General features: G+C 43.6%; 4 protein-coding genes across 8 annotated transcripts; 1 reads left to right on the plus strand and 3 right to left on the minus strand.

Annotated features, from left to right (window-relative positions):
• Positions 1-218: 218 nt before the first annotated feature.
• Positions 219-17639, minus strand: GSTA4 (glutathione S-transferase alpha 4). 4 transcript variants are annotated; one of them, XM_067006387.1, is made up of 8 exons: positions 17534-17639; positions 16474-16578; positions 9710-9761; positions 8090-8222; positions 7077-7218; positions 5376-5507; positions 2137-2274; positions 219-369 (listed from the first exon to the last, which is right to left on the minus strand). In XM_067006387.1, the coding sequence occupies exons 2-7, from the start codon at positions 16561-16563 to the stop codon at positions 2152-2154; spliced, it is 672 nt and encodes a 223-aa protein (XP_066862488.1). In that variant the 5' UTR covers positions 16564-16578; positions 17534-17639; the 3' UTR covers positions 219-369; positions 2137-2151. The 4 variants fall into 4 exon arrangements, with proteins under 4 accessions (XP_066862488.1, XP_066862487.1, XP_058931329.1 ...); XM_067006386.1 differs by having other exon boundaries at positions 16942-17582; XM_059075346.2 differs by lacking the exon at positions 219-369 and having other exon boundaries at positions 1668-2274.
• Positions 17640-21481: 3842 nt separating this feature from the next.
• Positions 21482-56685, minus strand: CILK1 (ciliogenesis associated kinase 1). Its single transcript, XM_059075329.2, has 13 exons — positions 56585-56685; positions 53165-53219; positions 48717-48838; positions 47416-47495; positions 40894-41026; positions 39474-39645; positions 37223-37390; positions 34461-34772; positions 32901-33091; positions 32635-32783; positions 30433-30561; positions 26018-26140; positions 21482-25050 (listed from the first exon to the last, which is right to left on the minus strand). The coding sequence occupies exons 1-13, from the start codon at positions 56683-56685 to the stop codon at positions 24896-24898; spliced, it is 1890 nt and encodes a 629-aa protein (XP_058931312.1). The 3' UTR covers positions 21482-24895.
• Positions 56585-74366, minus strand: LOC131763292 (uncharacterized). 2 transcript variants are annotated; one of them, XM_059075354.2, is made up of 2 exons: positions 74163-74366; positions 56585-56857 (listed from the first exon to the last, which is right to left on the minus strand). In XM_059075354.2, exon 2 carries the CDS (start codon positions 56832-56834, stop codon positions 56715-56717), a length of 120 nt encoding a protein of 39 aa, XP_058931337.1. In that variant the 5' UTR covers positions 56835-56857; positions 74163-74366; the 3' UTR covers positions 56585-56714. The 2 variants fall into 2 exon arrangements, with proteins under 2 accessions (XP_058931337.1, XP_066862489.1); XM_067006388.1 differs by lacking the exon at positions 74163-74366 and adding an exon at positions 73954-73971.
• A 3152-nt stretch (positions 74367-77518) lies between these two features.
• FBXO9 (F-box protein 9) lies at positions 77519-98749 on the plus strand. Its single transcript, XM_059077176.2, has 13 exons — positions 77519-77962; positions 81143-81229; positions 83444-83597; positions 85822-85881; positions 87541-87640; positions 89636-89766; positions 90561-90675; positions 93653-93771; positions 93970-94060; positions 94644-94739; positions 95191-95284; positions 96185-96336; positions 98164-98749. Exons 1-13 carry the CDS (start codon positions 77960-77962, stop codon positions 98270-98272), a joined length of 1311 nt encoding a protein of 436 aa, XP_058933159.2. The 5' UTR covers positions 77519-77959; the 3' UTR covers positions 98273-98749.
• Positions 98750-101900: the final 3151 nt, after the last annotated feature.

Raw genomic sequence — 101900 nt, forward strand, 5'->3', positions numbered from 1 at the left:
ATGCCGCGGAGCGGCTGGGCCCGTGAGCCATGGCCGCTGAGCCTGCGCGTCCGGAGCCTGTGCTCCGCAACGGGAGAGGCCACAACAGTGAGAGGCCCACGTACCGCAAAAAAAAAAAAAAAAAAAAAAGAGAGATCGCCCTCGCTCAGAAACCAACTGCAGGTTCAGGGAGTGTCTGGTAATCTGCTGGAAGTACTCACAGAACTCACAGAAAACGGTCATACTCACAGCTTCGGTTTATTACATGGAAAGGATACAGATAAAAATCGGCCCAGGGAAGGGATGCACAGGGCAGAGTCCAGGAGTGTTCCAGGCTCGGAGCGCCCAGAGGTCTTCATTCTGCAGAGCCATGGACAGCGCTAACTCCTCCTGACAAGCATGTGTGACAACAGAATTCTGTCACTGGGGAAGCCCACCCGCGTCTGAGTCCAGAATTTTACAGGAGCGTCATCGCGTGGGCATGACTGACCGCCCACGTGGCTGATCTGTCTCCAGCCCCTCCAGAGTGGAGCTGACACCACATAACCCGGAGCCCCTGCCCAACATTATATTGTTGGTGAGGCTCAAAGCCTACACCCGAGATCATATAGTTGTTATCTGGCTGGCCCAGGGCCCCCGGCAAACAAAGATACTCCTGTCAGGCATGTCTCTGGATGGTAAAATCCCACCAAAATGGTAGGAGAGGTTCCAAGTCTTAGAGACCACCTCCCAGAAGCCAAGGCCAGACCTGTCTCTGGGGAAGGTGAGACCCCTTACTGCATCCGCAATCCCCATTTTCTTCTATTTGTTCTCTTGCTCCCAGGAGGCTGGCGGAAACATCAGCCGGGACCACCAGGGCTCCTCGGGCCTGCCCTGTGGTGCACCTGCTGCCCTGCCTTTGCTCCTTCAGTAGTTCTAAATATTAGAGCGACGACAGAGTGCTTGCATTGTGAAAACGTGAAGACAGAGAACAATCTTCACGTCTGCGTTGCGTTTTCCTCTAATAGAACCCTGAGGGGCCTGCATTTACTGTGACAGGCATTAAGGATCACCTCACAACTGTCTGTTTTTCACATCTGGGCAAAAATCCCTCCTGTAGTAAGGAGTGAGTGTGTCCACTTTATGAGACACGGATCAAACACTTGCCTTCTTCCAGTTTTTAAATTCCTAATTATTAGATACTCTCAAAGAGGCAATTCTTTCTTTTCTAAAATTACTTCTGCTGTTGACACATCTATCTTGCCTACTGCGTGGTGAATTTTTTCTAAAGCAAAAAATTCTGATCTAGGCCTCTGATCTAGGGTTTTGTCTCCTGGCACCATGCTTGGCACATAACAGGTGCTCAATTAACATTTGAGATGTAAGTCAACACATGTTTAAAGCAGTATTAAGAAGCCATACTTTTAGTTCTGAAATGCAAAAAATTAGAAGCCTCCAAATAACCATTTGGGTAGTATGAGGACAAAAGTTAAATATATTTATATTTTCTTATACTTGTGTCAAATATAACTGGAAGGATTATACAAATGATAATGATGTTTGCCTGTAGGGAGCAGAACCAGAGAAAACTGGGGGGACAGGGCTGAAAAGAACACTTCCAACTGTATAGCCTTTTATACTTTTTTGATATTTGAACCATGTGAATGTATTCCAAACGATTTAATTTAAAAATTCTAGCAGCAGGGCAATGAATTGTAAATCCTTTATTTTGGCAAATATCAATGGCATTCGTTACTACCATGGATCTATTATTATTATAGCTCAGAGGAGAGTTACTCACTATCTAGTGAATTCCACTGTTATTAGACACTAAAAACAGGAAGAGACTGGAGGGGGGTTGAGAATGGGATAAGGAGAGGAGAAAAGAAGCTCAGGGGACAACAAGAAGTCCTACCCATCCTCGTTACCAGGAAATGAGTAGACAGAGCAGATCTAACTTAAATGCCGGCCCCTCCAAAAAGGTGTTCAGAAGAGGTCCCGTAACAATCACTCACTGGACAATAAAGGTTGATGCTTCTAGAAGAGATCTCCTTGACATGAAAGACCAACTTAGGAACAATATACACAGCACCACGACAGAGCTGGATCACGGCAGCCTGGCTTCAATTAAGACACAACTGTGGACACAGCGATTTCTGGGGGACAGCGCTCACTCACAGCCGTGCTGCTGTCCTACGGCATGAAGATGTTGTACACGGTTCTCACGTAGATGTCATCCGGAGGAGGCTTCCTCTTGCTGCCAGGTTCAAGGAATTTCTTAATTGTAGGGATATTACTTATTTTCACTGTGAACTCCTGAAAAGGGAAAACGCAAAAGTTCAAGGCTAAAAGCAAAGGTATTCATTTCTACGAGAATAGGGCGGTGCAAAATGGCCCATCAGTTTGGGGTTAGTAGATGCAAACTATTACGTATAGAATGGATAAACAACAAGTTCCTACTGTACAGCACAGGGAACTATATTCAATATCCTGGGATAAACCACAGTAGAAAAGAATATAAAAAAGAATGTATATAAATATGTGTATAACTGAGTCACTTTGCTGTACAGCAGAAATTAACACAACACTGTAAATCAACTATGCTTCAATAAAAAAATAAACCAAAACAACCCCAAAATGGTCCATCAGAATACGTTCAATAAATATTTGCTATAGAGATCCAAATAGAACTGTCATCCAGCACCTGTTTAGGGTCTGATCTCTTGGTATGATCATTTATAATCTCTGCCAACAGTGGCTGGAATCTAGGCCAGGCTCTATACAAATCTCACGGTTCATACTGAGATGTGAACTCTTTTCAGCGACAGAAAAATAAAAAGATGCTTAGGATAGGAGTATACTTGCTTAAAGGAAAAAAGGAAGGACGAAAAAGACATAGGAAGTACCTCAAATGTATTGTTCTCAGAAAAAATGCATTTAAATAAAAGTCATTTAAATAAAATTGTTTTAAAAATTCATCAGATAGTACAAGTTACATTTTAAGATTCAGCTGCCTTGACATTTTTACTCCTATTAACAAATGAATCCTCTTTCTGACTATGTGTGAAAGACGGCCAGTTGCATTTTTTGTAGCCTAGGCCTCAGTTATCAGATACCAGATACTCCCGTAAACTGTAATGGAAGAAAAAAAATTTTATTTTTCATTCATAGAGTCAAATCTTACCAATTTTCAGTAATTAAGAAGAAAAATCCATTTGATCTGGTGAAAATTCTGAACTATACGAAGAACTGTATATCCATCATATATAATTATTCTAACAAAATCTTTCAAAATAAAGAGGTCATTTATTTATTAAATGTCTGCTATGTACAAGCACAGCCTTAATTAAGCAGGCATACAAACATACAGAAACATTCATACATATATCACTAATATTAACAAAAACTAATAATTATGTCAATTAATTCTATGTAAATATGACAATCTTCTCTTATTACTTACTTGAATGTTTGTATTGTGGTATTCATATTATTTGTGTTATTACCAATAATTAGAAGCTTTTTCCAAAGGATTTATCGTTTCGAGATTTACCTGGGGCATACACATGTCATGTATAATAAAACTTTTATGACTTTTGACTATTTATTTTCCCCTTTAATCAATGCAGGAGTGACCCTTTAATTTAATCAGATCTGGTGTTAGATTCTGAAGTCCTTTAATATTGATACTTGACCTGTTCAGTTATTAAATTTGTTTACACAGAAGTACCTGGGATTTAAAAACAAATTGTTAGCATCATGGATGGAAAATATCCACAGGTCCTTGGGCCATTTCAGGGATCTATTGGTATTAAAGGCAAACTTTAAAATGTCCATCTCTGTGCCTGCAGGAAGAAAGGAACAGAGAGCTGAACTATATAATGGCTATTTGCCTTGTTGAAGATTTCTATTCCCATTTTCTGGGTGTATGTATTTAACCAGTGGTTGCTGTCCTCATTAGTATGTCAAAATGATGTTCACTAGACTTGGAAAAAAAAATTTTTTTTAAGTATATGTGTTACTCTTTGGAGATTTAGTGTGTGTGTCTCTCTTGGCTTTTGATAACTTGGTCAAAGATGTGTCCATCTGGTCTTTATAGGGGATTGGCAACCTTTTTCTATAAAGGACCAGTTAGTAAATATTCCAGGCTTTGCAGGCCATACGGTCTGTATCAGAACGACTCACCTCTGCTGTGGTAGCACAAAAGCAGCCTTAGACAATGCATAAATGAACAGGCCTGGCTTTGTGCCAATGAAATGTATTTACAGACACTGAAATTCAAACTTCATATAATTTCATGTGTCATGAAGTATCACTATTCTTTCGATATTTTTTCAACCATTTAAAAATGTAAAAACCACTCTTAGCTCAAGAGTGATACAAAACCACGTGGCAGGCCTGATTTGGCCCAAGGGGCCAACCCACCAGCATAGAAGAAAGCCCACTGCATTTGGAGATAAAAGGCTAAGATTCTAGACAAAGTTGAGATACCCACTAACGAGGCCATCAGGCTGCTGACGTCTTTACCCTGGGTCTCTATTTCTTCATATGTATTCAATATATTGAAGGCATTGGAAGAAACTCGCTTTTTAAAGCCCTTTTCTGCTTCTAAATTCTATGATCGATCCTGCAAGAATAACACCGAAACATAAACTGAGTCACGCACAAAAGTCTGTCCTTGGAATGTGAGGAAGAAGAATGGTGAGAATTCTCTGGGGTGATGTTTTAGGGTGCCTCTTATTAGCTCTCAGAATTCAGGCTCCAAAATTTCCAATTTGAGAGCATGTTATTTCTTTTTTTTTTTTTTTTTTGCGGTATGCGGGCCTCTCACTGTTGTGGCCTCTCCCGCTCCGAATGCGCAGGCCTAGCGGCCATGGCTCACGGGCTTAGTTGCTCCGCGGCATGTGGGATCTTCCCGGACCAGGGCACGAACCCGTGTCTCCTGCATCGGCAGGCGGATTCTCAACCACTGCGCCACCAGGGAAGCCCGAGACCATGTTATTTCTGAGAAAGGGAGCCACACTCTGATGACGAGGCGGTTTTTGATGGTGACTCTCGGGTCCTCCCGTCAGCACATACAGCACAAGCAGATGAGCAGCCCCTGGTCCCTACGACTACGTTTACAGCAGGTCCCTACTGGCAAACTGTGTATGGGGTTTGTCGCAAGAGTGCAGTCATGCAACAATACCGAGGGACAACTTCTTTCACATGTAAACTATCTTTCAGCTCTAAGGGTCTGGGAACCAGAAAACCAATTTCAAGTCTGCACCTTCATTTCATTTTACTAACTAGAACCGAAAAGAATTACACACACACACACGTGCACACACACACACATACACAGCCTACCAAACAACAGATATCGAAGGAAGGCCTAAGAGTTCTGGGCCAATTTTCTCAAACGTTGTTTTATGTACCTGGAGGTGAGGAAAGGCAGACAGGATATTAGGAATTTTCTCTTCTAGAGCCAGAATGGTCTGGAGTAGAATTATGTCTGCAAGGCTCAGCTGATTACCGACAAGAAACCTTTGTCCATGACCCCGTAAAACCTGCAGGGTATAAACATTTTACGTTGGTTATATATAATACTTGAGATGGAGAAAATGATGAAGGTGTGGAATCAGTGCAGTGTCTGAGAAGGGCTGAAACTACAACCTTGTCCTTTTATCCTTTTACGAATAACATCAACTAAGAAGTTGTTCCCTATATGAGAGGGAGAGAGCGAAAAAGGTGTAGATATGAAAGCATCCTTAAGTATCTGCTTTACATCAGAACGAGGCCCTAAAAAGGGAAAGGAAATATTAATTCTAGATTTCGAATTAATCCAGGGCTTTAAAAGGATACCTCTATCCCATAAATGTATCTACAGAAAAGAATTAGCCCTGATGCATTCAGGGGAAGTGATGTAAGACGTAAGCCACTGGTCCTGTCCGAGGAGTCTAATCTCACTTGCCAGTTCTGTGTTTCTGTGTGTCGGGACTCACAGTCATAAACGAGACATGACAGTAAAAAAGCAGGCTTCCTTTCACATCTTCTAAGACAGGGAAAATTAAAAGAATGAGAGTTCATCCTGACTCCCATTTTGAGAGTAACACAGGTGCAGAGATTCATAGGAATAGCCGGTGATCGGGAAGGGGCAAGGAACAGTGATAGAACAGGGAAGATGCCCTTTGCGGACGCCCATGAGTGTGTGTGTTTACGTGTGTGTGACAAGGACTCTAATATGACTCCAAATCAAACAGAGCTACTGGAGCCGGACAGGGAGAGGACGAAGAGTCCAGAGTTGCAGTCCTGGCTCCTGTCTTAGGCATGTCACCCAGTCTCTCTGTGATTCTATTTCATTACGGGTAAAAAGAAGGTGACAATTATTTAGCTCATATGTTCAGTGGAGCCCTGACACAGTCTGGGCCACAGGGACAGAGGAACCAGCAATGACCCTCCTCCAGGGCACCTGTTCCTCCCTCGTCCCAGCACTTTTCTGCATCATCGTATTTTACGTTCACAAACTGCCTGTGGGCAAGAGGCCACGAAACCAAGGACAGAAACCCTCAGAAAATATCTCTCCTCCTTCTTACATCTAATTCCACATCAATGGCCAGAGGAAGTCTGCCAATTCCAGATTTTCACATTCTCTTGTTTTTTAATTGAAGCATTTAAAATGTCCCTCTCAGGTGAGGAAAACAGAGGAGGAGTTTGAAGCTCAGAAAAACAGACACGGTAATGAGACAAGATATAACAAAAGAGAAAACAAACAGAACACAGGGAAGAGAAGTAAAACAGCAATGGTTCTTCTCTTTATACCAACTATCAGGTAGGATGATGAAAGAATCAATGAAGTGGGTGGTTTCTTCTCTTCTGTATCCTGCACAAGGTGGCACCTGGCAAATGTAAGCAACGCCAATGCACACATGGGTGAGCCCATATTTTTCCCAGAAAACATGGAAGACTCTGGAAGAGTCTGGGAGGCTCCAAGACATCCTGGCTTTGTGCTGATGGCACCTGTGAGCCCTCCGGAGTCCAGGAGGTTGGTCTAGCAGGGCTCAGCTTTACTCTGCCTGAGCAGAAAGGGGCGTTCGTGGTCTGGTGATGCTGTGTTCACAGGCTTCACTGCCACCTACCTTTTCGAACACAGGAAAGTATCTAATTATAGCCTTCTGGGCCATGTTCACCACTTCCTTTTGCTGATCGTCTGGTTTGAGGAAAGGATGCATGATAATCAGTTCCAGAAGATCCAGGGTCCCCTCCACGTACATGTCGATCCTTCAAAACACAAACAAGCCTTTTCTCAGTCACCCCTCTCTTTGAACTCATTGGCTTCCACAACTAAGTATCCAGAGTGTTTTTCTCTTAAGGCTCTGGCAACTTAAGCACCAAGAAGCATTCATCTCCACCTGTCCCTTTAGAGCAAAGGTGCAAAGTCAATTCTAGCTGTGATTCAGAAAAATCTCTCAGAAACACCTGTCACACATCTCAAAGCACAAGAGCCACGAATGTCCTTTCTCCTGGCCCCTACTCTGCCACCCTCACTCCAGCACCCAAGCTTGGTGCGGGTGGAGCTTCACATTTGTAAAAATAGTGGGTATCGTTTATAGGATGCTTGGTGTGTACCAGGCACAGTGCTAAACACTCTATATCCGATATTTCATTGAATCCTATGGCAGTATGAGGAATGTGCTGTTATTATCCCCATTGTACTGGAAACTCATCAGGACACTGGAGCGTAACACTTTGCCCTGGGTCATGATCCAGGAGGTACAAGGACCAGGCTCTGAGTTCAAATTATAATCCAGTGCACAGTATCCTGGGCCTTGAATGTCACAGCAGCTTCCTATTCCTAATACTCAGCAATAATACATTTGCAACAAAGGTAAAAAAAAGACTATCAAAGCATTTAAACATGTTGAAACCTGCACCAGACACAGGCTCTAATATCTGAATTCAATTCCTTTCTCTCATTTTACTCAGACTCTCTGTACTGATTTTCCACCTGGTCTTGACCTTTCTGGGGGTTTGTTTTCTGTTCCCACTAACGATACAGGACATGAAGTGGACGGGTGTGCCGTAGAGGACGACCAATCAGTTAAGCACTGGTAAGTGGACAAGTGAGAACACGCCAGAGGGGTCACAGTACAGGGTTCTCTCCTTGAGATCTTTGCCGAAGAGATGGTGCTTGTCCGCTATATAGTGGAGGATGCTCCGGGTCTGCACTAGCTTCATCCCATCAATTTCAACCATTGGCACTTGTTGGAACAGCAGGTGGTTACCTGGGAATGGAAGCCCAGAGTTAGAAGTGATCTCTTCCCTGCAGCCCCATCAAAACATGCTCTGCTGAATGAAAAGGGACAATGGGACCGCAGCCTTAGGAAACAGGCTTAGGAAGCTCCCCCAACTTCATTCAGGGGTGCAGATTTAGCCATAAAACAAGCCTGAAAACTAGCATTGATCCAAATCTTCCCTTTTGATTTTCACCCCAGGAGAAACACCTAGCCTCAGTGACAAAGGGTAGGGGAGATGTAGTGAAGACGTTTTTTAAGAGGTGTGCTGGCCAATACAGTAGCCAGTAAGCGGCGTGTGTATAGTTAAACCAAAATGTAAGTTAATCAATTTTTTGTGTGTGTGGCTGCAATGCACAGCTTACAGGATCTTAGTTCCCTGACCAGGGATTGAACCTGGGCCCACAACGGTGAAAGCCCAGAATCCTAACCACTAGGCCACCAGGGAACTCTAAATTAATCAAACTTTTGAAAAATTTAAAACTCACCTCGTTGGTCACCCCGGACACATACAAGTGCTCAAAAGCCACATGTGGCTGGTGGCTCCTGCGCTGGCCATTGTAGAACAGAACATTCCCATCACTCTAGAATGTTCTATGACTGCACTGCTTGACAATCTGATCATGAAACCTAAGTCACCAGCTGATACTCACGTATAGGCGTCCACTACCACAGTCCACCTACCACCAAGTATGCTGTCACTGGTCAAAAAGTAACCCACTACTTTCTTCAAGAACCCTGTCTCAAACACTTTCCCCACAGCAAACGTTGGGGAGAGTTGAAAGTACAGCATACAGCCCAGTCCTCAAGGCTGGGGTCTCAACGGGGTCTCAAGGCTTGCGGGGAGGTCTCAAGGCTTGGGGGTACATGCGGGTCTAGGGGAGATGTGTACTCAGCACAGGCCCAGTGATGCCAGGCATCACATCCCTGCAGAGCTGGTCCCTCTCCGAGGAGCCTTGAGTTGGGCCTCAGGACCCTGCTGATGGCCGGGAGGGAGGATGCTTACAGGGGCCTGGGTGTGGAGGGAGGGTGTGACCAGGAGTTAAAAGGGGGCCTTTCACTGATGTCACACCTGTTTGGTACTTATTTCAGAAAGCACCCCAGTGTAAATGGTGACTTTTATCTGCGTACTTCAAGCAGGTGCAGATGCCTCAGGTAGTTCGGAGGAGGTGGAAAATGAGGAAGGAAGGGATGAGGGAGAGGAAGAAAGGGGAGAAAGGTAGAGGTGAGAGAGATGGAGAAGGGCTGCCCATTGGGACGGAGGGAGGAACTGCTCCTTCCCTTTCGCCAGCTTTTATAGAACTACTGAATACGAAGAGACTTCCTGGCAATTTCGGCTACTGTTTCCTCTTGCTTGTCTGGTTTTAGGATACTGGTCTGGATGCTTAGTGTCAGCAGTATCTTTGCCCTTCCACGTAAAGATGGGTTCTTAGAAAAGAAAATCAGCATTACCGACAGTAATACATTTTGATACTCACCATCCTGCAACTTCTGCAACTGTTCTTTTGTTTCTAAAAATTCTTCATCAAACTAAATTCAAAAAGACACCCCCCCCAAAAAAAAGAAGCGAAATGTCATTACAGGTTCAGGACTGAAAATACCAAGTTAAACTGCCTCCAAAGCAGAGAGGAAGAACATACTCAGTACCCACATCTTGTTTCTAAATATCACTGGACTCCCAGAAGAAAAGGTTGATTCTGTTATGTCAGAAAGTGAGGATGTACTCAAAGACTAACGGATATGTCAAAAGCAAAGGCATGCAGGCTCCTACCCGAGGGATTCTCTAGCCACATCTGGGACAATTTAAATATCGAAAAGAGTGCGATCAGTTATGGATTAGAACACAACAAAAAAATCCCTGTGTCCATAAATGATGATTCTAAAAAAAAAAAAAAGGGAGAAGAAAAGCTCTCTTTTACAGAATTAGCACTAAGTAATGTAGAATTATTCCCAATTAATGATAAAATTAGAAAATCACCACTTTTCACCCTATAATGTAATAACTGATTCTGGTAAGGATCATAACGGATGCTGAAGTCATTGGGTCATGGGGCATAGAATAGTCACACAATCTCAAAGTGTCACCCCACGAGTTCCTTATTATGACAAAGAAAAAACATCTCTGCAGATCTGGAGATCCCAGCATCCACCTAACCAAGTGGTCAAACTCAGCTCCCCACTGGGGGACACCCTGAGACATCAGGTGCTCCCTGCTGTGACACAGTGAGGACACTGCAGAAAGAGCTCGCCAACCGATTTAACTTGGATCAAACTGCAAGGTGAAAATGGGGCATATCCAGGATGTGGGACGCTCTGTAACATAAATGGCCTGTTTTGTTCTTCAGCTCCTCCAGGATGTGCAAGGTTTGGAAACTGGTCTGGGGGACTTTTTGCCTCTGCCGTTCCCACTCTGTGGTCCTCGCCACTTGTCTGGCTCCCGTTTCCTAGCCATCTATCCTCTTCCCGACCAAAAGCGAGAATTCTGCTCTCAAGGGCAAATCTTTATTTAAAAGGGAATCGACTTTAGCCAGGTAGCCCTCTTCTGATAATTCTTTATGTCATTTGGCCTCCAAGCCACATAACTGATTCCTTACTTCTGTTGGCAGAAATTCATGCAAGAGACTCAATTCCTCCTTCACACATTCCTTTTCTGTTAAGTGAAGGGTAGGGAAGAAACGAACAGCGTGCAGGTTCTGTTCTATTGATAGACGAAAAGCGACTAGAGAAATAACCACCAAATATCTGAATCTTGAGTAGATCCTGGATGGGGGGAGGGGTAGTTATAACTGCTAAATAGTTAAATAACAGTTACATAGACTTTTGGGGGACGAGAGGGAACTTCTGAATATGAATCGTATATTAGATGTTGTAAAGTTAGTGTTAACTTTCTTAGTTGTGACAATGATATCGCGGTTATTAGAACAATTATTTCTCTCTTTCTTAACAGGGAGATACATGCTGATGTCTGTAACTTACTTTCAAGTGATTAAGAATAAATAAAGCAGAGAGAGAAGAGGGAAGGAAGCAAATGTGGCAAAATGTTAACAACTGGCCAAGTTAGTTAGAAGGTGTCCATTGTACTATTACAACTTTTCTGTAGGTTTTCAAGGTTTCAAACTAAAAGGCTGGGTGGGGAAAAACACTGAAGAGTTTCTTTTCTTGTGATAAATAAAACTCGTGCTAATGGACTGATGCCCTTCACATGCCCACTGAGTCCCCAGACGGTTCCCCACCAGCATCTCTCCCTGCGCTGCCCCATCATCCCAGGAGGGGCGGAGCTGACAGTACAGACATGGCCATTCTCTCTTCCGCCTCATTGGGCATCAGGATGTGTAGGCGTGGCTTCTCCTACTCCCAGGGTCCTCCCGTGTGAGGAGGGGGCCTCAATGCCCCTAGAGGCACTCCACCTGTGGCCCAGGAAACACTAACTTCAGGGAGAGAATGTTCTAGGCATTTGTCCAAATGCCCAGCTGGTCAGGTGTGATGCTGGTGGTGTTCCCTCTGCACCACGGCTCTCACACTTTTATGACCATGATCATTTATAAAGTACATGGGGAAGTGTGTGTGTGTGTGTGTGTGTGTGTGTGTGTGTGTGTGTGTGTGTGTGTGTGTGTGTGTGTGTCTAGGCTCATCCCTCAGAGATTCACATCCAGTAGTTGGGAGAGACCAGAAATGTACATTTTAAAAAAACGAGTCCTTCTGAGCAACATGGGTGGACCTAGAGATTAACATACTAAGCAAAGTAAGTCAGACAGAGAAAGACAAATATCATATGATATCACTTATATGTGGAATCTTAAAAAAAATGACACAAATGTACTTATTTACAAAACAGAAACGGATTCATACACATAGAAAACAAACTTATGGTTACCAGGGGGAAAAGGGGTGGGGGAGGGATAAACTAGGAGTTTGGGATTAGCAGATACACACTACTATATATAAAAGAGATAAACAAAAGGACCTACTGTACAGCACAGGGAACTATATTCAATATCTTGTTATAAGCTATAAGGGAAAATAATGTGCAAGATATATATAACGATCACTTCGCTGTACACCCAAAATCAACTACACTTTAAGTAAAAAAAATTTTTTTTTTAAATTCCTTCCAAATTGTTCCGATTCTGGTTTTTGACTTCTGGGAACACGTAGCAAAATGCATGCTCTCTCTCACTAGAGAAACTCTCTTCCATCAAACTTTATAAAACTTGGTCTGTAAGAACAATCTAGCACCGGAACAGGAGATTGGAGGGTAGGAGAGGGAGGAAGGGAAAAAATCACCAGGCAGAGAGCTTGGAGGAGCTGGCGACTGTCTGGCTGCTGCTCCGGGCTGTAAGGACAGACAGTGTGCGGCTTCCATCCACACAATCAGACGTCTCTGTGCCCTGATGGGGTGCTGTTCCCGCTGGGAACCTTGGAGAAGTGCCCATGTCCACACCACCCGCTCCCTCCTCACACGCCCCCTTCTTCTAAGTGAACTGCCCAGAAGTCCTGAATGAGGAGTTTGTGGCCTTCACATCTTCTCTTTTACACTGTTCACCCCCCTCTCCACAAGGAGGTTCTGACTGGGCTTGGGGTTGGGGGTGGTCTTTAGGCACATGAAGCTCCAAGCAGCCAAGAAGCAGCATCCAGCACAGAGCAAGGTCTGAGGACCCAAATCAAGCGTGAGATGGAGGACGCTGACTCCCTGAATCAGGCCAGGCTGCCTCTCAGCACGTGCGAGGTACCTAGTTACTGGGATGCGTATGCTTTACACATCAGGCTCTAATGACACCGTGACCCTGGGAATCATGAACTCATCCAGCGGCTGCCGGCCTGGCCCTTCTGTTTCAGATCTGTATGAGCACAAATGTAGCTGAAAATGTCACTGGGCACAGAAAGGAGAGGGACCCCTGGTACCACCTTTTGGGAATTGTTCCTGCAAACCACGTGGTCAGCCCTCGTGAGGGAGGCCAGTCTAGCTCCCTCCACCCTGGTCAGAGGGGTGGGCTTGAGACCCACGCTGGGCTAATTACTGTACCCCTCCTGCCTGCCGGGTTGAGGGTAGGTAGATCACATGACCCACGTTCCTTTTTGGGTTTCTTTTTTCTTTTTTTTTTTTTGGCGGTATGCGGGCCCCTCACTGTTGAGTCCTCTCCCGTCGCGGGGCACAGGCTCCGGACTCGCAGGCTCAGCGGCCATGGCTCACGGGCCCAGCTGCTCTGCGGCATGTGGGATCTTCCCGGACCGGGGTACGAACCCGTGTCCCCCGCATCGGCAGGCGGACTCTCAACCACTGCGCCACCGGGGAAGCCCTAGCCCTAGGGTTGGGTTTCTATGATTGTAACCAAGAATGCTGACTCACAGCAGAGTAGAATGAAGCTAGGGAAGAGGAGCTTTGACAAGGGATTCTAGTACATACACATATAAGACACCCTCTTCAAAACCTATTAAATAATTGCAAACTCAGAAGCATACAGGGGTTAGACAGGTGACGTAAATAAGCTGACTAGGTTCAAGTCAAAGGATCAAGAATTGTTTCACTTTCCTCTTAACACAATTAGAAAATGTGTCCTGAGACTACAGGGAATGACGGGGGCTGTGCGGACTAGAAAGATCCATCTCTAGGGACCGTCCCTACTCAGAAGCAGCAATTGCTGCCCTATGGAAATGAGGCCCCAGGATCATCAGATCTGCCAACTTCTCAAGAGAAGTCAGAAATCAGAATTTGTATATAAAAATGATTTCAACTAATTTAGAAAACTGTAAAAACACAGTGTGGTGAGTTATAATGATAGGTAAGGAAACCAAAACCAAACCAAACCAACGGTAAGAAACAAAACCCCAAACCCATCAACCCTCATTTGTCACCTCTGGAGGTTGCTAGGGTAATGACTCATTATTCTGAAAATTGATAAAGTGGCAGAATGAAGCATTTATCCTGCTTTTCTTATTTGAACTGTACTTCAAGGTAATTAAGTAGTTAATCAGTGAACAATTACTCCTTATAAGAGTATCACAGTTAATAAGTTTAGGTGAAATGATAGGAATAGAAAAATCACCATTTTGTAACCTCTAACAGTGGTGATGATCGAGGTTGCAAACGACACTTGAAAGGGTGATGGAGGAAACTTCATACTGTGTGGAACAGGCTAAGGTCATAGAAACACACTGATCAAACTCAGCAACGCTGGAAACAAGACAGGCAGACATCATGCACCTCGGATGTCGCACAAGAGAAATACGATCGCAGTACCACATCTGCCACAGTCTGGCAGAAAAAAAAAAATAGAGATAGAAAGAAAAAAAGGAGCCTGGAGTTGATCGGACTTCTGGATCCAACTAGTAGTTTACAGGAAATATAGAGAATAGAACATGTTAAAATGAGAGTAAAGCCGCCAAATCCAGAATGGGGGGCATTCTAAACGCAGTTTCTTCCACAAATGGCACTAGAAACAAATGCAGACACTTAGCACCCAGATCTTGGCTGCAAATACCATTTTCTAATAAAAGGGACCAGGGCTCTTTGGAGAAGTACTAGGGCTAGGGAAAGGAAAATACAAGATGAGCCTGGAGCATCTTGGAGTGTCAGAAAGTGAGAAAATGCTGAAGGAAATAAAAACAGTAAAAAGGGTTACATGGAAAGGACACAAGAGCCAACCTGAAAGAGCCCCAGTGGCCAAAGCTGGAACTATTTGAGCAACAAAAGAAAAGTATTATTGAATTTTAATCGAAAGGATAAAATAAATATACTTAAATTCATGCTGATATAAATAAATTATGGAATAAATAAATAAATGGGGGGGGAGACAAATCCTCCTTACATAAGAATTCTAAATGCAGATACCAGGAGGTAGAGCTTACTTCCCATCCTTGGGAGTGTGGGCTGAATTTAATGGTTCTCTTCCAAAGAACAGAGGGAAAATTGGTTGATGAATAAGGAGCCAAGTGACCAGGCTTAACTCTACCAGTGACGACTCATGATGTCCTGTAACCCCTCATATGATGTAATAAGAAGGACACTTCATTCCATGGTCTTCTTCTCTCAAACCCGCTCTAATCATGAGAAAAACATCCAACAAACCCCAAATGTGGAGGATTCTACAAAAAACCTGACCAATACTTTTCAAGACTGTCAAGGTGGTGAAATAAAGGAAAGACTAAGAAACTGTCACAGATGGAGGAAAGCTAAGGAAACATAATGACTAAATACAATGTTGGATCCTGGAACAGTAAAAGGACATTAGTGGAAAAACCAATCAGATTTGAATAAAGTCTGTAGTTTAGTTATGCACCAATGTTAATTTCTTGGTTTTGATGTGGTTAGGTAAGATGTTTTCATTAAGGGAGACAGAGACAGTTACATGGGAACACTCTGCACTATCTTTAGAACTTTTTTTATTAATCTGAAATTACTTCCAAATTCAAAGTTTATTTTTTTTTAAATGCAGAGGAAATGTTACAGATTTTTTTAAATACTGAAAGAAACGTAATCAAATGCAATGTGTGGACCTGATTTAGATCCAGACTGAAACAAGGTCTGTTTGAGACAATCAGATTGTTAGGTGATAATAAGGAACTGTTGTTAATTTTGTTGGGTGTGATAATGGTATTGTGGTTATGTTTTAAAATGCTCATCTTTTAGAGAGCAAAACTGAAGTACTCACAGACGAAATGTAAAATATTCCCAACAAAGCAAGCAGAGGGGAGGAGATAGATGAAACAAGATTAGCATAAAGCTGATGGTTGTTGAAGCTGAGTGACAGGTACATGGAACTCATGGCAATGTCCTATCTTTGCTCATATTTGAAAATTTCCATAAATAAGAAGCTACAAGAACAGAACAAAAACAAGACCAAAACCATTGTGGGCCAAAGCATACAGGAAGGAATGCAGACAAGATAGGAAGGCTGCCAGTCTGAAGCCACTGAAATAAATACGAAATTCACCTAGAGATTCTATATTCACAAAAGTTCTGGCTGTTAACTGGCAAATTGCAGGTTCGTTCCTTTTCTCCTCATTAATAAATATTTACTGGTGGTAGATCAGAAGCCAATGATTAAAGCTGTAAGTTAAATACAATTTCATCAACTACACTCCATTTATAAAAAGAAAAAGTCTTGAGGGGAAGGACTCGTCTGACTCACTGAAGCAGGTGTGTAATATTAATGGGAGAGGACAGGGCTCCGCCATTTATGTTTCCCTCAAGTCTCAACGTTGTAGGACAAATCTGTGCAGAAACAGCATATAGGTAGGGTACCTCGACTCCAGCGGCAGCTAAAACCCATCGCACGGATTCCATCCGGCCTCGTCCATTTGGATAGTGGAGTTTGGGCTTCGTAGCCATCATGGCCTTACAGGTTTTCTGAAAAACAAACGCAGCAGCTCCTCGCAAAAGAACAGCCTCAATTTCGAGTCCTCAGCCCAGAGTTCAGGCGCTAAATGAATATTCAGGATTTTGGCACAGAAAACTGTTTGGGGGGTTTTGTGGTGGTTGGAAGGGAAGGGATTATGTTTTCGTTTTTCTAACTGCGTTTTCCCCCCACTCAATAAAAACAGACCACCATTTTAAAACTTAAAAAAAACAAAACACTTGGCTTTCATACCGTTTCACATCGTTACGATTTATTACTCTGGATATTGGGAAGCTGCGGCCATTTGCTGTAAAGACATCTATCTGTACTAGCAGCACGGGACTTCACAGAATCAGAACATCATATACTCTGACCTTGAAAATCTGAGATTTCCCAAATTCGGCCTTTACCGTCCAGACGCTAAGGGCCGCGGAGGAGACGTACACACCCGTGGAACCTCTGTAAAAATTCACTTTCACACGCATCAGATTTGAGCCTCACAGCAACAGGGAGGTGGGGAGGCCGAGGATTACTACTGTCCGCAAGACGTGCGTCGGTGGGCAGGCCCGCGGTGGCGGCCCCGGATCCTGCACGCCCCCGCCCCGCCCGGACACGGGCCCCCAGCGGGGGCGCCGATCACGGCGGCCGAGATAGGCTCCAGGCGCTCCGCGTGGCCGCTCAGCCCGCGCGGCCCGCCCCGGGGACCATCCGACCCTGCCTTCCACCCAGGGTTGCCGACTCCACAGAGCGGGTTAATCATGATACGCACACTGAGCCAAGCAAGACCCCCACCACAGCCCAGGGGCCCCCATCTGCCCCGATGGGGGCGGGGCGCAAAAGACCGGGGCAGGAAGACAGGAATAGGATGAATGCGGGGGTGGTTCCGGGATGGAGGGAGAGTGAGAAGCTCGGAGCCAGGAGAAACGAGGGGAGAGGGCAGGTGGGGGCGGCAGAAGGGAGACAGACCTGGGTCCGCTCGGAGTGACCAGACCGCACAAAGCGCCCAGCAAGCGGTCTGCAGCCAGGGGACCCGTGGGCGGCCCGAGGCGCTCTCGGTGGGCGAGGCCCCGCAGGATTTCACCAATAGACACGGCAGTATTTAGCATTCCCCTCCTACCTGCAAGGCATGCTGGGTAATATGAAAACAACCCCAAATTAAGCCCGTTTTGCACCAATTTTAGCAATTTTAGCGATTAAGTGATAATTTAAGTGTTAGTTAGGGTAAGACTTTAAAGTGCCTTTTAGAGATCCGACTAGAAAAAAAAAGAAAAAACCAAGTCGACCTATGCAAAAAGTGAAAAATCTCTTCAGGTTTATATACTGAGTGCTCTGCAGTGTTCTCTCGGATGTGAGGGCGATCTGGCTGCGACATCTGTCACCCCATTGATCGCCAGGGTTGATTCGGCTGATCTGGCTGGCTAGGCGGGTGTCCCCTTCCTCCCTCACCGCTCCATGTGCGTCCCTCCCGAAGCTGCGCGCTCGGTCGAAGAGGACGACCTTCCCCGATAGAGGAGGACCGTTCTTCGGTCAAGGGTATACGAGTAGCTGCGCTCCCCTGCTAGAACCTCCAAACAAGCTCTCAAGGTCCATTTGTAGGAGAACGTAGGGTAGTCAAGCTTCCAAGACTCCAGACACATCCAAATGAGGCGCTGCACGTGGCAGTCTGCCTTTCTTTTGACAATGTTTTTAAAAAAGCATCAAGTAGTTTTTAAAAAAGCATCAAGTAATTCATAGATGTTTAAAATATATTCATTTAAATATTATATATATTTATATATGCACATATTTTTTTCTCCTCTCCCTCCTTCTTTCTTCCTTGACCCAGTGAATCGAATCGTCTTGAGCTTCTCCTTCATTTTGTACACTTTTGAAAAAACTGCTTTAAGCCACAGGTTAAACATAGCACCTTCTTGGATGGAAGGAGGAAGTGGGGGCCTTGGGGTAGAGGTATCAAAGGGGCTAAAAAAGTAATTTGGCTGGTAGATAAGTTAGAACTTTAAAATATTTTAAAACCGTCAAGGCTTAGTATAGAAAAATTCACATGAATTTTAAAGTTAAAAATATATGCCTCCAAAAGGCCTTCAGAACTATCTCTTGCTTCTAGAGGCAGCTTCTGCTATTTCTCAGGCTATAGATGTTGCTGATTGTTGTTTTCACCCAGGAGGGGTTTTTGAGATTACCTGGCTTGAGAAGCCTGTGCTGTTGATCAATTATAGCAACTAACAAGATCAGATTTTATTTTCCATAGATTTCTCTGGCAGAAACGTGGAGGATGAATTGGGACCGTGTGGGGCGGGGAAAGAGAGACCTGTTAAATGTCCGTGTGAATTATAGTGGCATCATAAATTTGAAGAAGATGGGTAAGAAAAGGTGAAATATTAATGAGGTGGAAAGGAGAAAGAGAAAAGGTCTAGAATGATGCCTCCCTTCCAAACACACACACAAACACACACACACACACACACACACACTTCCTTTTCCACCTTCCTTGTTTATTTTTCATAACATTTACTGTCATCTAACATACTATATATTTTATTTATTTTGTTATTTGTCTGAAATTTTGATAGAATGTATATTCCAAGAGGTTAGGGATTTTCATATTTTTTACAATATACTTTTGTATATCCTGCTCTTAGAATAATGCTTAGCACAGAGAAGGCGTTCAGAGAACACTTGTTGAAAGAATTAATTAATTAATTAATTAATGGATGATACCTTGGTTCTAGCTCCATAAAGGTTTGGGGGAAATAATCATGAGTAGGTTTGTCTTTCATTCCTGTGAGCCGTACAACTGGAAATGTCCACTAGGCAGTTGAAGAGGCCGGTGGGAGGTTGGGGTGAGCAGATATAAGCTGTTATATTCAGAATGGATAAACAAAAAGGTCCTGCACAGAGAACTATATTCAATGTCCTGTGATAAACCATAATGGAAAAGAATACTAAAAAAAGAATTATATATATGTATAACTGAAGAACTTTGCTGTATAGCAGAAATTAACACATTGTGAATCAACTATATTTCAATAAAAAAATAAAAATAAAATAAAAAAAGAGGCCAGTGACACTCAGAAGAGAGAACTGAGATGGATTAACTTCGCAGCAAAAGGGTGAGTTTATCCAGAGAAAATACGTAAAGTAAGAAGAAAAAACAAGAACAGCTGGGCACACCAAGCGTCAGGAAAGTCACTTTCAAATGCGAAAAGCAATATGTGTTCAATTTCATTTTTCTAACTGACCTAACACAGAGATTACTCAATTTGACATAGGTAGGAAGCCATATATATTTCTTTTTTTTTTTTTTTTTTTTTAAGTGGAAGAAGGTTTATTCAGAGAAATACACACTCCACAGACAGTGTGGGCCATCTTGGAAGGTGAGAGAGGCAGAAGCCGTATTTTCCAAACCTGCTGAAGGTGGTCATACTTTATCAATTTTTTCCAACCCACCTTTCTACAAAGATTCGCTTTCAAGTGAAAGCGAAGATAGGAGAAGCATTATTATAAACTTTGTTGATCAGCCAAACCTTTATCTCCATTTTCTTATTTCTAATTGGTTGAACCATATCAAATTGTTGGTATTTTACTAATTTCTTCTAACTTACAAAAATGGACACTTCCATACGTCCAACCTAATAAATTAGGGGTCATATCATCCTAGTGATCTTGTTTACCTGAAAGAGAAACTAAGGCAGTGTCATAAGTAAGACTCTCATTAAACAAGCTTGTGGAGAAATTAAAAACTCCTGTTATAGGGTTTCCCTTCCCTGGTGGCGCAGTGGTTGAGAGTCTGCCTGCCGATGCAGGGGACATGGGTTCGTGCCCTGGTCCGGGAAGATCCCAACATGCCGCGGAGCGGCTGGGCCCGTGAGCCATGGCCGCGGAGCCTGCGCGTCCGGAGCCTGTGCTCCGCAACAGAGAGGCCACAACAGTGAGAGGTCTGCATACCGCAAACAAAAACAAAAACAACAAAAACTCCTGTTATAATAATTCTGCTATTCCACAACAACAGGTATGCTTATGTCATTCTGCTCCTTGGAAGCCCCTGAAATCATTCTATTCTTGGAGACCCTTGGAGTTGCTCTCAGCCTGGGACAGTCTTACTCATGGTGTCTTTCTACCTACCTGATATATATCAATATATTCAGAGGCCCTGGGAACTCATCTCAGTCTTTGACCCTTCCCCCATCCAGGTCCGGGGATGTTCTGACGGGGAAGAGCACATCACCTACGGATTCACCAATACAAGGTTAACTGGTAAATCATGTTCCCTCAAAATTCTTTTAAGGTTTCAAAGAATGTTTGGGAGAAGAATTTCCTGTGGAATTCTGTATGGAATTCATGAAGTTATGAGCTTCTTTTGAAGGTTTATATTGTACATGTGAGTGTACTATGAAAGCTAGAAAAACGCAAGGTAGGTATTAATCATGATGAACTCAGTAACAAGAAATTTTTTTTTTTGTTTTGTTTTGTTTTTTTTTGCGGTACGCGGGCCTCTCACCGTTGTGGCCTCTCCCGCTGCGGACGCGCAGGCCCAGCGGCCATGGCTCACGGGCCCAGCCGCTCCGCGGCACGTGGGATCCTCCCGGACTGGGGCACGAGCCCGTGTCCCCCGCATCGGCAGGCGGACTCTCAACCACTGCGCCACCAGGGAAGCCCACAAGAAATGTTTTGACTGGCTTTTTTTTTTTCAAATATCCCTAGTCACCTAACTTGCTAAAAGCGAGATTTAAAAAGCCTCCACATTGCAAGATAACGCTTCCTACTCTGCTAGTCTAAGTGTATGCTTTCAATTTCACAGACGTAACACTATATTAAGCGTTAAGGAGAAGTTATAAAATATCAAAATTCCAAATTAGGAACTAGTAATGTTATTGTTTGATGGAAGAACATAAAAACAAAAACAGAACACTCATATCAATTTTTCTTAAACTGTAACTTTATTTGGAGCAGAATTTTCCTTAAGTAAAGTTAACGTTTTTAAACACCTTAGGACAAACTATTCAAAAAAGGAACATTTTATTTCAGAAGGGGCTTGAGCAAGTGGTTTTCTGTCCTCCTACCTTCCCATCATATGAATATTTGCTTTATAATTAAATATATTCTTAGTTACTCCCTTGTAATCAAACCAGGAGACTAAATTGCTGTCAGCACTGAAATATCCACATCAGAAGACTGTTCAGGTCATTTAAAATTCACATTAGCACAGTGACTATAAGAAACTGATAATACAGATTAACGTGATATTTGCCCCCAGTTTGTCTTCTGTGGGTTTCCATGAGAAGGTCCTCACAATAAATTATATAAAATACAGTACTTTGGTTGGAAATTGTAAAAATAATTCTAAAAATTAACCACATATATTAAACAAACAAGTTGCTACAGTATGCTTTAAATGATATAAAATAATCAGTATGTCAAACATTTTCTTATCACCATATTGCTTTGGATCATACATTGAGCTGAAACATACAGCCTGCATTCTTTTTCTCTCCTAAATGGCACAAAACAATGGCTTGATGCAACCTCATGAAAAAACATGGTGCCCGTGAACTCCAACAGGACTGGTAATTTGTACTTTAAAACAAAACGATTCTTGCGTTACATGGGTTGCCTTGACTGTATGCAATTTTTGATAACTCCAGATGATGACATAGCATCAGTTTATTAGACGTATATAGGCCTTTAGGCAAGAGATATGTCCAAAAAATTGCTTAAAAATCAGTTTTCTTCCTATTTAAATCATACATGAGCTGGGTGAGGGCTTAGTAATTAATGGCAGCTTACTGTCAAATTAACAATCACACCAAGAGTAGCTTTTATGCCCATGCAACTTTCCCTGCAGTTCACACACATACCCTTTGGCATACCACTGTCACTGAACCTTTGGGCACTGTACCATTTCCTGACGTCCCAGAAAGCTTTCTGCCTGGAAATGAGGTACAGACGTGGATAGGTACAGTTAAACTTATCACTCTTCTTGGTGTCTTGCAGTTGATTTTGTAAGTCTATGGTAACTGAAAATATAGGCAACAGGTAGCATTTCATTTTCACTTAACAAAATAATGGTGACTATTTGCTCCTATAGTAAACAGCTTGTATGCTCAATTTATCCTTTACCCGTTTCAGGGCAGGGGGAAAAGAGAACTTCATAGGATTTTGCTAGTTCTATAGAATTGACATTGTTTCTTCAGCCTTCTAGTTTGCTCAATGCAGCGTCAGTTTCTTGACTTGCAAATGAATAAACATGTTTTGCTTCCCAAGGGAAGCTGTTTGCTGATAAACAAATGAAAGAGGAAGAAGAAGAAAAGTGAAATATTTTCTAAATTTGGGCCTTACAAAAGTAATAGAAAAACAATTTTATAATGTGTAATAAGCGGGTAACTGGGTTTTTCAATTAAAAAAAAAAAGTAATGACCTTAACATAAGCTAGAGGGCCAAGAATATGGCATTCACAATCCATCTGGTTCTCTAGGGGTTATTTACAATTTAAAACCAGCTTTCCAGCAAGCTGGGTAAGCTTTCAGATTAACTTACTTTTTATACATAATACAGAAAGGGGAAATAAATATTAACCTCATAGTAAAGGACTCATCTCTGAAAACACATTTTCTGTTGCTTGAGATAATGAGAATATAATACAGAAATGAATTCGGCTTCAAGTTGTGCTTACATATACATCTTTATTTCCTGAAGCTTTGCTGCCAGTTTGTTAACAGGAAAATATTACCTCTCAAATCCACATCCATCATGTGCTTTTCTCATGCCCCCAGTGATCATGGTGCTTGGTCAAGTATATTTTTGAGCCAGACTCTCCAAAGCACAAATTACTCCCTGATTTTAGGTGAGGGCCCCTTGGGAACCATCCTGATTTGTTCAAGCTGCAACGTATTATGAATACGTCAAAGCAACAATTTACCAACTTATTAGGTTGAATCATATCAAAGTGCCGATATTCATTTTAACCTACAAAAATGACAATTTCATTGGCTCAACTTGCTATATCCTGGAACCAAATGAGAGTGACTTGAGCCCTGCGAGAAGGTGAGTCAATACACTCAGGAGATTATGTCGCGTTTACAGACGGTGACCTTCTCTCTTGCCTTTCAGGCAGCCATGAGTGGAGGCAAGTGTGCCCGACAGAGGTGGATCAGAGCGGACTTTTTGTCTTTTTCTGTCTCCAAACTAGCTTTGTCATTTTCAAAATTGCTGTAAACATTCCTCTCAATGGAACAGCCTCTGCCCACAATATAGAGTTCTCACTGTTGAAAGAAACTACACAAGGGTTAAGAGTTCTTTGAATGTGGCACGTGACAGACACTGACATCATGGCAGCTGTGACTTCCCAGACCAGTGGGACCTCTGCCGTCTATCTTTCCTGCTCCCCAAATTGCCATGAAAACTGAGCTAAATGCAACATTCTGAGGGTTAGGATAATAAAAAAATCTTCTGCTGCTTTGAAACTTAGCTTTTGGATCACGCATCTTGGCAGGGCTATGGTTTAAGTGACCGTGTTAACCTTTACGTGGAGAACATTTTGGCTTGAAAAGCTTCCTTTTAGTGGGTACTTATACAAGTTGATTTCAAAAATGGAAGAAAATAGAATATCATGGCATAGCTTGGTTTCAGCTGGATATCTCCAACCACCAAAAAGGGTGTTATAAACATTTCTAAAAATATTTACTTAGAGTTCTTTCATCTGGGGAGTAAAAAGAAAACAAAGTGAATTATGTAATAGTACTTTCAGAACAGCACAGCAGTATCAAAAAGTCAAACCAATAACACAGTATTGAGAACGGCAGATGGTCAGTTTTCTGGTGCTGAGGTCAGTCCAAAAAAGCCTAAAGTACCGAATATGCCACATTTAAAATTTAACCACTTCACAAATATCTGCACACATTGAGGAAAAAACCCTTTATCGTGTAGCCTTAAATTGCACCCCTGTTGCAATACTGCATCATTATTATTCTATTTTTAAAAATCTGTATAAAATATTATCTGGAACCCCAAAGGAAAATCAATTAATCTTTAAAAAGTTCCTTACAAAGTTGACTGTATAAAATGCTAAAACATAATCCATATATACAAAATGCTGCTGTTTAAGAAAATAATGGGACCCAGTTTTAGAATAAAATAACTTTGTACAAAAAAGGTACTGCATTCAAATCAATATTTAAAAAAAAACTTTAAAAATGAATATTGAAATGTCTCAGTTCAGAAGAATAACTATAAAGTGTTTGCTTTTCCACTATCCGAAAGTCTCTTGCAGGTAGAACACCGGCTGGCCGAGGGAGAGTGTCCTGCTGTCCCCTACAAAGGGCTTCGTGACAGTCACCGCCGAGATGCATACTTAGCAGCCCAGTCCGTCCGGCCGTGCACGGGCTGGGCGGCCGGAGGCCGGGGCAGCGACCCCGGAGTGCTTCTAGGCTGGGTGTGGAAAAAAGGTCGCCCGGGATGAGGTCTCACAGCCTTCAGGGAAGAATAACCTGCAATGAAAGAAAAAGGTGGGTCTGACTGATACAGGACCCATGCAAACAAAGTGCAGCGAAGAGCATCTTGGTGACAAAAATATTAGCAAAGGAGAGTTCAAGAGCAGCCGCCTCCTCAGTGTCCTCCCTCCCAGTTAAGGACAACCCCATCCTATAGTGGTCAGGCCAGAATTACTGGTGTCATCCCTGACCCTTCTCTTTTTCTCAGATCCCACTTGTAATTTTCAGCAAATCCTATTGGCTCTACCTTCCAAACCTACCCAAAACCTGGCCCAGGCCAACCATCACCACCGGCCCAGGCCAGCCTCATTCCTCGCCTGGATAATCGTGACAGCCTCCTGGTTGGTTTCCCTACTTCCACCCGGCTCGCCCTTTCAGTCTAGTGACAACAGGGCTTGAGTGAGCCTGGAGGTAGAAGTCAGATCCCCTCACTGCCCAGCTCAGAACCCTCTGGGGGCTTCCATGTGGCTCAGAGTCATGATGACGTGCTTACAGTGACCTGTGGGGGGCGCCCCCCCATCACCTCTCTGACCTCCTCTTCCTGCTCCCCTCCCCTTGTTCACACCATTCCTGCACTCCGCCTCCCTGCTGTTCCTTGCATCTACCAGGCCCATCCTACCTGGAGGCCCAGGCACTAAGAGCCTGCATTATAGCGCTTGCTCGCTCACCTCCTGTAGATCTTTACCCGATGGCTCCTTTGCAGTGAGGTCTTCTTTGGCCGCCCTACGTAAAATGCATCTGCACCTCACACTCCCTACTCCCTGCTTTAGTTTCCCCTTAGCACTTTTGGAGCGTCTTATTTGGTCTACTTATTGTCTGTAGAGTACAAGTTCCAGGAGGACAGGGAGTTTTGTGTCTCCTTCACTCGTGGACCCTACGCCTACAAGGTCCAGCACAAAGCAGTTGTTTGATAACTGTTTGTTGAATCAGTTCATGAATAATAATAATCTGAAATAGAACTTACCAGGGGAAGGGTCAGGTATAGGTGCCACGTGGACCCTCTGCACAGTAGAACCGATTTCTTTTTTCAGAAAGGAAGGGATATAGTTTCCAGCCAGTCCACTAGAACTTGTTGAGGTGGAACCAACTGTTTTGCAAAAGGAAAATCTTGTTACTGCAAAGACATGCATGGGACACCAATGGGGGTAAAGGAGAGTGGGGCAGGACAATAGAGAACCAGGTTTTGACTTTCAGGGGGAAAGAATTAGGATAAAAACAGTGAAGTCCAAACAGAGCATTCCAGCACACCACGCTGCTGGAAACACTGGGGGATGGGGCGAGGGTGTGCAAAGACAGTGCTGACCCTGTAGCCTGTACCCACAAGGAGGCTGGTGGGTTAGTTTGCTTAAAAAATGGGGAAATTTGGCATTTTCTTTCTGTTTGTAATAATGAGTTTAAGCTGTTCTGGAATTTCTTTTTTTCTGCTCCATAATATACAAGAGTTAGCCTTCCATGTCAGTATATACAAATTCCAGAGTATGGTTAAACCATAACTCATTTAACCATTCTCTTATTGATCAGCAAACAGGTTATGTTAATTATTTAGCTACTATAGGTCATTCTATGCTAAGTATTCTTGTCCAGAACCAGAAAATTAATCCTTATTAAAATATATTAAATACGTTCACTTTTTATGTCATTTCTGTCTCGAGACAGTTTTTTTTGTTCGTTTTTTTTTAGTGGTACGCGGGCCTCTCACTGCTGTGGCCTCTCCCGTTGCGGAGCACAGGCTCCGGACGCGCAGGCTCAGCGGCCATGGCTCACGGGCCCAGCCGCTCGGTGGCATGTGGGATCCTCCCGGACCGGGGCACGAACCCGTGTCCCCCGCATCGGCAGGCGGACTCTCAACCACTGCGCCACCAGGGAAACCCTCGAGACAGTTTTAAGGGCAGGAACTGGGTGCTACTCATCTTAGTGTCCCAGGAGGTTCATGGAAAGCCTTATATATAGCAAGTAATCAACACGTATAGGATGGGTGAATGCGTATCTATAATGAGCCTTATTATTAAGGCTTCAATGTGCACACGGAATAATGAAGAATATTATACAAACATAAGTTACATCCATTCGGAAGAGTTCACGAGGGGGAGAGTTGCTCTCTGTCTTCACAACACAGCATTCTTGCCAACTGCTCCAGGCAGAGGGGGAAAAAGGGGTCTGGAGCTCATGTGTGAGGAGCTGTGTTGGTCAGATGGAGCACAATTTGCAATTTTGGTGACTAGATAGATAAGAAGAAAAATGGGAAGAGAATTTGAACAAGGAAATCACAGAAGGGAGAAAACGTAGAGTCAGTAAACACAAGAGAAGATGATCAACCCTCATCAGTCAACGGGGCGTGCGGGTTGAAGCCACACTAAAGATGCCATTGCACACCTCAGATGAGCACCCGTTGACAATCTCAACAGTACCAAGAGGCATCAAGGGCAGAGCACAACTCCCGCACCCTGCTGGACAGCAGCTGGGCAAAATCTGTGAAGTCCAAGATGAGCACAGCCTTTAAGCTAACGTGTTTACTACGTCATACCCAGAAACCTCACACATGCACACCACCTGTAGGGGGCATCGATGTTCACTCCGGTGCTCTAACTGTGAAAACTGTCAACAACTTACATGTTGGTCAAGAAGAGAAGGAATGAATAAATTATGTTCTAAGTGTCCATCAGCAGATGAACGGATAAAGAAGACGTGGTATAGATATACAATGGAATACTACTCAGCCATAAGAAAGAACAAAATTTTGCCATTTGCAGCGATATGGATGGACTTGGAGGTCATTATACTAAGTGAAATAAGTCAGATAAAGACAAATACTGTATGATATAACTTATATGTGGAATCTAAAAAATATTAACAAAGAAACAAAATTGAGTTATTTGTAGTGACGTGGATGGACTTAGAGTCTGTCATATAGAGTGAAGTCAGAAAGAGAAAAACAAATACCGTATGCTAACACATATATATGGAATTAAAAAAAAAAACGGTTATGAAGAACCTAGGGGCAAGACAGGAATAAAGACGCAGACGTAGAGCATGGACTTGAGGACATGCGGAGGGGGAAGGGTAAGCTGTGACAAAGTGAGAGAGTGGCATGGACATATATACACTACCAAACGTAAAATAGACAGCTAGTGGGAAGCAGCCGCATAGCACAGGGAGAGCAGCTCAGGGCTTTGTGACCACCTAGAGGGGTGGAATAGGGAGGGTGGGAGGGAGATGCAAGAGGGAGGAGATATGGGGATATATGTATACACATAACTGATTCACTTTGTTATACAGCAGCAACTAACACACCATTGTAAAGCAATTATACTCCAATAAAGATGTTTATTAACAAACTAATGAATGTAAGAAAAAAAAAAGCAGACAGATATAGAGAACTAGTGGTTGCTGGTGAGGAGAGGGAAGGGAGGAGGGGCAGTATAGGGGTAGGAGATTAAGAGGTACAAGCTATTAGGTATCAAATAAGCTACAAAGGATATACTGCACAGCATGGGTAATATAGCCAATATTTTATAATAACTATAAGTGGAGCATAACCTTTAAATATTGTGAATCACTACAGAGCACACCTGTAGCTTATATAATATTGAACAGCAGCTATACTTGAATTTAAAAAATTATATTTTAGTATAAATAATAAATTGTGGTATCATACACTTATATATATTGTATATGTAATACTATACATAATGTGATATATATTCTATGGGTGTATAATTGCTGCATACATAAAATAATTATTCAAATGAGTGGAGATCCAGGATTATAGGCATATACATTTTAAAACATGCAAAACCATACTAGGTATTTCTTGTATACTAAAAACAAAGCATAGAAATAATAAACACCCAACTCAGGCAGAGTGGGGCTCGGGGGGGAAGGAGAGGAAAAGAGGAAGGGAGGAAAGGCAAGGCCCCGGACTTCGTGTGTGTTTGCAGAGTCTGACTTTATAAGCTGGGTGGTGGGTACGTGGGTGTGGATATATTCTCTCTTTCCTTTTCGTATTCCTTAAAATACATGAACACGCAATGGACAAAGGCAGGGAGAAGAGAAGCCCAGACGTTTACTTGGCATGTGGAAGGGGAAGCAGCCCACAGCAGGGGAGGTTGTCTACTGGGCAAGGGGTGTGTCTGCCTGGAGGACTTCTGAAATTCATCCATCTATTATAAAAAGAGTAGGCAGGGGCTTCCAAACCATCCACCTTCCAACCAGAAGGGGTTCTGATGTCCTCGGCTAAGTCTGGGCCATCAGACAGAAGGGAGAAGCCAGAGCAAGGCAGACCCAGTGAAGTGTGACACTGGAGGTTGTCCACCACAGAGCAGGGCCTCAGAATCCAGACTCATAAGACTGTTTTTCCCTCGCACCAGGGAAGACTGCTCTCGTGCCCTGCTTTTTTTTTTTTTAAACATCTTTATTGGAGTATAATTGCTTTACAATAGTGTTAGTTTCTGCTTTATAACAAAGTGAATCAGTTATACATATACACATGTTCCCATATCTCTTCCTTCTTGCATCTCCCTCCCTCCCACCCTCCCATCCCACCCCTCTAGGTGGTCACAAAGCACCCAGCTGATCTCCCTGTGCTATGCGGCTGCCTCCCACTAGCTATCCACCCTACGTTTGGTAATGTATATATGTCTGTGCCACTCTCTCCCTTTGTCACAGCTTACCCTTCCCCCTCCCCATATCCTCAAGTCCATGCTCTAGTAGGTCTGTGTTTTATTCCCGTCCTACCCCTAGTCTCTTCATAACATTTTTTTTTCTTAGATTCCATATATATGTGTTAGCATACGGTATTTGTTTTTCTCCTTCTGACGTACTTCACTCTGTATGACAGACTCTAGGTCCATCCACCTCACTACAAATAACTCAGTTTCATTTCTTTTTATGGCTGAGTAATATTCCATTGTATATATGTGTCACATCTTCTTTATCCATTCATCTGTTGATTGACACTTAGGTTGCTTCCATGTCCTGGCTATTGTAAACAGAGCTGCAATGAACATTGTGGTACATGACTCTTTTTGAATTATGGTTTTCTCAGGGTATATGCCCAGTAGTGGGATTGCTGGGTCATATGGCAGTTCTACTTGTAGTTTTTTAAGGAACCTCCATACTGTTCTCCATAGTGGCTGTATCAATTTACATTCCCACCAGCAGTGCAAGAGTGTTCCCTTTTCTCCACCTCCAGCGATGGCAGGGCCCGAGGGAGCTGGCAGAGTCCCCAGGGCCTGCTGCCTGGTGAGAGAGCAGCACGGGCCTGGAAAAGAGGCCCAGGGCTTTCACGCCAGAGAGGCCCTCGTGGTTCCACGGCGTGTCACCCTGCCACATCCAGAGAACCTGCTTCTTATCATTTAGGGGTTAATCATCATTACTCACCTGAATTTATTTTGCTGATCACCGATACCATCCCTGAAGATTTCCCAGACAAACCAGAACTAGACCATGGATTAGATGGAATAAAATCCTTTCCTGGATTCGGGAGTATGCCGTTTCTTATATTTATTCCTGATAGAGAAGAAATGTTTTTCAAATGCAAAATTTATATTTAATCTTGTATCACATGTCAGAGGTGAAATGAACGCAGAATCCAATCTGTCAAAGACTTCCTGTGTTTCAACAATCAAAGCAAAAACTGACCATGATAATGGCATCAGATAGGTGGCAGAGGAAAGATGGCATCTTCGGGGTGAGTGTGCTGTCTCACTGGTGGGTGGCCTGGCAGACTTCAGCTTCTACCGACAGATCTGTCCACGTCTGAGGTCTTGAGCACCTGGTGCTGTCCTGGGCTTCAATGTCCCTTGGCCTTCCTACTCGTCCGCCTTCACAGACCACTGCCTTTCTGTCAGCTGCCCGAGTTCTTCTCTTGTCCCTCTACACCCCCAAGCCCAGCTCTGCAGCCCTCTGCTGTCCTCTTTCTGAATTCTGAGATTCCATCCTCTCAACCTGACATGGACTATCGGAGGTGACTCTGGTCTGTACCAATGACCCTCACTGACTCCCTCACGCCCAAGGCTGCCCTGACCCCGACTGCAAGACAAACCACTGCCCCCCGGACCACCCACTTCCCACTCCTATCGGCCTTGCAGCTAGCTTTCAGAACAGAAACTCAATTCATCCTTTACCCTTCTTGGTCCCCTAGAGCCAAAAAGAAATAACTCTCTGCCTGTGCTCACTGCAGCTGGAGTCTTTGCCCCCCCCCCCCATACCCGGCCATCTAGGAAGCGTCAGGCCAATCTCCTAAGGCCACGGTGCCAATCCTGATGAGGTCTGGCAGTATTTAGGAGGCCTGTTCCCAGTCAACAGTGGGGAACCAGTGCATCAGCAGGGCCTCCATTCCCCGCCCTAGGTACCACCCTGGGTCTGAGCATCACTGTCCCCGCCTGGACAACAGCGACAGCTTGGGGGCCCCTCACCCACGCAGCACACAGATGTCAATAAAAGCATGTCACTCCTCCAGCTACGACCCTTCAAGAGCTTCCAGTTGCTCGTGAAATAAAATCCAAATTTCTTATAACACCGCCAGAGGTGCCTCACGCGTCTAACGCCTCAACCTCTCTGACGGGGCTCGGGCCATATGCCGGCCTCTCACAAGCCAAGCCCTTTCCTGCCTGCAGGCCTCTGTACTGGCTGTTCCCTCTACTCAGCATGTCTCTGTGCACGGGGAGTTCCTTCCCAATCGCTGGGGCCCAGCTCGGAGTCACTTGCTCAGAGAGGCCTGCCCCGACCACACTGTCTAAAGTACTGCCTCCGCCCCCATTTCATCACCCTTAACGCCAGTGGTCACCATCTGTGGCTATGGTGTGTCCATTTATTTAGGGTCTGTCTCCCACCACTAGAAAATACGAGGGTGAGGATACTGTCTACAGGCTCCTGGCTAAAGTCACTGCATAGCCTGTGATGTGAATGGAGGCCCCAGAGGTGGGCAGCCTAGTGGCCCCTCTTGGCTATCGTGTCCACCAGATTCTCAGTGCCCAGCACGGGACGTCGCACAATACAGATTTACTGATGGAGTGAATTTGTGAATGAACGGTTGGCTAACACTGTACGCTTAGAGTACAGAGAATGCGCAGAGAGGTCTGGGCACCCTCCAACTATAATGTTTTCACTTAACCCCTGTGGTACAGCCACATGGCGTGACTAAGCTCCCATCTGCTTTCCTGAGAAAACACACAGGGCTGGCAGTTTCTGGAGACCTCGGGCAAGCTGCCTGGTTCTTCTTGGTTACTCCTTCCCTGGGGATTGGACCCGGTTACCTCTACCAAATTTCTTATCTTAGGCAACTACAGAAGATAAGAATGTGAAGCCTGGGAATTTCCTGACTGTCCAGCGGTTAGGACTCCGCACTTCCACTGGTCAGGGAACTAAGATCCCGCATGCCATGTGGCCAAAAAACAAAAAAGAAAGAAAGAAAGAAAGAATGTGAAGCCTGGGCTTCAGCTAATATTTCTATGGTGGTCCCACCAGCTCGGAAGAGAAGCCCCAAGCACTTGCCATCCAAAACAGCATCTTTGTGAACACGTGATTCCAGGGACATGATTTCTTATCAGTGATCAGAGCAAAGGCAGGAATGTTTATTACCAGGCAGGTACCGGGAGTGCTTCAGGTAGTGCTGCTTGGCCGCTGACCTCAAGGTGGGCGTGTCGCACCGGGGATAGGATGTCTGCGTTGGGGCACTATTTCCGGTGCCCACGGGCTCTGAGGGCTTCAGGTCCAGAACACTCTCAAATCTGAGTGGGGAGAAGATGGTTTCGGTCAGCACGAGCTGGGCAGCTCATCGGACGTAAAGATGACCTCACAGACCCCAGGTGCATGCACTCTGTGCACAGACAGGAGCCCGCACTTGCCTGCACAGAGTCTCATCACTCTGTCTCTTCTTGTTTTTCAGGTCAATCCTGGTGAACGATGGGCTGAAATCCGAGTCATCTAAGTCAGCCCAGTCATCAGAATCCTTTGCTGACCTGGAAACGAGACCCCACCTTCTCCTACTCTTTGGCTTGATCTCACCATTTTTGTGCTCCAGGCCAGTGAGAATTTTCTGTGTATACAAGGAGAGGGGGAGGAAAAAGCAAAAACTGGCATTAACGGAGCTCACCCACGAGTAATCGCCATTCTGAACTTTCTCGGTTATGTGAAGAAGGGTTCTGGGGCGTTTCCTTCCCCAATATGCACTGTTTATTGGAAAGGACAACGGTGGAAAACACAGTCCCAGACCTGTGTCACTCATCCTGCACAGATTACATCCGTTTTCATTCAATGGGGACGCTAAGCTGTGTAAGGTAAGGATTTAAAAAAAGAAATTTAAGGTACTTCTCACGTATGAGGAAAGTGGCTGGATGCTCAAACAGGGCTCATCTCTGAAAGAGTGAGTGTGATTGACACTGTCCGAAATAGAATGTAAGAGAATATAGCTAAAGTGTCAGTCACCTGCTCTTTTATAGAAAACAATGCAATTAATGCCTTCTTTGCCTTCTCAGTAGACCTGGATCCTATTTAACTACAGAATTAGCTACAAGAAGAAATTTCCAAATACCCACTGCTGCTGCAGGGGGGGCGGGGGTAAAGTGACAGTCTGGAGACACCACCCGTGCAACCTCACGCTGTCCTAGGCGGGAGCCAGCACTCACTGAGTGAATGCTAGTCGACAGATACAGTATTACTTTTGCATAAAGGTGTTAGAAGGTCAGACTCTCAGACAGCACTATAAGGCTAATGGAAACCAGACTCTCGTGTCAGATTATTATCATATTGACTAACACTCACTGTTTCCTTTTGAAAAGCAAGAGGAGAAGAAAGAGCTGGGCTCCATCAACAGCCTGGCATTACCAGCATCGAGTGATAGCCCTGATACGAATAATGATCTACAAATATTAGCGGGGCACTTGATGATTTTCACAACATCTTCACAAGCAGCAGGACCTTTGATTCCCATGAACAGTCCTTTCTGCTGGACAAGACAGGCATTAGGAGGCTCCTTTTCCAGATGAGGACACTGAGTCCACAGGGATTGATAATAACAATAACTAGCGCTCTCATTATCCACCGCTATTTCACAGATGAGGAAGTGAACAGCAGAGAGGCCAGGTACCCTGCACAGGGTCATGAAGCTGTGAAACAGCAGAGCCGAGATGCGAGACCCTAGTGATCTGGGGCCACGTCCAGCCTTTGGCCACCACCCCGCGGCCAGGCCCCCGGGCGTGGCATTGTAATTCACAGGCAGAGCCAGAACTTGAATTTAGACCTTTGACTCCAAAGCCAAGGCTCTTTTCACAGTTCCACGATATTGCAAAGACAGATCTATTATAGTTAGACCTTATCTGCTGAAAAAGAAAAGATTTCACTCAGTAAGTAGGGTCAGAAGAGGAACGGGCCAGACACGGGGCTCTCAAGCGAATCTTCCTGCTTACTGCCTGGGGATGCTTGGTGTGGAGGGATGGTAAGAGCCAAGGGCTTGGCTTGTCCTCTGGAAGGTGATCCGTCCTGGAAGCCTCGGCTTTGTAGGGGTACATGAGATGCTGAGGGGGCTGGCTGGCTTGATGCTGTCTCAAAGACATGCGCGTGTGTGGCTTGGTTGGGGGCTGGGCAGGAGGGACCGGCTTTATGTGAGGCGGTGGGGCTGCCTTTTCCAGACCGTCCTTCTGTGGTTTTCCTGAATCTTGAAGGCTCTGTGTGGTGCTGCCCAGGGGGTGCCCAACCTGGAAGTAAGGATATCGAAGCGCCTGGAACGACACATAAGGCTGTTTTAGGAGAAGCATCTGGTCAGGAAGGTTGACACCATTCAGGGTTGCTGGCTAGATTTCACGAAACCAGTTTACTACAGTTGCTTAGCCCAAACCAATTATAAAACAGCATCCTGAATCCGTAACACCCTTTGTGAATTTCCTTATCTAAAATAGTGTAAAATGTACGGACTGGTTGCTACACTCAAATTATTTGGGTAAAGCACCCAGGTTCACTGCTATGCCCTTTGCTACTTCTGCCAGTATCCTGGCTTTGCAACTTATTTGCTGTGTGTCTTAAATATAATATTTCGCCATTCTAAGCCCATTTCTTCAGTCCATAGAAAGAAAAAAAATAAAATGGAGAGAGCCAAGTATAATGATCCAGGAGGACTCTGAAAAATCAAATATAAAATAAGCAGGGGGCTTCACTGGTGGCGCAGGGGTTGAGAGTCCTCCTGCCGATGCAGGGGACGCGGGTTCGTGCCCCGGTCCGGGAGGATCCCACGTGCCGCGGAGCGGCTGGGCCTGTGGGCTGTGGCCGCTGAGCCTGCACGTCCGGAGCCTGTGCTCCACAGCGGGAGAGACCACAACAGTGAGAGGCCCTCATATCATAAAATAAGCAGGTACAGATAAACAAGGATTTACTGTATAGCACAGGGAACTATCTCCAATATCTTGTAATAATCTGTAATGGAAAAGAAATGTATATAAAACTATCACTTTGCTGTACACCTGAAATTAACACAATATTGTAAATCAACTATACTTCAATTAAAAAAAATAAAATAAGCAGGTGCATCTGCTTTAACACCAGAAACGCCAACAGTGTAATGATCACTACAGTTAAACCTTGCCCATCAAGATAATCAGGCTTTCTGGATCGTCGAGGGATAAATCTTAAAGTGCTGGGTTTGCAATTCTTTCTGAAATATCCCCTAGTCTTTTTGAGTGGAAGTCATTGAATACAACATAACCTTTCTCGATGAATCTGGGACACAGCTATAAACACCTGTAATGATAATAAGTGTAGATACAGAGGCAAATAACGTGGAAACTCCCATAGTGGTCCTGGACCCTAATAATCTAACTCAGAAAATCTTCTCTGTAGTCCCAGGTATTTTTGCAAGTCTCAACTGACTTGGGGGTATTTTTAGCTTTTCTGATACTATCCTTAAAAGTACACATTCCTCTCTTGGTTCCTTACAGAATCTTTTTCTTTTCATCTCTAAAAAACTTTTCATCTCTAAAAAACTGGGTTCATCAGAAAGCTTCCTTCCTGCCCTGAAACCATTTGTGAATTTCATCACCAGAAGCGCATTTCTGAACGCTCTCCAATCTTCTTGAGCCATCCAGGGTCTGGGCTGTTTCTTCTTTGAGCCACTGGACAGCTGCTTTTCTCCCATTCCTTAATGCCCCCAGCCATCAGCTCTCAGCTCTCACAAATTCTAGCCTCACGTTGGCCCTGTCTTCAAGTGCCTCTGTCACTTTCGCTCAGCCAAATCACTGACTCTAATTAGAACTGGTCACCTTTTTGATTCTCTGGGTAGTGAGATTATCAATGAGACAAGCTGAGAAGGGGCCAGGTACAACTACCACAAAGAGAGGCTGGCAGGAGGCCTGGCGGTGTTTGAAGCCCATGGCACTACATGTCTCTTTTGGGTGCACTTTATAATCTAAGTCAAAGTGGCCTTGGGGGAGGGCGGATTGGGAAAACAGGAGGTATGGAATCAGAAGGTGTGTCATCCATGTGACAGAACTGCCATTGATGGTACGTTATCTGTACTTGTTACTGGTGGAGTTATTAAGGCAAATCACTTAAGCTTTCTTTTCTTTTTTGCTTTTTGCAAATCACTTAAACTTCCTAAGATTCAGTTTTCTCATTTATAGAATGAAAACAGTAACACCTATCTCATGGAGCCTTCACGGCGTTAAAATTACATAAGAACATACTAAAGCATGTGCAAACTATAAAGTGCTATAAAATGCTAATGACATTTATTATCCTAGCTCTCTCTCTCTGTCATCTGTAAAATGAGTGATTTGGATCTTACAAGATATTTTCACTTTGAAACTGCCTTTCAACAACCAGTACTGCCTTATAAACAAACTGCTACATCATCTTAACTCATAGAGAATATATTTGAAAACATCTGCCAAAGACAGGTGGATATATGTTTATTTTCATTTCCACATATACGGTGATAGATGAAGTGAAGTGTATGGCAATTTTCAAAGCAACTATATTGTTTAAACCTTAACTACTTTAGACACAGACAGTTTCAAACTATTTTAAGTTCTTATACCTTATATAGTTCACCATTAGTAGTATTCAATACTAGTTTTCACACATAATGACTAATAAAATACTTCCCATGAGATATATAGGAATTATTCACAGTTAGACATGAACTTCGAGAGACATGCATCAGAAGAAAATGGAAGGAAACCTGACTAGCTGTTGGCCGTTTCTTGGGATCCCACTGCAGCATGTCTCTCAGGAGGTGAACTGCTTCGCTGCTGGCATTTGGAATCAGGGTCTTCAAGTTATTGGGCACACAGTGGGGCCAGCGGAAGTTCATAGCACTTGACAGTTGGTAGCCTTCAGGCCAGTCAGTCTGAAAGAAGGAAAAGGTAGAAAATCTTGCTCAGCCAATCGCTGTGATCGGACTTTATATTCTGGCATGTATGACGTGTCACTGCCACGTCCATACTAACTATGGTGGCAGTGGCACTGTGGGTGCTGAAATGCAGGAGGATGCTAACAGAGAGACACAAAGAACAGGAAGGCTGGGGAACAGTGGGAAAGACACTGGATTTGCCACCAACTTTTTTGGCTGAATCACGTGGCTTGCAGGATCTTAGTTCCCTGACCAGGGATTGAACTTGGGCCACGGCAGTGAAAGCGCCAAGCCCTAACCACTGGACAGCCAGGGAACTCCCCACACCAACTTATTTTATAACTTTAACACAAGACAGTTCACCCCTTGAGATCTGGGGGTTGAACCAAATTAGTATTTTCTCAATTGCGTTCCATGAGACGTAGGTTTTAGAAACTGCTAATGAGATTTTTTGGGGGGAAAAAACAAAACAAAACACCTTGTTCTTGGTCAAATAAACTTGTGAAAGCCTACCTATTACTATATCCCCATCCTGATGAGTCAAAGTACAAACGCTTAGAAACCCAGCAGTCAGGAGAGCTATTAGTCTCAAGTCCTCCACTTTTTCATGCATCAGACCTATGGGGCCCTCAGCGCTGGAGTGAATGATGGAAGATGCTGAGCAAGCAGTCTTTAAGATCCCTGTTAGTTCCAACAAACTCCTGTTTTATAAGACACATTCTGATGTAATTGCTTTTTATCTTTTTAAAGTGAAGTGGCAGAATATATAGCTTGTATCATCCATTCACTTAGTTACCGAGGGCCTCCTATATACTTAATGTTGTTGGGTATCCAAAAAATAATCCAATATAAATCCTGTCCTTAAAGATATTACGGTCCGAAAGAGAAAATAAGACATTTATTTTAAAAACACAGTAACACAAAATAAAAAGTAACAAAGGTCACAAGAGAGGTAGAGATACAGTCATCCAGAGGAGGGAGAGATTCCAGCAGGAGAGTCTGGAAATCTTGAAGAGGTGGCATTAATGATTCCTTCAGATAATTTAAAAAAATTTTTTGAGGGTCTGGTTTGTACCAGCAATGGTGCTAGGATGTGTAAAATAAGTGCAAAGAAACACAAGACAAATCCGTTCCCTGAGTGAGCTTATGGTCCAGGAAACAGATTATGTGCACGGATGATATATTAATAACACAGAACACAGTTGAACATGAAGAGATTAGAGGAATAGGGAGGAGAAAGATTACGAGGGTCTTGGAAGAAGAGTGGGATTGGGGCACATGAGACATGCACTTGGCAGAAGCAGGAGATTCTAGAGCACAGAGCCAGGAGGGGTGCAAGTGGTGGATAAGGAATGAGAGTTAGGGGGCTGGGCAGTAGATATTTTTAGGAGGGGAGGACAGTACCAGAGCTGTTCTTTAGGGGCGTAAGTCTGGCCACAGACGGGAAGAAACGCTGGAGGGAAAAGACTTGAAGGCAGAAAGACTGGGGTGGTCCCCCCCCCACCAGACACAGGCAGGGCTTCAGTCTGAGATACTGGCTGGAGATAGCAGGATCTATGGGCCAACTGTTGGGATAAGGGGAAAGGGGAGCAAGGTAGAGAGGAAGAAGGTAAAACTGAAACTCAGCCTCAAGGCTGGGCTCTAGGATGTGATGGGACCACAGGCAGAAGTGGGGAATGAGCAAAGGAGGCTGGTTGGGGGAGAAACAAAAAGCAGTCTGGGTCAGACGTGCTGAGTTGGAGGTGAGGGTGAGGGTGTCCGGGAAAAAATCCCAGAGAAAGATGTAAATTTGTGACCAGAGTTATAAAGGAAAGGGGGAGGGCTACAGATCACATTAGGAGACTTCTGCACAGATAAGAGTTGTAGCCACGAGAACGCAGAAGCTCTGCAAGGGAGCAGAGAGGACGTGGGCAGAAAAGCAGAGGAAGCCACGAAGTCTTCCACTGCAGGGTAGGAGGAGGGCGTGGAGGTCTACCCAGGGCGAGGAAGATCCAGAACGAGCCGGTGCTGCCCAGGGCGGGGGACAGGGAACACAGGAAGCTGCAGCTTTGTCCCACAGGCCTTTGTCCCCCATCATTACCTTTTTGGGTGTCCCCAGCACTTGGCAGATTTTGAAGATTGTGTCGATCTCACTGGCCCCGGGGAAGAGTGGCCGGAGGGTGTACACCTCTGCCATGATGCAGCCCACGGCCCAGATGTCGATGGGGGAGCTGTAGTTTGTGGACCGCAGGAGCACCTCCGGGGCCCGGTACCTGCAAGACCAAGGAGAAGCTAGTTCCACACCCGCCGGTCAGAAGCAAACTAAATACACAATCAGCTCCTCAGAGCGTTTCTGTATTTCTGTTTTCTGTCTAGTTCAGGGCGGTGCATGGACTCATCAAGCAACAGCTGTAGATGCAGTGTAAAGCTGGACTCCTCTGCTTCACAGGGTTTTCTATGGAGCATTTCTTGACAGGCCTCTGCTCTATAGCATTTTTGAGAAATACAGTGAGAGAGAACAGAAAAAGAGCGAGTGAGAGAGGAGGGAAAAGGAGCGAGAGAGAATATAGAACTAGTGGTCTGTAGGCTCTTCTTAGTCATGGCCAACTGCTTAAATCAAATTCTTAGGGCCTGAAAGTTTTAATAACACCAACTGGCTGATTTTCAGACAGGTCTTTGGAGAACCTTTTACACAACTCTTTTAGGAAAAGGTCTTCTGGAAGCTCTCTATATAGAATATTATTTAGATTATGGAAAAGCACAAGGGACTTCCTTTTTAAAAACAGTTTTTATTGAAGTATAGTTGATTTACAGTGTTGTGTTAGTTTCTGTTGTACAGCAAAGTGATTCAGATACATATATTCTTTTTCAGATTTTTTTCCATTATAGTTTATTACAAGATATTGAATATAGTTCCCTGTTCCCTGTTGGACTTCCTTCATTGTTTACAACACAAGCTTTTTTAAAAAAAAATAAATTTATTTATTTTTGGTTGCGTTGGGTCTTTGTTACCATGCATGGGTTTTCTCTAGTTGCGGTGAGCAGGCGCTACTCTTTGTTGTGGTGCGTGGGCTTCTCACTGCGGTGGCTTCTCTTGTTGTGGAGCATGGGCTCTAGGCGTGTGGGCTTCAGCAGCTGTGGCTCAGGGCTCTAGAGCACAGGCTCAGTAGTTGCGGCGCAGGGGCTTAGTTGCTCCACAGCATGTGGGATCTTCCCGGACCAGGGCTCGAACCCGTGTCCCCTGCACTGGCAGGCAGATTCTTAACCACTGTGCCACCAGGGAAGCCCCTATAATACAAGCTTTTAAGCTTGTACAATGCCAACATTCCTATACATATGTGTTTCAAATGGTGTTCTTAGTGGAAAATTAGTATTTGTGACAATAATATTATCCTCAGTATAATCGCATGGTCGTTAAATGGTCTTTAAAAATAAGAAATGCAAACATTAATATTATCCTCAGTATAATGGTATATTTTTAAAGAAGTGCAATTAAATCCTTTGAGGAAGATGGTACTCACCATCTTGTAGATACATAGTCTGTGTATGGAGGTCTTGATCGGATCTCTCGGGCCAATCCAAAGTCTGCAATTTTCACGAGTTCGGGTCCCATACAGAGGAGGTTCTCCGGCTTTAAGTCCCGATGGAAGAAGCCTGCAGAGGTGGTGGAGAAGGAATTTAGAGGCAAGATCGTGTCTGCATTACTCTCTGCAGCTGTGTTGCTCTTTTCATGACAGTGATAGTCTGGTATGACACTGAAGGCTCTGTACATTCATCCCAATGGTAATGCAGAGCCCTTTGTACCATTCATTTCCCTTTGACAAATTCAAAAATGTCAAATCATTCAAAAGTTGATCTTCATAATTTTTTTCCAAGAGAGCAAACTTCTTTTTAAAATATCAAAACTCCATTATGGGCTGAGATAACTTGGCAAAAAGAAATTGTCACTCAAAGAAAAAAATATCATGCCTACCCTGCCCCAGTCAGTCAGAAAGAATTTGAGATTAAAACCATCTCAAAAGACAAGTCTTATGGCTACTGAGAGTTTACATCACAGCAAAAACACAATCACATTTTTTGTTTAAGAAACAAGGGATTTATGAATATGACCTACTCGTATCTGAGATTCTGGTGTGTGTTGCAATCGATGTTTAAATGTCAAATACTGATTACTTTGCCCAGTAAAGAAGCACAGGGGTACATCTGTAATTCACATTGTGAAAGGCAGAGATAACTCATTGAATGGGAAGCCTGTCTCAGCTACCACAGGGCTTTGGGGGTACGTGTAGGAGAGACTCAAACACCCACTGATCAGTATCACATGCCTCTGAGGACCCCAAACCTTCCTCTTGCAGAGAGTATCACTGACAGACATCATTCTACCTGAGTCTAAATCTCCATGGGTCATCAAAACCGGAAATACAACTGTGTCAATGCTGCTGATGGGGTTCTTGGTTACCTGCTACCATTACCAATGTTGTGAAGTTGAATTCTAAGGAGCACAGGAGGAAAGAAGAGCTATCACTGAAGACGTCGACTATTCCTCAGCCACCTCTGTGCCCATGTGCTCAACTCTGCGTCTCTAACGCGCCTGCTAAATCCTCTCCAGACCTGTGTCTCTGATGGGACAGCAGCTGATGTCACTGTCACCCTTGCATTGACCTGTCCCAAACCACTCTTCTCCTCTCCCAAATCATCTCTCCTTCTTGAACATCTGATATGATATCCAGGTGGCCGGTAGTTATGCTGGATCCACCTGTCCCCAGACCGTAGTGGAGCTGCGTCACATTTTCCATCAAAATACCTCCCATCTGTCCTTTCTGCCCTTTCTCTGACTTAAAAATGTGTAAATACGCAAGCAGTTATGAGAATGGGATCTTTTGCCAGTGCATCCAGCAAGGCTCCTGTGGCCCCTAAAACATATGACCTGTGAGACCGATGGTCTCTCTTCCTAAACACTCAGAGCATCAAAAGCATGAAAAAAAGAGACGGCAGACATCATTTTCTTACCAAACAGATGGGAAAAGTGAGTCATGGGGGTGGAGGGGGATGAATCAGTCACAATCCTACCAAGAAATGTGTCAGAGCTCCTGTACTATCCGGCTCGGTTCTGTCCCTGTCGATCCAGACGGCCAAATGTTGATTTTGGTGCTGGTCCTCTCAAGTCCAGATTCACCCTGTTTCTCCTCTTAGACTCCCTTTTTCTCCTCTAGTTGGGCTAAACTGTTGTTTCCAAACTTAAGTGGCATTTCTCTGATAATGAAATGTCCTCCACCCCCAGGCCCCACTGCAACTCCCCCTACCACCATCTATATAACACCCACTCAACAAACCTGCATCTTCTCCCTGATCAGTTCATCCTATCACATCAACTAGACTCAGACACAAGCATCATTCTTGGACTCCAGACCTTGGACCTTGCTTCCACCCAGGTCACGCTCCAGTACACACTGACCACCTCCTCCCGTCAGTCAAGCTTTATCCTTTCCCTGCTAACTCATCTTTAATCCTACTTCCACAGAGAACATGGGCACTAATGAAATGAGGAGAGAGAAGATTCTGGTTCCCCATTTATCCCTCTAAGCAGCTTTCCGTTCTATGGATCATACTTTACTCCCAAAATAAACTATCAGAGGGAAAATGGCTAGGAAAAAAGTTTAACTGCAAACAGACTCTTTAAAAATGACTGATGAAAACTGTATTTGTCAGTTGACATATGTCATCTGTTATACTGTATTCGAAGATAAGCCTTTATAATTAGGAAGCATTTGTGAATATGTCTGTAGAATATCTGGCCCTCTGTTCTTTTCATTACTGAATAATAGCAATAACTATTATCAGCCTTACACCCATGAGTTCTATTCCTTGGTAATTAAAGGTATAAGACCCTCTTGTCATGTACCTTTACTTTTCATCTCTATTTTAACAAAGCATCATGATTTTATCACTGTGAGAGGAAACGCTGCATAGTGGTTAAGTGTGTACACCGATCAGGTTGCCTGATTTCAAATTTGGCTGGAAAATCACTTAACCTCTCTGTGCTTCACTTTCCTCGGCTGTAAAATGGGGAAATAACAGCATCTACCTCATGGGGTTGTTTTGCAGGATTCAACGTGTTAGTATTTGTAGAGCTTTTAGTGCAGTGCTTGGCACATCTGCACCTTGCAAGAGCTTGTCACTGTTAGTAGTACGAATCCTCTCATTTTATCTTCCCCACAACCTGGTAAGGGGGACAGGCAGACACGGCTCCATTTGTTGCAGATAAGAATCAAGGCTCGCGAGGCCAGTGACGTACCCCGCCCCCCCAGGCTATGAGGAGGTGGCACTAAGTTCCGATCTGACTCCTGGCTGGGTACGTGTTCTGCTGATGTGTGCACTCAGGCTTGTAACGATGAGCCCACGTCCCCCTCTGAGCTTCTGATTCACAGTGGAAACCCTTATTGCTGGGTTATCCAGAGATCATGCAACAGCAAAGTGCTGCTAACACAGAATCTTCCTGTTCGAAACTGTTTGGCTTTCAGAACACAGGAACAGACCTCCAATTTACTTTCAGGGGACCCCATGCCAGTCGAATAACAGGGATTTTCTCTTTCATCCTGGCAGAAAACGCCTTGTGCTTCCTTTTTTTTGTTAACAACCCTTGGGCGAGAAAAACATCAAGCCACAAAGAAGGTTTTCTCCCCTCCACATTCTGTTCATGAGGAATCTGATAGGAATACATGGAGATAAACAGAGAATACTTAAACATTATGAATTTCTGTAGCACACCTTCCTGTTAGGGAAGTTGTTAACTTCACAGATATTACTGAATTTAAACCCACAGTGCTTTTATCAAGAAGGCCGGGAGGACAGCAACACACAGAAAGGTCAAGGGCTGACTCAAGGTCATGCACTGCAAGACAGTGGTGAAACATGGTAGCAGAGAACCACCTCTTGGGGCCAAACACTGTCCTTTAAGCCACCCAAGGCTTTCTGGATTTCCTACATGGATATTTGTAAGGGCAGGGCAAGGATGAAACACGGTTTGCATTAATTATTTAATTCCTGCAAAGTATATACGCTTGGGCATTGCTCGATCAGCACCAAGTGGAGCGGAGTTTTCATTCCCTGTGGGGGGAAGTAGTCACTGACATGAACCATGGCCGTGGCAACCTCCTGCGGCTCTGTTCTCCGCTCCCAAAGGAGTCCACTCCCAGGGACAGAACGCACCTTCTCACAGTGAGAACCAGACAACAGGGAAGAGCCTGAAACTCACAAGACAAATCTGCAAAGTGCTTTTGATTATTTTTTTTTTTCCGTGACTGGAGGAAAAGAACAACATAAAGCTCTAAAGTTAAGTCAACACCGTATGAAAACCATTCAAAAGTTTTCAAAAATCATTTATCAATGAAAATGAGATAGAACCTGCAAAATGAATATCCATCCCACCTCCAATTACTAAAACCACTTTCTTCACTTCTTGTTCTCTGCTCTCCGTGAGAAGAGACAGGTTTTTCTAGAGAAGTGTAGCAGATGGGCACAGATATCGGAGCGAATCTCTGCTCTACTGCTTTAATGCAGTGGGGCCTTTGGCAGGTCTTTAAACCTCTCTGAACCTCCGTTTCCTCTTCTTTGAAAGCAACAGATACCATCTGTCCTCTCTACCTGAGAGACTGGCAAGGAAACAAATAAGGTAACGGATGAAATGATATTAAGCTCAAACTAGAACTGGCACTTAGCTAGGGGAGAGTGTCCACAAGAATCTTAGGGAGAAGCATGGTGCTGGGGTTAGAAAAGCAAACGAGGTCTGACTGTCCTAAACTGAGCTTTCCCTTCCACCATTTCTGAACACAGTCGGAGTATGTAAGGTGTGCAAGGAGGACTGACGGTGCAGAGTTTCAAAGAGGTGTTTTGACACAATAATTTAGGGATGCTAAATTACTGGATATGAATATGCACTGTGTGTGTGTGCATACATGTGCATTTGTGGGTATTGGGGGGAGGGTGTATGTGTAGGTGCACATGTGCATGTGTACACGCCGATGTGTGCATGTGTGTGCACAAGTATGGGTGCGTGTGTGTGCGTGCACATCTGCGTTGATTGGATGGGATTTGGTTAGAGACCTGGATAAAAGGATACAAGTTCTTTCTGGCAACAACTATCTGAGTCTCACAAAAAGCAACAGAAAGGAAAGGAAGAGAAAGTCAACACCTATCAACTTTCTTATAGATCCGCCACGCAGTTCCCAGTACTCAGCAAAGAGCCCCAGTAACTGAGACACTATGACGGGTCCCTATGTGAACACTTCTGGTTGACCTTTCTCTTTGGAGAATCCCTTTGATTTCTCACCATTTCTTTTTCCTGGGCTCTCAAATCTAGCAAGTGACCCTTCTGCTCCTATTTGTCCCTAAAGACACCATGCCAGCAGTTTTCAGCGTGTTGCAAACTCATACCATCCCTTGGGAAATTCTTGTGGCAAAAGTGCTCCTTCTACCCGTGTCAGTGGAATCAGAGACACCTTTTCCTGAAAACTTTTTTACTAGAATTGGTTCACAGGCTTGCATATCACTCTCGAATTATTCAGCACATGCCCGCGGCTTCCAAGAACTTGTACAGACAGCCTCTGTTTGTCTGTTTGTGTTGCGTTTGGCCTCTAAATGTGATGGCTGCTTAGGGGTCACAGAGCAGGCTGGGAAGGGTCCCATACGTACCATGCAGCACAATGTCTTTTCCCCTCACTGCCAATTTGCATCAAATCTGAATTGACTGTATCATCAAAGGGCTTCCGCCCAGTTTCCTTATTGGGTAATGAAACTCATTTGTTGGTGCAATATTTGCAATGGCAATGATACCCTTAGACTGGGAGGGAACAGATTTCTGCCTGTGCAAGATCAGCTTGCCATCTGTCTGTATGTCAAAGCAACCTCAAATGGCCTTCTGAGGGACTCCTGGCTCCCCTGGTGGACACGTCCATCCCGAGGCTCTGCGTTCATGAGAACATATCGACCCAACCCAAGGTGGGTCTGTGGCCAGTTAGTAACCCAGACTAGTAATGCCTCAGCACTTGCTGGAAATATAACCTCAAATGCATTGCTACTCAATACTGTTCAAAAGCTCAGCTAAGAACAATAGTGATGGAGGATTTCCTGAAGGGTATATGACCATCCATTCCTCTGGATGCCTTAAATCTCTCCCTGGACTCACCAGACCATCCCCAGAGTGAATCACACTGGGCCCCAGTAGGCCCATTTTCTCTGATCAGGTGATGTAATTGGCCTATATTGAGGAAGATTACCTGAAACTGTCCCATGTAACTTGTCACTGTGTTTACCATAAAGTCATTTTACATAAGGATCCATGACAGAAACCTCTCTGGTATCAGTACCAAGAATAGTTCTGCTTATCTTGGGCAACTGAACTGTTTTTACCTCATAGGAACCATGTAGGTTGTAATTGGTCGTGTTTCACATTCTGCATTGTCTAACAGCAAACTCAGGCTCACATCTGTAGCCTGCTTCTTCTACTTAAGTAAAACTTGCTGACATATATTTGGTCGATTAACCTCACCCCGGCTATGTCCATGCCTTGTTTTGCCTTTTTCTTTGCTTATTTTAAGTGTATTTTATTTTCCTGGGTTGCACAGATCTTGTTAGACCACTCTGCACCCTTCTAAGCAAGCTGAAATTGAAATACATTAAAAAAAATGAAAAGCCACAGCAAAGCAGTGTTAGTAGGTTAAACATCATATGTGAAGTTTCTATGAATTCTAATTGTAGGTTCCTGATTAAAACGCCAGTTAATGGTCAGGAATAACTCTTAGCTCTGTAACTAACAAGCTTAATGTTAAAGCCTAAAGAATAAGAACACACAGACATGATAAATAATGAGAGAAATTCAGAAATCAAGCTACAGAAGATAATATATTCCAAAATCCATTGTCAGCCTCTCAACTCTTCAATTTTTTCTGGGAGTCAATTACAAAAGACACTGATGCTTCCTACATCTTCTACCTGATGACAGCATTTCACTGCTATTCCAAAGCACAAAACTCCAAATCACCTACCGTGTTTGTGAATAAATGCAAGTCCTTGCAATATCTGATACATGATATTTCTTATAGCAGATTCAGGAAACAACTTATTTCTGTATAGGGCAGAGGAAAAAAGTTATAAGTCTAGATTTATGAAATTTGTTAATGAAAACAAAGCCCCTATTTTCATGTTCTTTTGGTTATACAGTAAGAATTTAAGAAAACACTTGCTGACATGCTAATTTGACTAGATCCTCTGATAATAAAGATCAAAGAAAAACAACTGCTTATCCATGTAAGAGAGCATACCTTATAAGCACCAAATATATTCAGTTATGTTACAAAAAAGAAACGATCAAACATTTAATAACAAACCAAAATAAAAATTCCCTCCAACATATCATATAAAAAATCTCGGGGCTTCCCTGGTGGCACAGTGGTTGAGAATCCGCCTGCCGATGCAGGGGACACGGGTTCGTGCCCCGGTCTGGGAAGATCCCACATGCCACGGAGCGGCTGGGCCCGTGAGCCATGGCCGCTGAGCCTGCGCGTCCGGAGCCTGTGCTCCGCAACGGGAGAGGCCACAACAGTGAGAGGCCCGCATACCACAAAAAAAAAAAAAAAAAAAAAAAAAAAAATCTCCTCTCTCCATAATATAATTAAAGCTTAAAAATTTTTGATGGGGAAAATCTGAGGTCTTTCAGATGAAGGGCTTATGAGATGCAGCGGATAGCAACATTTTCCCCTGGTTGGGCAAACCACACAGCTTCTCTGCTGTTATTGACAATGGAGACGATATTTGTTCACTGAAATCACACAGAAGGATGCTCTGAATGGCATTCACCTGCCACCAGGAAAATGTGCCCAAGAGGTTCTACATGGTTTACTTTTCAAGTCCAAAATGACCATCACAGGTAAGTTTTTTTTATTAGTTTCTTTGTCTTCCCAGCAGGCGAGCACCGTAGTAAGGAAGGCACTGAAAGGAACCTGGAAGTTCCGATGGATGGCCCAGAATGAATGAAGCTGCTACACCCCTCACTTGTGGCCACTCTGCCCATACAGTCCCGTGGGAAGGAGAGCTGCAGAGTATCTGTTAAATCTCTGAGCCTGTTAGGGTAAATAACCCATTAAGACATTCAAGACGGCTGCACTGAAAAGCAGCGTCTCTGCCGTTATCACAGGGCCTCCAAAGCAGGAATGCAGGTGGGGCCCCTCATCTCATGGGCAGCTTTAAACAGCCAAGGCCAAGCAGCATGACCACATCAACAAAAGCCGAAAGAAAACACATCCACTTTGCAACATTTATTTCTAAGATCATGAGGACCACACTGTACCTTTCTTTAATGAGTTGGTAAAGATTTTCCTTCATGTACTCAAAGATAAAATAAAGGTGATCATTTTCCCTGATAACTTCTTTTAATTTTACTACATTGGCATGGTTGAGCTTCTTTAAAGACTGAAAGGCGAAGAAGAAAAACAAAAAATTAGAGCAAGTCTGCTGTCGAAAAAAGGAATTCCACATATACTTAGGGAGAAACACCTAATTCTAGAACCACAGAATGCCACAATTCATTTTTTATTGACAACATGTTAATAAATGGTATTTCTCTGAAGTTGGTGTTAACGTTACGTAGAAAAACTATTTCAATTAACTGACTAGGAGGTTAAGAACTTGACCATAACTGGAACTTCTGGCTGCCCCCAGGACCAGGCAGTGGACCAGGGCCAGTCTAGGTGCACCCCCTCCAGGTGATGGAATTCACGCCATGAAGGTGGCCAGAGGGGAATCCATTGAGGCTTTGATTGATCTGATACTGAAGAGGCAGCTGCTGGGAGCTGAGATCACCCGCCAGCAGTCTGCAGACACTCCGAACAGGAAATTGCTCAGACAGAGGCTGGCAGCCTGATTCTCCCAACTTTCTTCTGACACATGTGTGTTCATGGGACGTAATAGTGCTCCTTACAAGGTGAGTGTTCAAGGAGGAGGAGGAGGGGAGAAGCAGGAGAAATCTCATTGGAAAGACCCTGAGGTGAGATGGGAGAGACACCTCTGCTTCCAAGAACAGCAAAGGCAAAAAAGTCAAGCGGGGGGGATGAGGAACAAAGAGGGGTCAGAAAATGGTAAGTGACCTTCTGATTATTCCCCGTGCGCGTGTGTGGTTTTCCCCTTCCTGGAACATACACGTGAGTGCAGCCATGCGCAAGCTATTTTCTGTTTGCATCACTAGCTCTGTCCACAGTGAACAAATACGCTTTCATATTGGTGAGCAGTAATCCAGTTCATGTGGGACAGCCGGACACCCAACTGTGGGTTTGCTCACCAGGTGATCAGAATTTGATAGACCGTCTCCTTCAAGAATGCCTCAAGGGGCCACTGTGGCAGGGGGTTGAGCCCTTTAATTCAAAAAGCCTCTTCCTCACAGAGACGCGAGTCCGATAATAATAAATTGTAAAGCCCTCTTTATCTTTGAATTTCCTTCAAAGGAACATTCCTTCTAGAAAACAAACAGAATGTCTGAAGATGAAAGTGTTAACATGAGTGTCCAAATCTGGAAGGACACTCAGTAACAAAGCACCCAAGGGATCAGAGCTGGGGAATGTGCAATATGACCGAGTTACTTCAAGCAGCTGGGAAGAGGGAGAAAATATGGCCAGTGAATGAGAACAAACTAAGACTCTCTGGAACCTCTTCCCTGAAAGACAAGCTTTTGCCAAGTGCCTCTCTGGCAGGAAATACGCAGCTGTTTTGGCCAAATGGCCAGATCCTTCCAGAATGACCCAACAGGCTGATTACTTTTTCTAGTTGGGTTGGATTTCTGGCTCTCCATGAGTAGCAAGCATTGCCTAACTTGTAAGCATTCACCAGACCCTCATGGACTGCAGGCGTCTTTCCTGCTTGTTTGCTTAAAATGCACCACCAGCAATGGCTGAGGTGTCCAGTGGGTGAACAGCAGAATGAACAGGGCAGATTCATTCAGAGGAAAATGAAGTCGGTTTCAAAGCTTTGCAAGAAGAGAATTCTAGGCAAGGAGTAGGATACCGTCTGACGCAAGTGTGTTTTGAGCATGAATTACTGGCCCAAGTCTAACAGTGGCTCCAGCTTTTGTTTCTCAGTGAGGCTCAGGGGCAAGTCAAAGTCTCTATCAGTTTAATAGAAAAAGAATTAATTTAAAACATGAATTAATTTTGTGGAGGACTTCATGTGATTCATTTTCAAGAGGTATATTTCCAGAAGGAAGGCATCTTGTTTTGGCTTGGGAAAGGCTTCCAAAAAGATGGAGAGGCAGGACAGTCGTATCAGGCAGAGAAGGAGCACATCAGGGATGCTTCAAGGAGGAGTAATCTGCAAGCTCTGAGTGGTCGGTGAGTCTCATACACGAGACTTGAAGGAAGAATCAGGCTTGGACAAACTCGGTGTGAGGACAAGGGCACGTCAGGAGGGAGACCCTCAGAGATTGGGGGTGGGAGTGAGTGGCCACCCAGTGTCGGAGGGATGAGAACTGCCCGGATGCCAGGTGGATGCCCACTGAAGTCTTCCGACAGACCCTGGGCTTCGCTGCCCAGAGCTGTGTTTCCCTCCAGCGAATTATGGAATCTCTGGGCCTCAGCTGTGCTCATCGGGAAATTCAAGATACTAAGACTTTCCATGTCAGGTGGTTGTGGGGATGAGATAAGACAGAGCACATAAGGTGCTGCCTGGCCCATAATAGCTGCTGCCACTGCAATGAGCTATGGTGTCTGAGTGCAGGGGTAAATGATCATTAACACAAGAGGGAGAAAATATGAGCACTGAGGGAGGCAGACGTTCTAGAAAATTCAGACGCTGATGTCCACTAAGCAGTTGGATATATGGGACTGAAGCAGGGGTCAGCGAACTTTTCTGTCAAGGGACAGAGAGTAAATATTTGGGGCTTTCTAGGTCATATGGTCCCTGCTGCAACTACTTAGCTTTGCCAGTGTAGTGTGAAATCAGCCACAGATAATACATAAACAAATGGACATGGCTGCGTTCCAACATTTTCTTTTTTTACAAAAACAGGCCGTGGGCTATTTACCGACCCCTGTTCTAAATGCATAAGAAAGATAAAAGGTGATGGAGCTGCTGAAGCAAGGGGAAATGAATAAAATCACCCAGGAGGAGAAGCCAGAGCAAAGGAGAGAATTGCTGAGAAGAGAATGTGAGGAATTATCCATTCTTAAAAGGGTGAAATCATAGAACCACTGGTGAAAGGCAAGAAGAGGTGGAAGAGGTGGGTCAAAGCAGAGTCACAGAGACCTGGGAGAGGAGAGGAGGAAGTGGTCCACGGACAAGAAAATGTCTGAGAAAATGATCCTGGACTTTTTTTTTTTTTTCATCTTTTGGCCACGCCGCACGGCACGTGGGATCTTATTTCTCCGACTAGGGATCGAACCCGCGCCCCCTGTGTTGGCAGTGCAGAGTCTTAACCACTGGACCGCCAGGGAAGTCCCAACGATCCTGGACTTGACGGCTGGTGGCTTTTAGGAGAGTAACTTCCATAGAGTGGCAGAGGTGAATGCCTGATTCAGTCAGTGGAAAGTCAGTGGTGGGGGGAAGTGACGGCGGAGGGGGTGCTCTGGAAGGTAAGGGGTCAGGAAGGGGAAGGGGTGAGAGCTCCAGGGGAGGGAGGGCTGAGCCCGGTTAGACAGAATGGTGGGCACATTGATAAGACTGAAGACAAGGAGCCTGTGCAAAGGAGTTTAAAGATATGGGAAGGTTTATAATAGCCAAAGGTGTCCCAGTGTCCATAGATGGATGACTGGATAAACAATATACAGTGGATCCATACAATGGAATGTTAATCAGCCTTAAAAAGGAACGGAATCCTGACACATGGATGAATTTAGAAGACATTCTGCTAAGTGAAATAAGCCAGTCACAAAAACGACAAATACTGTATGATTGCACTCGTATGAGGGACCTAGTGTAGGCGACAGACAGAATGTAGAATGGTGCTGGCCAGGGGCTGGGAGGAGTGATTCATGGGAAATTACTGTTCAATGGACATAGAGTTTCAGTTTTGCAAGATGAAAAGAGTCCTGGAGATGGGCCATTCCGATGGGTGTACAACATTATGTATATACTTAATACCACTGAACTGTACCAGTTTTAGGTCAAATATGCAATTCTATATCTATTTTGAGTCCTTTGGGTTCTAGCAAGGGACACCCATATCGCTGTTCTAACAATCTGGACTATTTCTCTGATTATCTACCTGGAAACCTGCCACTTTCCTTTGAGCTGTTGTTAACCTTCATGCATAGGCATTGTTTGCAGAAAATGTGCAAAGGAGCCTTCTCCAGAGATGGCTACAAAATGTGATTATTACATATGTTCAACTTCTGGATGGTATGACAGATTTTCTAATGTTGTCCAGTTTGCCATATAAACAAAATTGTGCAAAGCTTTAAAAAAAATGGTCAAGAGGTAAGCACTATGTATATTGCATCACCATTTGAAAGAAAAGAGACACTAGTGAGAAACTAGTGGAAGTTGAATACATCTGTGGTTTAGTTAACAGCACTATTTCCAACGTTTAAAAAGAAGTACAAGCACACGCACCAAAAAACTAAAAAAAAGTACACACACATAAATAGCACAGCAATCTTCTCCTCTCAGCTGTCAGCTGCATTATGTTATCGTCTGCCTCCTTTTTCAACATCAGTGAAACAATTCAAACTGTATCAACTATAAATCTACGCATGTATAAAGCTATTTTAATCAACCATACCATAAATTATCCCTTTGTGTATTAATAAATACCTTGACCTCCCGAAGGTTCATGCATTCCTCCCAGGAATAAAACTTTCTTTTCATTCTAAAAGAGAGGAAACAAATAGTACGTTTATTCCCAGTAACTGGCTATGCTTGACCTTAAACAAAAAATGTTTTCGTTCTGAACCTAATGAACAAGTGCTTAAAGTGGGTTCCAATTTCTACCAGATACTATACTATCCAAAACAGCATTTTATTTAAAAACCTGGCAGTGCAATCAATCCTCCAGCACAAAATTTCCCAGCAGAGTTAGCAGGAGGGCATTTGCAAAGAGGCCTGGACTGCGGTCTTGCTCTGTCACTAATCAGCTAACCCTGCCCTGGAGGAAAAACCCCCAGGCTTATTTTACCAGGACCAGAGCTGTCCAATCGAACTTTCTGCATTGGTGGAAATGTTCTGTACCGTCCAGTATGGTAGCCACTAGACACAGGTGACTACTGAGCACCTGGCGTGAGGCTAGGGCAACACAGAAACTGAATTGTTAATCTAAATTTTAAATTTAAATTTAAATGATATATGATTACTTGCCACCATGTTGGACGGCACAGGGATGGACACTCCGGTACAGGGGTTGGCAAACTATGGCCCATGGGCTAATTCCACCCGACCATCTGATTTTATACAGCCCATGAGACAAGAATGGCATTTATACTTTTAAATGGTTGGGAAAAACAAAGCAAAAGAAAAATAATAATTTGTGACGTGTGAAAATGATCTGAAATTCCAGTTTCAGTTTCCATAAATGAAGTTTTGTTGGAACACAATCACACTCATTTGCTTCCATATGATATATGGCTGCTTTCCCACTACAACAACAGAGATGGGTTATGACAGAGACCACATGGCCTGCAAAGCCTAAAACATTTACTGGCTGGCCCTTTGCAGGAAAAGTGTGCCAACCCCTGGTACAGAGCCTGAGGGGAGAGACAGACAGCCTGGTGAGCTGGCCAGAAATCTAAGGGTTCTCTCTTTCATGGCCCTTCAAACACATCATCTCATTTGAATCTTACAGCAGCCCCATGAGACAGATGGGATGGGTGGAAACTAAGAAACAGAGAAGTTATGCCATTTCACCAGGGTCTCATTGCTGGCTAATGACAGGTCAACTCTCATCTCTCGCCCTCACTCTGAGAGTCTGTCCCCAATGTCACACTGTCTCCCAGCTGAGTGACCATTTCCTTTATTCATGCCCCAGATATATTTTAGCCCCTGCTACACATGGCAGAGGCCCAGGCACTGGAGATACAATGATGGGCAAGATGTTGCTCATGGAACCGACCTCGGAGCAGGAAGGCAAGTCATCAATCGCCTTCTGTGCTGAGTGCCGTGACGGGAAGGGACAGGGCACCGTGAAAGTGGACCCCAACGTGACCTAATCTTATCTAGGGTATCAGGAAACAGCCTTCCAGTGAAGTGGTATTTCAACCAAGACCTGAAGGACCAGGAGAATTTGGCCTGGTCAGAGGCGTGCGGTAGTGAGTAGCATGGGAAGACAGAGGGCAGAAAGGTATCTGGTGAGTTCAAGCCAAAAGGCCAGTGTGGGCAGGGCAAAGCAGGCAAGGAAGTAGTGGGAGGAAATGTAGCCAAAGGAAACAGGCAGGGGCCGAGTGAAGCAGCAAGTTGTAAAATTGGGGGCTTGACCCTAAAACTGATAGGAAGACATTAAAAGCTCTTCATTTGGGATCCCTGCAAGCAGAGCCTGAGGCAAGGACTTGGGTGCAGGGAGTTGATTTGGGAGGTGATTCCAGGAACTCAGGGCAAGGAGCAGGGAAGCTGAGAACAGACAGGGGGGAAACCCAGGAAAGGACACATTATGGAGCTGACACTGCAGTGGGCAACGGGGGCTCAGTCCTGCTGGGGACCTTCTGTGGACCAAGCAGGAGCACCTTGGTTGAGTCTCCCATGTGCACCTGAGGTGGGATACTGGTGCCAGGCACATCACTGCACACCCCAGCACGCTGAAGTCAGGTGGGACAAGGGGACATGATGGGGCAGCAAAGAAGGTTTGGTACAATTGATTTTAGACAATTAGACTCACGTGTTTAATATAAGCCCTTCAGGCTGGAATGGACAGGGGTAAGAATGGAAGCCAGGAACCCTAGAGAGGAAAGTATTCTAGAGGCAGAGGTGGTAAATGATAATGAGTTGAATGGGGGGTTAGCAGTGGGGAATTGGAGAAGTAGGTGGATCAGATAAATATCTGGTAGTTAGAGTCTATAGTACCAGACAACAAATGCTGGGGCACAGGGAGGGATGTCGGGGGACTCCCAGGCTTTGCGGGGATGGAAATGTGTCATTTATCAAGACAGGCATTATATGCTGGATTTAAGTTCAGTTTTGGGTATGATGAGTGTGAAGTGTCTTCAGGGCATCCAAATGGAGATGTTGAGAAGGCAACTGGATATAGATGAGTATGGCAGGCAGACTCTAAAATGGTCCCCAAAGCCCCCCCACCTCCTGGTATTCACGAACTGGCATAACCCCCCTTCTTTTAACGACTTGCTTCTAACCAATACAATACAGCAGTTTGAGAGGATACCCCTTCTGTGATTAGTTTACAAATGCAATAAGATGTCACTTCCATCTTGGTTGAAGACTCTCAATGCCTTCTTGATTTCCATGTCTTGATGGAGCAAGTTGCCATGTTGTGAGCTGCTCTTTGGAGAGGCCCACATGGCAAGGGACTGAGGGCAGCCTCCAGCCAAGAGCCAGCAGAGGACTAAGCCCCTCAGTCCAACAGCCCCCAAGGTACTGAATGCTGCCCACAGTCATGTGAGTGAGCTTGGAAGTGGATCCTTCCCCAGTCCAGCCTTCAGATGAGATCCCAGCACCAGCTAGCAGCTTGACTGCAGCCTCATGAGAGACCCTAAAGCAGAGAACTCAGCTGAGCCAGGCCCAGACTCCTGATCCACAGAAACTGTGAGATAGTTGTCTTAAACCACAATTTTTGGGGGTAAACTGTTATGCAGCAACAGATAACTAATACAGTTGGTCTGGACTCAGATTGCAAAGTGCGAGTGGGGTGGGGGGAGCAAAACCGTAGTCACCAGACTATCACACGTGTAAAGGATCCAGAATAAGTCATTTCATGTCTCACTTTCAGTTTCCTTTCCTATAAAATATTTCTTAATCTGCTTGTTACTACCTCCCCATATGAGAAGATCCTTGGAACAAGTACTAGAGCTGTATGCAAAGTAGTGCATCTAACATGGGGATGTGTTTAAGACTCTAACGCGAGCATCCCAGAGTTCACAGTCATCTAACCCACAGCAATCAATGTCTGAGATTCTTCTCCATGCCTCCCCTGTAGAAACTTTTCACCGATGAGGAATGGAGAGCATAGAGTTAAAACTATGTTGACAATGTGTCATTGAGGATGGATTCGTGAGTGTGAAGGATAAAACTTACTTTTTAATAGCAATCAGTTCCCCAGACTCGATGCTTCTTCCCAGCAGGACGGAACCATAGGTTCCATCCCCGAGTTGCTTGATGGTTGTATATCTATTCATGGTGTGCCCGCTCAGGCCGGACACTCATCTCAGGGCCGAGGCGGATCAGTCCTGCAGCCGTAGCAGACCTCCCCGGAGTGTAACCAGATTTTTCTATGGCAGCACCAGCACAAGGTATTCAATAGAACGTGACTATCTCCCAAATACATATTTTCAAAGATGAGTCTTCTGCCTGTAGAGAAAAATGAAAGACAAGGATAAATGTTCATGTACATTCTATGTCTGTCTAAATCAGGGGCCAGCTGTAACCCCCAGCCTGCCACCTGTTTTTTTGTAAATAAAGTTTTATTGGAACACAGTCATGCCCACTCACTTGCATATTGTCTGCAGCTGCTTTCACGCTACACAGCAGAGTAGTGACACAGTAGTGACACAGACTGTATGGCCCACAAAGCCTAAGGGATTTATTACTGTACACTTTACAAAAAAAAAAAGTTTGTTAACCTCTGGTCTAAATACTGCTCTTTTCCAGTTTTTTATAAAATGAGACACAGCGTTCTTGGAAAGTGATTTTATCACTGACTCAGAAATGAATCAGCTGCAATTTGATGCCTTTCTGCTGACTAACCACTGTAGGCAAACACGACATGATAACTATGGTCGATGGAAATTGCTGAGCTACAAGAATCCATGCTAAATATACTGTGTTCTCTGTATTCAGCTACAATTAACAATGTAAACATACAAAAGGCCAAGAAATGCTTAAATTAAGGTTCTCTTGATATAGAACTTACATGTGCTCCATGAAGTGTTTGTGGCTAGGCAACAATAGTATTTTATTAATATTATTTTTATTACTAGATATTCAGAAGCTAAACAAATAACTAGTAAATTTTTAAGGCCTGCATGTAGGGTGTGTCTCTTTTAAAGTCCTTCAGTTGTGTTCTTTAAAAAGATAAGTCATGGGACTTCCCTGGTGGAGCAGTGGTTAAGAATCTGCCTGCCGATGCAGGGAACACGGATTCGAGCCCCGTTCCGGGAAGATCCCACATGCTGCGGAGCAACTAAGCCTGTGCGCCACAACTACTGAGCCTGTGCTCTACAGCCTGTATGCCACAACTACTGAAGCTCACGTTCCACCACTACTGAGGCCCACGCGCCTAGAGCCCATGCTCCACAAGAAAAGCCACCACAACGAGAAGCCCACATATGTGAGGAAGAGTAGCCCCTGCTCGCTGCAACTAGAGAAAGCCTGCACGCAGCAACGAAGACCCAATGCAGCCAAAATTAAATAAATTTATAAAGAAAAAGATAAGTCATTGATCATTTATAAAATTGAGTGTCATTCAGTCTGCCTATAATGAAGAAAATGCAGTACATAACTTAAGTGATTGCAATGCCTTTAGGCAAACATTAATAAAATGTAAATGCTTAAATAAGAACACTAAAGACTTTTTAAAAAATATATCCGTCAAACTAATAATCTGAAAAATCAAAAGATCAGAAAAGAATGATAGAATAAGTGACATTCTGCATCAAAATCTAATCATTGCAGCTTCTCCTTTCAGAAGAATTCCAGTCAATAAATGTAGAAGGAAAGAGGGAAATAAGAAATTCGCTATTAGGCAAACGTCACAATTTGTTGCAGACAAGATTCGCCGATGGATGCAAATATTGGTCGATGAGCGTTTGATGAGAAACAGGTTATTCACATAGTTTCAAAGTATCTTTGGGAATTCCCTGGCCGCCCTTTCACTTACCAGGCCCAGTTTCTTTGATGCCTCATTGGGGAACTAAGATACAAACCAAATGGAGCAGCCAAAAAGACAAAGTATCTTTAAGACATTTATTAATGTCAAAGGGAAAGATAGTAACTCTACAGGCAGAAATCTAACCTCCTTACCCAAGTGATCAAGTTCAACATCAACATTACTAAGACATATGACACCATGTACCCTGGATTTGATGCTCTGAGGAGGGCACACCATCACCTCTGTGGTGTTCTGTCAAAAATGCAGAACCTCAATCCACTCATGAGAAAACGTCAAACTCAAATGAGGGACGTGCTACAAAAAACTGACCGATACTCTTCAAAAGTGTCAAGATCATAAAAGGCAAGGACAGACTGAGGAACTGTCACAGATTGGAGGCAAAGAAGGAGACATGACAACTAAACACAATGTGAGAACCTGAATAAGATCCCAGAACAGACAAAAGACATTAGCGGAAAAGTTGGTGAAATTTGAATAAGGTCATAGTTTAGTTAACAGCACTGTGCCAGTGCTAACTTCCTGAGTTTGATCATTGTCCTACGGTTATAGAAGATGTTAATATTAGGGTAAGCTGGGTGAAGAATCTCTAAGAACTGTCTGTACTATTTTTGTAACATTTCTGAAAGTCTAAAATTAGTTCAAAATTTAAAATTAAAAAGTAATTCTAGTCTATGTTTTTGTGAAGGCTTTGCATGACCTTGAGAAACCTTAAGAACTATAAAGGTTATTCCTGATTTCACCATATTCTACCATATAACTGGAAAACCTTTTAGAGATCAAGCCTACCTGCCCCTCCCCCACTCATTCCCATTTCCCCATAGAACCATTTTAAGGCCCCTGGTTTGAAGAGCATTTTCCTTCTTTTGAAGCTCTACAGGATCAGACAACCTACAACTTCCTTCAGCAGCTCTTTACAGTGATAGATTCCATTGCTGATTAATAAATATTTATAAAGCACTTCCTGTGTGACAGACCCTATGTTAATATCCGGGGATACAAAGACCAATAAAATATGGTCCTTTTTTTTTTTTAAAGATCTTAGCGTCTCATGGCAGAGGATGAGAGTGGGTGGATGCATACTCATGAATATGCACTAAGATATTTCATGTACATTGAGGGTACAGGATGTGGGGAGGGGTTAAAGAGAAAGCCCCCTGGCTTCTAACTTGGTTGATTCCACTTGGACTCAGGAGGGCAGGTAAGAAGAGTCTTCATAAAAGACTGAGTCTTGAAGGAAAAAGAAAAGTAGGTGTTTTGTAATGTAGGGGATTCTAGCATTCCAAGGAGCAGAAAAGAAGGCACAGGGGCTTGAATCTGGGGTGGAGGGGAAGGTGGGAGCTTGGAACTGGAAAGAGATAACCCCAGAAGTTTGCTTGTTGAGAGCCTCAAATGACATTTCAAAAAACATAAGGCTCTGACTGGATCCTATACTAAAGGAGAAGAAAACACTATAAAGGACATTAGTGGAAACAATTAGGATATGGATGCTAGATTAAAGTATTGTATCTGTATTAAATTTACTAAAGTTGATGCCTGTCCTGTGGTTGTGAAACAGCACAGTCTTATTCTAAGAAAATACACCCTGAAGGATTTGTAAGCAAAGGGCCATAATATATGCAATTTATTCTCAAGTGGTAAAACAAAAATTCTGTGTGTGTGTGTGTGTGTGTGTGTGTGTGGAGAGAGAGAGAACAAACACACAATGCGGTAAAATGTTAACACAAGGTAAATTGGGGAAAAGGTGTATGGGTCTTCTTCGTACTGTTCTTGCAACTGTACGTTTGAATTATTCTAGACTAAAAGTTAAAAAAATTTCTCAAAATGGTAGAGGAAGGAAATCTTTAAAAAGATAATACATATCTTAAGCATATTTTTTCAGCCTAAAACATTTTAATGTAGATTTACTTAATAAAACCTAATATGAACTTGCTCATAAGACAGAACACATCATACATCATAGCTCCTCCACTTCACGATTTGTGTGTTGTGGACTGTTTTGGATTCAAGGTGTGTCTCAACATAACATAGAAAGAGCATTTGGGCCACAACATAAGCAATTTTGGGCTCTGTGTTTGTTTTCCCCTCTTTTTCTTTTTCATATTTATCTCCATCTATTTTTGGTATGACATGATTTCTGCATCATTCATAATTTCATTTTCCAACAAATTAAAATTCCCAAATCATTGTTGTATGTCATCTTCATAAAAAAAAAAAATCACTGGAACTTTGATCGGTCAAAAATCAGCTAACTCATAAATTACAGGCTTTATTTATTTTTTTTTTTAAAGTAGGCTTTGACATAGAGACAATGGGAAGTCAATTAAGGGTTTTTTTTTAAAACAAGAAATAACATGATCAGATTTGCATTTTGTAATCCAGTTAGTTAGAGTATTTTTCTTAATGTCCAGCCGAAACCTGCCGATTCTAAGTTAATTTCCTCATGCTTTGTTTTTTGTGTGTGTGAATATAAAGAAACTATCTCACGATAATGTGATGTACATCAAATTAGTAATCAAATGTGTATCTCTCAACCTCCTCTTGCTGTAATTACAGACTTTCCTCATAGGACCTGTTTTCCACTCCTTTCATTATCTTTGGCATTCATCTCTGAATCCTCACACATTTCTCCATGTCTTTGATGAACAAACTGTGGCAACCAAAACTTAATAACCATCTACATTCCAGTAGCCTGTGGGCCCTCCCCCACTTTTTTTGCAATGGCATTATATATAATAATAATTCATATCTGTCGATTATTAATCATAGAAGCCTTTCTTTGATAGTTAGTTCCTCATCTACTAAAACTGCATAATTGGGACAATGTCTTCCTAGATCATCACTGAAAAAAAGCTATCTTGAAAAAAGAACGTTACTGAAATCATGATAGAGTGGGTCATTCATTCAGTATACAGTCACCCTATGATTCCTCCTTGTTACTGTCTGTCACATTATCATAGGACAAAGTTCAATTTCTCTGGCAAGATTTGACCCTCACCAACACGTGGCGGTTGCTTTTAAATTTTATTTCAGGTAATTACATACCGACTGTAAAATGGATCAGACTAGAGTGTCTTCAAGCACTGAAGTCAGGTTGACAATTTTATTCAAACTTTACCAAGATGCCAAGCTCTATGCAAGGCTTCTGGGGCACATTATGGATAAGAGAAGGGTCCTTCCTTTAAAGAACTCCTGATCAACACGTACAGGGAAAATGTAGGAAACGCTATAAGCCCATGGTAGAGAGAGCAACAAATTCTTGGGAGGAGGGAGGGATCAGACACCCCTTCAGAGAAGAGGTAATACTGAGGTTTGAAGAATGAGCAAAGTTTTATTACACAGAAAAGGGAGAGAAAGGAATTACAGATGGAGGAAACCCTGCAAAAGGTTGGTGGGTATAAGAGCTTGGCATGTTCACGAGAGCTTAGGGTTCCTACGCTGGGTGAACAACAGAATCACCTGGGGAACTTTTAACAAATACTGATGCCCAGGCCCCACCTCTAAGAGTCAGGTCGAGGTTGGGGAGTGAGCTTTGATAATTTAGAAAGCCCTCCAGGGGACCGTAATGTGCAACCCCACTGTGAAGCACAGGGCTAGGACATAAAAGCCACGGAGGGCAGTAAGGAAATGCAGGGAATGGCTAGAAACTTAGGGTGGGACCCAGCCGTGAGGGCGTACATCTGTCATGCAGGAGTTTGGTCTTTACCCTGCCACACGGGAGCTCTCTGGGGCTTTTAAGCAGGGAAATGACATGAGGGAGATCCCCCTGGACTATTCAAACTGAAATTAGAATAGAGAGACTAGAGGCAGAGAGGCTAGATGGAGGGGACTGCAATAGTCAGGTGAAATATGTGGAAGGCCTGAACAAAGGCACCAGACAGGATGAATGTTATAGAGGGTAGGAGACACAATGGGTTCTGTTTTCTAAGGTGCTGAATTTGAGATACGTACAAAACCTCTCACTGGAGATGCTCTAAGGTTGCTTTATTTTTTTTCCCCCCAAAGATAGCGCATTATTGGAGTTCTTATTAGGAGGTCAACATTCAGGCAATGCTAATACCTTGCACAACTCTGGGGTACTCATAGAACACCACATGAACGGTGTCCACTGGAGTTTTGCAACATGGCAGCTGTGGATCCGGAACAAGGGACATGACAAGCTCAACGTACACCTGAATTACTGTTCAACTTTGGGTGACAAACTTCAAGAAAGATCTAAAAGAACATAATAAGGGCCCTAAATGAAAGCACAAGAAGAGTAGTTGACGAAACAGAGAATACATGAAGAAAAAGGGACTTAGGAAGCTGTGGTGACTGTTTCAAGGGTACAAAGGAGTATCAGAGAGAAGGATTAGTTACACTATATACAGATCTAGAGAACAGAACCATGACAACTATCTGAACTTTCTGTTCTCTAGTGAATTGTTTCCTAAATTAAAAACAATGAAGTGGTATTATTCAAATTAGCATTGGACAAAAAGTAGCATTCAACCCACAGTCAACTCTGAGCATATCCTAGCAGGAAGTGGTTACTGACTTTTGAGATCAGTAATGTTCAGTTGCTCATCATTTTTGTGGTGGCCTGAATATGATGACTCATGTTATACTCTGAAAGGAAAGGACAAAAACTCACTGCTGCTCTGGGAAAACAACAGGGTGATGCACAACACACTAGGAAAAAGAAGGGCCATATGACTGATGCTATTGCTGATCTACCCAACAGCAATGCTCCTCTTGCTGCTTAGTTTATAGAGCTCTGATTTTATTCACGATTCAATACAATCAGGGATGGCAGCCACCTACTACAGCCCCAGGGCATGAACAATGATCCGTTGGAGCCAAGCCAAACAATTCTATTGTACTTCCTACTGTTTAGGAGTGGGACTGTGGCTCTGACATATGAGATGGAAAGGAAAGTGAGCTGGTGAGGGAAGAGAAGGGCTTCTGAGAAGGAATCTACTCTTTTTTTTTTTTTTTGCACAGGCTCCGGACGCGCAGGCCCAGCGGCCATGGCTCACGGGCCCAGCCGCTCTGTGGCATGTGGGATCTTCCCGGACCGGGGCACGAACCCATGTCCCCTGCATCGGCAGGCGGATTCTCAACCACTGCGCCAGCAGGGAAGCCCAGGAATCTACTCTTTGATAGAGACAGCTGACAAAGAGGTTGCCCTGTGTTTCTGCCTTGAACATGGTTGTACAAAGCTGTAATATTCAGAGCTGAGACAGTCTTCTGGTGATTATGAGACGTGAGCTCTAAAGATGAGAATCCCAACTGCTGAGGATGGATTAAAAGAAAGAAGCTGAATCCTGGATGACATCACTGGGCTGCTGCACGATCCCTGAAAATATCTGCTTTAGACTTCTTGTTATATGACCTAATCAGAAGTCTTTGTTGCTGAAGCCACCATCAGATATTCTGTCAAGGATAACTGAAAGCATTTCTCTGGAACACACACAGTGACCAGGGAATGGCCCTTGGGATAAGTTTCTGGCAGAGTAGAGATGACCAAAGTGCTACAGTTGTACAAGCAAGAAGTCACCACGTGGACCACTAGCTAAAAATCTCAAGGAAGGCTTAGGGCCACTGATCCCTAAATAAGGGCTAATTTCTCTCGTCAAGGACATGTCATTACTGATCCACGCATCACTGGCAAAAACCAATATAAAAATGTTTTCCTTACTAACAGTATTAGTTTTCCACAGCTGCTGTTCACGAATTACCATAAACTTGGTAGCTTAAAACAGCAGAAATGTATTCTCTCACGTTTCTGGAGGCCAGAGTGCAGAACCAGTATCACTGGATCGAGATCAAGGGATTGGCACCTCCTCCAGCGGTATTGGCTCACTTCCTCCTTGTCTCTTCCAGCGTCTGGTGGCTGCTGGTGTTCCTTGGCTCGTGGCCACATCTCTCCAGTCTCTGCCTCTGTGGTCACACTGACTCCTCTCTGTGTCATATCTCCCTCCGTTTCCCTCTTATGAGGACCAGTGTTTCCATTTAGGGCTCACTAAACCTATCTCCAATTAGAGATAGGTAGGTTTATCTCCCCATCTCAGATTTCTTAATTTAATCACATCTACAAAGTCTATTTTGCCAAATAAGGAAAAATTCACAGGTTCCAGGGACTAGGACCTGATATCTTCAGGGGATAGATACCACCATTCAATGAAACCTCCCAAAGACTTCCACAGTTATCTGAGCTATGGCAGCCGTGGTTTCTATTCATACAAAGTTGAGTGTCTTAGGAATGAAATCAAGAATCTAATGCTTAGTTACCCAGTGAACAAAGGCAGTCCTTTTTGAACGATGGAGAGTATTTCTCTTTAACTCTACAAAGCAGACAAGACTTCACAATTCTGGCTGAAATCTCAGTAGATGACATTAGCATATGGAGATTCCACCCTGTGTGGACCAGGGGTTGCAAACAGGCAGCCTGAGGAGGGAATTCACAGATACGCTTTGAGTTTATATTTAAAAATGGGAACTCCCATATAAATATCGAGATTTGGGGTAGCTCTAGAAAAACTGAAGAGCTAATCACACAAGGTCCTTTGTCCTCCGTGGGAATAACAGCTAGACAAGGGTGGTCACTGGCCTTTTAGGCCAAGCGTGAGCTCTCTATCACGTCACTGTCCCCAACCTCCCTGTGTCCCTAAAATGAATGTCGTGTCAGTTGCTAATATTTTTTTTTTTACTTGCATTTTACATTTATTTTTGTACCTTCACGGCCACTTGTTTTACTAGAAGAAAAATATTTCTCTATTCCTCTGTCTATATCAAAAGTAACAAAGGAAAAAGCCTGGAAAAAAACCTCATTCGAAGAAAAACTGCAGGGAAAGAAAAATTGTTGTTCTCTTTTCAAAAGAGAAGAGCAACTTCTTACCGTTTAACAAGCACATACCCAGCTTCCTTGATTCTTTTACATTTCCTCCTCTGCCCCTGAAAGCATCTGAATTCACAGTTCCTGGTATAGACGGTCACTACTGCCTGTGAAGTGAATGGGGTGTAACAGCCCATCCATTAACTTGGGGAATCAGCTAACATGTTAATGGGCAGTACTTCTAAATACCACTCAGACTCCAAGAATGAACTTGGATAATCACTCACTATAACCAATCCACACGTAGCTTACTAATACATCAAATAAGCCAAAAAGGTAATAATAATAATAATTTCAGAACTTACTATGTATACCATACTGTTATAAGTGCTTTGCATATATTAATCCATTCAGTCCTCACAACGGCACCAGGTAGGTACTATTATTATTACCCCTATTTTACAGATAAGGAATCTGAGACACCAGCTACTTGTTCAAGGTTATGCAACTATTAAAGTGTTGGCAGTGAGATAGGAACCTGGGCCGACTGCACCAAACTTAAGGGAGAGATTGCAAAAGATCCAAAGGTTATGAAATCTTTTGAGGATCTGAGAATGAGAGGAATCAAAAGAAGTACTTTGTAGCTCAAAGTCCAAATATGGAAACCGGTGATGTGGCCATGCTCTAGTTGGCCTCATTCTACAATCGAACTTCAGTGGACCGAGCGGGGACCTTGCCAGCAGCCACTGCCTACAGGGGAGGCAAGTGATTGCAGACAAAGAGGAACTGAGTCCCAGTTTCCACTCGGCACAGACCACCTGTGACTCGGAGCATCTCTCGGTCCTCGGGTTAATTTCTGTGGGGTGAGGGCACGGGACTTAATGAAGCAAGGTGGTTTCCTGCTCCGTTATTCTGTGGTTCTGTGACTCTCCGGGTCAGGAATCAAGCTGGCACTTGTCTAAGAAAAAAAACAGATCAACGTTTCCACCTTTCCCATCACATGCACAAAAGCTAGCAAAGAGCAGACAGTGCCCCAGAGGGACCCTGTGTGCTATACATCATCTCCCTTCCAGAGCAGGATAAGTGTCTCACTGTCTCAGCCAGACCCCAAAGCTCAGAATCTACTGCTTCTCCTCCCTCCGAGTCCAGCTCAAACATCACCTTTCCAGGGCCTCCTGTCCCAACGTGCACAGACACAGCCAACGGCTCTCTCCCCAAGAGGCCACAGTGCCCTGTCCCCACCTCCCCAGTGGTCAATGACACGCAGGCCTGTCCCCGACAGTCACCATGCTTCTTTCGTCTCTGCTCTCATACCTCATGCTCCGCCTACACTAGCAGGTACTCATGGTTTGAATGGTCAAAACATGAATTTTAGTCTTTGCTATGTACCTTCTGTACCACACTTGGTAAGTATCTCAAAACAGAATGCTTCTATTTCTTTTTTTTTTCCCGGTATGCGGGCCTCTCACTGTTGTGGCCTCTCCCGCTGCGGAGCACAGGCTCCGGACGCGCAGGCCCAGCGGCCATGGCTCACGGGCTTAGCCGCTCCGCGGCATGTGGGATCTTCCCGGACCAGGGCACGAACCCGTGTCTCCCGCATCGGCAGGCGGATTCTCAACCACTGCGCCACCAGGGAAGCCCCAGAATGCTTCTATTTCTTCATGTGCAAAGTCATGGTACTCAGATTGTTTGCCCTGAGCAGAAATGTTCCGAAGTTCTGAAATGGAAGAATAGTAAATACTGCAGAAAGGCTAAAGCAGGCAGGCTGCCTGGGCCCTCCCACCATGGTGCTGGAATTACTGGGTCTCAAAGAATCACAGAAAGGTCCCCACAGTGTCGTCAGATCAGGCCTTTGGCTTCTGGGTTAGGCGGTACCCAACTCACAGAGCAGCACAGCTGCATTTCGCTTTCAGAGGGTTCGGGTGTCCTGCTGATTCCCAGCCTGGGAAACCAATCAGGCACAGGGTGGTCCGCTCTTTAGTTTGAATACTTAAGAGTCATTGAATAAATGCCACAATTACTCATTTTTTAAGATAGGAGACAGAAAATTGTACGCAAAAGTGGGCATCTCTGGGAGTCGTGGTTTACCAGCGCCACTTCCACCATTCAGACCTGTGTGAAGAGCTTTTCTCCCTGAGCCTTGATCGTTTTCCACTGAAAAGATGCCACTGCTTTCACCTGTCCTCATCGGAAAACTAGATCGTGTGCAAAATCACTCAACGGCCCTTCTCCTGGCACTTCTGAGTTCCATTTTACCTTAACTGGCATGAATTCTAGGTTCGAACATTTCATAACTTTACAAGAGTAAAGTTAATATGGTTACATTTCTTTTAAAAAGGTACCAAAAATAGTACATCTGTATTTCTAATTTTTCTCTCTGGGACCTAATTCTTCTGCCCACATTCATTTTAACAAGAATGTCCTTTAAATATTTTGCCTCTTGGACCAGTGCTTTTTCCTGCGCTGGGGACAGCAGCTACAATGCCAAAAGAGCCTCCTTTATTGTGGAACGTGCTTTGCCTCTCCTGTGACAAGGAGCGAGCGCCTTAAAGATGCTTCGGGCCGCTGCCTTAATTGGAAGGATGGGAGAAGAGGATCCGTTACCTGGGTGGCCCTCTTCTATTCCCCAGAGACTGTTTCATGCCCTGACCTCCCTCACATCCTTCAACCCCAGCTTCTGAAAGGAGAATTCATGCACCAGGTCCTAAATCCCAAGAGAAGGGTCGACCACTTCCCATCACGTCTCCCACAAAGGGCTCTGTGCCCCGAACCTAAAGTAAAGTCTTCCATTGCTTGTAGATTATTTCTAAACTAGGACCCATCATTCTATGTGGTCTGTGGGCTGTGAAGAACCGAAGGGAAAGGAAATATTGAAGACCCAGAGGAAGAATGACTTTCCTCTGACTTGTGGGAAACTGCGGATGAGTTTGGGTGACAGTCCCCCAGCTTCACGCAGGTGGTGGCCGTGGTCCCAGCCCCAGACACTCACCTGATTGCCACCCTCTGTTCTAAGGGTGGGCAAGGGAGTGAATCGGAACATGTCACACATTCAAGCGCTACTCAAATATCACAGCACGTTTAACTCAGGGCTGATCTCACGCAGCGTAAGATGCTTCACCACCACGTGTAACAACAAACAAATCAATAAAACATATCGAGGACGTAAAGGCCTAACATAAAAATAAAATAGAGCAGGTGTCAGCAAATGTTTTCTGTGAAGGGCCGCTAAATACGTTAGGCTGTGAGGGTGACAGGGTTCTGGCACAACTATTCAAATCCTCTGCTGTAGCACAAAAGCAGCCACAGATGACACGGAAACAAATGGGCATGGCTGCATCCCGGTACAAGTCCATTTACAAAAACAGGCAGCCAGGTAGGACATGCCTGCAGGGCATGATGTGTGGACCTGTGAAACACAGGAAACCGTGCATGGAGGCAGAGCACTTTAGCCCTTTCCACATGATCCTCATTTACCTGTGGATCACAGGGTTACGTATACAGACTGTGTGTATCCTGAGAATATAAGCTTTCTGTGGGCAGAATTTTTGTTATGTTCACAACTGTATTCCCAGCAACCAGACAAGTACCTGGCACCCGGTTGGCCCAAACAGGTGCTCAAAATAAAGATGTGTTGAATGAATAAATTAATGAATGAGTAACTTATGGGTTTATAAAGGGTCACTTTGTTAATTTTCCTATACCATCAACCCCACTCTACTGCCATCCCTCAGATGCTTTGCAAACCTGAACAGCTCTATAGAGACTAGGGCACAAAAATTATGAATCCTTCTAAAAGCTTTTATAACAATTCGGGAAAACATTTGCTTTTTAACAGCTAAGATGACAGGTAGACATATATAACTTACTTTTTTCTTACTCGGTTTCGTCTGAGTTAAATCAATCATCAGTAAATTCACCTTCAAAGCACAGGCAGTGTCCAAGAGGACAGAACCATTAACTATTGTCTTCTCGGAACTACAAACTCATGCAGATAGTAACTTTCATGATATTGTGAAATATGTAGTTGGACATTACACCACTACTCCTTTATCTCTTGGTCCTGGGCCATTATCTTTTATATTAACCACGAGAGCAGTCACATGTTATCAGCACTTTATCATAGACCACACTACACCTACAGAAAGATAAAAAGTGACTCACATTGATCTTTCCTCACAAATATGTGACTCTCGGGCTTCCCTGGTGGCGCAGTGGTTGAGAGTCCGCCTGCCGATGCAGGAGACACGGGTTCGTGCCCTGGTCCGGGAAGATCCCACATGCCGTGGAGCAACTAGGCCCGTGAGCCATGGCCACTAGGCCTGCGCGTCCGGAGCCTGTGCTCCGCAATGGGAGAGGCCACAACAGTGAGAGGCCCGCATACCGCAAAAAAAAAAAAAAAAAAAAAAAAAAAAAAAAAAAATATGTGACTCTCACAAGCCCTCGGCCATCACTGTACACTTATCAAGTGGCTACTAAGAGCATGGTGGAAATAACACTATTGTGTTATTTTATTTTAAAAACAGTATTTTTTAAATAAAAATAAAACGAGGATGACAAACAAAATCTAGGAAAAATTGAAAGTAAGGTAATATATAACCTAATGCTAATTAGCATAGATTGAATGCTCAGTTTAATAGGACCTAAGTTGAACATGGGGATAGTATAATATTGATGAAACCTGACTATAGAATCAGATTTTTTTTTCCCTATAAGGGACCTGAATGATCACCCCCCCACACTCACTTTACAGCTGAGATGCTGTGGCCCAACGGACAGAATTCTTGTTACCTTCAGGGCAGCACAGTTTTAAATGTGTGACTATAAGAAATGTTTTCATAGTCGATTAAAGATGTAACAAATGCTCCCACGTCCCCTTCTGCAAAAAGTACATGAAGGTATTGCTAATCCTGAAACTACCTAGAAAAAAAAAAGTGGCAGCTCTCCAGAGACGTGCTTTCTTCAAACTCTGAGACGGCTTCAAAAGTCAGCGCTCCCAGGATTTGAAGCCAGCTGCACAGGTGAGTCCAAACCCAGGTACTTCTTTCCACGAAGGTTTCGACTTTCAAAGCACAGTGAGCCAGGCACTTAAAGTGCAAGGACGCTTCCGTTTCCTTGGAAGGAATCAAGACAGGAAGCTCTCCGCTTGGATTGAGTATTTCCCTAGGATCTGTTGAGCAGTAGAATTTTCCGAGCATCAGACAGACAGCACCTCACGAGGAGCAGAGAGAGTGAGCGTGAATTCCACATCAACCTTGGTTACCATCTCGAGGGGACCCTCCACTGCTTCTTCTACTTCTTTGGCTACAAGTAAAGATGCCTCTGATTTCTTCCTTCCATAACTTAGCATTTTAATGCAATCTGCCCCAGGAACTGATTTACTTCAGCAAATTGCTTTTACCAGGTAATTTTCTTGAACACACAGGTGTACTAATAAGGAAGTTAAAACTGTTTCAAAGAAAGCACAGCCACAACCTAGGACATGGTTACACTGTAGATATGGGTGTAAGTCATCTGGCGCACACCCCTGCATGTTCTCCGGGTCACCTACAGCAACCTCAAACACTGAGGTCCACAGATAGGAGGTTTCCGATGCTCTAGTTACACGCCTTTCTCAGAAGGCCATGGTCAAGCAAGAGAGCTGATGAGACAATTTACAGTTAAGACCTATTCACCGGCTGACAGATCAACATACACAGAAAGGTCACTGTGCCCAGAATTCTGCCAAGAAATCGCTAGGCAACATGTCCTACCATAAATACGTACACTCACACATACCCTCACAAGCAGAAAAACAGAAGTGCTACGTACAACTCCAACTCAGCAAGATCCTGCAAAATGAAATGGAGGAGCTTGCCGCAAAGAAGCAGTGAAAAAAAAAAATTTTAAGGCAGTCGTGTTCCCGGCCAGGTTCGGATGGAAAAACAGCAACAGATCGCAGAAGCAGAGCTGTCACCAGGAATAACCTAAGCTCAAGCTGTTTTAAGTAAGGGCAGGATAACACTTACTAAGGATTCTGCATGGTTGCCATCCCCTGGGCCTCCAGACCCAGCCATGACTTGACTCCAAGTCAGCTGACAAACATCTACCAAATATTTGCTACATGTTCAGGGCTCTCCCAGTCATGGGAGGGATGAGCAGATTTTTGTCAGGTGTGTTCCAGGTGCTGTTCAGGCACCAAGACCATCTCCACACTGCAGCCAGGTGGGGAGGCATTTCCCCTATTTTACACGCGAGGACTAATGCTTGGAGAATCCATAAGGCCACATGAGTACTGAGGAGTGAGGCCCCGACCTCAATTCTGCCTGACTTCAAAGCCCACAACCCCACATTACCATGCAGAAAATATGGCTCCTGCCCTAAAGAGGCTTAAAATAACCTAAACCAATGAGAGATCAATATAAGCCCTCGGGCTTCCGTGGTGGCGCAGTGGTTAAGAATCCGCCTGCCAATGCAGGGGTCATGGTTTCGAGCCGTGGTCCAGGAAAATCCCACATGCCGCGGAGCAACTAAGCCCGTGCTCCACAACTACTGAGCCTGTGCTCTAGAGCCCGCGAGCCACAACTACTGAAGCCCGTGCGCCTAGAGCCCGTGCTCCGCAACAAGAGAAGCCACCGCAATGAGAAGCCTGCTCACCTCAATGAAGAGTAGCCCCCGCTCGCCGCAACAAGAGAAAGCCGCACGCAGCAACAAAGACCCAACTCAACCAAAAAAAAAAAAAAAAAAAAAAATACAAGCCCTCAATGCTAGTGTCAAAGTCAAACTTTAAAAGGTGCATTACAAAAGAAACAAGTATCTGGAGACTTGCAAGAGAGAGAAGAGAAATGAATAGTTAGAGAAGATGTTATAGAAGAAGTGAGGACTTAGCTTCCTCCTCAGAGGAAGGGTAACATTTGCACAGGAGATGAGGGGGAGGGGGGAGGGTTTCTAGGACAGCGATCTGAGCAGGAACCATCCTGGCCCCCTTAGTAGACCAAGCTCGAAAGAAGAAGACCACACCCATACAGTGCAACGATGTATGCTGAACTGAAAATAGAATTTAGATAGGAGGCGTGAGGCCTGATTATGAAAGGCCTTAAAAATCAGGCAAATTATTTTAGACTTGAGATAGTTGAGAAGGGAGAGGACCTGAGGGCTGCAAGGCAAGGAGATACGTGAGGAACTGATAGTTTTAAAAGACTAGATGGACAAGAAGCTGAAGAAACCAGAAAGATGTCTGTCTCATTCATTCATTCATCCATTCCATCCATCCATCCACTCATTCAGCAAACATTCAATAAGGACTTACAAGAGCCAGCTTAGGGGGCTAGCTCAGAGGCTGCCCCAGTCTGCAGGAGAGGAAGGGTGAGCCTCTGGATTAGAATATGGAGGGAGGGAGTTATATAAATCACATGTCAAAGGTCTTCATGACTCACTGATAGCAAGGATGAAGGAAATGAAGGAAAAGACTATTAAAGAGAATTCCAAAAGGTTCAAGACTGACAGGATTTCCACCATTACTGGGAACCTCAAAAAACAATGAGAAGAAAACAATGAAAGTAGAAAAAGAGCTTTGATATGTGAAACAGTCAACAAATAAAACCCCCAAAGCCTGGTTTCTTTATCCTGGTAGCCTGTTTACACACAGTCTGTAGGTAAGAAACTTCAGTGAGAAAAAAGCATTTCTTTGTGACTAAGTGCTGAGTTCCCTTGGCTAGGACAGACCTCTGCCCACTCAAACAAGCTCCATCAACCCTCCGACACATCCTTCCATCATCTGAAACTAAACTGGTCTCACTTAGAAACATGGTTGCCCGCTCTTGCCCTGCCACCAGTTTTGACTCTGGAGAAGGGGACAAGGTAAAGTGGACAGGCAGGGTCACTGTAAGGGCTGGACCTTAGGGTGCAAGCAGTGGTACAGGGTATCATTTTAAATAAAGAATCCCACCACTGCTCTTATTTCTACACCCACAATTACTGGTCCTCAAATAGACAGGAAGGCCAAATTCTTTACCAAATTGCAGTGCTTTGTTCAGAAACTATTTCAAATGTGCATATTTATGAATACATTAACTCAGCACAGCTAACATATGGTTGAGGCACAAATTCTTCTTAATAATTCATATGTTAGCCACACAAATTTAAAGCTCATTTTAATTTTATATTCAGCAATAGTACAATTCACTTTGGGGGCACATCCTGAAAGCCCACTCAGTGGAAAATGTGAGAAACAAAAACTGTACCTATCAAACTGCTACAAAGAGTGCTCCAGGCAAAAATAGAAAACAAGTGCCAATACCTTAGAGAAGTCTAGCTCTGTATGCAAAATTCAGGGTGATATTTCTTCAGTATAATTCAGCTTTAGCAAAAGCAGCTCTTTATTTAGTTATAAGTGGAAACGAATACTCTCTTCTGCAGAATAAGGTATTCAACTACTTTTTAATTTAGAAGTAAAAGCCCTCAATGCTAGTGTCAAAGTCAAACTTTAAAAGGTGCATTAGAAAAGAAACGGTGGTTCTGTAAAGTCCTTCAGCATCCCTCTCATAACATCTACTCTGATTAGTAAGAAAGAAATCAGAGCAGAAAGAAACCCAGTGAAAAATGGTTGCACATAAATGTGTGAGGATTTCTTGCTCAGACCTCTTGCGGGACAGCCAAAGGCCTAGTCAGGAAAATTCCGAAAGCAAGTCCTCCATATTCTACCAAAGGGGCTTCAAATCGGGCCGGGATCTTTCCCTTCTTTAACGCCAAAAGGTAAACACCCACCAAAATCTTCCAGACTCCGAGGAAGCGGGAGTTTTTCTGCCAGGAGGGAGAGACCCACAGGACCGCGGAGAGAAACTACAGCCCAAGAGCCTCTCCCTCGCCCTCCGATCCTTCGCGGGGCCACGGCACTGGGGGCCCTCGCAGCTCCGGTCCATCACCCCGAGTGACAGGTCACCCGGCAGAAGCCCCTAATCCCCCACCCCACTTACCGGCGCCGCGAGCACAGGCGGGGGCCCGCCCCTGCGGGGAGCGCGGCTTCTCGGAGGGCGGGCGCCGAACCGGCCCGGGGGCGGGAGCGGGAGCAGGGCGACCCCCGCTAGGACGGGCCGAGGGGTCCGCGTAGGGACGCCCGGGGGCGCCGCCGAGAGGCGCGGGCCGCGCCGCGCATGGTGAGCGGCTGGGCACCCGGCCGCTCTCCAGCCTCCGGCAGGAAAACAAACAAAAGGCAGGGAGGCTTCTGGTGGGGACGACCGGCCTCTTTCCCTGGGAAAAGTTACCCTGCAGCTCCCCTCGCTGGCCCCGCGCGTCCCTGCACCGTGGCCGGGCCTCCGGGGGCGCCGAGCCGCGCGCTCCGCTCTCCACCCGGGGCCCGCTGGAGCCCAGGGTCCCTGAGGCCCGCCGACCGGCAACGCGCCCTCCAGCTCCACACGCTCGCCTTACTGCAGATCGGCTGCCTGGGGCATCAGGATGGAGAAGTGCAGGCTGAGGATGCACGTTCGGAAGACATCTCGTTACAGGTGATCGAGGTGAACACACTTTCCTGGCTTTAAAAAACGTAATTGCAGTGCCACCGAAAGTGGTTGAAGATGGCAAATTGCGTCATATCTATTTTATCATAATAAAAAAGATTTACAATAAAAACCAGACTGCCTGTTAGCATCCATTTGAACTTCAAGAGTTTTTATATTGTGAGCAACTTTAGTTTGGAAAACCATATTGTTAGGTGGGGAACAGACTAGATGATGGTCTACAGAATCGTCCTCTGTGTGTTAACTAGTTATATGAAGTCTAACACTAAACACTTTTTAAACACTGTCACTTGCGTCGTTAGTCATATTGCGGAGGTAAATCATCCTGTAAGGATTGGCCCTGAACCACATTGAAAAAAGAAATTGCTTCGAGGTCCTCGACTTAAATTCACATAACTGCTCCAAGCCGAGGGTGGAGGCATCAGAATCACCCGGGTAGCTTATGAAAACACATTGCTGGGCCCTCTCCCCAGAATTTTGGGGCTGATGCTACTGGTCAGGGAAACCACACTGCCCTAAGCAACAGTTTTAATTAATAAAGCAGTAATCCTTTCACACATTGTGGATCTTTCTCTGAGTTTAAATTCCCCAGCTCATATCAATTTTCTCTCACTATCTTTGTTTTTGAATTCTAAGAACCGAAAAGATTGTTTTTTCTAAGAAGAATCTATGCAAAAGGCCTGCATCCCTCTTTCTTCTTGCTTTTGTTGGAGAAACCTACAAGATACACAAGCTTCCTTAGACTTCCTATTTCAAATGAGAAAGGGTCATCTGGCCACTTGGCAAACGTATAACATTTATCTACCTTCATGTTTACCTATGTAACACCCAAACCATATGGCAAATGAAAACTGAACGTCACTGTCAATGAAAAGATAGGGGGACAGGAGGCAGCCTAACAAATCATATACTACTCCCAGAAAAAGTGATTTTTGAAGTATTTTAAATGATCAGTTTTAGTCAAATTCAGTTGTCCAAGCAACTGGCAAATGGACTGTCTTGATCTACCTTTAACAAGGGTCCACTGGGCTAGTAAGTGCCTTAGGTCAGTAGTCCTAGCCTCGGGAAAATTATAACCACGTAAGTATTATATAATATGATGAGATAATACAACCCTGTAAAGAAGCCTAGTGGATACAGTGGATACTGACCTAAAATTGAAAATTAGTAGCTATGAAACATGACGGCGTTTTAATAAAACAGGTGTTCAATTTATTGTTAAAAATATGAATTATTATTTTATTAAACTTTTTTATTTACTAGAATAATAGAAATCATCTGTGCTGACTAAGCAGTCAACAAGTTTAATGAAATAGACTCGTTCTGAAAATATTTCAATACCCCATTCCTCATTTGCAAAACTGATCTTTTGTATTCATGAGTCACATATAACATTTTCTTCTATTATAAATCCATACATCTAATCTTTCTCCCCTGATTTAAATTTCAAACTACAATTTAAAAGAGGTCATTGGGAGAAAAATCATCCTTAAAAGACCTAAGCCTGGGCTTCCTTGGTGGCGCAGTGGTTGAGAGTCCGCCTGCCGATGCAGGAGACATGGGTTCGTGCCCCGGTCCGGGAAGATCCCACATGCCGCGGAGCGGTTGGGCCCGTGAGCCATGGCCGCTGAGCCTGAGCATCCAGGCTCCGCAACGGAAGAGGCCACAACGCTGAGAGGCCCGAGTACCGCAAAAAAAAAAAAAAAAAAAAAAAAAAAGACCTCATCCCTAGTCTCTTTTAAAAACTGAAAACTAGTAAATTTTTAGTCCCCGTTAAACAAGAATGTACTTTTTATAGGTAGCTGACTTAGGATGCAAATGAAAACACACCCATCGGAAGGGTGGATTCTAATATTAAAAGACAGCAGTTGGGGCTTCCTTATTGTAGCTCACCATTCTGCACCCCTCCCATCTTTTTTTTTTTTTTTTTTTGCCTCTATTTTCTGAAGAAAAATGTACTGCATTACTAAGATCTAAATAAAAAGAATAAAAGAAAGTAATGGATAAGAGATTTAAACTCTTGTGAACTCGTGGAACCACGAGTAGGATCTTGGAAATCTGTTGACTATTAGTACCCTACACCTAGTAGAGACTTTAGAAACTACATAAATGTTTGCTGAATGAAGGTAAGAAGCTCTAAGACTAGGTGTACACAGAGCAGAGAGCATGCAAAATTCAGTATTTAAAACAATAAAGTGTGGGAAAATAATACACCGCCTGACAAACAAGAGTGCCTCCTGCGGAAATGAAATCAGGTGTTTGGGCTGTAAGAAGCGGGGGTCCGGACGACAAGTGAGGGCTAGCGCTCTACGCGGAATGGCGGACTACAAATCCCAGTGCGCCGCGGGAGCCGCCTCCGCAGGACTCGGGGTTCGGAGCCGTAGAGCCGCAACGTCCTCTCGCGTTGCGTGATGGGATCTGTAGTGAGACGGGCGTTCGGTAGGGGCTGGTTTCTCTCCTACCGCTACTCTCCTGAGCGCCTCTTTTTCTCAACCTCCAGGACCGTGTCTTTAAAAAGTTTAGTCGTTATAACAGCCTGTGACGAAAGTGGAATTTAACTGTCTCCCTGCAATCCCGGAGTGGGACTCTAACCACAGTCGCCGAGGATCGTGTAGTGACCGTCCCGGTCACCCAATTCGATGCCTTCGGGCCGCTTGCCTTAGGGTCTCAACCCTAAATTTGAGTTAAGTCCTGTTCAAGTTTGCGTAAGTTCACTGAGCCGAATACTAGGCTGAGTTTGGCCTTCAGCACCCCGGGCTGACCTCACCCGAGCTGTCCCTGGCGAACATAGCAAGCGCACGCCCCTCGCCCTCCACAGGGAAGTGCGCGGGCAGCGAAGCAGGGCGGCCCTCGAGGGCGGCGGCGGGTCAGCACTGCGCATGCTCGCTGCGCCGGCGCAGGTTTCCGCGGCAGGGGTGCATCTGCGCTGCGGCGTCCGGGGTCTCCAGCAGGGTCGACGCTCCGGTGCGCGCCCAGTCCTCGGCTTCGGCGGGCCCCAGGCGTCCCTGCGCTCCGCAAGTCCCCGGCCGCCGCCCCAGCGCGCCGCGATCTGGCCCTCTGCCCTGCGAAAATGGCTGCCGTACGCCGGGCCCGCAGTTACTGCCGCTGCCTGGTGCGCTTCTCCGACCGAGAACTCTGCTAAGTCCCGCTGCACCAGACGGCAGGAGTAGACACCGGACTCCCGGGGCACCTCCTCGCGGGGGCGGTGCCGAGGGGGCGCCGAGAGCCCCTCGGCCGCGGCCGGCTGGCCCGCCAGCATGGTAAAGCGCCGAGGAGCTCTGGCGGGCGGCGGGCGGGACGGCCCGGGCCTGCAGGGAGCCCCGGGGGAAGTGGAGAGGGGAAACCTGCGAGGGTTGGGGGTTGCACGGCTACCACCATCCTGGGGCCCTGGCCTGAGGGTGGCGGACGGTGCTAGCCCTGCCCGCTCCCCGGCGTTCCTTCCTGCCGAGCCCCCCAGCTGGGTCTCCAGGTGAGCACAGAGGGTTCGCTGGACGGTCGAGAAAAATGCCTCTCGGCCTGCTGAGCGCATTGAACCAATCTCGTCCCTTTAATAAAAGCGAGCGTAGATTGAGGTGAGCCGTCGCAACATCCGAAATCGGGAGGGAGCCTTGGCAAGTGGAGACACTTGTTGATCGCCCCCACCCCCAAAAAAGCCTGCCCATGGAGCCGCCGTTCTGACCCCTTAAGGAGTCCTGGGTTTAGGAGGCACCTGCCCCAGGACGCGGCAGTTCCTGGGGCGGGGTTTTGGCTGGCGGTCCTGGCGGCTTGGTGTTGGAGGGATTTTGTCTCATTTCACGGCAGTGAGGGCCCAAGCAGCGTCAGTGCGGTCCAAATGGAGGAACTGAGCAAAGCTTCAGAAATTGACAAAGCAGATTCCATGGGGCTATTGCGTGCTGGCATATGTAGTCTCTGCCCCATGCTGCTTTGCTTTGGCTTCAAATAAATTGTCCATCCTAGAACCTAATCTCTGGCTAAAGTTGAGTGATTCAAGAGTGAAATGATACCAAACTCATTAGCTTATAGTAGACACCCAGGTGTTTATTGAATACACGTATATTTGAATGAACTTATTTTATGAAGTCAATTTGGTGAATAGAAAAACACTAATTGACTATGCTTTTAAACTTTCAGAAATAGTTCTTTGACCAGGATTAAGCACTTAACTTTCTGCATCTCATTAGTCCCATGTGTAAAACAGTAAAAGGATGAACACATGAGCTACTCTAGTGAAAGGTTATGTTAGGTCAAACTTTGTTATGAAAAACAAAGTGAAAATTTCTGGATGACAGCCAAAGACCTACCTATTTCAAGTGGTATTTGAGTTGAAGAGCATAGTAAAACCCCAAATTTGATGGTTCTTGTTATTGTCACCCTACTGTCAAAATCAAAGTCTTAGTGGATGAGAGCTCTATTAACACAGCTCAGGGGAGAAGATGCTGTCTGTATTATAGGCTTCCTGTCTCCTTACCTCATCCTTGAGGTACGCATTCTATATCCTCGTGGCATTTTATTTGTTAATTCATTTTTTTGAGCGCTTATTATCAGCCTGGCATAGTGCCAGACGTCAGATCTTGATGCCAATGCACTAATTCTAGCGAAAAAGACGAAATCTCAATGCAAGTCTTAAGTGCTGTGATACCAGCACAAGTGTAATGGGAAAACAAAAGAGGCAAGTGAAAGGATCAGAATTTGTTTCCTACTGGGATAATCCCTGATCTGAATCTTGAAGGATGAGTAGCAGTAGCCAAGTGAGGAGGAAGAGGATGCAGGCATTCCAGATGCAGAGAGCAAGCAGCATGTGCAAAAGCACGGGGCTGGAGAGAGAGGGGAAGCTCTTGAAGTCAGTTTGGTGGGGCTGCTGGGCTAGAGGTAGAGGCTGAATTACTGAGATACCCCAGGGACCAAGGTCCCCTTCCATTAGCTGTCCTTAGAGTTTACAGTAATAAAGCAGACCCTTATTTGAGAAGAAAGAGAAATACACTTCTTAGATCTATAAAGTCAAACTTTTATTATGTAATTTCCCATTACTGATGATCTGAGTAGGAAAAGCTCTCAGCTTAGAGACTTAAAAAAATGTATTTGGGGCTTCCCTGGTGGCGCAGTGGTTGAGAATCCGCCTGCCGATGGGACACGGGTTCGTGCCCTGGTCCGGGAAGATCCCACATGCCGCGGAGCGGCTGGGCCCGTGAGCCACGGCCGCTGAGCCTGCGCGTCCGGAGCCTGTGCTTCGCAACGGGAGAGGCCACAACAGTGAGAGGCCCACATATCAAAAAAAAAAAAAAAAAAAAAAAAAAAAAAATGTATTTGACAGTGCATTAATGCTCAGATTTTCCAGTTTTCTGGAAATTCATCCGAGGCTCAGCCTTTCTCATTTATTTCTTCACTGATTTAGCCTTTCCAGGGTGCCAAGCACTTTACCACGTACTAACTAGTTCACGTCTTACAGGCACCTCTGTTGTAAGTCTGGTTGCCAGAGATAAGATAGGGCGCCAGGCTTGTTTGTGTTGAGCTATGAAGTGGTGCAAGTATATCTGGTTGCTGTGCTCAAAGATAGGTGTTAATACAGACATTTTAGTCCTGGGAACAAATTACAACCCAAATTGGCAATTGTAAAACTTACCATGTTTGGCATGAGTGAAATTAAATAGGTTTTATTAGTTTTATTTCTAACTAAACTTCAAAGTCACTTCCCTGATTGCCACATTTCTTTATAGGACTGAACACTTGAAGTGTTGAGCAAGTCTTACTTGCTAATAAGTGTGTTAGGTAATAGACCACACCTAGGCAACGTTTCGTTTTCACTGAAACATAGGATCCAGTTTTATTTAGCAAACATTTATGAGAATAAAAGGATAAAATGGAAGGAAACTGACCTGAGGCTTCTATTAAATCCCAAGCCGTGCACAGTGGTTCCAGCCCAGCTTTATTCCACTTTAAGTCAATCCAATATATGAAAATCTGGATTTATTTAAAAAATAAAATGGAAGGAGCTTCTTTACAAAAACCTTCACTCTTACATGTCTTTGATTTGAATGAGCTTTTCTAGTACATTTAAAATATTATTAGACTAAAGTAACATTCCAGTTTGTGTAAAGAAGGGACAACCATATATGGACTATGTATGGTCTTCAGAGATCCATGAAACAAAAACGATTTGAACGCTATACCACCAGCTGTTATTTTCTGAAGCAAAGTTGTTCTTTTTAACCACCTACCAAAACATTTTAAGCTGGAGCCCAGTGAAGTTGTTTATTCTACAGTATTAAAAAATTAAAGTATCAGACTTTTCTGACTGGAATCATTTAACTTACCTGTGAAGAAGATATTTAGAGAGAGGCGGCTATGTGTTTCACTGGGCAGGTAGCTGAATAGGAGATGTAGGTTACCGAGGGAAACCGTGTTTGCTTATTCCTGAGCATTGTTTGCTTTCCCCCACTCAGGCAGAAGCTGAGGAAGATTGTCATTCCGACGCTGGCAGGGCAGGAGATGATGATGAAAACGAACGCCCTGCTGAGACAGATCTGCAGGCATGTTTCTTCATTTGTGCATTTAGTTCTTATTCTGTTGCTTTCCATACATAAGCAGGAGTTGTTCATATTTATGAAGATTCATAGGTTCTTATTTGCATTGAATGTAGCTGTATCTTCATACCGGTTTTTAGGATACTTAAGTTATAACTATGTTATAGATTTCTTTTTCTGTGAAAAGGAATATCAATAATTGCTGCTGTGTAATTCAATATGTGGGTTTAAAGTGTTCAAACCAAGGCATAAGCATGACTAAAACCCATCACCTTAAAGAAAAAGATTGACAGATTTGACCACCTAAAAGTTTAAAACCTATATATAGCAAAAGACCTCCTAAGTCAAGAGAAATAATTAACTGGAAAAACTATTTACCATCTAGGGGAAGAGGATTAATATCTCTGATATAGATGTAACATCCTTATAAAAGTAGTAACAACATAGGATAGAAAGATAGGAATGGAATGGAATGGAAAAAGTTAATGGAAAAAGTTAATATAAACTAATGGAAAAAGTTAATATAAATATTTATGAAACATTAGAAGAGATAATCGGCCTCACTAATAATTTTTTTTAAATACAAATTAAATCAGCAAAGAATTTTTTTTTTTTAAAAAGATCATATTAGTGAATAATGCCTATTGCTGTCCGGGCTCTGAGAACACTCACACAGTATACATGAAAGCATAAGTTGCTACAGCTTTTTTGGAGGGAAGATAAGCAATATGGATCAAAATGAAAAACATACATTCCCTTTGAACCAGCAATCCTACTTCTAGGAAATTAACCCTAAGGAAATAATAGGGGAAGTGAGTAAATATACACATACAAAAATGTTTACTGTAGCATTGTTTATATGGAAAAATGTGGTACAACCTAAATATCCATCACTTGTGTTAAGTAATGATGTATCCATACAGTGAAATATTCTGCAGCCGTTTAAAGAATAGGGTAAAGCTTTGTGCATCGAAACAGAAAAATATTCATTGTAGTTAGTTAAGTGCTTCTTACTGAATTTGTAATCTTTATAATACTTGTGCACTTGGAGTGCACCATCTAGTAGGCATTAAGAGTGCTGCTAGGACTTCCCTGGCGGTCCAGTGGTTAAGACTCTGCGCTTCCAATGCAGGGGGCTCGGGTTCGATCCCTGGTTGGGGAACTAAGATCCCACGTGTTTAAGTCAGAGGTATATGTGTTACATTCGTAATAGGAAGGTGGGAGTCAAAGCAGTGTGCAGAATGTAGAGAAAAATTATTAAAAGCTTTCATGTTTTAAATCTGTACTTAAAAAAAAAAAAGCCAGCACTAATATATACAATCCAATTACCAATGTCCTTCTTTGCGGGGAAGGACATCCCAGGTTGGGTTCCCAGAAAGCAGACTCCGAGGTGGATGTAAGGTTTATTAAGCAGTGCTCTTGGAGTCAGCACCTGTGCCAGGGAGGCAGGGAGGGAAGCCGGAGTGGGTTGGGGGAGCTGGACTGCTCTGCAGTCTCGGTGGACCAACTCAGTTAATCCTGTGGAAGTTCTGAGGACTTCCTCAGAGCCAAGAAGAATGACCTTTCAGAGCGGGGTCTTTGATCATTCTCATTGATCAGTCGTTGGGTGGGGAGCACCTGGGAAGGGGTGTGGTCTCCCTGAGGCCCTACTGCAGGGCGAGGGCTGAGGGCTGTTCTTTTGTGGCACTCCCAACAGTTCCTAATGCAGGGGTCTGGGCAGCACAGCAGAGCCCGCCACAGAGGGGGTTTCACTTTTTCTATGTTTAGATTCTTTTTAATGATATGTATTAGAAAAAATAATTTCTTTTAAAAAAGAGAAAGGTTATTAAAAGAAAGACTTGGGGTTCGCATACAGAATTTTGAGGTGATGTATTCCAAGGGAAGAAATGTTTGAAAGCATCTAAGTTCAGTCCCTAAGTGATGGCTTATATTTTCGATTCCAATTAAAATTTGATTTTCTCATACCATTAGATTTCTCCTCTATAGGGAATCTTATTTTAGGCAAAATTTCACGATTTCTTCAAAGTCTTAAGCAAAATATTATCTTGGAAGATAACAGGTATTTAATGGTAATATTCAGTAATTTAATAATTTAAAGACAGTGTTTTCTTATCTTAGCATATGTATGTGTGTGGACATCGGTGTTGGACCTATTGACATATTGTTCCAGAGTTGAGCTCCTCTTCCTTGGTGGGTCCTGAAACATTCTTCTCCCCTCAGGCACAACTCCAGAGGTTCCGAGCTCAGTGGATGTTTGAACTTGCCCCAGGTGGAGGCTCGAGCAATTTAGAATCTCGACCTTGGAGAGCAACGAGAGGCTCTTCACTGAGAGCAGCGGACACCAGAGGAAAGCAGGAGCTGGCAAAAGAAGAAAAGTTAAGTGTTAGAGGCGTTGTACTTGGAAAGATGGTGACAAGTGTGCCAGGGTGTCCATCCCTCACCACTTTTTGTAGGCCTTTGGATGACACATTACTCCTTTCCTACAGGTATACAGTCTTGCCAGAACTCTTTGGTAATATACACCCCTGAGATTCACCTGGTCTAAATGACAGATGCCTCTGAATCTGTTAACAGAAGCCCGAAAGGGGAAAAAAATTGGTTCAAATGTTAACACCTTCCCAAAGGTCATAATGCAATATTTTGTTATATTTTGAGTTGAACAGATTTATAGTGATGCAGTAATTACTTCCTTATCCTGGAAAATTTTGAATGGTTTCTAATGGTTCACCTCTTTCCTAGCGCTTGTTCACAAAAAGTACACACAGCCCACCATTTCAGTTTTCACTACGTTTGTTGCTTGGTGTCCGTGGATGCTCACCTTCCTTGTATGAAATGGTGTAGCATTTGCATATAACCACGCACATCCTCTAGTATACTTTAAATCATCTCTAGATTACTTGTAACACCTAGTACAATGTAAATGCTCTGTAAATAGTTGTAAGTACAGTGTAAATGCTGAGTAAATAGTTACCAGTGTGCAGCAAATTCCAGTCTTACTTTTCAGAACTTTGTGGAATTCTTTTCAAATATTTTTGATATGCAGTTGGTTGAATCCGAGGATGCAGAGAGCAGGGATGTGGAGGGCTGACTGTATCCTGTTACTCCACAGGGCTTGTCATCTTCATACCATCAGACCCAAGTTTTTCTTTACAAAAATTTGCCGTTTAATAATCGACATTACCATGATAACTAAAAACTTCCATATTTGTTTTGTTTCATTTTAATTTTGAAATAATTACAGATTCATAGCACAGGGGAGTCCTTTGCACCCTTCCCGTCCTCCCTTGACGGTGACACCTTCCGTAGCTAGACTTCTAGGAAGTAGACCTTGGTACGGTGCACAGAGCTTATTCAGGTTTCCAAGCACTTCACTGTGTGTATGTGTATAAATAGTTCTCTGCAATTAGCCGTGTAGCTTCATGTAACAACCACCACAATCAAGATACACAACTGTTTTGTCACCACAAGGCTCCCTCTTGCTACCTTGATAGTTACACGCTCTCTTCCCCACCTCCTCCCCAGCCATTCCTAACCACTGGCAATCCCTACTCTGGCCTCCATTTCTATAATTTTGATGTTCAAAAAGTGTTGTTTAATTCGTTTGAGGTCCATCCCAGTTGTTGTGTGTGTCAGTAGTTTGTTGCTTTTTACCGCTCAGTCGTGTTGCATGGTGTTCACGTACCCCACTTTGTTTGACCACTCACCTGTCGAGGGACATTTGGGTTTTTTCCGGTTTGGGGCTATTATTACTAGAACTGCTATGAATATACACATGCGGGTTTTTGCATGAACATGAGTTTTCATCCCTCTGGCCTAAGAGTGCAATTGCTAAGTTGTACGGTAAGTGCATGTTTGATTAAAAGAAACTGCAAACATGTTTTCCAGAGCATCTGCACCATTTTCCCTCCAGCAGTGTATGAGTGATCCAGTGTCTCCACATCCCTGTCACCATTTAGAGTTGTCATTACTTTTTAATTTTAGCCATTCTGATAGGTATGTAGTGATACCTCCTTGTGATTTTAATTTGTATCTCCCTAATGGCTAGTGATGTTGAATATCTTTCCGTGTGCTGTTTCCCATCTTTATATGGCCCTCTGTGAAATACCTGATTGTCTTTTCTGATTGGATTGCTCATGTTTTTACTGTTGGGTTTTGAGAGTTCTTTATGTATTCCAAATACAAGTCCTTTGTTGAATATGTGGCTTGTAAATTCTTTCACTTTGTAGCTTGTCTTTTCATCCTCTTAACAGGGAATTTCACAGAGCCAAAGTTTTAATTTTGATGAGGTTTATTTGATCAGTTTTTCCTTTTATAGATTGTGCTTTTGGTGTCAAGTATAAGAACTCCTCGCCCAAGTCTCCCAGATTTTCTTTCTTTCTTTTTTTTTTCTAAAAGTTTTTAAAGTTTCACTTTTAAGTCCTTGATCCATTTTCGAGTCACTTTTCATGCAAGCTGTGAAGTTGATGTTGACACTCATTGTTTTGCCTGTGGCTGTCTAACTGTCTGTAGCACCATTTGTTGGAAAGGCTATCCTTCTACCAGCCACACTCATTGTTAGTACAGATTTTCAGAAATTGTTTTTCACTGTTTATTTTTATAGGCTCGAGAACTCTTCCTAAAAGCAGTAGAAGAAGAACAAAATGGAGCTCTCTATGAAGGTAAAAACTCAGGTCCCAGGATCATCTTGTCTTGACAGTTTTGAATAAGAACTCTTTGCTATTCACCAATTTTTAAAAAATAGAATATATTTATACAGAACATCAGTCTCTATATTTGATACTGATTTTTAAAAAATAAAAATTGTATTTTTATATAACCTGTCTCTTTCCAAAAAATATTGCTGAGAAACATCATATATTGGTAGGATTAGTAAAATAACCTTTTTCTACATTTAGGGTTTAGTATTCTTCATTATTAAAGTCTTAAAAATACTGTTGCTTATTGAAAAATAGCAGGATATGCTGTTGAAAAAATAGGATATGCTCCTTTTATAGGTGAACATTATTTCAGAGGAGGAGACTATAAAGGATAGATGGAGGAACATGTACATGCTTTCTAAATTCTAATGTACATTTTAGAGAAGAAATACTCTTCAGCCTTAATTGTCTCTTTTATTAGGCCAGTAGAAATGTGTAAGTAAACCAAGTGGTGGGGCTGTTTACCAGATTAGGTTTGTAATTAGGCTTTCATTTCCTGATAGAAAAGCTGTTAATTGGGACATGGAAAAAAATGCTAGCACTTGAGTGGTTTGAAAATGCCCCCCAAATAACATTTTCAAAATTACTGCATTTATTTGCAAGTTTCTTCTAGGGGTTTTTTCACTCTGAGATATGAAAAGGGCCCAAATGGTGATATCCCGCCACAGTCTTTATTAGCCTGTGAGTTTCCTGTCTCCACGTAGTTTACAGTCACTCACCCAGAGTAGCAGAACATGGCAGAGTGGACTGAACTGAATGGACTTCATCTGTGGGGAAAGAACTAGTCGGCTTCTGCAGCCCCAAGTTCTGTGGCATGTCTCTGTGGGAGAGACTGCTCAGTGTTCTAAGTTCTAAACCACCTGGCCAGCAGATTTATTTAAAAAACAAGTTTTGGGCTTCCCTGGTGGTGCAGTGGTTGAGGGTCCGCCTGCCAATGCAGGGCACACGGGTTCGTGCCCCGGTCCGGGAAGATCCCACATGCCGCGGAGCGGCTGTGCCCGTGAGCCATGGCCGCTGAGCCTGCGCATCTGGAGCCTGTGCTCCGCAACGGGAGAGGCCACAACAGTGAGAGGCCCGCGTACCGCAAAAATAAATAAATAATAATTTTAAAAAACTAAAAACAGGTTTTATAGGTTACTTAGCTAAGTAAGAGGCAGCTGGACTAAAGGAAGTTGGATTTGAAGAATAAATTCCAAAAAACCCTTCTCCTTAATTCTACTCAGGAGGAAACATTTGATTTTCCTCAACTCTGCATTCTACAAAGAAGTTTGCTAACAGGTGTTTTTGTTGGGGCTGCAGCAGTGGCATTTTCAAAGCACAGAGAAAGCCACGTGTCAGATCACTTCTGACAATATGCGAGAGGCAGAGGGAAAAGGTGGGCCAAAAGATCAGAGTAAAATGCAACATCTTAAGTTTCTATAATGTGAGAGCTTTAGAAAAAGATTATTTCTGACTAGTAGGGTTTGGAAATAAGTTTGGTCACTGCTACTGTTGCATGTAGAAAAAGGGAATTTGGCTGTTTATAAAGAAAGTTACCAAATTAAACCACAGTTAGGGTAATCAAAGGAAATGACAAAAAATGTGTGGTCATAGCTAATTTAGCTTTATTTTTTCTTTTAGCCATCAAGTTTTATCGTAGGGCTATGCAGCTTGTACCTGATATAGAGTTCAAGATTACTTATACCCGGTCTCCAGATGGTGATGGCGTTGGAAACAGCTAGTGCGTACATAATTTGATAGACAGTAATATATAGAGTTTGTTAAAGTTAAGCGTCTTTGCCCTGTTGACTCTTGATAATGATAAGAAGACGGTGCCAATTCTGTTGTTATATAGTCTTTAGTATAAAGACTTGTTTATAAACTTGTAGAAATTTTTTAATTAGGGAAATTTTAAGAGTAAAGTATAGAAATGCATATTTTAAACAGGTGTAACAAAAATTAGGTGATGAAAGTGTTTTTTTTAAATAAAAGCAGTGATTACTGAAAGGAGTAAATTAAAGGACACATTTCAACTTTCTGAGACGTATAAAGTCAAAACTATTAAAATGTGATCAGGACAAGCCTGAAAAATGTTAATGGTTGAAATTGGGTACATAGTGTTTTATTATACTAGTCTTTCTCCTTTTGTATCCGTTTGAAATGATACATTTTTTAAAAGGCTTTTTATTAGGAAAATGCTGGACTCTAACCAGACTTCGTTGTAGATAGATTACTGTTAAGACTGTAACATTTGTTTAAAAACACAGGGGCCAGACATAAGCACTCCTAAAAGAAACCAAAGAAACCGTGTTTCATCGTACAGATGCCATTGGCATCACAGTCATGGAGTAGCATTGACTGTTTATATGGACAGAGACCAAGAGAACATATTTTTAAGCCAATACTTTTGAAGCTGTGTGTAAACAATTATAAAATTGTATTGGCTTAACCCCTCTCTCTCCCAAAGCTCATATGAGAAGGGAAGGGAGTCTGTCCCCACAAGAGGATGTCAGGTTTAAAATGAGCAGTACACAGAAAAATAGAATTTTGTTGATGAGATATTATATTACTTCTGCCATGAAGCAATTAAGAGGTTACCTTTATCGATAATGCTGATCGCCAGTGCTGTTTAACTGCTTATAGTATTAACACTTAAGCTTTGGCTAAGCCATATTAAAAAAATACTGATGAAGTCGGCATTTATTGTCTGTTTGGGGCTAATAATATTGTTCACTAAATTAGATTTAATAACGTGAGGTAGTTCATACTCAAAAGGACTCATTGGGCTTTTTCTAAACCTTCTTTAAATTTGGGTAAAGTCCTTTAGACCCAGCTCTTAGCCAGTTTTATAAATAGACGCCAAGTGCTGTTAAGAAAGGTTGTATTAAAACATTAAAGAAACATTTCTTTCTTTCTCGTCCTGTTACACAAACCCAGATGCCATGAAAGTTCTTTAAGGGTACAGTTTATTTTCTTATCAGACTTAACAGGCCCTAAAAGCCTCTGCTATTTTTTTTGCCTTCTGTAAAAAGCTGGTAGCATAGCCCTGCAGTCCATCTAGCCTCGGCCGCATGTGCCCTTTGTTGTCTTACAATGAGCCCATCCTGGTTTTCTAACTTTATCCTCATCCAACCTTTTTGTAAGTCTGATCATTTTTAAGGTTACTATTAGCAAAAATGGAAAGCTATATATTTTTCTAGAACTCTGTGTATTTGTTTATACTGATAAATTATTTGTGGACCCTGCTTTTTAAAATTACGTATTTTCCTCTCTAAAGATAGGGTGATAAGGCACATACATCAGAAAACCCTTAAGTAAGCACCTCAGATAACATTTGTATATTTTATTTTTATCCAGTTACAATGGATTATGTTCACTTAAAAGGATATATTTACGTAAGATTTTTAAAAATCATTTGAAAGTGTCTTTTTACTAATTCATGAAATCTCTATTAACCATAAAACTAATTAATTAAATATCAACACCTGTATCCAAAAATTCAAATTCGTTCTCTGTGGGAATTAAAATTGCTGAAGCTTTTTCCTTCAAAAAGTGGTATGGTACCCCTTTGCAAGGCAGGGTAACCATTTATCATATAAAAAAGAAAAGTAGTAAGAAGTTTGCTTTTAGATGACTTTTTCTAAAGCAGATTTTGAAAGTACTGTGGAAAATCATTTTCTAAGCTGTGTTGTGTAGACTATGGCACTTCGTTCACTCACCTCCCTTCTTTTCTCAGCATTGAAGATACTGATGATGACAGCAAGATGGCAGACCTCCTGTCCTACTTCCAGCAGCAGCTCACGTTTCAGGAGTCTGTGCTCAAACTGTGTCAGCCCGAACTTGAGAGCAGCCAGACTCACATATCAGGTGTGACTTCATGGTCATTATAACTCAGTGAGAAATCATTTTCCTTAGATTTACGTTTTCCAAACTTACAAGATCAGATAGCTTGTCAGACAGTTGCTCTAGTTCAAAGTATGGTGGGAGATCTAATTGTAATTGACTTGTGCTTACTTATAAGCTTTTCAAGATCCGAAGTAGAGTGGAGTTTGTAGCACAGTTGTTAAAGGGTGCCATTCTTTTTTCAGTGATGCTCTGCGAGGGTGAATGTGTGAGTTGGGGCGACCCTCAGAAAACTGGAGGAACACTGGCATCGTCAGGCACTTCAGCCAAGTTGGACGGTAGTCCTGAGATGGGCTGAATGTTTAAAAATTGATGGGTTTTTTTTTCCTTTCATATGTTAAATGTTGTTTAATTAGCTATGGGACTTTCCAGAGGAGGACAATTGAAAGTTTCCAAGGAGATGGAAATACTTTTTTAATGTTAACAAATGCATACGCATGCATACATACTAGACAGTTTTTCTAACATATCTATTTTTATGTATCTTGATAATGAAATGATCTTCCAAGGGAAAGGGGTACTTTATAAAAATACCTTCGGATCTGTTCAATACTGAAAAAACAAAGATATTTTGTGTCTTGATGTTAGGAACCATTATTACTTCTGGGTAGTTAAATATACTTGTGCTGTAGCTCTGAGCAGTACTGAAGGTGCGGTTTATAAAATTTAAGGAATACATAAAGATATCTGCACAGAGAACGTGACAGCAGAGTGATGTATAGGAAGGAGAGTCACTGAGAGGATAGTTTCCTTTGCAGCACTGCCGATGGAGGTCCTGATGTACATCTTCCGATGGGTGGTGTCGAGCGACCTGGACCTCAGATCGTTAGAGCAGTTGTCACAGGTGTGCAGAGGATTCTATATCTGTGCCAGGTACTTACTGTTTTTTTTTTTTTTAAGCAACTCTGGCAGTGGTGAAAAACATATCAACAAAGTGAAAAGACAACCAATGGACTGGGAAAAAATATTTACAAACCATGTATCTGATAGGAGGTTGATATGCAAAATGTATAAAGAACTCATACAACTCAATTGCAAAAAACCCCAAATCTAACTAAAAAATGGGCAAAGGACCTGAATAGATGTTTTCCCAAAGAAGATATACAAATGGCTAACAGGTACATGAAAAGTTGCTCAACATCATTAGTCATTAGGGAAATGCAAATCAAAACCACAGTGAGATATTAGCTCATGCTTGTTGAATGGCCATCATCAAAAAGATGAGATAAATGTGGATGCAGAGAAAAGGGAACCCTTTCGCACTGTTGGTGGGATTATGAATTGGTATAGCTACTATGGAAAACAGTATGGAGGTTCTTCAAAAAATTAAAAATAGATCTACCATATGATCCATCAGTTCCACTTCTGAATATATATCCAAAGGAAACAAAAACACTAACTCTGAAACATATCTGCACCCCATGTTCATAGAAGAATTATTTACAATAGCCAAGACATGGAAGCAACCTGAATGTCCGTGGATGGATGAATGGATAAAGAACATGTGGTATATATAAACAATGGAATATTATTGAGCCATGAAAAATGCAGAAATCCTACCATTTGTGACAACATGGATAGACTCTAAAGGCATTATGTTAGGTGAAATAAGTCAGAGAAAGACGAATGCTGTATGATCTTACTTACATGTGACATCTACATAGAAAAGGAGAATAGACTTGTGGTTACCAGAGGTGGGGGAGGGAGGAAGGTGGTCAAAAGGTACAAATAAGTACTAGGGGTGTAATGTACAACATGATGACGATGGTTACCATTGCCATATGATAGAGAGTTGTTAAGAGAGTAGACCCTAGGAGTTCTCATCACAGGAGACCTTTTCTTTTTATTGTATCTGTATGAGATGATGGATGTTCACTAAACCTATTGTGATTTATTTCACAATAGATGTAAATCAGACCATTGTGCTGTACACCTTAAATTTTTACAGTGATGTGTGTCAAATATTTTTCAGTAAAATTGGGAAAAGAGTTATACTTTTTTTTTTTTTTTTTTTTGCGGTACGCAGGCCTCTCACTGTTGTGGCCTCTCCCGTCGCGGAGCACAGGCTCCGGACGCGCAGGCTCAGCAGCCATGGCTCACGGGCCCAGCCGCTCCGCAGCACGTGGGATCTTCCCGGACCGGGGCACGAACCCGTGTCCCCCGCATCGGCAGGTGGACTCTCAACCACTGCGCCACCAGGGAAGCCCAAGAGTTATACTTTTAAAATCTGGTTATGTGAAGAATAATCATAGTTCAGTGTAACTTTATTTAAGACAGGCAATCCTTTATGAATGTCTTATATAAAAATAAATACTTTATCCTTAGCATCTAGAACTTTTTAAATAACTTTATGTAGTTCTTAAAATTCAGATGCATTGTTTTTTTTTTGTTTGTTTGTTTGTTTGTTTTTGCGGTACGCGGGCCTCTCACTGCCGCGGCCTCTCCCGTTGCGGAGCACAGGCTCCGGACGCGCAGGCCCAGCGGCCATGGCTCACGGGCCCAGCCGCTCCGCGGCACGCGGGATCCTCCCGGACCGGGGCACGAACCCGTATCCCCCGCATCGGTAGGCGGACCCCCAACCACTGCGCCACCAGGGAAGCCCCAGATGCATTGTTTTTAAATAACCTAATTTCATTTGGAGTCTTGTGTTTTGGGCAAAACATTTGAATTACTTTAAAGCCTTTGGGGTTTTTTTGGTGATTCTGTGTGCATTTCTGTTTAACAAGTACCTATCAAGCACCTAGTGGATTGACCCAGCCTTTTGAAATTGGGGTCTCTAGCACTGTTATTCCATTAACTTTCCTTTTAATTACACATGAGAAAACAAAAAGGGAATTAAGAAAATAAATTTTCAGGGGTAGGATAAGATTTGGTTATAAAAGTATTCGTTAAAAGAAAAAAATTTAAATATGTTGCAATGTAAATTTGGGGGGTTTATCTCTTTTTGCAGTCTGGCTTCAATATAAGTAATTCCTACGTCTTTAAAACTGAATATTTTCAGTTAATGATGGTGTTAAAGTTATCTTGAGTTGTATTAGAACCATGTCAGTTGCTTCGCTTTTTGCAGTAATCCCATGACAAAGTCTTGTTAGGGTTAGGGTTGGTGCTGTCTTCAAAACTGATCTCCAGTCTGACCATTTCACTGTTTCTCCAAGTACCATTCTGGCTCAGCCACCATTAGGCCTGGTCTGGATTATGGCATTGGCATCCTGTGTGGTCTCTGGGCTTCCGCTCTTACACACCGGGAGCACATTCTCCGTAGACCACCAGTCATCTTTTAAAAGCATCAGTCCTGGTCAGAACCCTCCAGGGGCGTGCACTTCACTCAAAGGGCCACTCCCCCCTGTAGACCACGACGCCACCTGCCCCTGACCGCCTCTTCACGCATGTGGTCTGCACTTCACCCAGTCACTTTGCTGCAGCCACATGATGCTTCTCGCTCCTTGTTGAACATGCTGGCCACATCCAGCCCTTGCTTGGGCCCTGCATGCTGTGGCTTCTGCCAGGATACCCTTCCTCGTCACCATAGACACCGGCCCAGAAAAAAATAGTCTCTGTTTCCCCACCACCGTCGTCCTTGTCCTTTTACTCTGCTTTGTTCTTTTTCGTACTGAGCATACTACCAGAAACTTTTCTCTTGTTTTCTTCTTTTCTGTTTGCTTTCCCTGTAAAAGAGCAGGGCCTTTGCCCTGTCCATCAGTCTGTCCCCCAGTGCCCAGGACAGTGCTTGGCCGGCACTCAACCAATATCGCTGAATAGAAGACGGCTGGTGGCAGGAATGCTTCTCGTGTCTGAGTGTGGATAGGGACTCACCTGTTATATGTATTGATGTTGTGCTTTTATTACCTAGAGACCCTGAAATATGGCGTTTGGCCTGCTTGAAAGTTTGGGGCAGAAGCTGTATTAAACTTGTTGCATATACATCCTGGAGAGAGATGTTTTTAGAAAGGCCGCGTGTTCGGTTTGATGGTAAGTTGAACTCTATATAGCAATGGTGACCTGTTGTGCTGATTTTGAGAAATACACAGTCTTAATTTTCTGTAACAGAGCTGAGTACTATAAGTATATTTAAAGGAAACCACAATAAAAACAAAACTGGGAACATGTTACATGGTTGTAAAAGTTTTTTATTATGTTCTTTTTAAAAAAACCTGTTTCTTTTTATAGGAGTGTATATCAGTAAAACCACATATATTCGTCAAGGGGAACAGTCTCTTGATGGTTTCTATAGAGCCTGGCACCAAGTGGAATATTACAGGTACAACTGTAGTAAACTGAGTGAGTGAAAAATTCTCTCTCTCCAAGTATTGGTTCATAGTTACTGAACATCTGTTCTTTGTGGCTTTTGCATTTATCCACAAAATGGCCCTCAGTATTTTCATCCAGTGTTATAACAGGAACTGCACTCAAAGAACCAGTAGGTTAAGATAAATGAGTTAATTCCTCCTGGCCTCTAAACCTAAGAATTACTATAAAGTCATTCTAGAGCTCCCCTGTGTCTCCTGCCTTGTCAGGTAGCTCGTGCTGTTACTCAGGTTTACTGTTCACCAGATACTGGTGTCACTGAGAAACGAGTAAGCTATGGTAACTGGTCTGTAATAGCATTGGGCCGCACTTTTGTTTGACATTAGTTAGTGCTTTAGGGAAAAACACACAAATGCTTTGGTTCTCTTCCGCTGGCCTCACAGGTCATGCTTGTGTCAGTGATGTTTTGCCACTTCTTGGGTCCATGGTATTTCCATTTTGGTTTCACAGCTATGAATAAATAGGTTTCGGTACCAGTAAATAAGGGTGTGTTTTATACTTGCATGTGGTGTTTTGGTGTTTTCCTTGTTCCACAGGTACATAAGGTTCTTCCCGGATGGCCACGTGATGATGTTGACCACCCCTGAGGAGCCCCAGTCCATTGTTCCGCGTTTAAGAACCAGGAATACGAGGTAGTGTCTTTCTGTAGTTTTCTATCAAGTCCACATTTTAGGTGGTAATTTGCAGATTATGTAACTTAATAATGGATTCAAGAAGCAGTCCTCTGGGGCACTTGTGAAAAATACCACTCCCGGGAATTCCCTGGCAGGCCATTGGTTGGGACTTGGCAATTTCACTTCTGAGGGCCCAGGTTCAGTCCCTGGTTGGGGAACTAGGATCCCGCAAGCTGTGTGCAGCACGGCCAAGAGAAAAAAAAAAAAAAACTGATCCCTGGGCCTCTCCCCAGAGATGTCCCTCAGTAGGTCTGGGGCCTTGGAAACTAGGTTTACTCACATCCCAGCTGATTGTCCTCAGGCAAATTGAATAAACGCTTCTGACTAACCCATTACTTTCTCGATTACTTAAATAAATACACATTACTGATTAATAGATTTAAAGTGTTGGTTTTTTTTTAATTTTTAGAACTGATGCAATTCTACTGGGTCATTATCGCTTGTCACAAGATATAGACAATCAGACGAAAGTATTCGCTGTGATAACTAAGAAAAAAGAAGAAGTGAGTATGCAAGGTGGAATTGGCAGTTTCCTTTTAATTTCCTTGCCCTGCTCATTCAAGCATTCTTGATTACCAAGGTTAAAAAATACTGTTTCATAATTTATACAGAATGGGTGTTGACTTACAGCATATCTCTGAGGAGAGCTGGAGGGTTTCTAAAATACCGTTATTTTTTATCGGATCAACTTGTTCGTTCTTCTCCAAGTTTCCTTTTCTGGTCCAGGTTTTTTACGCATGAAAACGTAAAGCCAAAGTAACTATTAGTTATTCTGTGAAATAACTAGTACGGTTATATATGACTATGTTTTTGCTTTTCTCATTTTGAATCCTAGGAGATTTTCTTCCTAAACGGACTCATAGAGATAATTCTTTCACAAGGATATTTTTAGAATTTCAGTTTGTACTGGAAATAAGCTGAAGTGAGATAAGTTCCTTCTTCCTTTTCTTGCAAAAGGAAAAAAAAAAAAAAAAGCCAAGCAAATACAATGGCTGAATTATTACATTCCAGAGTATTTTAAATTCTCTTAACAGATTAAGGGGCTAATTTTTTCCACAGCTTCTCTCCATTTGCCTTTTTTCAGTCCTGGATGAAAACGCTAATGTGTCCTCAAGAGGTCAGTTGTGAGGCAACGATGCGGTCGCACGTCACACCTGGGGTTGTTGTGACGACTGACTGAGATGGTGATGATGGAGGGAAGAGCCTTCTGCGTTTAGAGTCCTTCGCGTATTTCCAGGCACTCGCACGCATTCTCAGTTGAGAACCAAAATAGCGGTTTACTATGTGCAGATAGTATGTAACTTAGCATGTTTCTGAGGTATTTATGTACAGGTGTAGCACCATCCATCTCTCTGTCCGTGAAGGGAGGCCTCACTGTTGCTCATGCACCTCTTCTTTTACAGAAACCACTTGACTATAAATACCGATATTTTCGCCGTGTCCCTGTACAAGAAGCCGATCAGAATTTTCACGTGGGGCTTCAGCTGTGTTCCAGTGGCCACCAGAGGTTCAACAAACTCATCTGGATACATCACTCTTGTCACATTACTTACAAGTAGGCGAACGCAGTCAAATTCCCAAGGTTACAGACTGGATGTGTCCTTCCTGTGCAGCTGAGGGACTCAGATAGGGTTTGATCCCTCAGAGTTAACGTTCGATTACAAAGCAGAACCACAGCGTAATAACCCTGCAGACCAAGGAAACGGCCAACTGGAAGGAAACTAAAAGTGGACCAGGAAGTGGAGCATTCAGAGCTCCCGCCCATTATTGCCCATGGAAGTGCGAGTGGGCACCTACCCTGTGGGGTCGAGGGCAGCTTCCGTGCATGGATGGTGCCTGGACGCTAAGCTCTCCGTGCCTGACTTCGTTCATCGGCTTACTCAAGGCAGTTGTAAAGCACCAAGACCTCTTCTCCCATGTTTCAGTCTTGTCATTTTTCACCTGATTTCCATTTGGTTTATCCCCAGGGATTATACCCAGATTTAAAATAAGTTGTAGTTAGGAAAGTAAGTGCTGAAAAGATCTCGTATGTTCCAAAGCCAAATCTATTAGTGGTTCCTATTTAAAGCTCTTTGTCCTCTGAGTTTGGATTTACTTGTATGAAATAATTAATGAACAGATGAGAATGTGTGAGAAAGGAACAGTGCAGAAATGAATCAAGTTTAAAAAAAAGGAATTAGGAAAGTGAAATGTCAGTTCGTGTGGATACAGATCTTAGCTGTTGTTAGGTTTGAAAGGACACCGGTGTGTGCCCGAGGGTCTCCATGCCAGTTGAAATCAGAATTCTGAGCGGCAGGTTGTGAGGTCAGCTTCCATTAGCCTCCTTCACAGCCTCGACCGTGTTGCTGAAAACGTCCTCTGTCGCGTGTCCATCTTACGACTAACTCTTCCCCCTCACCTGGGGGGTCCTGACAGCTGAGAAAGGGCATTTCTCTCTCTTCTCATCCTTACCTACTGGTCCTACTGTCTTCTTTTTGCTTCTCTGAGTAATTTGTGAAGTGGAATGTTTTTTTTTTTTTCTTTTTGAAGAAAGAAACCAAACCCAGAAATAGGACCAAGCAAATGAAAAGCATCACATCTTAAGAGAAAAAAGTGACATCATTTGTAACTGCTAATGATCACGTTGACTTCCTTATAATAATATCTATAAAGTCACTTGAATTTTATGTTTTTGTTTATTTCTCCTTTTTTGTTTTTGGGAGAAAATTAAAAGCTGTGGTAATAAAACTCATCACCTGCCTCCCCTCCAACCTGAAATTATGCTGTTGATCATGCAAATACGAACTCAAATTCTCTTCTAGGATTATAATGATTTCTAAAATACATTTTAACAAGAGCTTTACAAAGTCTATAGCCTTTGACTTAGAAATTCTACTCTTAGGGATCTGTTTTGTTTTGTTGATATTCAGAAATATCACAACATCATTTTTAATTGCCAGATATTGAAACAGCCTACATCTCCAACAAAAGAGAATTAAGTAAATGTGGTATAAGCGGACAGTGAAATATTATGCAGCCACAGAAATGGCTTCTGAAGAGTATTTAATGACGTGAGGAAATGCTTATGTCATAATGTTTAAAAAAGCAGGATGACAAGTAGAGTATGATCTCAGTAGTGAAGTTTGATAGCAAGGTTGAAGTGCCTGGAAGAAATGCTTCATGAGGTCGTATCTGGGTGATGGGATGATGAGTGATTTTTCTAAATTTTTCAAATTTTCTATAATACACTATATTATTTAGAATTGACTGAGATGAATTAAATTTTTAAAAGGCTAAAGCCTAAAATGAACTCCTTTCTCCCCCGCCCCCCCCCCAAAATAGGCAAGGATTTCAAATGAGTTGATATTTCCTGGTAACGAGTAATTCTGTGCTTTCTTTCCAGATCAACTGGAGAGACTGCGGTCACAGCTTTCGAGATCGACAAGATGTACACGCCCCTGCTGTTTGCCAGGGTGAGGAGCTACACTGCCTTCTCTGACAGGCCCCTGTAGCCCTCACGTCCGCCCCTGCTACGATGCATGAATAAAAGTATATAGAGAAACAGAGCACCTAAGTTATAAATGTACATATATTATATATATATGGAATTGGAACTTATTTTACATTGTTGGAGTTCTTTCAAGAAGAGTATAAATTGATTATTTTTTTTATGTAAAGAGAGAGTTGATTCTTGGGGAGTTTGTTTTGAAATTATTATGTTACAGTACATTTATGTTGTGAAAAACCACATGAGATTTAAATCATGCCCTTTTTCAAGCAGATTTCTGAGCAGATTCTGTCACATAGGTCGTCTTCTGACTGATCAGCCCAGTATTTAAATGCATCAGGGGAGCATCCCACGGGATCAGCATTTATTTCACGCGTGACATAGTGTCTTTCATTAAAGGCTCAAAATGTGAACACCTGTTCTGGATTTGTTTGAAACTTTGACCAATAAAGATCATAAATAAATGTTTCTTTCAAGAAAATGTATTTGGACAGCCTTTTTAAAATGTCAGAATGATAAACAATCCTAAGGTAGCCAGTGAAGGCTTACGAATGAATGAGCGCCTCTTTCGTCTTGGTCTTCATATACAGGCACAGACTATAGTATCTGTACTCTGACCCCACCCAGGCCCCCGACAGATACGTGACATTAGGTGAGAAAGGGTGACTCCCTCAGGGCCAGAACTCTTCTTCAACAAGCTCAGCGAATCGTCTTTGTTCCTAAAAGAGCAGGAGCGGATCATGTAAAACCAGGCCTAACTCTCTCCAGAACTAAAGTTGGGAGGGAGCCAGCCACCAAGTGAACTGTACGTTACTGCCCTGGCAACAACGCTATGAGTAATTTCAGAGTGTGTGTTTGGCACTTCTCTACCAGATTCAGGTTTGTTTTTGGTGATTCCAATACAGCTAGAGTCCAGTACCTGTGTACTTTCAGAAGTCAACAGCTGCAGCCAGGATTCCTTTCAAGTTCATAGTGACATTAAAAGATTCTTTGGGGACTCAGCTGGTGGCGCAGTGGTTAAGAATCCGCCTGCCAGGGCTTCCCTGGTGGCGCAGTGGTTGAGAATCCGCCTGCCGATGCAGGAGACACGGGTTCGTGACCTGGTCCGGGAAGATCCCACATGCCGCGGAGCAACTAAGCCCGTGAGCCATGGCTGTTAGGCCTGCGCGTCCGGAGCCTGTGCTCCGCAACGGGAGAGGCCACAACAGTGAGAGGCCCGCATACCGCAAAAAAAAAAAAAAAAAAAAAAGAATCCGCCTGCCAATGCGGAGGACACGGGTTCGATCCCTGGTCTGGGAAGATCCCACATGCCCCGGAGCAACTAACCCCGTGCGCCACAACTACTGAAGTCAGGCGTGCCTAGAGCCCGTTAGCCACAACTGCAACCCGTGCGCCTAAAGCCCGTGCTCCGCAACGAGAAGCCACCGTGGTGAGAAGCACACACACTGCAACGAAGAGGAGCCCGCGCTCACTGCAACTAGAGAAAGCCCGCGTGCAGCTACGAAGACCCGACACAGCCGAGAAAAAAAAGATGCTTCGTAAGTTCCCACAATTCAATGTGGGGCAGGCCTTTTAAAAAGCTAATATATGTTATGTTAAAGATGAAAACTGGACTTCCCTGGCGGTCCAGTGGTTAAGACTACACGCTTCCAAGGCAGAGGGTGCAGGTTCAAACCCTGGTCAGGGAACTAAGATCCGGCACGATGCGTGGCGCAGCCAAAAAAGATGAAAACCACCCATCCGGTGTGTGTTTAGGAAAAAAGTTCCATTTAGTTTGGCTTTTTGCAGCAATCTGAGAAATGAGAAATGTGGGCATGTCACAGTTTGAAAGTGTAAGCCAGTGGTTGCTGTGTGCCATGCTCAACCTCGCTGGGATGGATGGGTGAGCCAAGACCGGAGCTAATTAACTCCCACTTAATCTTAGGCTCAGCGCCTCTGTGACACATTCCTTGATTCCACCAGCAAGTGTCCCTTTTCTGCGTTTTCGAAATACCTCACATTTCCTCTATCCCAGCAGGTATCACACTATTCTAATTTTTGTACATGTCAGTGTCCCTCGATAAAACTCTGGGTTCTTTTAGGACAGTGGCTCTTTCCCTTAAATTCCTGATCCCAAAGCACCTCTGTGCTGTGAACATTAACCCCTAGGAAGCAGCAGACATTCCACGGGGCTTTCAACACTACCTTTTTCATTTTTTTTATTTTTAAAATTAGAGTTGATTTATAATGCTGTTAGTTTCTGCCGTACAGCAAAGTGAATCGGCCATATATATAACATATATGTGCTCTCTTCTAGACTCCATTCCTATATAGGTCATCATAGAGCACCGAAGAGTGCTCCTGGAATAGTGCTCCTGTGCCACGCAGTAGGTTCTCATTAGTTATCTTTTTTTTAAACATCTTTATTGGAGTATAATTGCTTTACAATGGTGTGTTAGTTTCTGCTTTACAACAAAGTGAAGCAGTTATACATATACATATACATATATCCCCATATCCCCTCCCTCTTGCGTCTCCCTCCCACCCTCCCTATCCCACCCCTCTAGGTGGTCACAAAGCACCCAGCTGATCTCCCTGTGCTATGCGGCTGCCTCCCACTAGCTATCCACCCTACGTTTGGTAGTGTATATATGTCCATGCCACTCTCACTTTGTCACAGCTTACCCTTCCCCCTCCCCGTGTCCTCAAGTCCATGCTCTAGTAGGTCTGTGTCTTCATTATATAGTAGTCAACACCTTTCTTCTTTCAAATGAATGAAGTATGCTTTTGCCACTAGGTGACGCTCTTGTGCCACTCTTTTAAAGTTTGCTTCTTTCTCGTCAGTGTGAGGGAGGGAGCTGGTTTTCACACTCGCAGGAAAATGGGGCGTCCCGCGGCCTTCCGATTGGCCTTCAAAGGTGCACGTGATAGGAACTAAGACAAGGTGTGTATCCAAAATGAGATGCCACCCTGACCACGGAGCCCTGACTCTCGCCTGCTGAACTCCTCAATAACCAGCCAAGGAAGGAAGCCCCGTCTTCTTGGCCAGTGTTTATCGGGCCGGCTTATGTTGGCTGCAGGAGGAAACCGAATACCCTGTTTGGAATGAACAGAAAAGGGCTGCTGGGATGAGTCATCTGGGGTCGGGTTAGGAGGTAGACAAGATGGAAAGGGGCACAAGAGAGACCGGCCTTTCCCCCTTTGACACACACGCGGCCTGATTTATTCTAACTATTGCATACTTTGGGAGGCCCCGAGCCCTACTTCCCAGTCTTCCGCCCAGTGCAGATATTTGCTGCATCACCTCTAAATCCACTCGAAGCTGCCGTATCTGCACCTTCTGCCTGTGACTCCAATAGACATTTAGTCGTGGAATCGAGATTCATAAAAGCTTGCAGGACTGATCCAAGATTTGACTGACAGCGCGCGTGTGTGCGGGCAGCAGATTGAGGGGGAAGAGTGTGGAAATTTCACCAGCAGCACAGGCTTCTTTCTGCAACATGGATCTCTGTGCAGACTAACTTTTCCTTGAACACTGGAAATACATTCAACCCAATATATTGTGCGCGGGCCAAAGGGGCAGTAAGCTGAAACCTGCGATGGAAGCAAAGTGACTGTATAGTCAGGTCATTGTCAAAATCAGGACACTTTTT

The sequence above is a fragment of the Kogia breviceps genome, chromosome 10, assembly GCF_026419965.1.
Source record: "Kogia breviceps isolate mKogBre1 chromosome 10, mKogBre1 haplotype 1, whole genome shotgun sequence".
In the NCBI taxonomy this organism is placed as follows: Eukaryota; Metazoa; Chordata; class Mammalia; order Artiodactyla; family Physeteridae; genus Kogia; species Kogia breviceps.

Coding starts and splice junctions, on each gene's coding strand:
- CILK1 (XM_059075329.2), bottom strand. CDS start 56,685: ATGAATAGATATACAACCATCAAGCAACTCGGGGATGGAACCTATGGT. Junction 34,773..37,222: donor AACGGCCAACAGCTAGTCAG/GTTTCCTTCCAT, acceptor GTGTCGTTCCAG/GCGCTTCGATATCCTTACTT. Junction 33,092..34,460: donor ACACCAAGCATCCCCAGGCA/GTAAGCAGGAAG, acceptor TTGTATACACAG/AAAATTCTCACTGGCCTGGA.
- GSTA4 (XM_067006386.1), bottom strand. CDS start 17,052: ATGCGTGTGAAAGTGAATTTTTACAGAGGTTCCACGGGTGTGTACGTC. Junction 8,223..9,709: donor GTTGCAGAAGTTGCAGGATG/GTGAGTATCAAA, acceptor TTCCATTCCCAG/GTAACCACCTGCTGTTCCAA. Junction 2,275..5,375: donor CTGCCTTTCCTCACCTCCAG/GTACATAAAACA, acceptor TTCCCTTTTCAG/GAGTTCACAGTGAAAATAAG.
- LOC131763292 (XM_059075354.2), bottom strand. CDS start 56,834: ATGTATTTGGGAGATAGTCACGTTCTATTGAATACCTTGTGCTGGTGC.
- FBXO9 (XM_059077176.2), top strand. Junction 85,882..87,540: donor AAATGGAGCTCTCTATGAAG/GTAAAAACTCAG, acceptor TTTTTCTTTTAG/CCATCAAGTTTTATCGTAGG. Junction 94,740..95,190: donor TTAAGAACCAGGAATACGAG/GTAGTGTCTTTC, acceptor TTTAATTTTTAG/AACTGATGCAATTCTACTGG.